Source organism: Pezoporus flaviventris, unplaced genomic scaffold, assembly GCF_033815535.1.
Source record: "Pezoporus flaviventris isolate CSIRO_AGI_PZ_B2104156 unplaced genomic scaffold, CSIRO_AGI_Pfla_v1 ptg000070l, whole genome shotgun sequence".
Classification (NCBI taxonomy): domain Eukaryota; kingdom Metazoa; phylum Chordata; class Aves; order Psittaciformes; family Psittacidae; genus Pezoporus; species Pezoporus flaviventris.
Window position 1 is genome coordinate 1,264,346 of NW_026892618.1, and position 144,179 is coordinate 1,408,524.

At 42.0% G+C, this 144,179-nt stretch overlaps 1 protein-coding gene and 1 long non-coding RNA gene across 10 annotated transcripts; both read right to left on the bottom strand.

Moving 5' to 3' along the window:
- Positions 1–2,135: 2,135 nt before the first annotated feature.
- Positions 2,136–96,458, bottom strand: PRR5 (proline rich 5). 9 transcript variants are annotated; one of them, XM_061472046.1, is made up of 10 exons: positions 96,442–96,458; positions 73,251–73,387; positions 57,920–58,179; positions 47,311–47,391; positions 40,834–40,882; positions 40,068–40,125; positions 33,596–33,687; positions 31,277–31,417; positions 6,153–6,291; positions 2,136–3,504 (listed from the first exon to the last, which is right to left on the bottom strand). In XM_061472046.1, the coding sequence occupies exons 3-10, from the start codon at positions 58,048–58,050 to the stop codon at positions 2,954–2,956; spliced, it is 1,242 nt and encodes a 413-aa protein (XP_061328030.1). In that variant the 5' UTR covers positions 58,051–58,179; positions 73,251–73,387; positions 96,442–96,458; the 3' UTR covers positions 2,136–2,953. The 9 variants fall into 9 exon arrangements, with proteins under 9 accessions (XP_061328030.1, XP_061328027.1, XP_061328029.1 ...); XM_061472043.1 differs by lacking the exon at positions 96,442–96,458 and adding an exon at positions 96,041–96,183; XM_061472045.1 differs by lacking the exon at positions 96,442–96,458 and adding an exon at positions 95,977–96,039.
- On the bottom strand, positions 7,180–9,864 carry LOC133278870 (uncharacterized). The gene is made up of 2 exons (XR_009746713.1): positions 9,419–9,864; positions 7,180–8,822 (listed from the first exon to the last, which is right to left on the bottom strand). It is a non-coding gene; the product is annotated as an uncharacterized LOC133278870 (long non-coding RNA).
- Positions 96,459–144,179: the final 47,721 nt, after the last annotated feature.

Consider the following 144,179-nt stretch of genomic DNA (forward strand, 5'->3'; position numbering starts at 1 on the left):
GCGCTATTCTTTGACCCACATATTTGTAATGACTTCATGATTTGCCTCTTAGACCACCACATCTGGGACCTGCCTGCATTGGGATTACTAATAGATGAATCACAAATCAGGTTAGTCTCATGTCTGTGCAGAATTTAAGTCACTGAACACTGGGCTTTGATTGCCTGCACACTCCTGGCTCAGCATCACTCGCATGATTGGTCCTCCCAGGGCCAGGTCTGATTACACCACTCCACACCTTGCACATTCACACACATGAGCTCTTGCAGCTACAAACCAGACATACCTCAAAGCACAGAGGTAAAGCACAGCTGCACTTGCATCTGCCTACGGAGAACACATTGCCCCAAGTCATGCTACTTCTTGGGGAACAAGATGATGAGAAACATCATCTCTGAGGACAATGGAGATGGTGGCTTTCACAGGCATCAGATAGACCATCACACCCAGTTTTTCAATTTACAGTTGTATCTGCCTACATATTTTAATATAAACTTGAGGGACAGACAAAATGCCACCCTATCACCATTGCAGTAAGGAACTTAACTCTTGACTTCAGAATTTTAGGCTCTTCATAAGCAACCCCACCAAGATAATAACATTTTCTTTAATTAAAAAAGACCCCTGAAACTTCAGCTGCAACCGCTAAGTTGGAATTCATTTGCTCCTTCCTTAGCATTACCCCAGTATGGGAACTTTAGCATAGCAGACAAAACACTTGTGATACCACATTTGCCAGCAAAGACAAGCTTAGTTCAGCAAGCTCTAAACCACAGCAAGAGCAGAGCTCAGCCTGCTCCATTACACCATCATCAGGTTAACTTACTTTAAGCCAATTTAAAGCCTCTTCATCCCCCAAAATACAAGCCTTTTACTTCAGCTCAGCAGCCCTCACAGGACATCTCAACATCAAGTAATGAATCCTAACAGGTCCGAACCCAACTTCCTTAAATACTCATTTAACCCTATCATAGCTGGTAGTCACAGTTCTGTGGGTGGGGTGAGGCAGGACTAGGTTTGATTTGGTTTTGATTTGCTTTTCTGCCCTTCTCCAGTGCAGTCCTGGACCTTGGTCGGTATCTTTTGAAGGGTTTACATGCTGCTGCTGCTGCTGTTGCTCCTGAAAGGTTACAGAAGATTTTTCTGCTGCTTGAGCTTTGACCCAAAAGAGCCCACTTAAGGGATGCCATGCAGGCATCCAAGCTGCTCTTGCTGAGGGCGTGTTCTGCTGCACCTGTGTTTCTGCCAGTTGCTGTTAAGTCCCTCCCCACTGACTTTGCCCCACATCCAATGGTCTCATCCAAGAGTGTTCCCCGACTGTTAGGTTTGAGACTGTTGGAACATAGAAGCAATTATCTCTGTCTGAAGGAAACTATGAAATATGACGTAACTTATGTGCCTACCTGTAGGGGAGGCTGCCCAGCTGAACATGCCAAACACAAAGAAACGAAGCAGACAATAACCCCCTGCCTCATTTACGGGGCTTCTTCCACAGCTGGCTTCTGTAGTTCTCAAATCTCTGTGTTATGGGGAGCCTGCACATCTCTCTGGAAGCTGAAATCTGCAGCAGTGAAGTAGGGTGGTTGCAAAAGATTGAGCTAACACTTTCCGAAAGATCAAGTAGCGAGGCCAAAAGAAATCAAGTATCAGAAGTGGGGCCCCGAGCCTAGAAATGTAATCAAAGCCTGCGGAAGAGTTTGGCGAATGCTGGGGTCAGCCATGCAAGTGTGGAGCAAAACTGGAGAGTCCTTGAGCATCTGAACTAAGCAGCAGGTGCTGCCAGACTGAACTGATGATGAGTCTCTGCTGAGCATCTCAGGAGTTACCACCAGACTCTTTCCTCCAGAGGAGATGCCTAGGATGGAGTGATCTGAAGGAGCTCTTTATTCACTGGAAAATCACCTAATAAAAAAATCTATAATGCATCAGGATTTCTACTTTACCCATGTATATCAATCTTCTGTAAAACCATTGACACCGCTCTTACAACAGCATGTTACTGTGAGGGAGGATCAAAGAGCTGGGAGCGCTCAGGAAGAGAAGAGCTCCAAGGTTCACAATCCCCAAATATCAATACATAATTGGCAATATATGCATTATTGTATTTCTTTAAGAATATAAATATATAATGAGAATTTCCACCAAGAGGCCATATTTTTATTTATTTAGGAAACAAGTTGAATTCTGCTGGAATTGCTCCATACAATGGATGTTCCAGGAGTTAACAGTGCACAGATTTCTTCGAAGTGCCACATTCAGAGCAAATTAACATGGTCTTAAAAGCCAGTTTCAAGACAACTCTCCCACAGACACAAGGTATTGGCTGTGAAACAGAACATGAGACATGAGGCATCGCGTGACATCAGGTAGCACATTTCTGTTTATTTGCCTTTCTTCAAGAAATCTTAACTCACCATTAGGCAAAGGAGTGCATACAAGATGTACTAGATTAAAATAGGCTTCTTTATCACTGGATTCTGTGGCATGAAGGCCCACAGCCTCTGGGCTTTTTTGTTTTTTTAAAAGGATATTTTTTTTACTTTGGCTGAGGTGTTACAGTTCAGAGAACAACCTGCCGTCTACAGGAAATCTCCTGAGAAAATTAAAAGTGAACACAGCTATTTGCTAGGCTGTTTTACTGAACAAACACTGCCAGCTGTACTAATAGCTTTTCACCAGACACTTGTCAGCTTCTGAACCCCTACGTTTATAAAGACAACAGGAAATCCAACTGCAAAGTGATGGAGACAGGGAGAAATGGCACTGAAGTTTCTTCCCTCTTGCAGCAGATTCCTGCCAGCTGTCAACTTGTGTCTGTGTACTTCAGTACAGATGTGATGACCTACAACAGAGGTTCTGCCCTAGACATACATAGCTTGCCCGTAGTCCAACTCAGTGCGCTAGTAACTTTCATATATTATATTAAACTCCGAGGTTTGTCTCCTAATGTCCTTCACATGATGCTCTGTCTGTTCACGTCCACATTGTACGCTGATGAATTGGAGCAGCCTCGGCCAAAATCAATAAAAATGCCTTCAGAATCAGAGTCAATTGACTCCAAAATCTGATCCACTATGTTCTCAGGGCTGGAAGAGGGAACTGGAATCAAGGAAGGGTCCCTGTCCAGCTCAAAAGACCTATGTGGGTCGTCCATTGAGTGGAAGTGTCCTTTCTGTTGCTCAGCTGTGCTGAGTTTGCTAGAGCATTGCACTGACCCGGTGCTGGGCCTCTCCTGGTCTCCTGACAGCGAGCTTTTCGTGGCTGTCATGGAGCTCTTGGAACCGTTGTCCATGATGGTGGTGAGGTTGGAGTACCCCTGGAGCTCCAGGCAGGAGGTCATTTCCGAAACAGAGTGCCTTCGGATGCCTGTTCCATTGGCAGCCATGCCCTCGGTTTCATACTCGGCCACTGGAGTCAGCAGCGGATTATTGTAGCTTTTCGATCGCACCACGGGGTTCTTGGCAAGGATGTCACCTGATTTTGAACGCCTGAAGAACCGCTTTTCTGTGAAGAGAGAAAGATCCAGAGTAATATTTTCAAAGCTGCCTGTTATCATGGTAGTAATAATTACCAGTGTTAAAAAGAAAAGTCATATCCCTGAGCTTTTGCTGTATGACAGACCCCTTTATAAGAGAATACATTTTCCTAGTTTAGTAGATCAATGGGCTTCAGATTTACTAGATTTCTTTAGCATATTGAAGACCTCAAACCTGTCTTTACAAATAATAGCTGAGATTTCCTTATATTCATACATCTTCAGCAGCTGGAGTAAACCAGTAAATATTGTGGGGGACCTGACATACAATTGCAAATACTTTCTTCAGGCAAGACCAGAAAGTGCAATTCTGTTCTTATTCAGGCTGTGAAGCTCATCACTAATTTATAGTAGTTGAAATTTTAACTTTTCTACCATCTCAGGAAAATCAGGTGTCTTCAAATCTAGGGCACAAGGATTAATACAGGCATTTTTACTAAAGAACTTAGATTCAAAGCATCATTCAGAGACCACAGAATGAGAGAGCACCAAGAGTGTTTGGAGATGTTAACTGGAGGGCAGTGCCCACAGCAACTTTTCTGGGGAGCAAACCTGCACTCAATGTGGCAGTGACTGTATGACTACTTCTGTTAGCCAAGTGGGTTCTTTCCAAAGAATGAGCAGCAGGTGGCAGCAAGTCAGCACGGAGATCCTCCACCGGTGGTTTAGGGCTGGGGTGCTCTCTAGCAGCTAGACCAAAATGATCATCATGCAAACTTACTGCAGACCTCAATGCTCAGACTCACTTGTACCACAGAAAAAAGCAGTGTGAAGAATAGGTCTCACTTTTGAAGCTTTCTTCCTACTATTCACACTTTGCCATTTCCATGAAAGGGGTACAGCTGGAGAAGGGAACCTAATTACACTCTGAAAGTCAACCACGGCCACTACATACAAATTGCCTGCTTTAAGTCAGGCTGAAACCCACACTATTTCCTTTACAAATGCCAGTCTCATCTAAAATGATGTATAAATTGGACACAAATTCCAGTTGTATGCTGTACTACTAAACCCACCAGTTTCTGTATTTAAGATTGCATTTTGCAGTTGTGTCTGCCTCAGTAGTGAAATCAACTGAGCCAAGTTCACTTTTTGGACTTTTTCTTTGTTAGGAATTTGACCTGGCAAACAGAAAAGGTTCCCTGGGGCTGTCCTGCCACAGGAACACTGGCTTTTTGCTCACACCAAGGCCTGAGTGGAAGGAAAGCCTGGGTGCGCTGGCCAGACAGGGAAGAAAAGAGGTCAGCGACCTCATCAGTCCAAAGGATGGTATGTCACAGCTTTAAATCATTCTACCAAAAGAGCGGGACAGAACAAGATGTGCTAGTTTAAATGCAGCACTTAGGCACTCCACAGTCATGTAATACTACATGTATTTTCTAACAATAAATTTCACTGGGGTTTTATTCTTTTTTTGAGTGCATTTTTTCTGCCCTAACATACAAAAGCTTGTATTCTGAAAACACCAATTTGGGGCTCCTTTTAAATGCGTGTGGCCTTTTAATGGCAAGCAATGAATACAAAGTAGTAATCCCAAGCCATTTTCCATAAATAATTGGCCTCTATTTACTCATGTAAAACTGATTTATTTCTTTAACACCAAATGCAATACAACCATTTTTCCACTCGGCTTCAAGGGAAAATCATCTACCTTATTGACCATTTCTGACAAGCAAACAGATTAAATTGACTGCACAGGAAACACACAATTGAACTTATTTTCCCCTCTGTTTTCTCTATTCAAGCAGGACATCACAGTATTTACACTGAATTACTCAGGGACTACCACATTTCCTTTTTGATTTACGCTGGTAGTGTCCCCTTGCAATTTCAACAGATTGAATTACTACATGGGATACTCAAAAAACCTTCATCTTCACCAAATCTTGCCTTCACTGAATGCTTCAGAGCTCAAAGAATCACAGAAAATAAGCTGGAAGGGACTCAAGAGGGTCCACCACTCAGCTTCTGCCACCAGGCAGGACCACGTTTCCCCACCTTGTTCCTTACAGATGCCTATGTATGTGACATGCATACAGTGCAGTGAAGATCTAACAGCCTCCAGAGGTGTTTTATGTGGCATTAGAGATTTTCCTTCCATGTAATCTGAATTTCCTCTGCTATGTGTGGTCTACTTTGTTGTTTTGTCTCCAGTGGGTTGAAGAACAGCTTATTACTCTGGAGAAAGCTTTTACATGTTGGAAGGCTTATCCGTTAGTCTTCTCTAAGACTATTTCCTGTTTTAAACAGTCTTGTATGATCTTTGAGCACTAATGCACAGGTACTACTCAGTGCTCTAGAAATGGCTTCTTGCTTCTTCTTCTCACTGTTCATAAAGCATCCTGTGTTAAAGCTCTCTCACTAAAAGAAAATGCTAAACACACTCCAGAATCAGATTCATTTATGTGCACTGTTATGATGATCCTTTGTCATTTTCTGCCTCTGTAAAGTTCCACTGTGGCTTTGCACATTGCAAAGAGCATGACCTTAGAAAAGGAGCCTGACCGTATTGAGTTATTACTGGCAGTCTCCACCTGCATGGGCCCTGGCCCTGTGTGAGCCAATGTTTTGGTGAAGCCCCCTGTGCTGTGTCAGATCAAGCCTCTGTCATTCTTACCCAAGATACAGGAAGAGTGCGTGAAGGGTCCATCACTGGAATACAGACCATATGTGCCCAAGTAAGGAGAAACGACTTTCTGGATTAGGGATTCCAGTTTCAAATAATCTTCAGTCACACCTTTTGACTCGTGAACCCCCTGGAAGAGAGAAAATACCCAGATGAGCACTGTCCCCTCCAACCATCAGCATTCATTGCTCAGCAAGGCAAACGTAATGGCAGCAAGCATTTTCACTGAGTTGTATAGCAAAGGTGCACTGTGATGTGATAATGGTTTGTTACTACAGCTGATTCCTCCTACTGTAAAGGCAAGAGATGTGAGTCAAAACAGAGAGACTCACCACACAGGCAGTACACAAATGCTCGGAAAGAGGCAGTAGCTATTTCTAGGACATTTAAATCCAGAAAGGTACATCCTGCTTAGTGCAAAGGCACTCAGGGAGGAAGGAGGATGTGGTCTGTGAAGGTGAATTAAAAACATCCCTGTTGCGGTTTTTTTTTTTTGTTCAGGACGACTTCCTGAAGAAACCACCGCCGAGGGCTGCACCAGCGGCTGGTACCACAGGGTGTCACTGCCATCTAAGCAATACCAACACTGGTGCTCTGAGACACCCGGAAATGCTTCTTCCAGGATATTTTCAGCAAGAAATATTTATAGTGAAGAGGCTTCTCCCTCTTTCCGCACCTCCTCCCCGGCACTTGCCATTATCCAGGCAAAAGCGACATTATAATTATCATGGTAAGATTCACCCACAGGCAACATCTTTTGTCCTTAGCTGTTAACTCCGCCCTTCCACACAAATGGGCTTACAAGGCTGCAGAGGTGACAGGAAAACCCTGTGGAACTGTAGTCTCCCTTCCACTTTTACAGCTGCAGTGCATGCTCCTGCATTGTCTCAGTACAGCCCTGTATTACTCATGTGTAGGATTGTTCTTGCAACCCCAAGTAAATTCACATTTTAGAGTGTTGCTATGTAGGCATATATTTGACATATCTTCTTCAGAATTAAGATCCTAAATGTCATACTCAGCAAGAAGTTTGCTTGAATTTAGCAGAATTTCAGATTTCATAATACGTCCCTGAATTATTGTAAAAAGAAGCAAGCTGGGATGAAAGCCTCCACGGAGCAACGTGCAGATCAGATGAGTAAAATTGCAACACTTCCTTCAGCATGTGAAAGGATCCTGATGTTCAGGGTGTATTCACTGCTCAGTATGATTCACCAACCAGTGTCTGCAGGTGACTATCAGCCTGCAACGTGTTCGTGAAAAGCCTACTTCACCTCTTGGCTGCTGTGATGCCTGAATGCTGCCTGGCGCTACTTGCTGAAAGTTTATGAATGGAAAATAAATAACGGCCAGCAGTGAATGGATGGAATTTGGATTTCAGTTCAGTGGGTTTTAAATAACAAATAACAATCCTTGGAGATGTGCTATGTCCTGCAAAACTTTGGGAGAATCACAAATATAAATACAAACACAAGGGCATATGCAGTGAATCTGAAAGCTTGCAAACACCAAAATAACAGCAGAATGATCTCACAGCTATTCAACCGATTTAAATCAGACAGAAATAACACAGGAATAATTCAGAACCCTTAGTAAGGATGCATATATTATTTCCAAGTCATTGTTGTCCTATATCAGAGAAAATGTTTTAAGTAACAGAAGGAAGGGTCTCAATTTTTATCATGTTGAAATCTGCTCCTGGGTTTTCCCTCATGTCTTGCTGGGATTTAGCCAAGATCTTTTCAGCCCTCAGAAAGGTGACATGCCTGCTACCTTACTACATATTCATGATTGCATCAAGCTCATAACCTACTGGCAAATGCCAGTATGTTAGGCCATCTGCTCCAGGCTCCCATACCAATTACATCTAGAACTAGTCTCCTAAATGTGATACATACTACTAGTGGCAAAAGCCAGTGATATTTAGCATTGTTCATGCTTACACTTCGTGGTAAGGTTTTATTTACTTTTCTGACATTAAAGTATTTTTGATACTTGTGAAATAGGATAACTAAATGTCAGCTGTGGAGAATGAAACCCTGTAAATCACTAGTACCACACTGCCCATAAAATGACTTTTACCACTAGCAGAACTACGACAGTGTATGAGTGATGAAAGTGTCCTTGCCCAGTCGTAAGGCTGATTTCCTATCAGCCTTACATGCCTGAAAAGTTCTTTTAGTTTCCCTCTTGCCTGTGACTTATCTGTTCTGGTACACAATCTTGCTTCTGTGATGAATGCTTCAAAAGCCCAAGCTGTTTTCTGCATTGACTGATGCTCAGGCAGGAATCCATGGAGGCTTTCAGCAGCTCTGTTGGGTTGGGAAAGGTTCCTGGGGTGAGCTTAGAGGATGAAAACTTGACCCCCAAGGTTCAGCTGCTGCAACACTCCCATCACAGGGCACAGATTTGCCTTGTTCCCACCACTGCTGCCCTGCAGTTGCTGTGCCTGGAGAGCCCATCAGCTCAGTGCTCCTGAGGAACATCTTATTCTCTCAAAATCCCAACTCCCTAACCACTTGCATCAGCTTTTTCTTCAGCCTTGCCCTAAACCTTCAATCCTGGTCTCCCAAGAGTAGAGCTAATCTCCACCCCACTTTTCACTTCAGCCTCTTTCAGTTCCCACCTTCAAGGTGAAGAGGCTACAAAACATCACCTTTACTATGTTGTCCTGGGTTCAGCAGTAGCAGTCATGTTTTTCCTTTGTGTTAACTGGTGCAGTGCTGTGTTTTGACTTCTAGCTTGAGAACAGTGTTGGTGAAGCCGATGTTGTCGGTTGTTGCTAAGTGATGTTTACCCTGACCAAGGACTCTGTGAGGCTCATGCTCTGCCAGGGAGGAGGGGAAGCTGTGAGGAAGCAGAGACGGGGCGCCTGACCCGGGCTAGCCGGGGAGGTATTCCATACCACAGCACGTCATGCCCGGGGTGGGGGGTAACTGGGAGTTACCCGGAAGGACAGGGGCTTCCAGGTGGAACTCGTTTTCTTGGCCGGTGGTATCGTATTCTCTTCCCTTGTTATTTTCCCTTATCATTGTTTTAGCTGATAGTAGCGGTGGTGATTTGTTGCTGGACTGTTCTTGTCTCAACCCGTGGGAGTTGCACTCTCTCGATCCTCCTCCCCGTTCCTCTGGGAGCGGGGAAGGGGAGAGCCCCGGTGAAGGGGGGGGGGAGACGGACACGGACCTTGATTGTTGTCAGCTCGGCACCACTCACTGGGAGTGAGTGAACAAGTTACCTGACTGGGTTTAAACCACGACATATGTACAGCTCCAAGTATTAACACAGTCTGCCATTAGTCTTATTCCTCAGCTCTGTGATCATCCATGGGATGCTTTTCAAAACATACTGAAAAGTCATAAAACATCTGGTGTCCGCTGGAGCCATGGTGACTTCTCTTCTGCCATTGCACCTTGGCACAGATGTGCTATATCCACCTGTGATATCCTTCCTGTGTTGGCCATTGTTCCAGGCCTTCCTGCAGGAGCCCAATGGGACGGTTCCCTTAAACCATTTTCTCAGTGCGGAGCTCCTGTGAGAGCAGGAATGTAACAAGCTGCAGACCACGTCCTGAACTTGTAAAAGAGTGTTTTTCCTGCATTCCTTTCTGCTGTGTTATTCAATGACAAACATCCTCCAGGCCTCTATTTAACCAAACACAAGTACATCCCAATAATCAGCAAGGACTTTCTCAGCTTTCCAGACCTAAACCATTCCACACCATAACACCATCACTTATTTATTAATTACTCCAGTGGAAATGGCCCAGAGGAGTGTCTCAGAGCAAGCTCAGAGCAAGCTGGGGCCACCTCTGCCTGGCTGCAGCCCCTGCCCAGGGGCAGAGTAGCACCATCACTGCATGCCACTCACAAAGCCACATGTCCCCTAATCTAGAGCCAGCTGGTCCTCGCTGCAGCTGTGTTAACATGACATGCCTGGGAAGTGTCCTGACCCAGGGGTCTGGGATGTAGGCTGTCAAAGGTTGGGTCACAGGGTGTAAGGCAGCCCCTTGCTCCTCTTCATAAGCTCTTAAGGTCATGGACCAGAAAGAAGGTAGCTGCAGGTTCACACATCAGCTCACAACAGGTTAGCTGAGATATATCAAAGGTAGTAACAACGTCAGGGGTGCTTCACAACCCTATCGAGAATGAGGGGCTTTACAATTCAGCAATTCTTCCAGTTTCACTTCTTTAGTGAAACCCAGGCATGGCTGGGCTGCCCTTGGCACAGCTGAAGGGTGGCCAGAGCAGGGGCTTGCTGTGACACTGGCACTTCTGAACCAACTGGTAGTTGGGCATGAGGAACAGCAAGTGTCTGAAATGGTGACTGACCTGACAATTCTTGTTACCACAGCAGCATGCAAACCTCACTTCAGAGGGTACTGTAATTTAGCACCATATGAGGCTGAAGCAGGCAAGGAGCATCAAGGGAAAGGATGAACACCTCTTAAAGCAGACCAGCTGTAAGAGGGTGGGGGAAGCTTTTGCTTTGCTTTAGCTGCCAGCTCCAAGGGTGCATTTAAACTTTTCTCTCCACCAGAGGTTTCCACCCCATGCATTGTGCCATATGTAAAATCCCTTGCTCATGTGACACCATATTCAGTGGAAGGTACTTCTGGTGGAAGTTTAGTATGAAGCAAAGCATGGTTATAAATGCCTCATATATCTCTGTGTAAATATATATAGATATACATGTATAGATATCTATGAATCTATCTATATGGTTATCTACATATATTTAAAGATACATGGAGTCCTTTTTAGACCCTTTCTCAAATTTGTAAGTGATTGTGCTTAAACAGGCAAATTAGCTTCATTGTATAGCCAACTTGTGATTGCTATCCATGTCACAATAGTTTCCGAAAAACTGATGGCAAGACTTAAAAGCCACCAACAAAATAATAAAAAGTATTTTCTTGTTATTGTGGCCGCTCATGGTTCTTCACATACTTACTACTTGATGCCTGACTAGTCTGGCATGTCACTATACAGCAATAAAGCAAAAGTCAAATCTAGCAGGCTGGCTGCTTAGCTTGCACGAAGCTATATCATAATCTGGAGGAAAGAAGAAAACTTGTAATATTACCAGTAAAACAGACTCTAACCTTGCCTTTAATGCAATATTTACTCTTCAGACATGCAAAAATCTTACTTTAAAAGATAACTGTGACCTTTCATGAACCCAATTTCATTTTAGCAGTAGAGTTTCATGCTTCTCTGCAAGTATGAGATGTACCTATTAAATTCCTTTCAAAGGCCTTGCCTGACCTATTTATTTCTCAATTGAGGGACAAAATAGCTCAATATCAAATAGCTGCAAGTATCTTAGTACTTCTGGAGGAATGTAGCTGCTGGATCAAATGCTCATCTTGGTCATGCTGTTTTGAAATGCAACAACAGTCACCTCATTATCTTTGGAAGGATTATAATATAATATTATGACAAGAGTCTGCCCTACTCTCAAGGCATGGATAATGGTGATTTCAGTCCTGAATATGTGAATACCATTGCAAATGGAAAAGGTCTATGCTCAGCATGAAGAGCAGAGAAAGATTATTTCTCCGTGTAACACGGTATCCAAGTCCGTTACTTCATTAACCTGTAATTAAATCATTTAGAAACAGAATTGTATGTAGTAATCTCAAAGCATTAAAAGGACCCTATACACTACTATTTTTGATATGTAAATCTGTACACACTCTCAGAAGGGTCTTATACCCTAAAGACTACTGAGGTAACTACTCTGTGAAGTTACTGTTCCGTCTGCTGCACTTTGGCACCAACCACATGCAACCCCCCCATTACCACGCTCAAGTATGTTGCTGGAACAAACATTCCTTGTGTTTGGGAACAAAACCCCATGAGTCAAAACTGTAAGTCATTCCAGCAAGAATGGACACACTGAACCACCCAGGTTTCCATCCCTGTTAATTAAGTCAGTTAACCACAACCTCCTTCCTACTGAGTTTTTAAAGGGCACAAGGTTTCTTATAAAAGCACAGAAGAAAGAACACATTTGTCTTTTGGCACTGAAAATAAACAAATGTGTTCAGAAGAATAGCTGGGGTTTTTGTAAACCCACATAAGGCTACAGCCTCCTTTTTCAATATATAGAACTTCTCTAAGCCTCAAAAATGGTCCTAAAGCAAAGGCTACGCTAAACAGGCATTTAAGGACTTGATGAGTCCTCCTCAAGCACAACATTAAACATTCCCTGAGGCTAAGGGGAGTTATTGATCTCCCTAGCCTTTTGAATGCTGCACAACAAAGATGAATCGCTTTGGCCATTTTTTAATGAAGGTATGTTTTAACAAAAAATACTACTAAGCCATTATCAACCTCGTATCTAAGCACAGGGTACATGACTTGCAAATCTGACAGAAACTGAAACTATTTTGGTAACACTTGCCACAACTTTTCTTAAGAAGAAATACAAAAAGTTAAAAAAAAAAGTATCAAACATCCTTCATTTTACCATGGCAATGAAACAACCACAGTCATAACCCTTGATTTCTATATCATATCATTTTTTAACACCCTCTTCTCTTTACAGGGAGTGAACAGTGACAGTAGTAGGTAGAACTGCCATCGATCCAACTCGGGGTAAGATGCAAGCCTGCCTGCTGCCTCTGCCCCTCTGCACCGAGATCGGCATTGCTACACGGCCCTCAAGGCTCAAGCTGTGTCTTTTTATTCATTACCATAACTAGAGACCCTTAATTTGTGGTAAAAAAAAAAAAAAGAAAAGAAGACACCTAAAATGTAACCGGATAGTATCAGCACTTCCAGACAAATGCTCTGAAATGACCATAAACTGGGCTGCACTGAGCCCAGCCCATCTTGAAGGAATTCAGACTGTGAGTTGCAAAGGAGTGCAGAAATTAATCATCTGCCTTCTACCACTTTTCACCTGGTGTTGGCTACTTCACTTCCTCAGGCTCTGGTAAAAAACCCAGACAAGAAGCGACCCCCAAAGACAGTCACACCACAAAAAACTGTTTAGGCTGCTGTTGGTCTGGTATGTCACTAGACAGCGCAGCTAAATTAGGATCCAGAATTGTAGGCTTCCCATGCTCCTGTGTGCAGATGTAGGACATCTTACAGAAAAGACCTGGCTTGTGAAACCCTGGCATGTGGCAGAAAGGGAGCTTGTGTATCATTTGCTGCTTATGCTTCTTTCTTCTCACCCCAAAAACTGGATGCAAAGCTGAACATCTCCTTTTCACCTGCATTAGGGAGCAAAGAGGTGGCAAACCCCCGCTGTTAACAGCCTGCCCAGGGAGATCAATAACAAAATACAGCCCTAGAAACAGTCTGTTCTTGGGCCACTGAACAGGTTGCTTCATTTTCTATCCCACTGCTCTGCAAATTACAGCCTGCTCACAAGTGCTTGCTAGCACAGTACTAAGTAGAACAAAGATGAAATTTTCTTCCCAAGTGGGAAGAGCAGGCAGCAGAACAATGGTACCTTCACCACTGCACCCAACTGTCTTGAAATCTTGGGAATTGTTGGGTTACATTGACTTAAAAATTATTTACCAAAAAATCCTGAAATGCATCACCCTCTTGATGGCAGGCAAGGCACCAGACCAGAGAACTGAGCACGTAAATCACAACAGTTGGATACAAAATTGCTACAGCTAAAACTGTCACGTCCTCTGGCCATCAGGCACACTTCAAGGGTGATGTCTCATGCAGGCCAAGAGGCTAGAAATAAACCTAGCTGCTGGCTGTTCTTTTTGCTACCTACCTGCTTTCCATTGATGCTTGGCTCATGTTATTCTACTTTGGTTTTATAGCTGGATTTCCACATGGCCATCACTCTCTCATGCCTGACTCCTTTTGTTTTAACCCTCTGCTTTGTCCCTTTGACATCTGCTGTTTCATAATACCTCACATTCATCCTGATCTCCTCTTTCAGGCCCTGGGCAAGCTCTCCATCATGGTGAGTTCCTCTGCTGTATGAGCCTCCCTGTATTCATCTTTACCACAGGCTGCTTCAATTCTGCTGAGACAACTGCAAGTTGCCCCAGGTAACTCCCCAGTCATTCATCTGAAAATACTCATAACCCTCTATTAAACACCAAACTGCTTTTAACTGACCAGCAGTAACTTAGGGTTTTGGTGAGTACTTAGAAAAGGTTGTAGGTCCTCTACAGTTTACAGTTATGACTAATGTTATTACTATGTTACCCCTAGTAATATCTAGAAATGGTGCTATCACCCAGTTTCTTTTCACTTGCTTCTTTAGCACAGAGTATTATAGGACCATTTACCTAATAAATTACACATTAAAAGATATCTCCCATTTTTAAGTGTACCTAACAACTGGATGTAACTGGGAACTACTGAATGCCCACCTGCAAATGTAGGTGTGCTGAAGTATACACTGGTCATTGATCAAATGATGTAGCACTCAACTTTAGCATTGATGCTTCAGCTGATCAGCATGTCTACATGAGTAAGTATTGGTGCACAAGACTGCCTTCTACGTCAACTGACAAACTGCTGGATGGCTTTTAAATGAAAAATAAAATATAATAGAATGTGAATAAGATAAAACATAAACAAAATATCTCTTCTCTGAGGTCAGGGTGGGCAAAGGAAGCAGGACCCAAGCCCAGCACCCTGCCAGGAGTGGACATGGCACTGAGGGAGGCGCAGCATGTCTTGGTGCTTTACATGGGAGTAGCTCTACCACAGGGGACACCAAGCAGGAACAGCCATGAGCTAGATCCTGTGTTACCAACTTCTAGATTCAGGGAAGAAAGGAGTAAAATCCAGACTTCTGGATTATTTAGTTGAGTCATTTCAGCGATGATTACTCTTGGTGACTTGATGGCCAAGAACAGTGAAGTTCTCTGCCCATGTGACAGGAAGTGGTTGTATACAACTCATGGCCAAATAACACACCCTGAACCTCAGTCTGCTGGGGCATCCCTGATGGCTGGCCTCCACCCTAGTCTACCTAGAAAGGTGTGATCTACCACCTGCTGAAGCAGTCCTGACCTAGTGCTATGTGAAAGAAAACACGCTGCCAGAAGAGTTTACAGGGTCAGACCCAAATGTAAAGTGAGGTCCTGGCCTCATGTACTGCCCTGCCTTAGCCACACAGGAAAACAGCTAAGAAACATAACTACTTCCTGCTTAAAAGCAGCAGATTCCTTGGAGGAAAGGAAAACTCATTAAGAACCACATTTCTTTCTTTAACTGACAACAGGTCAGATCAATACATCTGAAAGAAACACACATGCAGTGGTGTTAAACTAACAAACACTAGATAATAATAGCTGCTCAGCTACTCCCAGGTAAAACTGAAATTAGAAGTCACAAGACATACCGCAAGGCAGACACAAAATAATATCTATAGTGAAAACACACATCATTCAGCTAACACTGCTGGTGGAGAATTGGCAAGTGCACACCCTGGTGACCACATAAACAGCAAGATCTGCTTCTTATTTTAGTCAAAGGGATAGCAGCAGCCTTGCTTGTAAGAGATCTGGAAGACAGTGTCCTTACAGGCCATCACTATCCCATTTTGGTGCATGGAGCACCTTTCACTGCATCACATCTAGCCTTCCAAAACCTGACCGACACAGAGCAATCTGGTCACAGGGCAGGCATGAAATCACTGTGGGGAGGAATTGAGGACAAAGTCCTTTCCATATGCACCACTAGTGGCACAGCATGTGCTCCTGGTTTTGATACATGTGCATATTCTGGACTGAGGTCTGCATCCCTCCATCTTGCTTTGCACATACTCAATATCTAATAGCTAACCATCTAATCTTTACTGATATTGCAATGCTCAAACACAAACCTAAGGCAGTGAAGTTATGTTACCATTTGCTTGGTTGAGAAAAGGCTTCAGGGGTGGTCCCCAGGTGTGTAAAAAATTTGTTTTCTCTACACCACTGTGGCACTTTCACTGGCCAAACCCACACAGCCTCATGCTTTGGAGGAGACCACAGTGCTGTTTAGAGCTGCTGCTCTTACTGTACCATGGAGCATCATTGTGGGAGTCACACAGTATCACAGTATGCTAGAGACTGGAAGGGACCTCGAAAGATCATCTAGTCCAATCCCCCTGCCGGAGCAGGAACACCTGGATAATGTCATTTACTCTAGCTGACATGCACAACACTCTACTGGAAAACTCGAAGCTCTTGCTTTCATAACCCCTGCAGGAATCCCCTGAGTTCCAACACAAAATCAGGAAGCCCAAGTAGGTAGAGATATTGGGCCCTTTCACCCCCAATTGCCCAACTATTCCCTGGGAGTCAGCCCTGCAAAGCGAATCCCTAGTATTATACAAATTAATTACATTTGTAGAGCAGCAGAGTAAACCCATGGAGGTATCAGATGTGATAACAGACTCTTCTCAGTCTTTGCAGTCTTGACACCGATGGTAACCCACTGCACAGAATCAGCTGTGCAGTGTCAGACCAAATGTTAACTAAATTCAACATTTTCTTGCTAACAGTGGCAGCAGGAAAAGTGCACAGACAAAAAAAGGAAATAAGGCAGGCTCAGCGCAGGCTTTCCTGTAGAATACATTTGTGCTTCTGGGAAAGAGTGATGTAAAAAACTTGCTGCATGGGACTTTGCAGTAGCCCTTACGCATAAACAGTATGCGCTAGAAATTATTTAACCAACAAGATGAAGATGGTCAATAACTGATAGAATAACTAGCTTCCAGAAATAAGGAACCAACATAACTACCGAGCCCTCTGAACAGGGGAGAAGATGGATTTCTTTCATACTTTCACTAAGTGCTTTTCTTATGTAGTTGCAGCCTTCCAGGTGAGTGCAATGCTGAACCCTTCTGCTGTCTGACAGAGAAGAACCAGACTGTTAGTAACAATTATTCAGCTTAACTCTGAATGCTAATTGCAGTTAACTATGCTGACTGGCATCAGCTGGCAGTCCAGCCCAAACCAGCAAGGGTGGAAACTGGGCGAAAACAGGTCCATGGAGAGAGTGATGAATTTTTCCACTTATATTGATGAAATCCTGATGCTCACAGTACCACAGAATGGCTGAGGCTGGAAGGGACCTCTGGAGTCACCTGGTCCAACCCTGCTGCTCAAGCAGAGCCACCCAGAGCAGTTGCCCAGAACCATGTCCAGGTGGCTTCTGAATGTCAACAAGCATGGAGATGCCTCCAGCTCTCTGGGCAACTTATGCCAGTGCTGAGTCACCCTCACAATAAGACTGTTTCCTTATGTTCAGAAACATCCTCCTGTGTTTATTTTGTACCATTTGCTTCTGTTCCCGTCACTGAGCACCACTGAGAAGAGCTTGGCTTCATCTTTACATTCCCATTTCAGGCATTTGTTGGATTAGTAAGATCTCCCTGACCCTTCTCCAGGCTGAACAGTCCCAGCTCTCTCATAACAGATGTTCCTGTCCCTTTATCATCTTCACGCTCCTTTGTTGGTCTCTCTCCAGAATATCCATGTCTCGTACTGAGGAGCCCAGAACTGGACATACATGTGACCTCAAGAGTACTGAGGGGAAAGATCACCTCCCTTGTCTAACGCAGACCAGCGTATCATTAGTGTTTTTTACAGCAAGACCACATTGTTAGCCCACGCTCTTCTACTAGCTTCAATGGGGCTCAGCATTTCTGGAGGGCTCTCCAACTGAGAGCTTCAAGTTCCATAAAAACATTGAGGAAACTCTGGCAGCTCACTAAGAGAGATTACAAGATCAGTCGATCCATTTTGAAGAGACATCTGGGTCAAAAGAAACACCCTCCAACAAAGTAACTGGGAGCAGAAAGGGGTCAAAGGACTGGAAGTTTAATCTTCCTGCTCCTGCTTCTAGCCCACTTGTCCATGTTTGCCAGGACAGACTATTTCAGGTACTTCCTCCTGGGTTTCCCTGGTGATTCATACCACTTTCATTCCAAGCAGACAACCTGGTCATTATTTTAACCTTTAGGAAACAGAATCAAAACTGCTTCAAGCAGGATGAGATTTTGTTTTGTTCAAGCCTGTGTTGACTAAGCTGAACCTGATCTGCTTAAACTACTTGTGCCCTCTATCCTGTGGAGGGTTTCTCTGCAGCAGTCCAAAGCAGAATGAGAAAATGTGCCTGAGTTGGGGGGAAATGGAGGACACATCTTTGCAGACTGGAACAAGCTGGAAGAAAGCAGTTTCCCCTCTCACAGGGCAATCTCAGTCCAATGGAGGAGGCTAAGAATTCATAATTGACTTATTTTCAATAAACCTGTAAGACTGCACTATGTGTGCCCACAAACAGGTATATCTCACAGTGGGAGGAAATGTGAGAAGCAGGACTTGTACGTCAAATTCTCAATTGCTTTTAGGCAGAATAATCCCTGTTAGGTTAACAATTTTATACTGGTTTAGAACCACAGGAAGCTGTGCCCTATGCATTACATGTCCACTCCTAGGCACCAGTATCCTTTTTGCAAAGTAAGGACAGATGCAGCTGCACAGTTCATGGCTGTATTGTTATGAGCCCTCGGTAGTGTTGCCTCACAATGTTTTTTTCCTCTCTTTATTTTATCCTAAGTTGCTGGCACACTGGTAAAGCCTAGAATATCTGAAGGGTTAAATCGTGTCTTGTCTCATCTCTGCTTCTTGTTTTTCTCATAGCAACAACGTTCACGGGAGGGAGAGGCAGAGAAGCTTGCCATTGCCATATTGACAGAAGTCAGCACTTCAGATCCTTGTGACTGCCTCAGAAATAAAGATCTTGTCATATTCACTTTAATCTCCAGCAAGTGCCAAGTTATGTCAATGTCAGCATGAGAAGCTGCTCTGTCTCTCTCTTTTCACTGGTGGCACTGAGACACAGACAAAAGATAAGGAAGACAAAACACCCAGATGCGGTTTGTGTTCCGCTGGTGAGAGAGTTTTTCAAATGGCTTGGCTGCAGAAAGATAGCAATAGGATTTTAGTTTCCAGAAAGGATCAAAGACTACAAACAGGCTAGTCTTCCTGTGACGCACAGAAATCCAATATATTATCTCCCTTTAAACTGTTACTAGATGTTTTATATGAGACTGCAAAAGACAAAGCAGAAGATGAAGACTGAAGATAAGTAAGATATGAAATGACTAAAAGTAAGGAAGTCCCTTTGAGGACTTAAGTACTGTGCTTAAGATCCTGCAGAAGCTGAACAGCCAGTTTGCTAATAAAGATCCTACAAAATAATGGTATGCACTTTTGTCTTTCATAGTTTTAGGGCTAGAGGTTGTCTGCTTCCCAGCTAAGTGACTCCCCTGGGCACAGATGAAAGCTGCAATCATCTCAGTCAAATAAGCTAAAATGACTTTGAAATAACCCACCAAATGAATCTATGCAGAGGTAAGTGTCTCTGAAGAGCAGTTTATGGAATAAATTTGACCTGGAGTTAGTTTATCTGCATTTACAAATGCTTTACCACTGCTACATTGCAATCACAGGCAAGCACACACGTGCACAAAAGTGCTTGTGCAGCCCCATGCAGAGATCACCCTGCGAGTTACCAAATAATTAGATGTGATGTTTAATGTCCAAGAGAATAAAGCGTCTCATTTGTTTTTAGGCTCCCTCTTGAAGTTCTTGCTGATCTATACACATTAAGCTCATCTAACCTTGCTGGGGAACTGATGACTTTTAACTCTGACCATTCAAGTCTTTGACCTACTCTTGGCTCTAAGTGTTTTCTCATTTAACATTTATTATCATTTATTACAAGAAAATCCATCTTGCATCTATTTTCAGGTGGGTACTCATACAGAAAAAGGGATGGCAGAGCTCTCCCTCAGTGTATCCAGGCTCTTTTGAGGAGACACTCAAGAAAGGCTTTTGAAGAGCTGCAAACGTTAACTTGACTGCTGTTGCCTAATTGCGAGGATTTCTGATACTGCCTTTCACAGCCACACTCCCCTTTTAAATCAGTAATGAAAATTCATCCCTCAGCATCCTCTTTGCTGCCTCATCCTTTACAGGTGACTGAATCTACTCCATGAGTTTTCTTCTTTTCTGAAATACCCTTGAATAGACTGAGCAGATGTGTCAGCTCTGCCTTCTGGATTTTTAAAGTATTTGCTATTTCTGACAGCAACACCATTTTCATCACCAGCAACTCATCCCCCTGAGCCAGAAAGCAGCAGATCACCTCCAGATCACCTATTTCTCCTGGCTTAAGAAGGTGCATGGCTCAGACACCAAACAATGGCTCAGGCAACCAAACTCTCAGGACATCTGCTTGCCCTCAGCCTGCTGCTTGTGTAGGCACAAGTAATGCACCACGGTAACTGGAAAATGAGCTGTGCTTCATGGTAATTTTCTTGCACAAGTAGGTAGAGCTTCCATCAGTCCCACATCACCTAAGTTTTGGAGCACAGGTGCCTGGCATCCTGGGCCTTAGGGAGCCCTTCTGGCTTGAAGCAAAAGGTTTGCCGAAAGCAACACATTTGTACAGAATGATTTAATTTCAATAAAAATGTCTTTGCCAATTCAGAATACTTGGAAAATAACTGGATCTGGAGCAGAAACCTTCTCTCAGCAACCCAAGTAGTGGATAAAAAGAAACAAAAAAATACAAGCATACAAAATCTGAGTTTGCAGGCAGAGAGCACTGAGCAGAGCACTCCCCAGTTGCAAACAGTACACAGATTAGGGATGTGATTGCAGGAGTGGCTCTGAAGGACAGACCTTCCCTCCTTTGTCCCTACCACCCACTAGGGACATGCACTCTGGCAACTCCATGCTCTGGCAAAATTCAGCAGCATTCAGCAAGTCATGGAACAACTGTGCTAGGTCTTTACGTAATGGAAGCCTGTGTGGTTGAAACCAGCAGATGCCCTGACCTACCTCCTGTTGATATGACTCTAATGCTGAAATGAAAGTCCCTTTTTTTTTCCTCTCAGTGCTGGCTGGTGCTTTAATCTAATTCACAGAATATCACACAGCCAGCTTCTTAGAGCAAGCCTTCTCCTTGGTTCTGTTTTAAATGTTAACACCACAGCCACATATGTAACCATGTTCTAGAGCTTTCCAGGCAAAGCTACTACGCAATTCCTCATCTACTATACACAGGCTTTACTACAAGCTGCATTAGCTTCATACTGCCTAAACATCTGTCCTCATGACATTCAGACATTTTGAGAAACAGTGGAAATACCCTGATGCTTCTTCCAAGGTTTTATTCTCTTCATCTAAACAAGGAAACCACAAGAAAGGCTCATGAGTGATACAGGAGGAATGAAGGATTTATTTTTTTTCTTGAAGACCAACAGGCAACCTACAAGAGGGCAAGAAGGACCACACTGTCTCTAGAGGACACCTAGACCACTAAGGCAAACAACATATTATATGTCATAAAATCACTTTTAGCATAGAATCATAGAATAGTTAGGGTTGGAAAGGACCTTAAGATCATCTAGTGCCAACCCACTGCTGTGGGCAGGAACACCTCACATTAAACCATGCCTCCCAAGGCTCTGTTCAACCTGGTCTTGAACACTGCCAGGGATGGAGCATTCACAAACTCCCTGGGCAACCTATTCCAGTGCCTCACCACTGGAACTTCTTCCTTATATCCAATCTAAACTTCCATGTTTAAGTTTTAACCCGTTACCCCGTGTCCTATCACTACAGTCCCTAGTGAAGATTCCCTCTCCAGCATCCTTGTAGGCCCCCTCTAGATACTGGAAGGCTGCTATGAGGTCTCCACGCAGCCTTCTCTTCTCCAGGCTGAACAGCCCCAACTTTCTCAGCCTGTCTTCATACAGGATGTGCTCCAGTCCCCTGATCATCCTCGTGGCTCTCCTCTGGACTTGTTCCAACAGTTCCATGTCCTTTTTACGTTGAGGACACCAGAACTGCATACAATACTCCAAGTGAGGTCTCACTCAGAGCAGAGTAGAGGGGCAGGATCACCTCCTTCGACCTGCTGGCCACACTCCTTTTGATGCAGCCCAGGATACGGTTGGCTTTCTGGGCTGCATGTTTGTCTTCTTGTTTCCTCCTGTTCCCTATTTGTCTGTCCAGATACATCTACCATCTCTGGCATCAAGCTACACAAACTTTAGTGCAGAGACTATTTTCATTGTGTTTATATAGTGCACAGTGCATGAAGGCTCTTGTCTACCCACACTAGAAAGAAGGGAGGCTTGGAGATACGTGGTGGTCAGCAACAGGAGCAGCTGGCAGCTCTCAGCTCCTTAAGGAGAAGAAATGTAATTGGTTTTATGTGAGAGCCACTCCAGCAGCTGTATTTTGCAAAATACCTTTCTGACAGATTCCAGCCAGGCTAAACAATGGCTTTTCCTCTTGCCAGCATCATCTGCTTGATTGCAGCATGCTTGCTTTTAGCTTTGCATTTGAATCAAGAGCACAGCAATCCCCTGGCTAATGACTTAAAACCAGAGGATCCATTGTGAAGAGCACATGAGTGAGGAGCGGTCCCCTCTACTCACTGCACCCATGGCTTGCCCACCACAGCTCTCACCCTCCTGATGGATGGCTGCTTCTCAGCAAAACTATACCACCAAGGCCAGCTGGTTCTCTCACAGCAAAACCATGTTGTACTGGGGATGCTCGGCATGACTGCCCACACGGCTGACTTGCAGTCATGACCTGTCACATAGCTGTCACCTTGTGCTGCAGAAGTTTTTCTGCAACCACCCGGTAGCTCACCAGAAACAGGAGAAGGCTGCCAACAGATAACAGTTTAAATCAAATAAAGTAATCTGACTCCTGCTCTGTCACATGATTAACTGTTTACCTTTTAATTGCTTGTAATAATTGGGTAGTGACAAGTTAATGAATTTCACAGTATGTGTCACATATCACTGTGCCACATGGTTGTTTCTTCCGCAGCTGCAGCAGAGCTAAGGCTAAGTCTGTGAAATTACTGATAGAAGACAGTTAACCCTGTCCACTCACCATGGAAGAAAGGATGCCTCTGAGAGACTCATTCAATCACCGCCCTGTCTTTTCCAGACTGCAACACACAGCCTTTTTATTTTTGGAAGAAATAAACCACAAAGCCCCTTGTACAAGCCCCATGCCACGAGCATGGTACATGCTGTCCCTGTGGGCTCCTGGTTCTGCCACTATCAACCACAGACCAGGAGAGGAATGGCTTGGGGTAGGCTTGGGTGGCACTACAGAGCAGAAGCTTCCGTACTTTTCACAATTCTTTCCCTTTTCAGTGCACCTTCTGGGGAGAAGGCAGAGGCTAAGGCATTTTATGTAACTTGTTTTAATCACCCTGTCAGCTTAAATAGGAACACATCTTTCCATAATAATAAAATTTTATAGTACAGACAGAGAAACAGGCAAGCACCAAAACCCCAGGAGAAATCACTCCTGACTGAAAGCAAACAGCTGCCAGAGTTGCTTACAAACAATTCATACAGGAAATAATTCATTTCGCTCCTCTCTAATTACAGGGGACTCTTCCACGAAGTTGCCATTCACACCAATGTGGGCAAACCACTCAGTGCCTGCTGCTGGGGGACACCTCCTTTCTAGGGAAAGGACCTCTGGCTGTGCCCTCGTCTGTCCCCAGACCAGATGGACAGATGGCTGCCTGCCAGAGTATGTAACCAGCTCCAGCTCCCACTGCCTGGATGGCAAACTGAGCTTCACAGCATCTGCATTTCCAACAGCTGCTGCCCACATCTCCATAACTTGCTCAGGTCATCAGTGCTTCCAGGAGGACTCTGCAGTTTGGACATTGCTGAGCGATGCTTGTCAGTTGAGACTGTCTAACAGGCCAGTGGCACAGTTAGTCCTCCATGTGACTAACATGCTGCCAGTTACTAGCTTCTCTGCTGTCTTCCCTTCTGTCCCATGAGAAAAGAAGATGGTGTTGGGAGGAGAAAAGAATCAGAAGGTAATGTATGGGAAGGTAAAAGGTGACACAGAAGCCTGCAAGATGATGGAAGAAGCTGTGCTGCCAGCAAGCACTGGTGTTAAAAATGCAGTAAGCACTTCGGAGCCCCATGTCTGCCACAAGAAGGGCTCAAGGAGCTGAATAAGCACATGGGCTGCCTCTGAAATCTCCTGGTGGGAAGTTTCTCTGCTAGCTGTGTGCTCAGCCAGAAAGCTTTAGGCAGTAAGAAGATGTAGGCATGGTGGTACCTGCACAGGGGACTATCGAAACCACTCCAAACCGAGCTGCAGATCCAACTGGAAAGTGACGTTGACTCGTCTCCAAAAAACCATGGGGAAGCATATGTATGCAACACTGCAAAGAACCCTGCAGCCTTTCTGTTGGACATTACTTGTGTTTTTCTTCTTGTGAGCAGGGACAGGTGAAACCCAGCAGGAAGAACAGGAGGTGCTGCACCAGTGACCCCAACTGCAGAATCGGCTCACCTGGCTACCTGCATGGACACAATTCAGTCACAAAGAGCAAAAAGTCCTCCCCTTTTGTGCTGGGTACCATCACTGCCATAGCTGGTGGCACCTGGGATGGCTCCCAGGTCTGTGGTCACATACGACAGCCAAGAAGTGACTTGGGATCCCATCCTGTAAAGCTCTGGGCAACTAAACAGCCACAATTCCTCTGTGGCTTTGTCTACCTGGGGACACTCAGGAAAACGAAATTATATTCACTAAATTAAGAAGAGAAAGCTGTTTAGATAAGTTGTGCTTAGGCCTCTGATGTAGAACTGAAGTGTGATTAATTTGTCTCCCTTCCTACCCCTTTAATTCTCAGAATGAGTGTCCATACAGAGTTTTAATGAGGTTTAATTAATTGTCTTTAAAAGGTAGCTTAGATTAACTTTCTTATGTTCCCCCTGTGGACAGCCCATGAATTACAGTATTAAAGCACCATGCCTCAAAGGATTCTTGCACCATGGGAACCTTTCCTACTCAGAGTTTTTCGATAGTCAAAATTTCTAAGCTATCTTTTATGCCAGTTTTAGTCTACTGGCTCAAATGGGTCCACAAAAGACATTTGTACAAATTAATGCAATTAAGTTAAAACCTTCCCCTCTTATTTGATAAAATCACAAGTTCTGCAGGGACATTCTAATTCAAGTTAAGAATTGTTTTACAGATTTAACTCTGGGTTGTTAAAGATTAAGGATTTGCCTACCAATGAACTTATAGTGGTTTTAATAGGCCAGTTTCATTAATGGAGGCAAATTCCAGGAGACAGACATATATTTTAGTATAGATAACCTGGTTGAGCTGAGGTTCAACATGCATCTAACTGACTTGAGCTGAAACAACTTACACTTAGGTTGCACAAGTAAATTATTATGGGCTAAGGCAGTCTCAGGTGCCACAGGCGGCAGCTACACCAGAACCCTATGCATGCCCACTCTAGCCCCAAGGCAAGTGTTGAGTAATTTGAAGGAGGACAAGACCAAAGTGCAAGACAGCAAACTGGCAGTAACTGCGGGGAACCTGATGGATCATGTCAGGGCACTCTAAACAACTGCTGCAGTGTTTGATCAACTCCATCTGAAGCCATACCTTTGGTAACCTTCATACTTAAAGTGAGGTACTCTTAAAATGCAGTGTTAATGTACACCCAAATGGAGTTTGCACAATGCAAACTGCCTTCTAAAATTATTGTGTTTAATTGACATGGACAAAGTTATGGTCATGTTCCACTGAACACCGTCTTTCTGTTAAAGAGGAGGGACAAGGCACACATTTGAATTACTACACCACAGTGTTCATGAGACTGGTTCATATGTAACAAAGCAAAACAACTACAGTATTTTTATTTTGCTTTCCTGCTTTCCCACTGCTTAAGATTAGAGAAGTGGCAACACATAGCATTGGCAAATATGATGAGAGCTAGTTTTGGAGAGCACCTGATTTCAAAATGAAATCTGTTCTTTTCACATGGCAATGCACTTCCATTGGCCTTAGTTACAAAAAGGATCCACATGAGTGGAGATATTTCAACCTCTGTGGTGCAGAAATGGAGTCTATGTTGGAACTAATACTGATAAAGCCCCTGTCAGTCAGGCTTACAAAATGGTTAAGAGCAACCACACTCACCCCCCCAACACTGCCCCTAGAGAAAACACTCTTGTGGTGAGCCATGAAATAAGTGCCAAGTGGAAGCAAAGCTAAAAGCATTACAGAGGGAAAAAACCTCTGATGTGGTTTCCTTCCTCAACTATAAGCCTACAGCTTGTGAATGGAAAACAGATAGCCACTGACTGTCACTGACTCATGTTCTTACCACTTACACCAAGGTCCCCAGCTATGGCAGGGGAATTATTCTTGATTGACAATGAAGCAAGTCAGTTACTACTTTGGTGAGTACAAACAGTGCATTTAGTGCTCCTGCCTGGCACCATTGGCCAACCAAAGTGCCAGCCAATGGTTGGTACTTGCTCCCCTTCACTGCATTCTGGCTAGTGCTGCTGTCACTGTTCTGAACTTCCTGGTCAGTTCTCAGCTTCTTGTCTCATACTCATTAACACAGCACATCCTAACCTGCTCGAGGCAATACCCCACAATGTACATGAAATAGTTCTAGCATTTTTGCTGCCTCCATGTACAAATGATTCGCAGCACCAGAAAACTAGCACAACAATGAAAACCACATGAAGAAATTAAAAATCAAATATGAGTACTCAATAGCAAAAAGGTCAAGACTGTCCTTCAAAAATCTTTTTCTTACAACAAATGAATGTTATGCCTTGTTAAAAATGGTGGCAATACAAATTCATTCCAGGATAACAAACCTGTGTCAATTTAATTATTGCAAACTCCACTTGCTGGTAGAGACAGATACTTGCTGGTACTAAGGCAGACGAAGAGAGAGGATATTGCTTAGAAGTGAGTGCTTTTTCTACAAAATACTCTTAAGGTGCAAATCTTGAGGACCAGGTTCTCAGTTTTACGTATGTCAACACAAAGCAATGAAAGACTCTTCCTTTTGCGTCAGCCAGTGTCCCAGCTTTAAGATTTCCTACCTGACTCCTTATGTGCTTATGGGGCTGATGCAAATGACACAAACAAGCCACCCTCTCACCAGAAGGAAGAAAACGCATTCATGCACAACCCAAAGGAAGTGCATGTGGTTTATGGTGATTTATTGTAATTTTTTTTTTTTAAATGTATTTTAAAATACATTTATTGGTTTCTACTTTGTCTTATAAACCAGGAATTCAGAAAAAGGTAAAGAGAAATTAAAAGCATGTTAAAACATCAGGCCTGCACTGCTTTGTTCAACCTGTGCTTCAGGTCTAAGAGACTTAGTAAGACAACCTCTCAAAAGCAACCACCAAATTCGAAAGCCTATGGCTATAAAAATTTGACCCCAGCTGACACATATTGTAGTGTTACAGCAAATCTGTTTTCCACAGGCGGGACCCTGTAGTTTTCTCATAGCAAAGGGTGTTTTGTTTTTAACCACTACCCTGCCTTCAGTTTGCTATGTGGCTGCTGTGATGGAAAACTAGAAGTCTAGATTTTGCTTTCAGCTCTTTCAATGGGTTTTTCCACCCCGTTAAAGTACAAGTAACTGAACTTATATTTAGGAATTTTTTCAGAGATAACAAATTGGTCCCACTGTGCAGTTTTATGTATTTATTTTGTCTTCTTTTACAGAGAAAGACAACAGACAAGGGAGTTCAAACAAAGCTCAGAGAAGCCAAAAAGGAAACCACAGGTTTTATTTTTCTCTTCAGAGCTTATGTTTAGTGAGGCCTCATCCCTCAGCACGAAAGATACTATGCTGTGCTCTTCTAGGGTTTTTAAATACTATGGGTTACCCAGAGAGATTCTGTGAATGCAAATAAACCTGATGGTAACTGAAAGACACAGATAAACACTCTTAAATGCTTCTCCTCCAATATTCTCAGACCTCAGGAGAGATACCTGGAGAAAAGATGTTCCGATTTCAGTGGCAAATGTCGTCTTTGACAACATCCTTTGGGAAGTAAGTCAGATTTTTTACCCTCTAGTGGTAGTTTTGCACTCTTTGGTTCGCAAAAGCACAAAGGAGAAAATTCTTTTCCAATCTCTACTTCTGTTTATCCTTCTCCCTCCAGCTTCTTAATTTCACCCAAAGAGAAAGGTCATCAAGGCAAGACCAACTACTTGGCATAGTCATGTGAGCTCTACCTAGAGCCTTGGGCAACGTGGTATAGGGTGAGGCAACCCTGCCCATGGCAGGGGAGTTGGAACTAGATGATCTTAAGGTACTTTCCAAATGAAACCATTCTATGATTCTATAATTCTTTACTCAGCCATGACTCTGCTCTTGAAGACCCTGCAACTTAAAACAGGAATATCCTGAAGGCACTTCATCTTATGTTGCCTGTAAAGCTGCCACAAAGGATTAACATTTCAGTTTGTGCATTGTAATTGGGTCAGGCTATGCTGGCCCGTTTACAGTGGACAACAAAAAAGGATACAAAGAAGGAAAAAAAAAAATAAGTCACCCAAACAATGAAGTTCAGGCCCTTCTATTCAGGAGGTCTTCGGCAGAGTGCAGCCCGCTGAGCAAGCAAGGAACGTGTGCAACTTGCAATAGGTCAGTAACTTCACAGGAGTCAATGAAATTACTCACATGCTGAAACCAGTAAAGCTAACACAAGCTCAGGTAAAATGTGTGCTTACTGAGTTGTTTTGCCAAATCAGCAACTACCTCCTGAATTCAAAGTCCAAGGATTGCTGCAGCTTCCATTTCCTCTTTAAAAAAGCTTCCTTTCCACTCCATAAGGAAATTGTCTTTACCTGACAAACTGACAGATCTTTTCCTGTACACTACAAGAAACTAAAACATGAGCAATACCAGATGCACCCTGCATTAGTTGCCAAATCTCTGCCACTTTAATCCAGTCTAACAGGACAGACTGGTGATTGTCAGCACGGGCCTTTGTCAACCTGTGACCTTCAGCTGACATTACAACTGCTGTCTTGAAGAACATGGCCTACTCCTTAATTAGGTAATACAGCTGCACGAGGCTCTCCAGAACAAAAATAGTTCAACTTAGCACTAAGTTCAATACTTGGTCCAGGGTCAGCATCACTAGACTCATTTTCCAGCCATAGGAGTCCAATCCAGTGTCACTGAGATTCTAATGGAAGAGATACACAAGGTAGATAGAAACAGGGATTAGACAATGCCCACACTGAGACACCATCTCCCAGTCTGGAAAGTCCCCACACATAATTCCACCATATGCTCTTTGGACAGCTGAATTGTCATCTCTTTTCCAGCACTACTCACATGTTCAGTTAAACTAAGACAAGAAAATTCCATTATTATGCCATAAATGTATAAAACCTGTTTTTGTTTAATGTGACATTTGAGCCTGGGAAAAAGCCTTTGCTCTGAAATCCAATTATTGACTAACACTGCTAAGCATGTAAACAGCTAATTCTCAGATCTTCTTTTGACCTTTTCCTGTAATTTCCATTAGATTTTAAACCACAAGTTTGGCAGAGCTATTGCCAAGAAAGGGCTTTCACCATCCCCACCACATGTAGGTAACGTATGCAGAAATAAACGCCCGGGGCAAACTCCCTTTCACTTCATTATTGATTTCCATCAGTATATCTGCAATGAGAATGGATTTGGTCTTTTACCCTAAGCAGGCATCCATCTTGTTAACACTTCTGGTTGTTGAAGAAAGCAGATGTGCAAAGCAACAGTTTCTTGTAGCACTGATCCTGCCAAATGACTCCATATCACCTCTTATGAACTTTCTAAATCAGGATGTTATTCAGTTCCCAGCTCACCACTGAATTCATTCGAAGCCGGATCCTGCCCATAGCCAACAGACTCTCCCATAAAGAAACCACAAAAAAAGCCTGTAGATCTGTTAGTAATGACACTGCTGAAGCCTGGTTTAGAATGCATCTAAGAAGGGATGAGGCCTGATAGACAACCCTCCTGGGATTAAGTTTTTTGCGATGGTGCTCTCTCTCATGTGGTGTCTCTGGTGTCTATTAACACAGCTGGGTTCACAGTTCAATTATGTGAATTCTTTGATGATTCATTATGCAGTTAAAACCATACTCCAGTTTTACCCTGAGGCTCCTCTCCTCTCTCCAGATACTAATTTCCATGAAGCTCCTAGGAATCTTAATATCTCTGATACTACTGTCATTGTGCCACAGTCAGCCAGCAGTTTCAAGAAGCATTTGGCAAGATGGAGGGTAGGGAGAAGTGAGACATGAGGCAAGATGGCAGACCTATCATATAAGTATCTTTTTCTGAGAAAACTAGGTTCAACGCACCATTATACACACTCCAACAAGTATACTGTGATAGCAGGGGTGAAATACCATTTCTTCACGCAGCAAAGAGAATCTTACTCCTTGCTCTATTTTCATCACTGAACTTTAGATTATCCTGTTATTTAAAACAATTTCAAACACAGAACTAATTCATATGGAAATGTAGAGCAAAGAAACATTTTAAATGTGAGAAACTATATCCTTTCATTTGCTGTAAATCAAATTGTTTATTAAAAAAATCACCAGCCAAGAAAATCTCAACTTCCTCACTTCCGAAGAATCTGCTTCTGACTTTCTCCCTTCATTCTGCCTTTCTCCCTTCATTCTGCCTCAACCTTTCTTCTCCTCAACACAAACTCATGTTTTCTTTAATTAAGCAAAAAAATCTTAAACTTGCTTTTTGCCTGGAATTCCCCATTTTGTTTCTCCTCAATACTACTACTGAAAAAAAAAACTCTAACACTTAAGACAAATAACAGTATCTGGTCTTAATGGTTTTATATCAACATCTTTGACAGAATTTGGTTCTAGTGACCAAATATGACCATGATTCAAACATAAACTGCCTACTCCAGATGTGAAGGTTCATATCCAGAACTGCTAATGCAATAACACACATTTAATGTAAGTCACGTTATTACCACATACACTGATCTGCTTGCAAAATTTTGTATTTCAAGGCCCAAGTTTCAAAACAAGTCTTTACTCCCAGGCTCTCTGGATCTTTAGGCGTGAGATCTGAACCTCTGCAGTCTCTACTTTTAGGTATCAGGACCACAGTTAATTGCACAGAAGCTCTGTAATTCTGCGTAAGAAGTGTTCAATGAATGCGCAAAATCAGAGACTGCTTAAGAGGGCTTCAGCAATACAGTACAAAAAGATAAAGAAAACAGACTGAGAAAAGTAGCCAATTTACCTGGAGTATTAACAGCATCTGAATAATAGAAGGTGGAACTCTGGCCCGAGAACGTGATAATGCATCTTCCAACTTAATATTGAGGGTAATTATATTCCTAAAGTGCAGAAGAGCCAGCTGCCGAACTGAGGGCTCCTTCCCCTTAGAAACAGAAACAAAGCAAGACAGATTATGAGCAGCGTGAAAATGAGTTTCAATATCCACTGTCAAAATTCCTTCCTCCACTTCTGAGGGATTACAAGAATGGTAAACCTAAATGAAAAGCAAAGGAAACATACAAAGGACACAGAGCAGCCCACAAGTCTGAACAGTGAATTTGATTTGGCAGTAATGAATGTTGCACACAATGACTGAGCCTGACTGTGTGCGAAAATGGCGGGGTGCAGTGTTGGGGATTATATCTGAGCACAGGATATATATGAATATTTTGTACTTTAATGAAAAGTATCATATATGTTTGGTTTGGGGGTTGTTTTTTTTTGGGTTGGTTGTTTTTTTTTTAAAGCAGGGTTGAAAAAGAGAATTTCTATTGCTTCTAAAGATTTTTAGTACTGTCTGGTTACTGTCTTCAAATTACAATGGGAATCCCAACTCAGCCCACCTATGGATCCCCCTTTTCTCTACAGTCTGGAAGACTTCACTATAAGGCATGAGCAGAGCTAAAGTTTCATAATGCATTTTCAAAGACATCTTTTTGCAGGTCAAGAATACATTCTCATTGAAGAAAATCTCACCTGAAGAATACAATGCTAGGTCTGCCTGCAGAGATTAACACTGCATGCCTTATGAAGGGCTGTAAAACTGTTCCTGTGTCTCGCATCAAGGTTTTTACTTGGGTGTATATGGCTGTACATACATACTCTTGCCTGCAGTTATGAGTGCTGCCAGCCAAATATTAGCACTTCCGGAAAGTCTGGTACACAGCTAGTACTGACTTATCTTAGTTTGGAATAAAGAAGCCTGACCCAATTCCACTCCACCTCACCCATTCCTTTTCACTTTGTTAGCAATTTATACTGAAGGCCGCAAATTTGCTACAATTTCTAATGAATTGAATTCACAAGAGCACCAGCTGGGCTCCTGGAAGTAACCTCAGAGCATCAGGTACCCAGATCTATTTGAAATTGCATGGGATTTAAGGTTCTTACCCCCTCTAGGCTCCTTTGAAAATTCTAGCAATTATTTCCATCTCAATGGTGAGGAGACTTCTGTTGCTAAATTATTTTCAAAGGCTTCAGGAACACAACAGTGAAAAGGAGTATTTGATGCATTTTTCAGAAACATCTGACTTCTAATTTAGTCAAGTGCTTTGGAAAACCAGGTTGAGAGCCTACCCATATCTCTAGGTGTTCAAATGCCTTATATTTGAATTATGCGGAACACAAAAACTCCCATTGTGTTCTAATACCATCTTATTTCTATCATTTTTGAAGCTTCTGTTAGTAAGACACAAGTGAATGGGTGAAGTAGCCCTGCCTGTTTTTAGAGGTCTTCCCCTTCAGAATCAAATTCTGTGTAAAGCTGAAGATTTTCCACTGAATTCATGCCTGTATGATCTGCAAATAGTAATACCATTAACATTGGCACAATTGTTTTAGGCATAAAGTCCACCTGGAAAAATGGGAGAAGGTTTCTGAAGTTTCCTCAAATATGTTTAGGCACCAATCTCCTACTAAAATCCTTAGGCATATAGGAGCAACTCCAGAAGGTCACTTGTACCTATCTGGTACAAGGATTTCCTTGGGATTTAAGTGACAAACAACACTCTATGGCCATCACTAAATTAGAAGATTGATCCTTCATCTGAATCAGATCAAGTACCTATTGTGCATCTAAAATTACCAGGGTCAAATTCTGTGCTCATGTAAATTGGTCTTACTCCACTGACTATTGCTGTGCACTTGCAATAGCATAGAGTTCAATCTCGGAAATACAATTCCTTTTCAAAAATGGAGATTCTTCCAGTACAAATTCATATGCAGATATTTAAGTCAACACAGCTCCACTTACTTCACAGTGTGCATAGTAGACCTTATCATTCATAACCTTTTTTGACTTTTAGTGTCAGTTGGCAGAAGGAATCACCATCCTCTCTGCAGTCCACTTTGGTTTTCAAAGTTCCCCTTCATTTTTTTCACACAAGCACTTCAAACCTGTTTGCATAAATAACTTATTTGCATGACATGGCTATACAGAACAGCTGCACTGGGAGGTTGGCCCAAGGAGAGAGACTTAAGGATTGCATCAATCTGTTGATGAACCAGTAAGGCTGCTTTTTCCAGTTTTTCAAGATTCTATAGTGACAGAGTGAGTTTTCACCTGCACAGGATAGAAAATAGCCTGAAGCATGGGCAGGACATCACTGAAAAAAAAGTCCCAGGTTTCAGCTAAGGTATCCAGTAGTTTCTGCCCTGCAAAAAAACAAAACAAAACAGTGAACTATTTATGTTGCAATAAGTAACTGTGACAACTAAGACATGTAGGAAACAACCTGAGTATGCTACTATACACAAAGATGAATCATGTAACAGCTCCTACTAGCAGTATGGAAATAGTATTCCTTTTGTGTATCAGATCATTCAGTATTTGTGTCTTTTCAGGTGACACATCTGATGTTCTTAGTAAACTCAAAGACTTTCAGGTTAGAGCTTACTCAAATTTTCTGAGTATGAAGAACAAACAGTAATAGCCCAGGTTGCCTCCTCCTCCTCTTCTTGCAGTTAATACCTTGTGAAAGGAGAGCAGTAGGAGGAGGACACAGCATGTTAAACATGGAAGCATTCCTGCAGAGAAATCCCTCCCCCACCACTCTCCCCTCTGTCCTCCAAGCAGCAAGGCAGCAGAGCAAACCACTCTTTGTGGAGATGCTCTACAAAGCAACCTCTTAAATCAACCCCTTAAGTTCCCTGTATCTCTGGCTACACAGAAAGTCTCACCCAAGATCTATGGAAAAAGACGGTGTGTTGAGGCTCTAGTTTTTACTGTAACTTTCAAAGGATGCAGTCAAAATCTGGATTCTGGCTTCAAATCTCTGTTCCCCAGAATAGCCTGTGTGACCTTGGGCAAGCTCTTTAGCATCACTGTGTCCCTAATCCAACTGTGAATGGAGAGCAATGCCACTGCACCTCCACCAGCAAGTATTATGGAGATATATGCATCAATGATTATGAGGCATTCATAGAAGACAATATGGCTTATCAGGAAGCAAATTCAATAGCAACCAATCAATATTACTATTGGTGTCAGAATCAGATACTATTCTTAATTTCTGTATTACAGCATTACTTAGGGACTCAGCCAAGGAACATTTTGCCCAGAATTACACACATATCACAAAGAAACTTTGCATGAAAGCATCTCCTACTCAAAGTTAGCCAAGTGCCAATCTTTATTATGGGATACTTGATCTCCCTGCATTTTTAAGTACATGACAAATAGCACCAGCTCTGGCCCATCTGCAACTCCTGAATTATTCCTGGGTTAATGACTTTAAGTGCTTTCAGTGACAAATGTGGATCACCATGCTATACTGCAGCTGCAGGCGTGTGAACCACGCCAAGGTCTTTGTTTCTGTACCACCAGGCAGGAGCTCTCTCTGTCCTACACACTTGCGCACAAGACTGAAAAGGGTGTTCTTGGTTTCAATTCTTTCCTAAATTTGCCTTGCATTAATTCCAGTGAAACACAGCAGGGAATCTGGTCCAAAACTGCCTAGCAACTGTAGCAGTAATAATAAATAATAATAATAATAATAATAAGTACCTGTGCTAGTTTTGGCTGGGATAGAGTTAATTTTCTTCGTAGTTGCTTGTATGGGGCTGTGTTTTGGGTTTGTGCTGGAAATAGTGTTGATAACACAGGGATGTTTTAGTTATAGCCCAGCAGTGCTTGCACAGAGCCAAAGCTTTTTTTTCTGCTTCTCACCCCACCAGCAAGGAGGCTGGGGGTGCACAAGAAGCTGGGAGGGGACACAGCCAGAACAGCTGACCCCCACTGACCCAAGGGATATCCCAGACCATATCACATTATGCTCAGTATACAAACCCGGGGAAAGAGAGAGAAAAGGGGGGGACATTCGGACTGATGGCATTTGCCTTCCCAAGTAACCGTTACACATGATGGAGCCTTGTTGTCCTGGGGATGGCTGAACACCTGCCTGTGACAGGAAGTGATGAATGAATTCCTTGTTTTGCTTTGCTTGTGTGCACAGCTTTTCCTTTACCTAATAAACTGTCTTTTCTCACTTTTACCTTTCCAAGTCTCTCCCCCAGACCACCAGGGGAGAGTGATTGAGTGGCTGTGGTGTGCTTAGTTGCCAGCTGGGGTTAAACCACGACAATGCTGTTGCATTATAACCTCCATACTAGTGTCTGAAATATGAAGGTGTTCCAAAAAGATAAATCTGATCATGAAGGAGAAGCCAAATCCCTCTATGCCTTGAGGGCAGTTTTAAAAAGAGTTAAATATGCTAGTTACCCACAAGCTAAGGTTAAGTGGAAACTAAGCCCTTACAAATCTGGCTGTAGATGTGGGTGTTGAACATCAGTCATTTTCAAATCTCGCTGCTAGAATTGCATGAAATCAAATTACCCTGTTGAGATAAACATGCATTTACTATCGTACATTCCTTTCATCTTGTGGCCAGCTTACTTTGTGAACTGACGGATTTCTGTACAATGGCTCAGAAAGGCTGCAGGGTGAAGTGCCTTTGCCAGGCAGGCCTTTTACAGGGGGCTCTGGAAGAATTCCTGTGGTTTGTTGATGAACATCTTTCACATGGAGGAATGTGACTTTCACTTCCATTCAAGGATATGTTTGTTTTGCCATCAGGCAAAGATCCCTACATTTACCAGAAGCATTTGCCAGATTTTAGGAACCTGAGTTACTCTAAATGCTCATTTCAGTGATGCACGATATAGTCAATTTTGTATGACATAAAAATACATGCAGTACTTTTCACAGTGCTTCTAAAAGCTGAGACTCCTGTAAGAAATACAAGAATAAAAAAAACCCACTGCAGGACAAAAACCCTCTAAAGTGTGCTCTGAAGTGATCATTTTTCACTTTTGAAAACTTCAACACCAACCGGATAGGGAAACTCAAACCCTGGGATGTGGGACAACCTGAGATTTGAGGGCAGGACTGCTGCTGCTGCCCCAGGAAGGGAGCCCTGCTCAGGATGGAAGCTCCCAAAATTTCTGTGCTCCCAACTTTGTCTTGGGTGTTTTTGGAGCCATCACTGACTACAGGATGGACTCTGCAGTGCTGCTGCCTCTGCTGCAAAGAACCCCAAATTCAGCCCTGGAAACTCACATCCATCTACAGCTCCCCAGGCAAGTTACCAAACAGCTGTCTGTCAGAAAGACCTCTGCCTCTTGCCAGTTTTAGTGAGCTCACATTTCTGAGGGTGGACATGGAAAAAACATCGTCACCTTACCAGGATTTCTGACCATATTTTAAGGGGCAACCACAAAATGATATATTAAATTAAACCCAAAATAAACATAACAGCTTGATGATTTTTTTTTATTTGCTAAACATGCTCCTACATTTGAAAACTATTTAGTGGTCTCATATTTCAGTTTTTCATCTCAGCTTTGATCTCAAACTTTAGAGATAGTATATTTTTGATTTTCAAACTAGCAAAACCAAAAGAAAAATGGGTTGGATTTTGGTAGGTCTCCCCATTTAATTTGCTGATTTGATACTTTAAACGCAGCTTCCTTTGTGATTTATACAGAGCAGCTATGAAGGCCTTGACATCCTTATAGCTCCCCTTATGCTCTGCAAGCTGGTATTTTATATAATGGAAGAATTCTGTATTCAGCTAAAGAGTGCGTACTCTTTGGGGGTATTCTTTTAATGTGAAACTTGTTGTCTTTTTGCAGTTTAGGGCTACTGTCTTCTCATCAGAAAAGCTGTGTCCCATAGCACCATCTTAATCTGACCAACTGTACTGTCAGTGATGAAAGGTCACATCTAGAATTTATAGATAGCTGAAACTAATGGAAATAGTTGTCTCTAGGATAAATATACTGCTTAAACAGCATATTTAGACTAAGTGGTATTATGACTGCAGCTTTGGAAAAGATGCACTTCTTTAAAATCGCCTCAAGACTCCCCAAAGATATTCAGGCTGTTTACATAGCAATAATTCTTCAAGATATGCCAAAACCATTTCATCCTTTGATGATGTATAGAATCAAAAAATCATTTAGCGTGGAAAAGACCTTTAAGATCAATGAGTCCAATCGCTAATCCAGCACCGTCAAGTCCACCATTAAACCAGGTCCCTAAGCGCCACATCTACACATCTTTTACATACCTCCAGGGATGGTGATTCAACCACTTCCCTAGGCAGCTTGTTCCATGGCTTGACAACCTTTCTGGTGAAGAAATTTTTCCTAATATCCAATCTAAACCCCCCTTGGTGCAACTTGTATGCCCACATCTAGGACAAAACAGCATATTTAAGAGCACATCTAAATGCCACACAATAGCATAAGACATGAAATGAGGGTGATTGTAAAATGACACTTCGGGTGGAGGTTATCACAGAATGGTTTTGTTTGGAAGGGACTTTCAAGATCATCCAGTTCCAATTCCCCTGCCATGGCAGGGACAACTTTGACTAGGCCAGGTTGCTCAAAGCCCCATCCAGCCTGGCCTTAGATGCTTCCAGGAATGGGGCAGCCACAGTTTCTCGAGGCAACCTGTGACAGTGCCTCACCACCCTCACAGTAAAGAATTTTTTCCTAGTATCTAATCTAAATCTCCCCTCTGCCAGTTTAAAGCCATTCCGCCTTGTCCTATCCCTACATGTCCTTGTAAAAAGTCCCTCTCAGATTTCTTGTAGGCCCCCTTTAGGTACTGGAAGACCTTATATTGTTATAAGGTCTCTCGGAAGCCTTCTCTTTTTCAGGCTGAACAAGACCAACTCTCTCAGCCTGCCTTCGTAAGAGAGGTGCTTCAGCCCTCTCCTTGATGTTTACTTCCATAAGGTGACACTTAAAGAAGGTGCAGACAGACAAATGGCTCCTTGACCTGTCTGACTCCATTAGGTATACATGAATCCAGAGTAACTCTTAAAAAAACCTACAACATTATTTTGGACATAGCCAGGCACTTCAAATAACTGGGATCTTAGTGCTTAGTTTTTGTTTATTAAGAAATTTTAGTCTATTTTTCTACTTTTCCTTAATTGAGCAGGCTATAACCGAACGAGAAGGAAGTGTCCATGCTGCAGTTAGTCTTTCCCTTACTTTCTTTCTGCTCCTCTAGGCAGTCACCTCTCCTTTGATGAAAATCAATGGGAACACCAAGGCAGGACAAAAAACTGCAGGAACAAAATGATACAAACTAATCCATAGTCCCAGGAAGATAGCTGAATGCATCACACTGCCTCCAAAATAGAATCATAGAATCATAGAACAGTTAGGGTTGGAAAGGACTTAAGATCATCAAGTTCCAACCCCCCTGCCATGGGCAGGGACACCTCACACTAAACCATATCACCCAAGGCCTCGTCCAACCTGGTCTTGAACACTGCCAGGGATGGAGCATTCACAACATCCCTGGGCAACCTATTCCAGTGCCTCACCACCCTAACAGGAAAGAATTTCCTCCTTATAGCCAATCTAAACTTCCATGTTTAAGTTTTAACTCACTACCCTTTGTCCTATCACTGCAGTCCCTAATGAACAGTTCATCCCCAGAATCCCTATAGGCCCCCTTCAGATACTGGAAGGCTGCTATGAGGTCTCCATGCAGCCTTCTCTTCTCCAGGCTGAGCAGCCCCAACTTTCTCAGCCTATCTTCACACAGAAGGTGCTCCAGTACCCTGATCATCCTCGTGGCCCTTCTCTGGACTATGTTCCAACAGTTCCATGCCCTTTTCATGTTGAGGATACCAGAACTGCACACAATACCCCAAGTGAGGTCTCACAAGAGCAAAGGGGCAGGATCACCTCCTATGACCTGCTGGTCACACTCCTTTTGATGCAGCCCAGGATACGGTTGGCTTTCTGGGCTGCAAGCGCACACTGCCGGCTCATGTTCATTTTCTCATCGACCAGCACCCCCAAGTCCTCCTCTGCAGGGCTGCTCTGAATCTCTTCTCTGCCCAGCCAGTAGCTATGCCTGGGATTGCTCCAACCCAGGTGTAGGACCTTGCACTTGTCATGGTTAAACTTCATGAGGTTGGCATCAGCCCACCTCACAAGCGTGTCAAGGTCCCTCTGGATGGCATTCCCTCCCTCCAGGGTATCAACCAAACCACACAGCTTGCTGTCATCGGCAAACTTGCTGAGGGTGCACTCAATCCCACTGTCCATGTCAGCGACAAAGATGTTAAACAAGGCCGGTCCCAACACCAATCCCTGAGGGACACCACTCGTTACTGGTCTCCAGCTGGACCAGTAACCAGCCACTGACCACAACAATTTGTGTGCGGCCATCCAGCCAGTTCTTTATCCACCAAGTGGTCCATCCATCAAATTGATGTCTCTCCAATTTAGAGACAAGGATGTCGTGTGGGACAGTGTCGAACGCTTTGCACAAGTCCAGGTAGATGACATCAACTGCCCTAGCCCTGTCCATCAGTTCTGTAGCCCCATCATAGAAGGCCACCAAATTGGTCAGGCAGGATTGCCCCTTAGTGAAGCCATGCTGACTGTCAGCAAGCACCTTGTTGATTTTCATGTGCCTTAGCATGCCTTTGCTGCATGCTGAAAAATGCATTTGCTGAAACTCCTGCGACAGATATAGGTAGCCATGCCAAAATCCAAGTTACCTTCATAAAACCGGATCTTGTCCCTTAGGATCACCATGCCTTTTGTGAGCAGCTGATTCTGTAAAATAAAATACAGACTACCTTTACTCAATTCTGTACTTCCTTACAGCCATCACATTACACATTTTGTTCTTTCTTAACTTTTGACAGTGAAGGGGGTCTTTTGTTTTAATGATCACTCATCAAAGGACTCCTCCTGTGTCCACCTTGCTTAAATCACTTGGGACACTTGTCAAACACTAAAATAATCACCGGCTGATTTCAGGATACAGTACATATTCTGTGCAGTACAAAGTGCTTCTCAAACTTCAAATGGCTTACCTACAAAGCATGTACTGTCTTAGAGAAGCAGAAAAATACTGCTTCAACAGATGGCATGTACTTATTGCTAAATGTCTTTCCTATTAACTATACTACAAGGAACTTAACTGATTTATTCAAGAACTTACAATTTTAAGCTAAAAGAGAATGTCTGAAAGTCTACTGAAAGACAGCAATGTCATCCAGCAATACAGGACTGCATAAATCCATTCCATGGTTTGGGCTTCCACTATCTAACTAGATATACATATATATAAAATTCAAATCTCGTTAGTCCATAAATAACACAACACAGAGAAGTCAGTGAACACACAACACAGAGAAGTCAGTGAACATCTCTGAATGGTTTCAAGGATCTCCAAATCAGCATTTAGAGCGGGTGAAATGGTTTTGCTTAGTAGCATATTAGGAAATCTGATTTAAATTAAAGAAGACACATGCCTACCTGTAGATATTCAGTAAAGAAGGATCCCAGTTCTGTTTTCAATAATTGCCTGTATTAAAAGAATAAGAAAAGGCTCTGCATAATTGGCAAATTGTATTAGTTATGCACTGCATGGAAAAGGTGAGGTCACTAATAGCAAAATATTTTCATATGAACACAGAGCCTGTCAACAATGCCTAACTACAAATAGAGCAAACAGGTTCAACAATACCAAGACTCCCAACCAGCTTCTATGTGATCAAAAACATCTGCTGTGCTTTTAGATGGCTCAGTTCCACAAATACATATGAAAGAAATTAAGATTTGACAAAAAGAGGATGCTTTCCCTCTCACATCTAATCCTTTTACAAATGCTGGAATTGTTTTCCTGCTGTGCTAGGGCTTCAGTGGTGCCTGGCATTGCAGACATGGGAGAACTCCTGGTGCTCTCTGCCCATCTGTGGGTCTAGGCCAAAAACTGAGCATGTGACTTGGCTGGCATGTTCACAGCCAAAACATCCCTGTCCTGCTTGAGGCTGAAAAAAAGAGCTGTGCCAAAATATTTAGAGAGAAACCCAAAGCAGGATGACAATTCTGTGGGTTTTGTTGTGGGTGTGAAACTTGGCCAGTTTCCACTGAAAGGGTCATGATTTTCCACTCAGGAGACTCAGAACAGCTTAAGTTTCATACATTTTCAGTCAAAAAGCAGGTAGGAATTTAACAGCTTACCTCTGCCTATTATGACTCCTTTACACTAAAACCTACAAAGCAAACTCACTGAGCAAACCAAACTCATAAGCAAAAAAATTCCCACAAACAACCCTCAAATTTGAAAACAGAATTCAATCCGATTCCCGAGCCCAATGTTTGTATCCAGATAAAACTCACTACACATTGCCAAAAAGCTGTATTAATGTCTCACACATTGGGTCCTAGATATACTTCTCTGCACTCAGGTTGCTATTTAGATGCATAAATGAGAGGTTGGACCTTATAGAAGTGTAGTCCCAGCTGGGTTTTCTAAACACATGAAAATCTGGCCTGGAGCTCCTTTGAAAACCTGACTCTATGATCACCTCAGGTCTCATGAAGAGTGGTATGAAATTCAACTTAAAATCTAAATACCTACTTCACTTTGGGTAGTTCTGTAAGTTATAGTTTCAGTAGCATGTTATAATCTATCTCTTTGGGTTATGTCTTTAACAAATAACTAATCAAGTTTTTTAAGTAGTAAATAAATACATATGGTTTAGTTAGTCCAGCATATCCATACGCTCCATGAAAAAGTCTGCAGGAGCTGGATCTGATGTTTTTAGCACCACATGCTTCAGCACAGCCTCTTGAGATCTTCTGAAAGTTCAGGGAAAAGAGAAGAAGGTCAATCTTTCGGAGGCTGAAATACAGTATCTTATTTATTTATCTATACTGCCTCATAGCACCTTATGTAAACACTCCAGGCATAAATGAAATAGAAAATAAACAAAAGGAAGGAGTTTTTCAGATGTTCTTAAGCATCAAAATCCTTTTCAGCTAGAGACAAACTATATACGGACCAAAATTTTCAAAGCCAGCTCAGGCTTTAGCCATAGACCTTTCCACGGATGGTCATTGTATGGCTAGGCTCCTTGGCCTGCTCTTACAACATATGGGAGAGAACAAGCCCTGCAGTGCCCAGAGACTCCATCCTCAATGTTACTCACTGATAACCTCTTAGCAGGGGTTAAAACTCACTTCCCCCAAAGACTGTTAAAGTCTTAAAGCCTTAAGAGTACGTCAGCGAGTACAAGAATGTTACAGACAAATTGTAGTAATGCTCACCCAAAGTAAAAATTTACTGTCCAGGTGGTGTGATTTTTTTTCTGGATCAGAAGCAATGGCAATGAAGGTTTTTCTCACTTTTAACATAAATAATAACTATTTTTAGGGTTAAAGTAACAAGAAAGGTTTTTTTTTTCAGTTTTGAGTTTTCCTATGATAGAGACAATTTATTCCCATATATCTCTTTGTGCCACTGATTCAAAAAAAATCTTGATACTTTATACTGACAGGTTTTGCTTAATCTTCTACCCTCTCCTCAAGCTAGCAACTCACTGAAATCTAGTCCCAGATTCCTCATTGTCTTGAACAGGCAATTTGCAAATACCTTAGCTTTTCATATTTTAGGTTCTACTGATAATTCCTGGTATTTAGGGCAGGAAATACAGAATTATGTTCTACTTGTCCAATAACTAGTCCTCTGATAAAATCCCACCACATTTTCATTTTTTCAACTGTAAGTGAACTAAACAACCCCCTTGTAGCTAATTATATGCACTGGACTGCATCACACCAACCAGTACTTAGCTACATTAGCATCTCTATTTACAGGGTAGAGGAAGAACTGACAGCACAATTAATGTGTCTTGCTTTGTGAATCCCTAATAACACAAATACTTCATGCTACTTAATTAATTTCTAGTGAAATAGTGAGGCCCTCAGGCCACATCAGAGCACTGGTGTTTGATGTCCTCTGCACCCAGATTCATCTCAGATTCATTTAAAAGAGATCCACAACAAAACTGGGTCCAAGACATTGCTTGTAATTTTGTTTTTTCAGCCTTGCAAAATTTTTCTCAACAAAAATCAGCTAGGTTGTCACCTGTCAGATCTTGGATCATTCAGATTACTGAATAATCATAGATACATGGGCATCATGATAGAATCCAGGTAAAAATCTGATTAAACCTAAATGAGATCCCTGATCAGATAGAAGACCTCACTTCAAGCACATCTGATTTTGAAGCCAGTCAAGGGCTCTTATGAAGCTTTTCTGTCATTGGTATCAGGTGTTTGCCTGAAGTTTAATAACTACATAAATTAAGATGAGAATATACATTCACACAAAATATGATAAAATAGCTCCTGAGTTTTCTGCAACCTCCTGCTGCTGCTTCTTTGGTTTATTTTGAAATTAACTCTTGCAACATTACTCAGAATAGAAAGTCTAACACTGTATAATATCTGTTAAATTAAATGAAGCAAATGCAAACATGCAATTTTACTAGATTTGAACTCTTGCTGTGAAAGAGGAAATGCCACTAAAATGTGCTTTGTTTGCATCAAATCAGTATCCTGAAACTCAGAAAAGAGGCAGCTATAAATATGTATTAGCTTAATACAGGACATCCGGCTTCCACTGTGTTTCCCTTTCCTTCTTTTTCTTCCTTGATTTACAAGTGGTGTAAATAAACACTTTGAAATGACATAAGGTACATGAAATGAAAAAGGAAAAAACACTATACAATTCCTATACAATTATAATCACATGCACCAAGAGAAACACTAAACAGTAAGTATATGCATATAGATCTTTATTACATGACTTTTGAATCAATCCGTATTAAATCACTTAGTAAGGGCTCATAAGAAGTAATGTACAGGCCATACACTGGTGATACTCCCAGTTACTGGAGTATCTTCTCATCACTTCACTATACTTCATTAGCTTGAGCAGTTATTCAGGAGTTACAGTAATATGAGAGAGACACAAATCTCACACTGTTTTTCTGTAGTAGGGCTTCTGAGAGCTATGAAACTCCATATTTAAGGCCACTTTCTAATTCCAGAAGAGTGCAAATGGTGTCAGAAGACATTGGTGTACAAGTGGCAGCTTTTGAGAATCAAACCTAGAAAAGTAAATGGTATTGTACAATTTGTACCCACTGATATTTTCTTAAATAATTAGTGCATACATAACCAGGGTTCAAAGCCTCGAGATGTGTGTTCAGAAAAGGAAGTTATACATATTCGTTTGCATGTATGTGACATGCAATAGTTGAATATATGTGACATTCCTGAGTCAAAATGGTGATGTGCAAATATTGCAGGTTAAGCTGTTTATAAATATTTACACCTGGTCTGTGAGTCAACTTGGATATTCATGGTTTAATTATGAAAGTATCCCAGAATATGCTGTAATTAAAGTGGTAAAATAAAATAACTTCTTTTATTCCTGTTATTGTTGGAAAAAAACTGTTTACCTGAACGCTTCTGCACTCAAATTCTGCCCAGCGGAAATAATGGCTATTTGTTTCTTTGCATTTATGTACTGGTGGGAAAAATGCATCTAAGGCAATCATGAGGCAAAATACACTTGTTCCAATTCTGAGGTCATGTTTATGAATCAGGTATTTTTGTATTCAATAATAACACTAACCCAAAGAAAGTTATTTTGAATTAAATAACAATAGCAGTAAGCCAGATATTTTTGGCTTGTGTCAAATCAGTATTTCTTAGTTATGCTTTGAGCTGAATTTAAGTGAGGCAAAAGGGCTTTGTATGCAAATCGTTAGGAGGCCCTAAAATGTTATTGACTGTAATCAGCAATAAAATGAAGCAAACACCAGGAATGCAGTAGCTTCTGGCAAGAGGCCATGGCTGAGCATGTGAACAGGCATACTTAAAAAATACCACTACTATGCTCTCATTTACAGACAGATCTTCTGGCTGTTGCATCCTGTTTGCTCACTCGCAGTTTTCTCAGCTTAACTTTTCTATGAATGAAGCAAGCAGGACACACATGAAAACACAAAAACAAACTCAGAATTGTCTCTTGAGAGGGTGGACAGCTTTTGGCAGTAAATTAGAAGGCTGTTCAGGCCAAGTTGGACACGAGAGGGAACAACCTCAAAGCAGCAGTAGAAAAGAACCATCCCTGAAAGCCATGCTGCATCTCTCCACTCACTCATCCCAGGACAGCTACGCTGCTGGTGCCTCATTTATGACAGCAGCTTGCTAGCTCAGTCTAAATTTCACAGTATTTTGTGCATCAGTTCAGGTAAAAGTCACCAGGCATTCCCCCAAAGTGAGTGATCAGCTGAGGTAACAAGAAAGCAGTGTTATCCTTACCCTAACAAAAAGAAATGGGTCTATCATGTGGAAGCAAAGCCTATCATAAAATGGAAAAAAAGAACAATCTATTTGTAATGTCTGTCTTCTGTTTGTTGGTTCATACAAGACTGCATTTGTCTCTGTCACATCAGCAGATAATTTTTTCTCTTCTCCCTCACCAGCAGATGAGCATCCTGAGGCAAATGCATTGGGCCAGGAAATCTCAGCCCAGAACCATCTTTTTTTGTCATTCAGATAAAGCTAAAGAATCCTAACTACACTTCCAGTAACAATGATTAACTATTATTCCAATAACTAACTTGAAATGATTGATGGATCATGCTAACTGACAGCCATCCTAGAAAAGCTATTCTTTATGTGTCACTTTCTCCCCAGAGAAGCAAGAAATAGCTGGAGAATAAGTTTCTTTTAATTTCAAAAGACAGAGAGAGCAGGAAAAAGAGAAATCACAGACTAAATGTCATTTGCCTGGATATTTCCACAAACAAAGGAACCAGACAGGGCCAGCTATTCCAGACTGAGAACCAAACAGGGAGAGATAATCCCAGAATATCTGGATATTCTATGGATATTGTCAGATTCTGGAACATGGATTGAGTGGGAATAAGCAGTAAGGGAAAGGGAATCACTGAGGCTCTTATCTGAAGACAGCTAGGAAGGTAATAAGCTGTCTGTCTTTTGGAAGTGCATATTCTTTCCTACCTTTATTCTACGGTGTTGGGCATTGGGCCAAATTTGTAAAATGAAATCTGCTACACATTGCCCTTGTCAAGGAGAGAGGGTTTAGTAAGCAACTAGAAGTGCTAGAAAACGTAGTAAAAAGTGAAGTGCTGTAAATCCAGGTATCAGCTTATCTCTTGGTAAGCTTATCTTTACAATTATAATGTAAATAATTGGCATGGTAGGATTTTCAGCTTCTCTCTTGGGGGTTTTTTTTGGTTGGGTTTTTTTTTTTGGTGGGGTTTTTATTTTTATTGGTTGGTTGGTTTGGTTTTGGGTTTTTTTTTCAGTTTAGTTTTTCAGGAAGAAGAGTTCCCATTATACATCTCACTCCTATTTAGTCTGTTGCAAACGGTATCATCAAAGTATGAGAAAGAAGTAGGAACCTTAAACTGTGTTACTAAGGTCACTGTGTTGAGAAGACAGCTTTATAACACAACATATTCAGCTTGTGCAGAAGAAGCAGCTAGATGTTAGGGACCACCAGGCTTTACATCCTTTGCAGATGAAAGGGAAGGACTTCAGAGCTAGGCCTGACACCTATGGAAAGGGCATCGTTGTTGCAGCAGAATAGGGCTGCATTACTAGAGGGGGTCCCCATTTTCCTTTCCTTAATTTCAATCTGGTATGTCAAGATAGACTAAAACAATCCATCCTCCACACATCTGAGTATCTCTCTTGCAGAAGGAGGAACTCAGTTCCTACTGTGCAATGAGGTGTTGACACACACATCAGCAAAAACTATGCACTGAGGCCAAATTGACAATACTGGTTGAAACTACCACTGGGAAAAAAATCCGCTGTAATACTGCTGTAGGAGCTTTCTAGCGCAAGTGCCAGCAGACAGTTCTGTGCTAAAGACATCTTGTGTAAAGGCAAGTCTCTTACCTGACTCCTTCATTGAGGTTGTAAAGTTCATGGTCCGGGAGACCCTTACGCTGGAACACCGATATTACTCCATTGTGGATACTGAAAGAGGACATCAGGAATCATTAGCAATCAATCACATTTTAGAAGGGTATCACTTCCATAATAAGTCTAACATCTCTGCGTAGGCACTTCAAGACCTAAAGTCATAGATGACTGCAGGTACCCCATCTCAGATGCCTTAAAGGGAATTACTGCCTAGAAAATAGATGGCATCTTTAAAAATCAGTTCTTTTTTATTTGCTCCAACTTCAATATTTGCACATCTGAAACCACCAATTTCAAAAAACTTAAGCTTATTTATTTATTTTAGATACTTTAAGCATATTAAGTAAACTTCTTATATATATATTATGTTAAGTATTTTAAAGTTTATTTTTGTCCCTATGGCTCACTACAGATACAAGTAACAGCTTCACTATGAGATCGGTGATGATATTCCTGCAATTGTCGGCATATATTTGAACTATGGTTACTTGATTTCTTTGTCAACAAATCAGCATTTATCCAGGCTAGACACTGTACCTGAAGTTTAACCCACAATACAGAATCAAATTACCAGAAAGCAATCTCAAGAATGGTTAAAATTCTTAAAAAAAGAATAACAAAGAAACACTGGACAATTATGAATTTTAAGTCAATTTAACCAATCTCTCATTTACTTTCAAAAATGAAACAAAAGACAATGGATAATTGGTTACAAAGACTGATTCCTATCACTGCTAAGTCATTTTTCAAAGATGCACACTCTTGCTTCAGCTAAAGGAAAGGAAAACTAAGTCTGTGCTAAAAGAACAAGTCTAGAGTTCCTAACGCAGACAGCAAGAGAGGCAGTGATATGCTCAGCATAGGCCAACCATCTGTCCTACAAAAATGTTCCCTTTTCATTTTCAATGACATTTTAAACTGTTCTGCAAGCAGGAGTTCCTTAGAGGTGATGACTTTCTTTTGCAATCAGATGCAACCAAAGACAGGATTGAAACCACAAAATTCTCTAGCTCAACAGAAAGTCACATACCCAACACTGCCTGTTTCTGGGGCACGTAGTCACCAGCCCTGTAAATTCAAGGATGCTCAATGGCAAAAGTCTTCAAGGTACTCTAGGTATCTGGCAATCCACATGCTTAACAGGGGTGCTTACCAGTCCCATGAACTCAACAAGGCTGCACCTCAAAGTGAGCATGTGCTTCAAGATGAAAGTCTGAAATGCTCCTGAAATACACCTGACACAATTAGTGTGATGACACACCAGCCTAAATCACTAAGCTTAGGTCTGAGGACAGTGGTAAAGAAATGCCAGTGAAAGGTGAGACCAAACCTGTTTCCAGCATTAGTAGAAAGGAGCAGAAGCCTTACTCCCCTTCCTCAACACGGTGCCACCTTTCATAACCTCACAACTTTGACTCCAAAAGGAAAGAAGATTCATGTGGTCCCTCCATCAGCCCATCGCCACTCCTTCACTCTTGGAGCTGCCTGGGAACTTCTACCACATTTAACTATGGAATGGAAGCTCCAAAACCAGGTCTTTAAGGTTTCAGCTGGCATAGAGGAGCATCTTTCAGTGATTAAGAACGTACTGCAGGATAAGCTCAGCCTTTATTCAACATGCACACAGATGCTTCAGCTTCCCGAAGATAGCACACAGCCTTCATCCACTCTACTGTTCATACTACTGCTACTCAATTTCCAGTATGCCAGCCTTTACTAAATTGACCATTCCCACTGCTGGCAGTGACAGCAAGTTACTTCATTTCTGTCTGACTCAGTTACCCCATGTGTAAAATAAAGATGATGGCACTGATCACTAAAGGTTATTTTAAGATGTATTCAAGAAAATCATAACAATGAGTGTGATTACCAATAGCAGTATTAGATGCCATCATTGTCACTGTTTTTTCTTCTTCACTCACAATCCTATCTGCAAAGGGAAAATTGACATTTTTGGCATGTGGCTCTCCCTATTCAAGGCTGCAACTGAGGAGATGACATCTTAAGGCATATTACAAAAAAAAAAAAAAAACAGGGAAGAAGTCTTCCTGCTCTGTGCCATTTCTCATTCTGTGTCTCTCATTCTGCATGCCTCCTCCCAGCCTGTACTCCACAGTAGCAAGGAACAGCAACAACAAGCCTCAGGGACACTTGGGGAGATGCATTTAGGAGCCACTGAATTAAATCTTACCCCTAGAACATCTACTGAAAATAACTTCCAAGAATGAGAAGCTACAGCATGCATATCCCTCCTGGGGATGCAGTTTCACCAGTGACTCCACAGTGTCTTTTTTCTGAGCTTTGCATCTGACCCCCCTCTGCTCACACTGCACTGGAATATGGTGCAATGAAGCAGCAACCAACTTTGGAGCAATGGAAAGCAAAACAGGGACCAGATTTGCCCATCCTGGAGGTACCAGGATTTGGGGTTGCCCAGTCTTGTGAAGAAGAGCTAAAGGTGGCATCTGTTTATAAGGTCTCCAGAGGGAGGAAGCCTGATTCCTCCTGGTGAATGAGCTTGGTCAGCTCTGCCTGGTGTCAGCTCCAGGGCCAGATCCAGCCACAAGCAGCTGCTCCTATTGCAAGGGGATGTCACTGCAGGCACTATGCCAGGCAGCAGTGGAGTGTGCCTGGGGACCTCAGGTGCCCACATTAAACCTTCCCAGGTCCATGGTAAGACAGCTCCTTTCAATGCTTGCTGGGAGCAGAAGACTGGGCTGGAAGGTAAACCCAATGCTATGCACTGAGAGATGTGAAATGCAGGCACACAACAATGCTGAAGAGCAAAGAGATGCACTTTTAGACAAGCTCAGTCACATTCATCTGTGGAAAAAGGAAATTAAAAGTGGCAGGTGAAGGATATGACCTGCTGAGCAGAAATGCACAGGCAGATAAAAATAGGAACCACTATCTTCTTTTTTGCTCCTTTGACAACATTTCCAAGGTGTTAAGCATTCCTTCTGCCATGGCAGTCCCTCTTTCCCTCCACACCCCCATACTCAGACATAGATACATTTGTGATCTAACCCAGATTATTTTGGCTGGTTCAAACAGACACACTCAATTTACGACAATCTGAAAATTGGCAGCTAAATGTCCCTGGTATACGGTGAAGTGATTTGGATATTTTAGTATTATGAGTAATATGTGAAGTACAATTAATGTAGTGAATAAAACAAGCAGTCTTTACACACTCTTCTGGTTCGGAAATGAACTTTGCAATGTTCCCTGCCAGCCTTCCGCAGAAAAGAATGACTAAATATCTCTTCTAAAAGCCAATGTGCTCTCTCTCCTTCTCTCTGGCACTCCTTTCTAACAAGGGGGAGGTTTTCTCTTTCCAACTTAACAGGGCCATTATTATTCCTCGAAGAAGTAAGAGAGAGCAAGCTTTTTTAACAAGAATGAAGGGGATAGGTTGTGAGCATTTAAGATATTGCATGTGTAGTAGAACTGCACCTACATAAAACATCCCCACGGCGATCTTTCAATCTGCCTGGGATCTCCCTTGTAGTGAGGGACAACTTCCTTGTCTGGAAAACAAGTCTTGGCTCCGCTACATTGACTGCCTGCCTGTCTTTCCTTCCCATTGCAGACAGCAACGCTTGCACGCAGGGTGCAGGCATGCAGTCCCAGGCTGCAGGTGATGTGTGAATGCCACTGTAATCTGGCCCTCCACACTTGCTGAAGAGGCAACAAAGACGAATTGGAATAACTGGAATGCATCGGTGGCATAAACTGGTGTCAGGGTAATAAAAAACTAGATTAAATCTTCCTAGTTACCTTAAGCTAATGAAAAACACAAACCCAGCCCTTACTTAAATCAAAGTAATGCTATGGTTTCTATAATGAGCGATTGTTTAAAAGGGTTTAGTCAGAAAGGTAAAACCTTTTGGTGTAAGGAAAATCTGAGCTGCTGCTTACAAACAGAAGTTCTGCAAGATGCTTGAGGTGGGTAAATCGGCTTTATTTGTGCCTGTGACCAACCTTCACTGAGGCTTAAGTCAATAATGTATGTAATTAAACTTTCATTTTAATAGTTAACCTGAACTAAAAATGCCTTGTAAACTCCCCTCTGTAACTCTTTTACAACATGAAAGTTAATAATGGGTGCACTCATGCACTGATACTATGCTGAACAACTTCCCTGTAACTGCTGTGTGTGTAAATGTTTGTACATGAGCACAGCACTTCAGAGGAGATAAAAAAAAAAAAAAAAGCCCAAAAGAAACACTCCTCCCAAATCAGTTCCAGAAATGCCCCTGCTCAGTACTGAACAAGGTTCCCGTCTCCACTCAAGGACAGACCTTACACTGTATGGCCAGGGTTTGCTGGATTGTACCAACAGACACGTCTTCCACAGAAGCGCAGATGTAACCTCCTACTCCTGCAGTGCTGCACTTCCTCCTGCTTAAGAAAATGAGCAGTTTCTAATGTTTCTCCCCCCAGTATCTTCTGCTGGAACATGGCATACTGGGAAGAAATGAGCACCTGAGCAGTGCACCTTCACAGCCCCCTTCACACGGGAAGGAAATGCAAACCTCCCAGTCACGGGATTATGGTATTTCTTGAAAGCACAGAACAAGTTCATTAGCCAGCTCCTCAACTCATATGAATAAGGTAAGTTGCTATGAAGGTATTATTTAACCTGAGACCAAGCAAAAAATATGTTGTGCAGGCAGCTTTCCATCAAAACCTATGCCACAGGTCACTCTTGGTCTGTAGACTATAGCTGGAAGAAGACACTTTGACAGACCAGGAGCAGGGGCATGAAGAAGCCTTTGAGGAGGCTTCCACAGGCCACTGAGTAGGCAGGGAAGAGACAGCATGACTAAAGCAGGCTGGCTGTAGGAAGGGAAATTAGGATTGGAAAACTGCAGATACTAGGTTTTTTTGGGGGGGGTTGCCTTTAGAATTAAGACAAAATGTCAGGCAGCTCCAGCAATGTATTGAATTTATCCATCCCACAGTGTCCACAGATTGCCAGAAGAAAACTACCTACAACCAAGAAGGCACTCAGAGCAACAAAAATCAATTCAGCAGCTTAAGAAACTTCACCTCTTTGGACGCTCATTATAGATTTGCCTGATACTCCAGAGGAGGTGGTTGCTCCAGGACTTACTATTCAGCTGCCTGAAACATGGGGAATGGAACTCCAGCATACCCAGTGCAGACCTTCCCCGCTGTTTGCCTCAGCATTAAGGGATCTGGGAGATGTAAATCCCCCGAGCACAAAGTTGGATGCTCACTGAGGGCACTCCCAGCCAACCTAACAGCATGAACAGCAAGACAAGGAAGATGAGAGTTATTATTCTGATTTCTGCATAATAGAAAACCACCGCCTATTTAGCTCAATACCACCAAAACACACATTCCTCTTGAGCATCTAATTGTACACCTGGACACCACTGGCTTCTGTGGATGGGAAGCTGGCTCCCTCTAGCACTAAAGTACCACTCAGCCTGGCTCTTCACTGACCTTTTTAAGAAGCCAAGAAGGAAAAACTGCTGTGAATAAAACACCGTTTTCTGCCAGGTCAGAATCAGTTTGTCCACAGAGTTGAGGAACAACTAAAAAGTTGAGCTCACAAGTCTCTGTCTGAATCCTGACCTTATGGTTTGCTTTGACCATGGTCATGGTCCTCCCAGCTCAGCATTTCTTGGCAAAGCAGGAGGAGCAGCCCACATTTTCATTTGTGCACAACACACAGGTAATGTAGGTTGTTTAAAACACTCACTACATTTGCATGCAAACAACAACATGCGTAAAAATATCATGGTGGTTTTTATTTTCTGTTTGCAAATTCTCCCCTTTCCAGAACTCCAGGTGAAGTCCATGAGCAAAAACAACGTTGTGTGAATAGTCACACCCTGTAAGTACTGGGTAGTTAAAGGCAACATTCTCATTTTCAAAAGGGACTAAGTGATTTAGGCCTCGTTTCCTCTGAACAGTTATGGGAATAGCTAATTAACAATAATTAACCTGATATACTTGCATCAAAACGTCCTTGAAGGCACTCTTTTTCCAGAATAAAGCCTCATTTTTCTGAATTAGCTTAATCCGATAGGGAAGACACCATTTCCAGCACAGCTTCAGGCCAGCTGCAACTCCACAGGCTTTCCATGAGGCCCTGACCCTTTCAAAATCAGCTTGCAGCTGCTAGATCGGTTATGTTTCTGAAATTTCTACCCAAGGTAAAGCAATCTGCAGTGAGGGATAAGCTGCAATTATGCACTGGATCATACAAGTGAAAATAAGCTGGTCTGCAAAACTCCTGTCTTCAAAGAGTTTGAGAGGAATTAGTTCACTAACTTCACCAACTATAAACACTACTATTGCATATGAAGAAGTTGAGAAAGACAGGTAAAGGGACTTCCCTGAGGTGTTACTCAGAGTTAGTACATCTACAGAGTGCAGGACTAAGGACATTTTGGCTTCCAATTACACCTGCATTCAATCAAGTATGAATATGTCTGGAGGGCTATGGGGAGCAGCAATTCTCCACCACCACCACCACTTCCTATTACTGTCGAGGCTGACATGTTCCACGGTGCCGCGGTGGCTTGACCAGCTGGTAAATCCCCTTCACCCCCCAACAGCTCAGCTCTGTTTGCCCCCCATGCACACATATAGCCAAATTTTCTGAAAAGAGAGACAAATTAAGGGTGAGGAAAAAGAATATGATCCTGACACAGGCAGAAGTACTTCAAAATATTTAGAATCATAGAACCAACTAGGTTGGAAAAGACCTTTAAGACCATCTAAATAAACACTAAATATTGGAAGAAAGAAAATTTCCAAGTAGAAATCACAGATAAATATTCTGGTCTGGAATGTTTTTTTCCACTAGAAAAGCCTCCCTGTGATCTAAAGAAACATTCATTTTTAATTAGAAGATGAAATGTGGCTCCCACGACTGTAAAACTTACTTTACAGAAAGTTGTTGTGCTTATCAAAACACTGTAAAAATTAGCCCAAACCATAAATCCATATGCCTCCTTAGATTTCCCGCTGATCTCACTAATGTCACAGGCATCTTATTCTTCACCTTTTCTTTGCTATCTCCTACTCCATGTTTCTGTGAATTTTCCCCACTTTCTTATACCAGAGAGGATGGAAGTGCCTTTGACGAGAGGCTTTGCACAGCACAACTCAGACGGTATCAGCTCCTGATTAGGCATCCTGGGCTAGCTCAGTCAGAACGAAAACCTCACAAAGGATTTTATTTGCCCTGAGAAGGGCCCCCCTGGCTTGCAAGCTCAAGATTAAAAGCCCTGGGTTTCTCAATCCAATTGGTTTAGTCAGCATTCAGCCCTCATTTTTTTGCCTGAAGCAGAAAGGGGGGGGGGGAGAGAGAGAGAGAAAGAGAAGGAATTGAAGACAATGCTAGTGAAAAAATCTAAGCTATTTTAATCCAATGCAAATTCTGTGAGCTGTAATGAAACTGTATTGTTCCACTATGTTGCTGTTGGTTGCTAGTTAATGTGCTCTGCTGGTGTGTTGCTGTACAGATCTTTTGGGGTTCATGGGAAAGCAACCTCAGAAAAAGCTGTGATATCTAATTTGCATAGTAGCAGACAGAAGCTCACCACTGATTTCCTTTTGATCTAACAGTGTCAAGAAGCTTCACAGCAATCTAGTTTGGAGGTGAAGGAAAGGAATCGGGGAGAAAGAGACCTTCCTTGCTAGTACTGAGCGCTACGTGCCTCTTTCACACCAAACCCCGAGATTAAGCCCCTGCAGTCTGCCCTCCCCTGCTGTCAGAAAGCAGCAGGCATCCTCTGCTATAAACAGTCTGAGGGCTGAGACCGGTCTGAGCAGAGCGGAGGTGGTGGAGAGGACACTGGCAGCCAGACTGCAGCCACACACAAACCAACTGCAGGAGGGGAGCCACATATCCCATCCTCCTCAAACAAAGCCCACAGTGGCAGAGCTGCTACCTTACAGAAGACCCCACCAGAGCAAAACTCTGGCTCTGCAGCGTTCCAGCACAGTCCCCAGCAGGACAGAGGCAGCATCCTTGCTCATCCTCACTCAACCTCACATCTGAACATGGGATTGGCAGTCTCATGTGGGGCAGGGCCTGCCATGCGGTTGTGCTTTAACTCTCCCCACATCAGTTTTGGTGAATTTGGTTCAAAGCCTCTTTCAAAAGCAGATACACAAACGCCACATCCAGGCACAGCTGCTAACATTGGGCGAGAAACCAGCAGACATTCAAATATAGAACAGCTAGGCTTGGTGATAGGGAAAAGCTCTGATGGTGCATCTCGACTTCCTTGATCAGAAAGCTCTTGCGCTCGATACTGCACAGAATGAAACAGCACAGGCAATCCCTTAATTTGGAAGAACAAATGTTCCCATTAACCAAAGTACAGTATGCTAGTCCTCTCTTGGGAAGCTTTAATTTTGCAGGGTGAAAATAAAAAGCCTTCCACAGCCCAAGATTTCCAAAACCCACCAGGTATTCCTGGTGAATCAAAGTTTAGACATCCAGTTTCCAACACTGACATTGTGGTCTCACCAGGAGAGCTGAATATTGACTCCCCTCAAGATAAGACCCTGTTACACGTGCCAAGATGGGCATGCTCTGGTGATAGGCAGGAGCTACAGTGGATAACTTCTTAATACAACTAATCCAACGTCACTTAAGCCCTGGCTTTCCTGAGGATAAACTCCAGTTTTACATACTGTAGAATATCTGAGTTTCTTAAAACCAATAGAGGATACAGGCATGAAAGAATTACCCTCACTCTCTCTTCCACTCAGGACAAAGGCTTGCACTCTCAAATAAGTAATAAAGGGCCTTTGCCCATGCCCATGTTTACAAGCATGTTGCTTGTAATCTGCCATCCTTGCCATAGCTTTAAGCAACAGTTAGTGCCGCAGTACACAATGCCCACTTGACTTGCCACTGCAGGCAGCACCAACCTGCCCTGCCAGCACTCCCAAGATGTCTTGAAGGCCCATGCCACCAAACAGCAGGGATGGCTCAGCGATCCCTGCACAGGCAAAAGGCAACCCGTGGCAGGAAAGCACAGTTAGGCCTGAGTTCATACAGACCAATGACAGGATGACTTGCAGACACCTATGTCAGAAACAGGCAACAGGAGAGTTGTCTAATCATCTGGATGAAACCTGCAGATGTCTAGCTCAATAACTGTCAACTACGTCTAGCCAGAGCTATACCTGACCTGTCCAAGTAAAAAGTAAAACCCATACTCCAGCTCACTTAGGAAAACCCTCTGGTTTGACTGCCTGTAGTTCTCCCCTCTCCCATCAAGCCAGGTAACTGACCTACTCTCCATTCACATCTGTCTCCACAGCTCCCTCCCCACAAGCAAGACACAGAAATGCTAATCCATGCCAATAAAAGCTGTCAGCCCACCATCACAAAAAGGTTTTGTGGACTATATTTTGTCACCTTGGTTCACACTATGGAATATCATACACCCTGTTGTTTTACATCGGACTACGGATCAAGTGAAGTCACAACTGGCAAGAGCCAAGGTGGCCCCAGTCCAGCCTTTAATTAGCACCACCATCCAGATCTCAGGTGCAACTCCAGGTCATATAAAATGCAGATATTTGAGCAGAAACCAAGTCTCTTCTGTGACTAGTACACAGTTTCAGTGCTTGGTGTGCTGCCTGCATTCAACAACTAATTCATAATGAAAACATAAAACCATAAATTGAGTGGTGAGAGGGACAGAGAGGTGATTATTTTATAATTCTATTTTTTCCCCTCGAAGCTGAAATATCTTTAACAAATGTGTCTATAGGTCACTGTTGGTTTTCTTTCTACAGCTCTACTACCATACAACTATAAAACATTACAAATGACAGTTTCCGACCTGTGACCAAGGGGGGATGACATTCGATTTTCAAAAAGGACATAAGAATATAATTCCTAACGACTCAGACTCGTCTTTAAGAGTGTCACCAAATAGTCATTAAGATGCTTTCTGAGTATCTGTGGTAAGTGACAAAACAACAAAATGTTTGCATGTGTTTTTTTTTTTTTGTTAAACAGTAATAAAATTCAAATGTATAAACACAATAAAGGAAACAATCAGGGCTTATTTCTCTCTGTCCAAAGTGTGTGTGCTTGTGTTCGCACATACACACACACATATCTGCATTAACGTAAGAAGACTGAGTAGACTGTCATATCTGTTTCAACAAACAGCAATATATATAGTTATGCAGATAATGTAATTTAATAGCTATGTATATTTAAACCTTTTATAACTAAAATAAACCAAATCAACCTCGAATGAGAGTATTTAGATAGACACAAAGACTATTTGTAGCAGGGCCTTTTGAAATAAGTCCTTATCCATCACAAGGAAGAGCAGGCTGAGCCATCTGCAGGAAGGGCTCTCTGCTATCAGCCTTGAAGAGGAAGGTTAAGAGCAATGGGGAGAAAAGCCGCTCCCATCTTTTACTTGAACACAAACTCTGATATGTGGAACACACAAATGCAGAAGCCTGACATACTGTAACCTTTCTGAGCTGGGGGCAAGGCAGCCTAAATAATCACAGAGAGGCTTCAGGGGAGTTGGCACATGGCGTGAGACCTTACCTGTTCCAGGTAGCGTTGGAGCAGGCCCGTCGCTGCTGGGTCCCCCGCTCATCCAAGGCTGCCTGCTCTCTCTTGCCCAGATCACTGAGGCTGGGCGAACTCATGAACTTCAACCTGCGAAGAGTCCTCATGGTCAAATGTGTGTTTGCGCGTGGCAGCTACAGATACACCATCCTGTTTACACACACACACACGCAGCTGGAGCAGCAGCAGTGGCAGCAGTGCGAGCAGTTCCCTCCGTTTGCTGTTCAAAAAAGAAACTTAAAAAAAAAAGAAGAGAGAACCAGTCTCTACGGAGCACACCTCTGCCAGCAAGAAAACAAACCTTTAATCAGATCAACTCTGACGTCATCAACTGTGGTTAATAATTTCTCCAGTCCTTTCAAAAAATAAAAGTCAAACTTCTGGCTGCTGCTGCAGCACTTGGAAGGGGCCCCTTGCAACTGCAGCTGCCCCAAGTGCGAGGGCTTGCCCTCCCCCTGTCCCTGGGCACCATGACCTGGGAATCTCGCTCAGAGCCGCGGCGGCGTGCTCCACCTGTCGTGGGAACTGCTCAGCTCCTCCAGCAGCGTGAGGGGCTCCGCGAGCATTTCTCGCCCTTTCCCTCCCTCTCTCTGCACTCGGAAATGAAACTGGAGGGCAACGGACAGGAAAAAAAAAAAAAAAAAACAACACCCAAGCAACCAATACTGACGCACTGAGAGTATTGGAAAGTTTCATAACTGCTTGTGCCCTGCCACGTTACGACACTGCACACACGCGCTCTCGCTCCCTCGCTCATACATATACATAGGCACACTACCGCACTCCTGCTCTCCTGTACGCACTCAGCACAGCCTCACGGCTTGCCTGAGAGCCTGTTTCCGCTGGAAGTGTCACATAAGCCATGAGATGGGAAGCATTCGCAAGCGACACAAGTGCAGAATGAAAAGCTCTGGTTTGGGTTTTAGCATTTTGAGGAATTTTTGGTGATGCATGGAAGAGCCAGACGCTTTGTCTTTCTCTGCCTTTTTATTTTTAAATCAAGATAACAGCTGCACAACTCGGGGCATACTTGGTTTCTACAAAAGCCCCAGGTGTCTTATCTTCAAAGGAAAAATCTCTCTCTCTGACTGCAGCACTGGAGCTGAAGGATGTGCTGCTACAAGACTCTAGCCTGTGCTTAGCTCGCTGTCACTCACTTGTGGTTCCGTTTTAAATTCAGGATTGCCTGGCTCATCTGCTGGGATGTAATGCAACAAAACAGCGATTAGCTTTCTCAGAAACAAAATTGTTTGCAATAGACTGAGCCAGAGCATAAGAACTGCTCTTCTGTTGCTACTTCATTGGTCTGCAAATTAAAAGCCACAAGGGCTCCCTGCAGAGTAACCTTGCACTCACTGGAAAGGGGGCTGCAATACAGAACTTACACCTTCTTTTTTTTTTTTTCCCCACTTTCTACTTACTGTTTTCATCTGATCACCTATTGTCTAGACTCAGGCTATAATTGGATTTGTTTGTGTCCAAATAATATGGCAAAGCTTACATTACAGGAGAACTGAATTTCTCACAGCAAGATCTGCCCTGTGTGCCCTATGTGCATCATTTACTGATACATCTTAGCGAAAACTGATTCCTCTCACTACTCACCCAAACCCACCTAAATTTACTGCATATAAATATTTACTTCCAAAATTTATAATTGGTATTACCTTCACTGGAACCAGCTGCAGAACCACCTAGGAACTAGATGCATTTTAACCTTCAGCGGCAGTAGTTTTACCCAGCCCCTTGGATTAGCATCATATTGATTGTCCTTCCCACATCAAAACCCTCAAATACACAAATAAGCATCACAGTAGATGGCACATAGATACCACTTCACTTTGGAAGGGACCTGCAGATCCACATCTAACCTATGCACAAAGACATCACTATCCCTGGTCTCTTCCAGATGTTTAAATCCCTCAAACAAACAAACAACAATCCACTATGTATACAGCAGCAAAAGGAAAACAAACATAACAATATATGGCTGTATTCTAAGGAATGAGACAGCTTCTACAGCATACAAATCAGCACCCGAAAATAGATACAGCAGAACACTGCTTTGTTCAAATCGGATGAAGGGCACTCCATTTCTGAGGATAATACAGCCAAGGAGAACAAGGGAGCACAACTGGGTCTGAGCTTCTGCTGCGTGCTCAGATAAACGTGTGTCTAGCCTGTTAAGTGAAACAACTAGCTAGATAAACCTGTGGCAATATAATTCCATCTAGCTTCATTTTCCAGCTAGCTCAGTTGCTTCTCTGCTTCTTAGTTACTGCAAACTCACAAAATATTATTGAGACCTCACAAAATATTATTATACTGGATTAAAACCTTGGAATTTTTAACTCCTTGATCTCTCAGCAGCACCAGAGATGGTACAAACCATACCCTCATGATATCTCTATGTCAGCAGCTATGTAATAATATTTCATCTGCTTTTTTTCCTAAAATCCTCCACTAGCTACTTGACTGAACTAAATGAGCTGCTGTATCAACCTTGGATATGCCAGACAACAGCTGCAAAAAGCAGTACTTCACTTCCTCATAAAATGCCAAATCCCAAAAGATGAAAAAAAAAAAGGACCTCTTTCCATCTGTACATTAAAATATTACACCTTTAGAAATCAGACTATTTTTATGCCACTCCATCAATCTCAGCAACCAGTACTAGATTCAGAGTCGACACATGAACGAAACACGTGGGAGAGGCAGCATTCCAGCTTCCTAGCTTCCTGAAAAATTTTAGATTGAGGTAAGAGAGAACAGGCTTTCTCTACACTTCTTCCTTCTTCCTATGATTCCACCTAATCAAATGTTGATTTATGATAAAATAAATAATTTTCAACAAGGTTTACCTCTACCCATAATTACAGAGTAATACTTCACATTTACATTGTGCTGTGCATCCATGGGCATCGCTGACTTCACAGCATTCATTAATTCAGCTTGAATAGCTCTTGGATATGAAGGTAAAAGATATGATCCACACTTCAGCATTAACAGTGAAGAAGAGAAAGGCAATGTGACTTGCTCAGGCCACCCCATGAGCAGGCAGCAGAGATGACAAGAGATTCCAGGACCTCTGCCTCCTGTTCCAGCACGTTACTGAGGGGATGCGGCAGTGATTGGGTAGCCAGGGACACCTTGGGCCGGGGCAGCTGCAGGGCGATGCAGAAGACAGAGCTCCTCACCAGGGCTTGCGGTGCAGTCGCTTTCAGCAGCCACTTGTGAAGAGAGTTGTCGCAATACAGCACTGCTTCAGGATCGAGAGGCTAAGTGCAGAGATTGCTCACTATTGGTCATGGAGAGGGAATAAGAGCACTGACCGAACTAATTGGGAGGGAGGGGAGGACAGGGGATTGGTGGGGGCCCTCCTGTAGGCTCAATAACGAGCACTTCAAGGTTCTTAAATAGAACAGCTGCACTCAGCACATTTACAGATCTGAGACTGTAAAGTACTATTACGTTAATTCATTTAATCCCAGCATGCCATACACAGTGCTAATACCACTATTTCACTCACTCGAAACCTGCAGCTCAAAGGTTAAGTGATTTAATCAAAGCCACACAACCACCTCAGTGTGGAAGGCACATCCAGCCCTAGCTCCTGCTCCCTCCCTTTCCTTTCAACATCTCTCCTCATAAAAGCAGGCCTGTCTCTACTAGACACCATTCTTTCATCTGTGGGGCCCACATCCTGCGGGTGACTGCATGGTAAGTCCTGGAGCTGCCACGGTGCAGGAGACGGAGGGGAATTCTGTTCACCTAGACTTACTTGCTATCTTGAGGCCTAAACCAAAGTACAGGTACACGAATACAGGCTGACAGCCCAAGAGGATTTATGCTGTTATTGCATGAAAACATTAGCATATAGATCCAGGACCTTGTAGCAAACATGGCTTTTAAAATAATCACCAAAGGTAATTCCATAGTTACCTCCTGGTATGCTGGTAATGCCTGCCATGTTCTCACTGGGAGCTGTGGTTTAAAAATCATGTTGCTGCTCCTAGCAAATGTCAAAAAAATCCAGGCAGACCTCCCCAGGCATACACTTGGTTTCAAAAGAATGAGATTTGGGAGAAAAAATAAACCAACCCAAAACAACCAAACCCAAAACAACAACAAACCAACACCCTGTATTTTATCTACATAATGCTATGTTAATTTTGACAGTAAAATCATATTGTCTTCTTACAAGTTTCTTTCTGACTGTGATAAGTGGGGAAAGGAAGCAAAATGTATTGTTCAAGAATGAGACCATTAAGAAATTCACAATATGTAAAATTTGTAATAAAACTGCCATTGCTGTGACTGCTACAGGTCAATTTGTCTTTGGCTACTCCATGCTGCTACTGCAATGATAGGTTAACACTGCAGCATTATTGGTGCCAGTGGGAGGGTATAATCAGCTAGGGAATTTGCCATCTCAGCTTTACTCACCAGAGCTTTGTTGTGTAAAAAATAACTCAATAAATATAAATTTTAATTAAAGGAATAATAAAAAAAGGCCTGCTACTTCACTTTATCTCCCCTCCCCTTTTGGAAAAGAGAGCAGAAGTCCCTATGGAAATGGTGAATGGTGAGCATTCTGCAAGCAAAGAACAAAGAAGTAAAGTGTATCTATGGCAGAAAGGAGTTAAAAGCCTCCTTCAACAAATGCACTTCAGTTTTTCATAAACCACACCACAAAACTTAGGGCATGCCTTGACACATGCCAAAGCTCAGGAATTAGTCTTCTGAAAAACTAGGCTTCTTAAAGGCACAGCACGTCCTGCTGTGCCAGCAGAGGAGGGGCAAGGCAGAAAGGAAGAAGGAGATGCAACTATCAGGAAAAAAAACAGAAAGGGCAGAGGGGGAACTGAAGTTGCAAACCTTATGACTCACCAATTCCTTTGCTACAATATCTACATAGAGCTCCTTTATCATCAGAAAACAAAGAATAAAGAGAATAAAGAAAGCATGAAACTAAACAGGCACTATTTACACCCTTCCCCCTCCATCCCACTGACTGTTTGCAACCTCTGGAGATAAAGCCACTCTCAATGACAGTTTCTGGATGTTGTTTATTGAGACTGGTTACAGGACAGCCTTGGTTTTGCTAGTCCTTTGCTTTATTTCTGCCCTCACTGTGGCCAAGCACCGATTTATGGGAGGGGACGTGGGCTTACTAGGCCATCTCCCCAATCTCTGAACCACCTCCTGTGTATTTCCTGTACCTCTGCACCCTGTGTCTGCATGACCACAGTGCCTCCCTTTAGACAGAGCTGGCCTTTCTTCTCCTTCAACTGCATGTACAACTCTCACATGAGGTGTTTTTTTAATATATTGTCAAAAAGAAGAAATGCTCAAGATAGTATCTCCTTCCCAGGCAAGCAGAAGGTGAAACCTGAGTCCTTTGACTACCACTAGAAAGGAATGCTCTGTCCCCCTCACCATTCCTGCAGTACCACCTGCAAGTGCAGCCCATCCTACAAAGTTTCAGACCTGATCTGCAGGCAGCCATGGCTGCTGCAGTTCCACTGCCTGCCTTGGAGATAATGCTGGCTTGCACCAAACATGGACACCCATAATCACTGCAAGCTGTAGAGCATCATGGCCAATTTCCTGGACCTTCCTTTCCCAGTGCTGTTTGGTGAGAGGCAGAGCAGCATGAATATGCCTAGAAGCCTTTCTCAGCAGAAACAGAAACAAGCATCTGACCAAAAGGACCATGCAGTCTGCAGCAACCATCTGTGTCTAGTTTCTTATTACAGTTTTTTGATGGATGACACTTCTTATCTATTCACTGTCTGTTTGAGCTTCCCAGCCTCCGTACCTTGCTCCCTCCCTGCTCCTCCATCGCCCTTTGCTTTTCTGCTCCCTCTTCCTTTTTTGTTTTTCTTGGGCAGCTAATTCTTCCTCAGGTAAAGTTTTTAAATATAAAGGAAAGGGAAAGCAAAAAGGAGATCAGAATGCTGGTGCTAGCAGTGTTTGTAAACCATTCTTCAGCTGTCTGTAAGGGAATCAAGTCTTTGTCTTGCCTGCCTGGACTGTGAGCTTTTCTTCAGCTCTTCTTTACCCTTTCTACTTGGTGTTTATATTCCAACTAGCAAAACAGGGCCCCGAGCGTGGAATAACTCCCCAGTCACCAGCCTAATCTAATACAGGTCATAAATCTAGCAACACCTGTAAGGAAACCTTAGCTCAAAGCATGCATGAAATACTGTCCCCTTTGTGAGCAGCAGGTTTTGGTCTACAGAACATAACGATAGAAGCAGTTCTTAAAATACAGTATACAGCTAAATCTTTTGTCCTTGAAATTAGGAGAGAATTAGGATGGGAATAGGCCAGTTACACCCCCATCCAAAATATCAAGCTTTCCATCAACTGGCATTTCCCCTCGCTTGCAGTATCATTCCTCATTATGTCTTTACAGGTTCTGGGAATTAAAGACAGTGATCTGAATAAGCGTGATGGTTATGCTGGAGTAGGAGATAATCAGTGCTCTGGATTATAGGACCTGCAGCATTATCACCTTCCATTCACATTACTTCCAGGTAAGGAGGTGCATTTCTGAGCACCAGACATGCCTGTTGCAGCTTTCACTGTTGGCTACTCACCAAATTCACTACCCACTGCAACCAGCGTATACTCCAAGGCAAGCCCACAGCTTTGCTGTTAAATGGAAGTCAAACCCATAACTGTGATTTAGAAAGCAAGGTCTCAAGAGTTCTGATCAATAAGCAAATCAAGCATTTAAAATGCTTTGTGCTCTTATTGCAAGATCATGAGATAGTGGAAAATTAATCTTACAAAGTAACTGAGCTCATAACACATACAATTTTTTTCCTTCCTGAGCAATATGTGAATTCTTTCCTAAATTGCCTATCTTGCATAATTTTAATTGGATCCTAGTACATCATGACCTTGATACTGCATCTACAGTATCTCAGTGCTGTCTTCTACAGTTATATATGGTACAGTGCCTTCCAACTCTGTGAACCCTGGGAGATCAGAATTGTGTTCTGCACAGTGCTATTTTTCTTACATCCAAACATTTCTGATTCAAGGTCTTCCAAGAAGGCTTTGATTGCCTTGGAAGGTCACCAAGATAAAGAACCCAGTTTGGTAGCTAGCTTGAGTTTCTAATAAACTGCACTGGTGGCCAGCTGTTAGTTACGAGTGATATCCTGACTTCACTCTCAAAGCCAGGATATTACTTGCGTGATGTTCTCTCTAAGAACGTGAGCATGGCTGGAAATATGAACCATGTCTTGAGATTACTGCCACCTCCTCTGTATAAGTCAGGGAGGTCACTTCAGTAGTGAAAAATGCAATACAAGGAACAGCTCTGCAAATCTGGGGGATCCTTCACTCTGGTGGTTCTATGCTGCTGTTACTTCACATGGTGCTAGAGCTCTCTGGCACAAATCGTGTAGTATTGTAAAAGTCACAAAAGCCTGGCCTTCACTACAAATGGATTCTTTCAGAAAATTTATCATTCTCCCTTTGTATCACAAGGCTAATTTTCTGAATGGAAAAGCTGCCAGAAAGATTTTAAAGATAATCCAAAATAGCAACATCTAATGTTGTAGTTGGACTCTGTAGTGTTGGTGGAACTTTTGTTAGGAACATAAAAGTGGGGACCTTTTGCCATCTTTGCATACACACATGCTGAGACACTCCCTGAGGACTGACATACCAGGAAGTGGAAACAGCAAGGATAAAAAAAGACTTCATCACACAAATTATTTTACACTTGTACTTTTCAATCTTCACCAGGTCAGCGGGTCCAGTGCTATGACTTCACAGTATGTATCATGCCAGTATTTTCTCAGGATGCTCTGGGAAATAACTTATCTAGAAGGGCAGAGTGCTGGAATTATTTAGACTCCACAGCAAGGTTTGGAAAAACCTTCGTTCTCACTCCAGCTCATTAGCCAGTCTCAATCTTCAATAAGACATCAACATGACATCACCACTGGAGTTATCACCTGGGAGAAATGCCTCATTATCAAGGAGGTCAGGCAAATTCCATTACATTTCCTTCCAGAAAACATTTTCCTTCCTCCACAAGGTAGCAACAACAATGCAACTAGTGGAGGTAGTTCTCCTTCTCTAGGTTAGCATAAACAACAGCCTCCTCAAGCTACCAAGAGGTGCGGTGGAAGAACAGAGATAGCATTCAGCACGTTTGTGCATCTTCAGCAGCTTTGTGGTATCTTTCCTGTTTCCCTTTCCTGATGGATCCTGCTGCTTCAGCTTTCTTGTTCACCAGGCTTTCCTTTAGTCATTTCAAATGATCTGTTCTCCAAACTCAGGCTATATTGCAGAATACTTCAAATTCTCTACATGTAAGGAAAACTAAAATTCCTCCACGCCCATCCTCAGAAAACTGCTGGGACAATAAAGGTTTCAGTTTTCGGCTTCATGGCATCTTTCATGGTCTTTCAGGTTTGCTGCTCTTGGGCCCGCAGTTTGAAAGCCCATGCAGACTGAGCTCTCGCACTCCAAAGCCGAATAGTTGAAGGAATTATCTCAAGCAAGACTCCCAGATGCTCTGCTGGACCACTGGGATCTTGGTACCAAAAGTCATGGACCCTGTTTCTAGGATGTATGGCTCCTTCACAGAGAAAGCTGTAGGCCAGCTAGACCCAGGCTTGCAGCCAGCACTTGCTTGAATCACTCCCTGCAGAGAATACTCCATTTGGGAAACACCATTGGGAAAAAATTAATGTCAAACCTCTTGTGAGCAGGGAAGCTTGAACTGTGCTGAGCTCCATGCTCAAATCTGTCCCATGTCCTTTTAAGATTCTTTAGTCTGTATGAATAGGTTGGTACCAAACTTCACCAACTCGATGTTTTCACAGTGAGACAGGGTGACCGCTGAGGAGAGAATCACAGGAGGATGGACAAACCTCAGGCTCACAGAGAAATTCCAGCCTTTGCTCAGCCTGACCCTTAAAATCTTACAAACTTATTTGTGTCAGCCAGCTAGTTTTGGTAATTATTTATTTATTTCAGGCCCATCTGAGCCACATGCCAGGTTTCACCCTGATGATACCTGAGGGGCTGAAGACCTGAGGTAATGAGGATACCTAGGAGGCCAGCCAGGCTGGGTTGGGCTTGGGTGTCCCCCTCAGATGCACCCCTCAGGGTGTGTGGGGAGGAAGACTTGAAATCAGCCATGTAAAACACGCACACACAAATGCACCATAGCGAAGGCATGCTCCCAGGCACGTTGCTTTCAACCAGATTTTAACTTGCTGACAGAGCCCCTCACGACTTGTTCCGGCTCCTTCGGGCGGGATGCACGTTACCGCAGCCACCCTGAGGAGGAGCTGCCAAGGAAGAGGTGCCGCCAGCCGAACCGGGAACGGGCACCGGGCAGTGCCGGCCGCTGCTGCGCCCCCTGCCGGCCGCGGCGGGCTCAGGGAAGGGCACACAAAATGGCAGCCAAGGTGGTCGGCTGAGACCCGGCCGCCCCTGACTGAAACAAATTCACCCTTGCAAACACCTAGTAATAGCCCACCCTTCCATAGAATCACTGGGTGGTTTGGGTTGGAAGGGACCTTAAAGATCATTCAGTTCCAACCCCCTGCCATGGGCAGGGACACCTTCCGCTAGACCAGGTTTCTCAAAGCCCCATCCTGTCTGGCCTTGAACACTGCCAGCGATAGGGCAGCCACAGCTTCTCTGGGCAACCTGTGCCAGCGTCTCACCATGCTCACAGAAAAGAGTATTTTCCTAATATCTTATCTAAATCTCCCCTCTGTCAGTTTAAAGACATTCCCCCGTGTCCTGTCACTACATGTCCTTGTAAAAAATCCCTCTCCACATTTCTTCGTGTCCCCCTTTAGGTACTGGAAGGCTGGTATAAGGTCTCGCCCGAGCCTTCTCTTCTCCAGGCTGAAAAAGCAGAGCTCTCTCAGCCTGTTTCGGTGGGAGGTGCTCCAGCCCTCTGATCATCTTCATGGCCTCCTCTGGACTCACCCCAACAGGTCCTGTCCCTCTTGTGTTGGGGGCCCTAGAACTGAACACGGTACTGAAGGTGCAGTCCATCATGTGTGGGTTTTTTTATAAAAGATGTCCAACTTTTGATTTTTCAGATGGCATGAAAGAGGCCACAGCAGCAGGGCAATACAACAGGCAGGGTCCATCCCTGGTCCCCTGGTACCTGAGGCAGCTTGCAGGAGCAGTGGTGTGTCACCTCCTGTTTAAAGGGGGACAAAAGACTTAGGCCACTACCCTTCCCTGGCAGGAGATGCTTCCAGTGGGACACACTCGTGTCAGGCAAATAGAACTTCCTTGCCGTGCACTTTTGCTCAGTTCTCCACAGCCCAGCATCAAATGGGGGGCAAAACAGCATGATATTTCTAAGTGCTGTTTCTAATGTTTCCTGCTCTTTTGAGTCCCAGCCACCACAAGCTGTGGTGGTGAGGTGGATTGGAGTGGCATAGCATCCCAACAGCTTCAAACCAGCCAGGGTACCTGGGCATTCCCAGGCAGATGCAGGAGCTCCCCCACCACAGTGGACCCACAGTCTCGGGGTGTTCCTAAGAAGTGGGCATAGCCCTGGGAGTCTTCCAGTTTTGCCACTGTTCTGCTTTTTACCAGGCCACACATTCATAAAGCCTGTGTCCCTGCTGAGATATTTTGGTGCTTGCAAATTGTAGGCACTAGTGAAAAGATAAGAGACACACAACCTTTTTTCTTTTCTTCCTCTGTCTAAGACTCTCAAAGGTCAGATTTGGAATTAACTTCATCCTGTGTAATGTTTTGGCTTGGTTTGTATTTATTCGAAATGAGTTCACCCGTTTCTAGTGCAGAAATAAAAGGTCATGAAACCAGTGAATTCTCTTTCTCCTAAAAGGGGTGAATCCCTGTTAGGTTGTGAATCACCAATGAAGTGTAGCAAAAGAAAAGAATCCACAAAAATATATTCTGTGGGACTGCAATCACAGCTGGGTACAATTAAAAAATGCACAAGGGCACATTGGATGCCATTTGTTTGCATCAAGGTGGGGAGGGAAATAAACCAAAACTTTTACCTTTCTGCTAAAGAAAAAAAAAACAAAACCCATGAAAGAAAACCAAATCATTTTCTTTTCTGCAGTTTTTGGCTATGCAACAGTAGGAGCCAGCACAAACATCTGGCCAGACTGGAAGAAGGGAGGACAGGGAAAGGAGAGTTGAATCACTTTATACATAAAATAGATCTAAACCAATCCTGCCCCTCAGCTAATTCTCCGCATGTTAAAAAGGAGAGATGCGTGTGTATATATGTGTGTGTCATTATGTTAGTTTTATTAGCCATCTGTTTTAGATATTGGATTTTAACAGAAAGTTTTGGATCCAGATTTGAACACTTTGAGGAAGGAGTGTATCCAGAACTGAACTTTTGACTCAGACTGGCATAAAGATAAATGGCCTTTTGAATTCAGGTTTTTGGTTCATTAACTCCATTTGAGTTTCCTTGCTTTGTTTAGTACAAGAATTTAGTGTCTCATATGGAAAAAAGCATCTAAACTTAGTCTGCTGGAATAAAAATGAAAGTTTCAGTGTTTGTTTACTGTAGTGTATTGCTTCCTTCCTAATGCTTTCAACAGAAAATCTTCTTGGTTCAAATGTTTTGAAATAATTTTTTTAAAGGCAAAAGGCTTTCCAACTCTACTGCTGGTACTCGAGTGCTTAAAAAAACCCAAAACTATAGCAGCAGCACAGTGACTTGGGAGGTCCGAACGGGAAGTTGCAATTTAGACGCTCTTGTGCTGAAGTTCACTTTAGCCTAGCCTTCCATTTTTAAGCTCATTCAGCACTACCTACTAGGTACCTAGATACGAGGTATCTTAGAAAATCTTAGAAATATATCTTAGAAATAAGATAATGGACATCAGGAGCAGGATATATACATCTCACAAGCAGATGTACAGGAAAATCTGGACCTGATTCTGTAGTTGCTGGAGAAACCTGGGCACGTCCAGGGGGCACTTCATCACATCCTATAAGAGATATTTAAACCTGATCACGAAAGTCATGCTGGGAATGTGCCTGTTCTCTCCACTGACTATAAAGAGAACATAATGTGAGCAGTTCAGATATGGATACGGTATTCCAAGCTGCAAATATCTAAAATTAGATGAGATGAATGTCATCCCCAGTCTCTGATTGCCTTATTGATCATGATACAAATGTAAATAATCTGGCATCCAACTAATGAATGTTTCATTTCCTCAAGTACATGCTCTGACCCTATATGAAGAGACCTCCGGGAGCTATCTTTGGTTTACAAGCTCAGTTGGTATTTCAAGTAGGGAGATATTAAATAAGGAATATTTCTAGGAGAGTCTGCTGCTGACCAAAGGCATTGAGGGAAAAGGAAAGGGAAAAGGACACAGTTCACAGCCTTCATGGGACAGCCTCAATAGAAAGGCAAATCAGATTTGCTGGCTAACAGCATCTTCTGGCTAGGGAATCAGCTGAAGTTTTAGGGAAGAGATGAGCTGACAGTAACACCCACTGCAACAGTGGACAAGGAGAATTAAACAATAAATAAAAATAGTCAGGTTCTTCTGTTTGTATTGGAGGACTAAAAAGGGAGCAAAGAGTTACATCTTCGTCAGGAACTTCTGTAATGCTAATTATGAAAAGACTGCTTATCAGCTGTGACACAGTAAACATCGCTAACCTCCTTTATTATCTCAACACCCTCCTACTGACTTCTGTCTCCCTGTAAGTGCAGCAAATGTATTATTTTGCTGCTTCTGATTAGGCCCCTGCCATGCCAAGGTTTCTGTATGTGCTGGATTTGAAACCTGTGACATTTCTATGGGCTAACAGGGGAAACTTCCAGGAAGTAAAACCTGTGTACAATCATTTACATAGGCTGTGGCCTGCAGATGTAAATTAATGGGGAGCTACAATCTTCAAGATGTGTTTCCTATGGTCCCTGCTAGAGTAGGACTAAACTCCGAAGACCTTTAAACTATACCATACCACAGTGAAGAGCAAATAATAAATGTAACTGAAAATATGCACATTGTTGGAATATAAAATTTGAATACAATAAAACCATAAGCCTAACTTAAAGTCTGTTATATTACCAGCAAATTATGGCTTTTACAATGAAAAAACCCAGGTGGCTATAAAATGCTGGGTTAGGAGCCACTAGGCAGCATTTTTTCATTTCATTCGTTAGTATTTTCAGTCAGCAAACACCCAATCAGTGTGGTGGCAAGTTCCTCAAGGCCTACTGTTTAGCCTCCTTGTGTGGTGGAAAATCTGATCTGACTGTCCATCACAGTAAGGTTACAGATTACTCAGTAATCTATAACTAGTTTACAGTGAGATAGTTTTTAAGTGCTCTGCTAGGAACAGAAGGCATTCACGTGCGTCTCCGTTTACTCTGAGGGGCAATTATTTAGAATACCAAGAATAAAAAGTTTAACAAACAGAGTGTTCACAGTGAACTTTAAAGTATTCCAGTGAAGCATTAGAGCAGCTTTTAGTTCTACTGGCAGTGGCTGAATCCTCCTAGCAGCTGTATTTGGAGCTGCTGCTGACAGAACTCATGTTTGCTAACAGATTAGTTGGTAGACTAACTTAGTTAACAGCAGGTGTATTTGTTTTACAGAAGGTTCCAGAGCAGAAATTTTCTGTGTATGCGTGAAATAACATGGGCAGAGGTAGTAGGGATTTCCTAAATTATATGCAGATTCTCCCCTCAACTTTTCCAGAGGAATTTCTTATATAGAGAAAAGCAACGCCCGTACCCGTACTCTCTTCATGACCTGGAATTATCAAGTTCCCATTTTACAATACTCCCTTCTCTGCTACAGATACCACTAACTCACTTCTCAGGGAATCCAGAGAGGCAGTAGCTAACATCCTAGAAATTCTCAGGGAAAGACTGCAGTGCAAGTGAAAATGATTTCTCTTACTTTCAAGCATCTGTGCCCAGTTTACAAAACAAGCTAAATTCTGCTGGAGGTCCCAGCCTTGCACCGGGTTATGGTGGGAGGCCCCAGTGGGAGCTGTAGATTATAAGAAACCATTTCCCCCTGTAGCCTAAAATGAAACTAAGTAACCACTGCAAGCAAAATCCAGCTACCACTGCAATGAAGCTGCATGGAATAAGCATTGCCATCATTTACCACTTGCTACAAATTGGGAACAAAGCATATGTTACTGGCAAGTAAATCAAAACAGAAGTTTCCAAGAGCAAACCCTTTAGAAAAAATTACTTAAAAAACACAGGAAAAATAAAATGAAGCCATAGCAGAGGTTAAATTCTGCAGCTTACTGATAAAGTACATACATTTTGAGAGAAAATAAGTATCTTAGTATGTTCAGAAAGAAAATTCTTTTAGAGGAGGAAACCCGCAGTTGTCTTCTGAGAAAATTTCTAGGTTGCTTTGAAAAAGAGCTGCTACATGCCACGATAATGTTAAAAGGAAAACTGAACAAAGACAGATTAAGCGCATTTACTTTCCTTTCACATAAATGCACGCACACAACCCCATACACACTCTCCTTTAATGACTAGCATTTACTGAAAGTGATTTCAAGGAATCTGTATAAAACTCCTCCTTCCTAAAACCCCTGAATCTCAAATGTGGATCCAACTCTAGCAATGAATATTGTGGAGGAACTCTAGAAGGTTGTGCCAAGCACCTCAGCAGAAATAGCTGCAGCTGTGCAAGATACTACTACCGCTCAGCTGTCCAGTGCCACTTCTTGCCACACCCACATACACATCAATCATATATAGGTCATTTGAGAATTCCTCATATGCTTCAATACACTGTCAGCCAGGGTAGATTAATCTGTTTCTGCAGTGGTTGCCCGACTATGATCTTGGTGAACACTATCTGAACCCTCTCATTCACCTTAAGGTTGCCATGATGGCTAACACCCATCACCAATTCTGGCTCCCTGCTTCAGGGCTTTTTTTTTTTCCCCAAGGACATAAAGTTATTTAGAGACTCCTCTCAGAGAGCAGAAATTCAAGCAATTTTCTACATTGCATGCGTACAAACCTGATTCAGCTGTAAATAGATTCACAGCTGAAAGTTCCCGCATACCATTTTTTAAGCTGCACTAAAGCTAGAGGGATGTAGACTGACATGAGCTGATGTTAAAATCCCCAAAGTACTGCATTGTTACTCAGATATTTTTCTATGGTAGTAAATACAGTAGATTCTGTGGAAAATTTTGGAAGAGTGATGTTAATCCTACTGAGTCCAACAGAATGAACTCACGAGGTATTTGAAATTGGATACATTTTCCACTTGCAAACAGCATTGCAGAAACATGTGCTTACCTGCTACAGGAAGAAGAAAACAGGACAGAATAGCAAATAGGGAAGACTCTGCACCAGGTTTCCAAGAGTCACGTGAACATTCTTGACAGGCGATATAATTTGGTTGAAAAAAGCCAGCCCTTGCAAATAAAGCACCTCTGTAACAGAAGATGAACAAAAAGTAGTATTGCAAATATTGCTATTCTAGCAATTGTTTCTTAAGAGTGAGCTAATAAGCCCGTACATGACACACACAGAAGTAAAATAAGCACAATAAGGAATGCTGTTCTACCTCATCTCTGACAGAATTAAACATTTCTTCTTGAACTTTTCCCATTTCTGTTTTATGTTCTTCTGGGAGAAACAACACCAACACCAAGAGCTACACTTACCACTAAAGACTCTAAGAGAGTTTCCATGAGCAGACATAGTGAAAGCAATTCTATGTTCAGCACTAAAGAGGTGACAGAAGAAGGTTTTAAATATGCTGCATGATCTGCAGTGATGACCTTTGGAGAGCAGCTGTCCTGTAAGGCCCAGGAAATTCTGAAACGCATAATTTACAAATACGGAAATTCTTTCATCATCTTCAAATGATGGCCATAATATTATTGCCCGGTCAGCTCTTAAAGTGCATCTACGAGATGGCTGTTAACACAATAAACAACCCCAGAGTGGATATCTTGGTGCAGCACAGAATTTATATGACTTCTAACCCCAATACAAACATCTTCAGAATGTAAAGATTTTTTTTTTTTAATCACTTGTCAATAAATATAAAACAGTATTAGGAAAACATATACATATACACATACAGATAGACACACCGTGGTATTCACACACATTCGGATCCACATTCTAAGAATGGTTCTTCATACCTTGCACTTTGCAGAGTCATTAGTACCAGCTCTAACACACTGCTAAATTTAACTAGGAATATATAGATGTCCTTTTTGGCTCAGTTTATCCTGGGTACAAACTGCTCTTGCTTTTGTTTTGTGGTATTTCATACCCACTTTGCAAGGATGTAAATAACTACGTGTGTTTAAAAATACACATTTTAAGGTTAATCTTTCCTGTGTTTGACAGAACTAAATAATCCCCTTTTACTCCCACCTTTTGTCTGCTCTAGGGGTGTGAGCTTCATTCTGTTACCACTTATTTTAGTCAAAGTCAGAGGTGTTAGTTTAAATAACAGTGTGGTGTGAAGTCAGTGCATTTTGACTGCAATGCGTTAAGAAGCGCACACATAAGCAGCTCAGCAGACAGCCTGCAGAATGGGAGAAATTACCTGCAGCTTGTAGGCTACAGAGCCACGAACTGGTATTTTGAGTACAAGGCAGGGAAAGCAACCTTTTCAGTGACACATGTGCATCTTGCAGATGACACATGATGAAATGTGAACTGAGGGATGTATAGCAAAACCACAGGATATGAGCACAGGACACTGGACATACCAAGAAAAACTCCTGTGGACACAGCTAGATGTTGTACTCCTATGTGAAAAAACGCTGTAAGCAAAGCAAGCAGTATCAGAGTACAGCTTTCCTGATACAGCTGGATTTATATTAAAAGTGTCTGCCAAAACTGCCAGAGTGGTCAGGACACTGAGGTCTTCTAAAAGCTCAGCTGGAAGTAGATACTATTAGAGCACATATCTAAAATAATAGGACTTGTAATGAATTCTGGCCTTTTCCCCCCTCCCTGTTTAAAAGGCACATTGAAGAAGATTCTTAATCTTCTAATGTAAAGTATATGAGAAGTCCCACTGATTTTAGACAGATATTATGGGCAGAAAATGTAATAGTAGCTATTTGGTTCTCAAAAGATTATGGGTATGAAAATAGTGTTTTGCTTAGAGATCAAGCTTTGACATTTCTATGCGAGCAGATGAAAAATAAAAACAATCTCCATTTTGCCTCTAACCTGTGATAATTCGATTAGCTGGAACAATAAACCAACATCACAGTGCTATTCTTCAGGACTTAAGGGGGTTACTTTGTAATAAATCTCCACTGTCTTTTTTACTTAAATCGACATAACTCTGATGATCAAAGCTCAGTTATTTCACCAATGCATGCATGAAGTATAAATTATTTTTTTAAAAAACTTCTGAATGACATTTACCTTGCTTTCATCTAATATCCTGTATATCTTAAACTATTAATAGGTTCAGGGAAAAGGAAAAAAAGAGAATGCCTGAAAATAAGAAAAACCAACCTAACCCATGATGCTGTTGTCCAGAAGTTCCAGGAGACTGTAGTTAAGCATTTACCTCACACCAGCTGAGCAATCAGTATGTTATTTTAGCAGGTAAAGCAAAACAAGAAGTCATATAGACTTTTGTTGTAAAATATTGGTACCATGCTTTAAATCAGGCATTTCCCAGAGATAGAATTTCAGAACTGCTTTACCATTTTCTCAGGCACATATTACTTACCCATCCCTCCACCTCATCAATAGGGAAAGCAGCAATACAAGTCTGTGAGGAGAATCACTGTGAACAACCCAGACGTAACAGTCATGTTGCAGCTTTAGAGACATCCTCACCCTCATAGAAAGAAACATGACTCCACAAGATTTTGGACCCCAAAGCTGCCAGAAATTCAGATTCAGCTCAAACTGCCCTGAACTGCAGGGCAATGTGCCTTCCAAATTCTGCATGAAAGGCAGAGGAGGGAAGGGTGCAGCATGGCTGGTGATGCTGCTTTTAAAAACAGGTATTCTGGAATTTGTTCAACACCAAAATGTCACTTCTGTCCAAATGCAAAAGCCTGTTCAGAAATCTAGGGTAAATTGCAGGATCATGCATTGCAAGTGCATTATAAATAATACATTAATGCAACTACCCTCTTTTTCTAAGTGACTGTACTTTAAAAATATTTGTGAGTGTGGATGAAATTAATTTCTCATACAGCATGAACTTGCTCAGGGAAGGGAATGACAGTTCCTCCTCAGGACTGACAATGAAAGCTGCTGTAAATCAGTATTTCAGTGGAACTGACACAGTTGCCCCACTTAAACCTACAGCTCAGACAGCTATGGCCAGAGAAATCAGTCACACGACTCTAATTTTGGGTATTACTGCACGTCTTTCAATTCAGCTGTGAGTGGCCAGCAAATAAGCTGTATCATTTCAGTGACTGCAGTCTACTAAGGTACAAGCCAAGAATCAGCACAGTGGCTGGAAATGGCGATTGCAATCAAAGTGCTATCAGCCTGTCAGGCTGACGTGATCAAAATCTGACATGTAAAAACCCACAGCAGCACCATTATGGACCTTTTTCTACTGGAAGGTTTTAATTTGAGACTGCTATGACTGAGAAGCATACTGATGGCTGGAAATTGCAAAGGCTTCGTCATTACTTTCTGACTTTTGCTAGCTCAGCTCAATCAACCAGAAGTGTGGAAAAAAGTGCATGGGAAGAATGATGTGAGAAGACATCAATGAAAAATGCACCATCTGTATTCTTAGCTTTATTCATCGAGTTACACACATGTAGATTTTCCTTTGGGCAGGCTAGCCTTATTTCAGTAAGCGTCCTTTAGAACTTTTGGCCTTCCCCTCCCCAACCATTAAAAAAGCCATTCTACAACTGCTCCCAACAAGCAAAACCATGGGCTTCAGCCTATATTATACCTGGCTTCCCAAGCACCTTGATTCACTCTTCTTTCAGACCTGTAAAAGATTTGCAGGTTTAAAACATTTTTTCTTCTTTTTTGTTTTGCCAGAGATGAAAAGATGGCAGTATGTCTTCTGGGTTGTATGACCCTGATCTTCCTCATTTAAAAAGACATTTCACTTTAATCAAATCTAAGCTCATACTTTAAATTATAACCAAAAGATGAATTCTGATAAATTCTGTCTACAGAAATGGATAGGAAAACCCTTGTTGACTTTGAGGCAACACTGTACCTCAGGCAAATAAGAAGATTGTTTTTAATGCTGACTTCTCATAGCTGATTTTTTTTCCTGACAGTCTGTTTCTGTTTCATGTATTGCTGTTTCTTTTCTGCTGCAATAGTGACATTTAATCTGCTTTTATATCTCTGGGGACATAAACTTACAAAGATAGAAACCTAAAGGCGGTAATTTCTCCTGAAAATCCTTGGTGTCACTCTTAAAAGAAGTTGGATGCAAAACTTACAGAAAGCTCTACATTAAAAGGTATCAAATTGTACTCCATGGAGACAGAGAAAAAGCTAGAACCTTCCAAAACCAAAACATGTAACTTTAAGAGGCTAATTACAAGTTTAACATAGTCTAAAAGCACCCAAAGTTCTCCCCTCTTAGATCATGACTTTCTCCACACTCTAAACTCCAATAATTCATATTTTAAATCTCTCCCATTCTTTATTTCCCGTAGACCAAATCCTACGTGTAAGGATCATAAGACCAAATGGCACACAGATTACAATTTCAGCAGGCAAAGACTGGAAAATCCTATTCATAACTTGCATCATCTTCAGCTAAATTCATATTTGATATATTAGTGCCTTGGTTTTACAGGCCTCACATAAAAGTCAACAACAGTGATTTCAGTTTAAAAAAAAAAGCTTCAGGTCACTCAGGGAGAAAAGTTCTTGGGTAGGTAAATGCAGCATAACTAAATACTTAAAGTTCCCTTTGAACTTTCCACAGGCTCTTTCAGGACAAATCAGAAAAGTCTTTCATTTGCTTCCATTAAAGCATGCAAACTTATGAATTTTTGAAGCAGCAATTGAAGGCTTTTACTGGGAAAGGATGCAGTGAGTGTAAATGAGGACATTTCGGAAGAATTTCACTTTAGCACCTGCTGGGTCTCCTTTGCTGGCTTAGTCACTTCTGGCAATCTCATGGACAGGGACTGTCAACTCCTTTACTTCCGTAAGTAAACCCAGACAGGATCTTTTGTACAGCAGCCTGGCACTATATCTGCAGCAACATTTCCCAGAAATATAATAATAACAAAATAAGAGGCCTTTCCCTTCAGCTGCCTTTGCTTTTCACTAAAATGCCAACATTTCTTGCTGGCCTCCTTCCTTATTCCCAAGAACTGTGGGAGGTGGAAAAACAAAAAGGGAACATTTCAATTTGTTCTCCTATTTATAAGTAATTCCTGCACTGTGGGGAGGTCCTGCCCACAGCCATCCTCACCCCAGCCCCTCTCCAAGACCAGTGCTCAGCCTCTGCCTGCAGAGGTGCCAGACCACATTTAAGGCAGCTGCTTCTGAAGCCTATGTGAAAAACATCCACCATGAACCTTAGCTTCCTATTAAAAACAGCAGCAACCCTCTATGGAGAGATTAACAGACTGATGGATCCTGGGCAACTGAGACTCATAGCCATCTTAGAGAAACAAGTCACACCCTTCTCATCTGATCCATCACTCCTGGCAGAGACAGCAATAAGCAAGCTTTGGAAGAAACAACAGAAGAAGGGGAGAGGCATCTGACAGCAGAGCAGAGCCAAAAGTTATTCTAGTGCAACAAGAATTTAAAGTCTGCATGGCAAAAAGGAATGACAAGGTCACAACCCACAAGCCCCTTTGGCAACTTCATCTGTCTCTCTTCAGATCTGTAGAGTTTGAACATGCTCCAAGGCCCACCAACATTAAGGTGGACATCTCCACTTAAACCACCATACTTCTGGGTCAGCACCTTCCAGCATACACCAGAGCAAAAAACCCACTCAGATTTCTTTATTTTTAAAGTAGAGCTGGGGTTACTTATGGCCACAGCAGGGATAACTAAGCCTAACAATGCCAGCATTGGCACCAGATTAGAGGCATATGCAAAGACTTGTAGAGGAGCTTTGGAAGAGATGCTCACAAGGCTCTGGCTGCAGAAGAAACTTTTGGTTGGGTGGCATCGGTTGGGCAAAAGGAATGTGAAACATCGTAATTCTCCATTTACAGAATCACTGTGACTGCAGGGAAGAAAAAAAAGGGAAAAAATAAAAAGAGTCCAGTCCTTACATGGGTAGCACTCTGCAGTCATGCATCCTGAAAACAAAAGTAATTGCCACTTGCATTTCATAACGAGGGAAAAGGGGAAAAAATTTAAAAAAACAGTAAGAACAGTAAGTGGGCAGCTCATCCTAAACTCATTACTGATGGCTTCCAAGTCTGCAGAGAGAAATGAAAGAAATTATAACATTACTACCCCTTTTGCCCCTTCTCCTGCTCTACCAAAGGGAAGCTGGCAGAGGAGATAAGTTATGCTCTCTTTCTGTGCAAAATCCAGTGTTGTCAGCTCTGCTGCCAAGGAAGGTGACATTCCGGTCAAGCTGCCAGATGCAATACAGAGATACTTTCTGCTCTGCCAGCCTTGCAGATTTTGAAGAAAGGTAGAAAATAGCTGGAGGCAGTGACTTCTCATATTTCCTTTGACGTTTCTACTACACCCAGACTCAGCTTCTCACTACGCATGAGACAGCAGCTGCTTAGTCAAAAGCTTCCTGAGGAAACTCAGTAACATGAGAATACAGCTCCACCGCCTAACATCTGCTGCCATTCTTAGAGCAGGTACTACTGCCTGAACCCTCTGAGAATAAAAGGAGAAAAAACATAAAAGTTTTTTACTCCTCTCTAGTGAGGACAATATGCCTGGATAACAGAGGATAAAGTACTGTTCAGAGAAGACAGACCAGATCTCTGATCTCTCAGTTGCCAAAGTTCAGGGAGATGTAAATGTTGGCCTTAAACAGATGCCGGCATGTTCATGGCTCCATCAGTCCTCCATCACTAAAACCAGCCAGAGGCTAGGTAGACTGTGCAGCAATGTCAGGACTTTGTGTGCTGGAGGTAGTAAGTAGGGAACGGTTTTGTGGAAAATAAACTGACTTCAAAAAAGAAGAGGTAAATAGAAATAGCAGCAATTACAGGACCATCACAAAAAAGCACTTTGATTCAACTCAGCTTTTTTTCACTCCTCCCATCAATAATTTAAAGTCCTAAAGTGCAAATACTAGTCATGTAAAAACTGACATCCCATCATCACCTCTCTGAATAGTTGCGAGATACACCTTGAGCCTCTGAACAATATCCAATTTTTCAGGAATGCCTGAAGTGCAGACCTATACTTAGGGATTAACAACTGCCTGAATGGACCTTCAGGCTCAGGAAGGCACACTTGCCAGTGACTATCTCTCGAAAATCTCTAGGATCATTAGTAATCAGGACAGAAAAAACAAAAAACAGTGTTGTGCTGGATTTTATTATATTGAATACACAAGGTATTTTTCTATTGATGTCAACAGCCACGGATCAGAACCCAGGTGGCTATGAGACCACGTGAAGAGCCTGCGGCTCCTGAAGTGGTGGACTCTATGCACCTTGCCCTGAGGGAACTCCTCAGACCCCTCTTGAGCACCCAACTGAGTTTTCAAGAAAGATACCTAAAGACATTCAGAAAAGCACACTACACCCTTGATATTGCTGTTTAGTTTTGAGAATGTGCTACCCCTAAGTCCATGTTTGCCTGTTTTCCATATCCAAAGCTATTGATGCAAAATACATATTCTTCACAAATAAAAGAAGGGCATCTTCCACATGCCCCTAGAGTTGGGAACGTCAGAAACTGCTCAGCCCCAGGTAGCAGATGGAAGCCCTAAGCTAATAAAGCATTTAAGCACATCCTTAACTAATTATAAGCACAGAAGTACGCCTGCTATAGCTCCAACTGGTCATTACCCTTTGGGTCTACACAAGCTTTTAATGTTCCAAAACTGATGGTGCTGTATTCAGAGGCATGGGACTTGATCCAGAAAAGGCATGTGTACTGAATTTATGTTTGGCTTCCAAATTCTGGGAAAATCTTCTGTGGAGAGAAAGGAGAAATGAAGAGAGGAGAGAATAGCTAAGGTTTTTGAGCAGCTAGGTGCTCTGCCTCACGGTACAGTTTATTCTGACCAGGCTACTTACTAGCATTAATCTTTAGTGATTTGTGTTCACGATGCAAGTCATTTGGCTGTCTGCACTGGGTGGAGAGACAGCAACCTGTCAGTGGCAGAGCAGCTGCACAAGTCCAAGTGGACAGATTGCGAGAATGCAGCTCAATTCTTTCCTCTCTGTATTTCCCTCCTATCATTTTTCCTTCCTTCCCTGCCTCCCCTCAAGCCCCGGATTCTTTCAGCAGGGGAAGAGAGAGCTACTTGGACCTCCACGTGCTCTAAGAGCAAATTAAATTTGCCTTCTAATTACTTCCTGAGTCTCTGTACCAGCAATCTGTCCTCACTCTTGACAGATGGCAACTGCTGCTGCACAGCTGGTCTGGCACCAGCAAAGCCAGCGGATGCACCCACACGGCAGGTGTGATGCTGGTTTGGCTCACAAGATGCAAAGAAATCATGGAAGAAAACCCTGCCTATCAGCCGAGGAAAAAGGTATTTGGAAGCTGTTCCTGCAGGACGGCTGGTAGTTAATCAGAGAAAAATTCAGCCTGAACAACCCTGAATACTACAGCCTCCTTCAATTTTCCCGAAGGAGGCTGTAGCATCCTCACTGGAGCTGGCTCTAGCTGTCTTCTCATTCCAAGGAGTTCTTCACAGACCTCTTATTTGTTATTAACTTAGAACACATTTAATTATATGCGCATTTGAAGTGTCCACTTCCATGAACTTATTCAAAGTCTAATATAGTGGTTCTGCTAATAAGGTGCTTAAGTTGCTGAAGTACAATCATGATTAAATAACTGCAACAGCATTGGTATCACTAAAAGTCTACCTTTAGTCAATCTACAGCCAGAATACAATATCACTCAATCAACCATCATGGCACTGCTTTGTCCCAACTTGCCACTATTGTCAGCATACAAACATGAAAGCCTCAGTACCATCTTGAGGGCTAAACTGGTATCAGCTGAACTTGAAAGAAACATCCTTATTCCAAACAACAAGGAGGAGGAGAAAAAAGAAAAGAACCCTGATGCATCAATAAAAAAGGAAAACCTAAAAGCTCTTCCCCATTCTCCCCTGTTTGTTAAAAGCAATGAGCTATCCTGAACTACCCAACTAGTCCCCAGCTGGGTTCAAGTTCTACAGAACTTTAAACTTTTTAAAATATGACCCTTTTCAGCCTAGGTGGTGGTGTTTTCTCCATTTTAATTTGCCACGTTATCCTGAGAGACTTTCATTGTCATGTCTTCACTCCTACCAAAATTTCCATGACTGTTGAGGTTTCTGCAAATGAACGGTTGGATGAGTTTGTATCCAGCAAAGGAAGAGTTACCACCTGCTGAGAGACCAAACACAGCCTGCTACCTGCACTGCTCTCCCTGAGCTTTGGGAGCATGTATCAAGACAGGTGGACAAAACCCCTGCTCATAAATGAAAACGTCAAGTGTTGGCTTCTCACCAGGAAGCGAAGAGGAAAAGAGCTGCTAGAAAAAACAATACTGGGCAATTTCAAGTCAAAACTAACATGTTATCCAGGCTCACAGGAACACTCTAGTTCTGCCAAAACATGATGGCTGCACTTGTGTTAAATGGATTTATTTCAACTAGTCTAAGCTTCTTCTGAGATACTGTCACACTGTGCAAACAGATCCCTTTGTGGATGCAAGTGAGAGGGTTAAAGCAGTTGCCAGCCCAGGGATCCCTCCTGCCTGGGACAGAGGAGGAGCAGCCACCAGCACTAAGACAGCCATCCTCATTTAAGCATCCCCTATTCCCAGTTTAAACTGAGGTCTCTGTGCCTGAAGAGCTCCCATGGTCTGTTCTGTTAAGCAGACACAAGCAAGACTAACAGCTGGCAGAGGGGCACGAGCTGTATCAAACAGCTGGGACAAAGGGTGCTTCTCCATATTTCAACTGGAAACAGCTGTTTGCAAAGTGGATAGCAATGCAGCATTTTTGCTATGCTTTATCACAGTCATCCAGCAAAACCCCCAATGCAATTTTATTCTGGTGCAAGGAGAATACAAGCCTACACACTTTTCAAACGCTATTTCCACATTTTTATTAGCAGGTAACAACCCTATGCAAGCAGGAGTCATTTAAAACCTGAACAAAACTGCTTCCTCAACAAAAGATGATACAGTTGGAGAATTTTCAAGCTTCCATGAAAGCAGAGAAAGCACTGGAGATCCAGTATCACAAGCAGTTGAAGGGCAAGATGATTTAGATTTCAGATCCAGCAGCACAACCCAACCAGATCTTGCTACACATGAAACCAAACTTTGAGAAATCTTATGACGTTACAATAGCTAAAGTTAGGCAATAACCGGTTATCAAGGCATACTGTGGAGCTTGTTCAGTCTGTGCTGGTGGGCAGTACTGGCTGGTAAGTGTGTTGATGAGAAATTTCCATGGAGTCTTGTTTGTCACTGTTCTGCATTATACAGAGACAGAACCAGCTATATAGCTTTTACAATGAAGGGAGAGAGAGAGACTTTTGCCAGGGCCACAGTATTTACACTGGAGCATCACTTATTCCACTTATGCAACAAAAAAAAAAAAAAAAAGGAAAGAAAAATACGAAGAAGAAAAAGGTGATTCAGAAGAGACATCCTGAAGAGCAATGGCCAGCTTTGATAGATAAGAAGAGAGTAAGAAACAGGCATGTACAATAGGAAGAAACCACAAGCTGAGGCACATGAGTGGGTGGGTGACTCTGAACCTACCCTCAGCTGGCATCTTTAACCTTTACCAAATGTTATCACTCAATCTCTGCTGAATTAGAGGCAGGAGAGCACCACTCTGACACTCCTTCACAGCAGGTCGGAGAACAATGCTGGAAGGCTGCCAGGGGTTCAGACACAAAGAGAATAAAGAGGGGGAAACCCCCAAGAACCAAACCCCAAAGCTGAGAGGTGCTTGAGAGACTGCACAAGCCTAACCATCATTTCTCAGACTTTTTAGTCAGGGGAAAGTCTCCTCGAGCTTCAAGGGCAGTTGCACCTTAATGAAAATTAACTACAGTAGGACAATTTTTCCTCCAAGCGTTATCAAGCAGGCTCCTAAGCCTCTACAAAGTAGCATAAAAGTAGCTGTATTTAAAGAGTTCTAATTTGTATTTGTTGGGGTTTTTTTGCATTATTCCCAAACTCCAGAGCCTCAGACCAAAATCTGACTGAGGTAGGTGCTGTGGGAAGGCAGCACAGAAAAGGATAATTAAACAGAAACGAGCAGAAGCATATGTTCTCTCAGGACATGTTCTAGGCACAATCATTCATGGGTAACTAAAGAGCAGTGAAAGCGTTTCCACATAATCTCACAGCAGCATGCCAGACAAAAACAAACCCCAAGATTCCTCCTCGTTTCCCTTCATTTGCAAATGCTGAGGGAGTAAAAAGCTTTACAAGACACCACAAAAGGCTGTTGGACTCCATTTCTTTCACATCAAGTTGGTATGTGTCTGAATGCTGAAGACCTCACTGACATGACTATAAGGTAGCAGTCCCCAGAGAAAGATGGTCCGGGTTGTTGGTGCTCCCTTCCCCATGCAGAGTCAACACAGCTTTTTTCACTCCTCAGCATTCCATTTAAAGGTAATTAAAAATTACTTCCCTGTCTCAAAATTAATTTGGAAGCCTCAGAAAAGGTTGCAAGTCTACTATTAATATATATGGCTGCTGTAAAATCCTGGGGCATTTTCCCTCAATTTACCTTATGTATACACCAGGAACATCTTGGTTTTGTCAAAATGCTCTTCAGATGATGTTTGGTAGCTCTCATCCACTAAAGGCCAGGTTAGTTTCTAGTAAGTTAGTTTCCAACATGACAGTGATGCTCAAAAAAGAGAAAAAAAAAAACAAAACACACAAATAAAAATAGCTCTCAAAAGTGAAAAACAAAAATCAGAGACAAGAGAAAGCTCCCCTCTCCTCAAACCCCTCCATGCATATTTTCTTCAGTGATGGAGCAGTCTGCAGGCATGCTTTCAAAAGCTAACATAATTTGCTGCCTTTCTAATTAGTGGGAATTGACCAAAAGTCTACAGATTCTGCTGGGCTGGATCTGACTTTCTATTAGAAAAATAAACAGAAATTAAGAAGGGCTAAAGTCCACTTGGTTTCCTTCCACAGCAATTTTCAAGACTTGAAGACCTGGGTCGATCCCCCTTATACATATTTGTTCCTTGTTTTTACCAAATTTAACTTCCACCTTGGGAAAAAGGCTGAGGAGGCAGCCAGAGGCTCAAGAGAACACTGAATCGCCTGGGAAATGAAAGATTAACACAGATGCCTTTGTGTTCACCGAAAGCATACAATGAAATGCGACAGTGGAGAGCACTGCCAGGGAGCCACGAGAGCACAGCAAATAAGATGTTGCAGCAGTCAGCCTTCAAACACACTGGAAACAGGGATTTTGGATTATGTAAAGGCTCTGCTTGTTTTTATTGGAATATCAATGTCTTTTATGGAGCCAGAGGGCTCTCCAGGCTTGGTATCCCCTGTGAAAGGAAGGCTCTTCCCCCCCAGGAAGGCATTAACCAGACTGGCTTTTTAAAATAAACAGCTGGAATATCACCCTAAGGACCAAATACAAAGGGGCTTTGGTGGCTGGAAAAGATTTAACTGAAATGAAGACCAGATTTCTGCTCTCCAGCAGGGGTGGTGGGTTGATGTGGTGAGGTTTTTAACTGCTTTGGCTTCAGGGTGACTTCATGAGGCTCAGATTTTCCTGGGAAGGACAGGAGAAAACTGGAAGGTTGCTTCTCTCTTGTTCCTCATTCCCTGCTGCCACTGTCCCCTGTTGCACAGACTCACAACCTGGGACAAGGCACAAGGCACAGCTTCATGAAGCTGTGCTCTGCCAAATGTCCATCTTCGACTTAGCTACCAGGGTGCTGCACTGCATTTCACTTAGGTGTGCTGATATACAGTAGGGCTGGCAAATCTGCATCCTCCTCTGAAGTTATTCCATGCATAGAAGCTACAGTATTTCCCTTGTATATTTTCAAGCTTGCAGTATCTGCTCTTCCACTTGGCAGAAACTAGAAGACCCCAACGTGACCTAGTATCCTGATTCACAAGGTCTTACCTTTTAGGCTGTTACACAGCTCCAGTCAGTAAAATCAGCAACAGAAACATAACCGCAGAGAGTAATAGGTTTAGTGTAGCAATTTACAGTTCTTACATAGAAGAAACCAAAAAGTAATTGGAGAAGATGGGGAAGAAGGAAAGATGGGGAATAGGACAGCACCAAGACTTGGCTGTCAGTGCTGCAGGCATCAGCTACAGCACAAGACAGCACTGTTTGCATGGAAACACTCTAAGGAAGGGGGCATGTGGTGCTGCATATAGACAGGATTCATAACTAAAAACTCAACGCAAAATTAACTGCATTTGGCTGCTCTAAATACGCAGGCATTACTCAGCTTCTCTGCACTTGTTCATTTAAATGCTGCACTTGGATTTGTTACCCAAGTGCTCTCCCAGAATTCACCTAACTCTCTTACACAACACTGTTAGCCCCACTTATCAGCTACAAAGCAAGCTATGAGCACCCAGATTTGTTTGCAACAGCACTGGACTCACCATTCCCAGACACCTTCTCCTACCACACAAAGTGCCACAATCTCTTGGTAAACAAAAAACTATGATAAATTAAAAGCTTAACTGAGTGTTGGTCTACGGGGGACCTGCATCACCAGCATGCCAAAGGTTTTGTTCTTTGTTTCCAAAGTAGAAAGATAGGGGCTTTGCTGTAAAGTCAGCAAAAAGTGTATTCAACAACAAAGTGTTTTTAAAACATAAGCAAAGTGAATGGCTCTTAAATGACTTTGGACACCCTGACCAAGGACACCATCCTTCAGTTTTATTCCAGCACACCATGCTGTGCTCCTCTGAGGTCAGCACTGTCTTCAAATGCCATTAAATCCACTGTTATTTCCTGGTCTCTATCAGTTTAATAAATGTGCGCCACCAGTGTATCATTTGTAGAGGCAGGCAGGCGACTGTGCAACACAGCAGATGCAGGAGTTAAAAAAAAAAAAAAAAAAAAAAGCAGAGGGGAACTGAAGCAAATGGCTTTTATTACCTTGTACCTGGGATCTCTCAATGCATGCATGGAGCTGCTGGGGCCAGCCAAAGCAGTACCAGTAGTTGCCTAAGCTCCCCGTACACTTCCAGGAAGAGTTGTCCCGATCACTGCGGCCATCTTAAACACACCTCTAGACTTCACATAGGATCATACAGTGATAGAGCATTGGGTCATACCCAAAGACTAAGTGACAGGGGATCCTGCCCCAAGTTATGTAAATATTGCTCAGTAGGACTTGTGGATAAAAAGCTATTCTGAGCTCTTCAGCACCAGACATTGGAAAGCTCAGGTTGAAAGAGCAGGAATCCCAATAGATGTGTCAGCTGTTTTACTGGTCTTCATGACTATGTAGTATTCCCCCGTAAAAGCATGAAACAAGGAGTATTCAAGGGTATGTCCTAGCAGCATGAAGCCACGTCAGTCCTTCAGGGTACCTGCTGGTGACAGGATCACCACACAGAAGCTGGCCCCAGGCCTGTCTGGGTATGCTTTCTCCTGGGTCAAAAGGATGGCAAGCCCCAGACACTTTTTCATCCAGGTGTGTCAGTACCAGGAAGGCTTAATCTAGATACACAATGTATCTTTCCAGGAGTCCTATTCCATTTAATTCCCCAAACGAGGTTACACAGGGCACTGGGGAGGACACACTTCAAAACCTGCAAAGTAGTGCCTGCTGTTTTAAGAGCAGGTCAGCCTTCATGCTTGGTCTGTTAAACATGGTGTTACTGAAGCTCTATCTATATATATGTATGTGTACATATACATACCTGTATGGGGAAACTAAAAGAAAGCCAAGCAATACTTAGAAAAGAACCTAGTTCGGTTAACTGCCCTGACATCCCTGCCTTTGAACCTCTGCTGCCTACAGGATCACACTCCAGGCTGCAGTCTTCCCAGGGTACAGAGTGCTCCACATACAAGAAAGAGTTTGCACTCAGCAATGCAATGATTTGTCATTTTCAGTGTGCTTTTACCATTCTTATTGCCATCACAGATTTAAGGGCGAGCAAGGAATCTTTCTAGTTTGACCACTTCTGAATGAAGCAGAACATCCTTCTTCACAGGATTATACAGTAATAGAATATCTTAATTTTTAGTAGGGTTTTTCTTCTCCTGTTGTTTAAAACTGAGTAGAGAAGCTGTTGAAAGGTGGCAAGCAAACAAGACAGACAATGGGAGGGGCACATTGAGCCTAACTATTCATCAGCCTATTTGCTTGAATGAGAGAAAAAAGCAAGGCACAGAAGAAAGAGTAACACATTTTCGCCTAAGCACACAGATGATAGGGAGGCTTTATGAACTTGTATTTTTACAGCTTCCAACAAGCACAAGGCTTGTTTTTGCAACAGTGGTGCTCAATTTTAAAATGTTTTCCATAAGGTGGAGATTTACTTTCTAGGATATCTAAATGCTGCTAAAGTAGCAACTGACAGTCCGGAGAGGTCCGAGTACAGACCATTTAAGAGGAATCTCCCTCATTTAGTCATAAAAAGAAAAAGTTACCATGCAGGGCAAGGACTTAGGTTTGTGTTTGTCCTCTGGGGTGGTCTTAGATCCTCAAACCAAGGGTTTAAAGGAAAAAAAATTAATAAAATCACCAATAAACAAACAAGACTAAGGCAGTTAAATGAGGGAACTATTTGTTAAGTAAGAATGACAAAAGCTTCCAGAATTAGCACCTACAGGACTTTCCATACGCTACAGAATAATTATGAGGGCCAGGATTAAAATGTGAATGATCAAAAAAACCTTCACGGGAATTCCAGACCTCAGTGTATTCAGGGGGAAAGAACAGCTCTGCAATTCAGTTGCGTCTCTCATTAAAAATTGTTAAAAACTCCACGAAAGGGAAATGAAGTTAATTGAATTTAAATCGGCTAATAAATATTCTTTTGGATGCTTTTTCCCAGCAAAAGAGTAAAAAGGGATAATGCCGGTAGTTTATAGCCAATGTTTAAAACTCAGCCCTAAAAACAGAAAGAGGAATTCGCTATACATAAGTATGCCAAATATAAACCTTGTGTCTTGTTCCTGGCAGGGACCATTCTTCAAATTAAATCTTCTGGTAAATTCTGAGAAATCTGTGATGGCTGTAACAAGGTCTACACAGTGCTGTATATGACAAAAAATTATTCTCCAACCTGCATTAATGTTTTCTGTCCTGTCTGTATAACCACAGACAATTCTGCTAGTCATACAAACACATACTTAAGCCTGACTATCTCCAGGAAATTGTTTCATAATGATAAATGCACAAAAGTCACGCAGAATAAAACAGAGAACCGACTCATGATGGAATTACACATTGCAGAATTAATCTGGGAAGCATGCTGCAATGCCAAATTTGATCCACGCAAGCAAATCTCCCACATCTGGGCTAACATCTGACTTCTTATCTGAACTTTCCAAGATGCTTCTCAGTTATACAAAACTGCCTTGGATATTTTATGGAGAACAAGCTCTTTCTCAAATTTTCCAATACTTCCTATCTTCAGGGATGCCAGAATTACCACAAGAATGTCTCTTTCCTGGCGCTTTGAATTGGACTGATTCAGGCCTCACTGATAGGATACAGTACAGGATAATTTATACTACGAACAACACTTTATTTAGGAGTAGAGGTTTTGTTATGCCAAGCCAAACAAATCATCTGTTAAATCCAATAACATGCTGACAGAGGCCTTTGCCTCATCCTCCAGAGCAAAAATGGAAATAAATTTAAACAAAACAAAACAAATAAATCACAAAACCCCACCACAAGAACAACAAGACAAACAAGGAAAAACATGACCGCAAAGTCATGGTAACCACCAGTGGAGCAGTCAGGAGCAAATCGAGACTCTCTTTATGTAATCCATAGTACCTGCACTTTAAAAAGTAATTGATATTACAAACCATACCTATGAATCAGTGAAGATAACAGTGTGTGTTCCTTTTACAGGGACAGTTGGTTGTGAAGTTTACTCACTTGTTAGAATAAATGAACATTACCAAATTTAACCAGTTTGCTGGTTGAATTTCTCTGGATCAGGATATAAGTGCTTAATCAGAGCAAAAGAAGTAGCCCTCCATTCTTCCTGGAGAGAACTTTAACAGAATATTTTACAGAAAGAAAAATTAATACAGTGGTGAAAAGAAAACCAGCAGCACTGGCTTACAGAGGGGCTGGATGAGTACATTTAAGCTGGAAGAACACTTCTCTCAGCTTTCTGATTTCCTTTGCAACCAAGACAACAAAATTTCATAGTTTCTTTTCTTCTGACTTTCTGCTTCAAATGGACAATGCAGGAAGTAAAAACCTGGTAGCAAGTCACCAGATAAGGCAATTTTGGACTCAGGGTACACTTAATTAAAGGAGAGTCATCCTTAAGCCAGTGTTATAAATGTTTCTCAATGTTTTCTCTGCCTGCCTTCCAATAAACCATTCCTGCTGAAGACAGTCAAACCATCTCCCATTTTTAAAGCAGCCACTAGGAATCAGAATAAAAATATTCCTCCTTATCCAGCAACAACATACCATCATGTTGGAGCACTTAAAACTCCACCTGTTCTGCACTAAAAGCATGTCTAATTTATATAAACTCCGGTTTATTCTGGGAAACAATAAGAAATCCAGTAGAGGAAAAATTATATGCTAAACCATCCAACCACCTGGGAGAGGTATGTTATTGTACTATTATACATCATACTATTCAGTGGTCTCTTTAATCACTCCTCATAAACTGACCCACCTTGTATCTCAAGAGAGGAACACAGTATCATGAGTAGACAGTACCACCATAAAACTAAGGAAGTTCAAAATTGCAACCTCTTTATATTCTTGGAACCACATTCTAAAAAAAAATACCTTAATCCGAAAGAAATTGATTAAATCCAAACATAAGCAAACACGAGCTCTTGGACTGAGGAACTGCTGGAGCTGATCCAAAGCAGCAGACTCCAACTGCGGTGCATTCTGAATCATGGCCATGGGCCCTTCTAATCTCTTTGTCCATCACCTACCACTTCAGCAGAGCTGAGCGCACTTTTGAAGTCGCTCTTCACATTTTGGCAAGTATGCAATGTTGTGTCTACTACAGGAGTCAGCAAAGGAAAAGGTAACTACTGTCAAAGGGCATTCAGTTTTGCCAATAATGGCTGGGACTTAAAGCAGGAAAACACTCCAAGCCTGTTGCTTTCTAGCTTTTCCTCAAGAGGAGGATTCAACATGGGCCCAAAGACTCAAATGAACAGAATCAATGTAAACTGAGCAGTATTTGTAGCCTGACCTACTGTGCTCACTACAGGAAAGCATCTTCCACCACTTCCCTCCTCCCATCCTTCCTCGCTGCATGATCAGAAAGGCATGCAAGATGCTATAGCATTTGTTTTACAGCATAACTGCATGCATGACAGTTGCCAGCAAGACAAGCACACATGTATTTTCTGGATCACATGCTAATGATGGAATAAGATCTACGAATTCAACCAGTCCATCACCCTCCCTGCAGGCATCTTATCCAAGCTAGCAAAGGATGACTTTGTCCCTTCCAGCAGGCCACACAGGATTGTTGAGAAGTTGATTCCCAGCAGAAGAGCTGGCCTGCTAACTAAAGAGCCTTGTCTCCAAAACCTCCAACCTAATCACCTTCAGCCAGAGGAGATGTGACCCTGAGCTGCCAACCTTACAGAACATTGCCCAGAGCTCTCTATGAGCTGTACAAACCGCCAACCAACAATGCTACCAACATTTTTCCATGGAAGATTCTTTAGCTTCATTACATCAGGAAGCTTTTTTTGATGTTCAAGTTACCATCTCTTTTGCAGCCCACTAAGTCTATAGTTGCACACCCTTGCAAATGCTAAGTGATTATCTCTTGAGTATCTCCCACCTGAAATTGATGGTATCTTTGCTTCTTGGATATCTATACTAAGCATTTTTAATCATTCCTCAGAAATCACCCCCTTTGCTCTCCTAAATGGCTCTCCTTTCTCAAACTTTCAAAGGCAAAGCCAGGGAGTCAGATGCATCCATGCTGCACATGCAAAGCCTGTTATTCTTGCATGCATAACCAGGATATCACAGATAACTGAGCTGCCTTGTTTCACTGCTTCACTGCAGCAGCAATGCCTGACCACAGGCCCTTGATTTGTTCCAGTCTTTGACTCTGCACGTGCTCTTTCACATCCAGTACACATGTTAACCTATCATTCATTTTATTTTCCCGTTTCCATCCCTCAGGCTCCACAGATTGTTCTGCACTGTCAAGTCTGTGTGCAGAAGGACAGTTCATTGCCAGTAACTGCAGATACCCAAGTTCTATACATAGAATATATCATAATCATAGAATATATGAAGTTGGACTTGATGATCCATATGGGTCCCTTCCAACTCCCTGCCTCTCTCAGGACAACCTAAACCATACAACCAAGACTGTTGTCCAGACGCTCCTTGAATATCAGTTCTGCTGTCTGCACCCTACCAGCGTTGTGCTGTCAGCTTCAGTGACCCTTACTGCTGTTTGAACTATGGCTGAATATTTTTTCTTAATTTGGTACCATTCAAGTATCAAAGGCCCAGAAATTCAGCTCAAATGTGAGTGCTAACAGCCTTGCACCTCACTTAACGCTGTGAATTATGAGGTTTAAAGATGGCAGCGAGAACTAAACTGAAACCAGACCCAAGTACAGGTATCATTAAGCAGATGAAAAGGTAAAACCCACCAAGCTCTTCTGATGCATTTTACATTCCTTCCTCAGTTGTGATCACCCTGGCTTCTACATCACCCCATCAACTGAGCATTAAATACGTTTTATTCTTGGAAAGGACATGCATCACCAAGTTCCCCAAAGGAGTTGCTGCTTTGTCTGCTTGAAAAAGCAGCATAAAGGTTACCTCTGTGGTGATACTCAATATCTTTCAGACCACAACTGTGCCCCGAAGGACTCATCAGCCTCCTGAGCAGATTGAATTTCAGCCTAAGAGACACAAAGGAGTATATTGTGGCTAGCTGATGGGCAAGAAGGATTTGGGGTTTACAGTTCCTGCAAGTCTTCCAGCAGTCACAAAGTAATGTGACAGAAAGTAAACAACTTCCAAGTGAAAACAGCCTGGAATGAAACCAATGTTCCTTTTCTTTGCTGCACCTGTCTTTGTTTCAGATCCATAATCATTACAAGAAATAATCTTCAAGGCAGTTGTCCAAGCAAGGGAATGCCCAGCATCATTATGTGGAGTTTCCCGAGCTAGCTGTCAGGTTTTGTTTAGCATTCTGCACTGGTCCTACAGTTTGGCTCGCCTGGAAATTTTAAATGCAAATGTATTTGCAGGGTGGCACAAGAGAACAGTATCAGAATTTTACCTCACACCACAGCTTCTCGCTCAGCTCCATTCGACTCCTTTCTCCTCCCTCTCATATACACAGATTTTTCAACCACCAAAAAAAAAAAAAAAAAAACCCTAAAAGGCTTAAACAAGAAAATCTTTACCTCTTATTTCTTCCTAAGACTTTCCCTAGCCCTTCTGCTTAAACAGACCAAAACCAGAGTTTAAATAATGCTTTAAAATTGCTTACGACCCCAACTTGAGTGGAGCAGGCAAGTAATTTCTTTAATAGCAGGGAGTAACAGCACTTAATTCAAATGATCCCCATACAGTATTTTCCACCTTCTAAGGGCTAGTTGTGCACTAGTTAATTAACCACTGTCTTCTCCACACCCCAAACTTGCCAGTCTTGCCCTAATAAACCAGGGGGAAAGCAACCGCCACCAAGAGGACATACTTCTGGACAAGCATTTGTCATTTTCTTCTCTCCTTTGTGCTCAGTGTCAATGAGTCCTGAGCCACAGATGTAGGCAGATAAATAATTACCAGCTCTTATAATTCAACAGCTCCTTGAGAGGCCACAACCAGGGCTTTCAAAGAGGCAAAATCTTCATTGACCTTAATATGAAAGCATTCATCTAGCAGTGATGTTGAAACACTACAAACACTGTTAAAGGATGAGAACCAGACCTAATTCTTTTCTTTATAGTGCACGGATGCTCTTGCCCATGTGCAAGACCAACCCCTTGTGTAAATCTAGGCACAACCTGAACACAGCTCAGCAGCTTGCATCAAGCTACAAAAGATCAGGATACATTTGAGGAATTACAGTACCACTGTGCTCTAATTTTCCCTTTAAAGACTAGCTTTTTGGTTTGCATTGTGGTTTACTGTCAAAAACACATGCAAGAGTGATACTTTAAAGGAAAACAAAGAAATAGGCCATGAGGTCAGCAGGTACAAATGGTCAAAGCCTCTAGCTCTGGACCAATCTACCTTGTTGCAGTTAATATCCATTACAATATTTAACTCTATTGTTCAAACAGGAAAAACTATTTTTAGCCATTACCTATTACGTTTGTCTAAAGATTAAGTGCCCCTTACAGTTCTATTACCAATCTTGCATTTTATCATGCGTATTTATAGAGCTGTTCATTAATCCCGCTGGCTCCTACATTGAAAAAAATCCCAATTAAAGTAATTTTACTGGCTTGCTTTATTGTGGCTACATTTTACAGCTATAATTCTATCTGCTGTAAAAAATTAAAAGAGCCTCTATAATGGAAATAGGGGGAGGTATGACTGTAACTCAAGGATCAAAGTTTCTGAAGTGCTCAGGGACTCATTTTCTTAAGTGTTGAAGACTTAGAACTTGTCTTTCACAGACACATTTCCCTCAAGGTCCCCCAAAGAACTGTGGTTATAAAAGTCTGAGAACTGAAAAGAAAGACCTCAAAATCGAGCAATTTACTCTGGAGCCTAAACACAAGGTAAGATTGTCCAAAATGTGGCTCTGCCTTGTGTGATGAGCATTTCTGGGAATTCCTCTTACACTGTCTGCTTTGCAGTGTCTTTTTCACTGTGAATCCACTGGGAATTTGTCTCAATTCCATATTCCTTCCAGAGTCTTCCCCTAATTAGATTATTAATGAGAAAAAGAAAGATGAAGCATTAAGTCATTTAGTCAATGCTGCATATCGTAAATATGAAATGCTTGTCAATACATGTTTCATAGCAAGTCATGTATGAATAGTCTACCATAGACTAACTAGAGATATGCAGTATTCATGTGACTCCCAGAACTAAGTTTTAGAGACGCCATGCTTTGGCTATGACAGAAGTTATGAACAAAGAACAGTTTTGCCAGGCAGTACCACAGCTCCACAGCCAGCTATGCCCTCCATACCAAGCATGTCCATTTTTCTACAGCTGGCCTATACTGAACTATTTCTTTTATTCAAATTGTAAGAAAGCTGCCTAATCATCACCTAATTGTCACCTTTTTCCTGAAAGCTAATAGGTATGGAAGACAGAAGGAAAAGTGTTTATTTTACACGAAGCATCAAAATTTAGTGTCAGACTTCTCTTTCCATCATTCATCAACATGCTGGTAAAGACAAAACCTGATTGTTTCCTGTAATTTAAAATGAAATGCTTAAAAGTATGCTGGCTGGAAACGACGACCATCACAAAAGCTAAATCATTTCCTCGATCTTTTCTCCGAGACTCTTGCTGCTTCTACAGTATTAAAACACTGGCACGCATCCCACTTCACGTATTCTTGAAGAAAAGAAAGACACCGGACCTTTACCAGTGATCACTTACGAGCTGCCAAAATTCACAGCGACTGCACACACGCATATTGATACGGACAAGCCCATCTTCTGCCAAAGACACGAGAGATTATGCACTTCGGGGTGGAAACATGCAAAATCATTCTGCAAAAAAATTATCTTACTCATGCACATAGATCTTACTTGCGTGAATAAGGCTTAGAGCAGTCAACCCACAGGAATCACATTTAGAGTCAACTCCAGTTACCTGAGATAGCTATTTCAGACTGTAAAAAAAGGAGATGAGTGTCTGCACGAACGCTGATCTCACATTCTCCCAGGGTGCAGAAAATGCTACCTCGAGGTTTAGAATTAACAGAGAACCCCTAAACAGCTACAAAAGCTGCTATTTCATCGCACTTCGCAGGAAAAGACAAAGCCGGAGCCCCCTCGGACCCTGTCCCTGCGGACTCGCCCCTCTCGCTAACCCCCTCCGCCCCCCAGCCCTTGGGGGACAAAAGGAGTCCCTGGGGCCGCCCCCCAGCCCCTGGCACCGCACGCCCCTGCAGCTGCTGCGCGGGGACACAGGGGCAGAGCCGCCTTCCCTTCCCCCAGGTTTCCGGGCGAGCCCTGGGCTGAGGCGCCCAGTCCCCGCCGTCCCCCACTCACCGTGTGCAACCCCGGCCGGCGCCGCCCGGGGCGGGGGGAGCCGGAGGCTGGGGAGGGCGGTGGGATGGGGCGTCCGGCGGCTCCGCAGCGGAGAGCAGCCGGTGCCGGCACTGCCGCCCGGGGCAGCAGCGCGGTGCACAATGCGCGGCCGCGGGAGCCGCGCCGGCGGGGCGGGACCGGGCGGGGCGAGCGGGGCTGGGGCGGGGGGTGTCCGCCCGCCTCGCTGCCGGGAGGGAGGGAGCCATGGGGAGAGCAGGACCTCAGACACCCCGAACCCACCCAGCAGCACCCCGGTGTGCTGATGGGCAGCCCCTTCCCGCTGCGGCTCTGTGGGCAGGGACCCTGCAGGCAGGGAGCGGGGCTTGGCCCGCGCTGGCTGGTACGGGAGCAGCGGGCGGTGCGTGGTAGCTCCAAACCGAGCTTAGTAGGTCAGCCCCCGAGAAGCTCAGCGGGGCTGCAGCTGGCTGGCGAGCCCCCTCCCCGCGCCAGCGAGGTGCTGGGGTGGGGCTGAGGGAGGGGAAGGAATCGGGGGGCAGAGAAGGGAAAGGGGCAGGTGGAGGCAGGAGTGCAGGTGAGCCCTTCCACCTGTGTCAAGCGAAGGTGTCATTTCTGGAGGAAAGCCGGTGCTGCTCCAGGCACTACGGTGCTGGGGAAGCTGGAAGCCCAATTGGACGCACCAGGCCTTGTGTCATCAGCACTCGCATGTGCTGAGGTCCCAGGCCAGGGTGGTGTGGAGCGTGTAGTCCCAGGCAGGGACAGCAGCATAACGCTGGCAGGCTTAAGTTTGCTTTGTGGCTGTGTATCCGTCAAAACTTGTGGTTTTGTCTCGTCTGTAGCTGGTAGTTTTGATCTGAGTTATGGGATTTAAAGTGTACCCTGCAGGGATTTAAACCAAAGGAAGTTTTATACAAAGAAGTTTCACCATGACTTTCAGCCACATCAAATTGCATCTCATCTGGGGTATCTGGCAGGCACGCTGCTTTGGTTTTCTATCTACAGGAACGATGGTGCCAAGAAGCAGACTCGAATGATGGCTGTGTTGGGGTGCTAATGCCACAACATCATGTCACAGCACCCTAGGCTTCAAAATACATGGTCTTCTGATCTCAGAAGGGATTCACACTTCATTTCTTCCTATTTCAGAGGAAGCTGGACATCAGACTTTCTATATTGACTTGATCCGGTTTGCATTCAGACTATAATGATTTTGAATGGTATCACTAGGTGGAGGAATCTAATAGAGGAAAAGTAAGGATCATGCAAACAAGTCCTTTGCACTGTTCAGGGCACATTGTTACACTTCAAAAGCTGTTAATAAAGTATACTGTTGCCTGTTTCCTGATTGCAAAGACAACAACAGTGCATGAGTTGTCACTGGGCATTTATAGCCAGTGACAGAATTTAATGGTGAAACAGCCAAGTCCATGACAAAATAGTCCCAGAGTCATGTAATCTATAAAACTATACTCCTGCACAGAAGCAAGCCATGATTTCTTATCACCTTAACTAACCCAGAAATCTGGGGAAGACACATTTGCCTTTCTAAACTTGCAGTGAGAGACTGAAAGGAATGTCCCCAGTTGACCCTGAACGCAAAGAAGAGTTAATCTGAGGACTGGGAAGCAGTTTCTTCTCCAGAACTGGCATTTTTTTCAAACAGCAGGTCTCTAGGACAAACTGAAGCCCATGGAAGAGACATTTTCATCTGTTTTCCTTCAAGTTACCTCCATTTTAGAAAATCTGAACCACATGATTGAAGCACAGCTAATTAACATGCAAAGGAACCTGAGTTGGGTCTTTGATCCATAAGTGTTACAGAATCACTATTAAGCAATGCTTTTTTAGTAGGAACTGGTATCTGAATTTGTCATCAGAAACAATGTATCATTCGTTTATTTAACAAAGCAAAACCACGCGGGTTGCTCTCCCTCTGGAAGTTTTCTGAAAGCTTTTCTTTAAAAAATGCATTCTCCCCAGCAAGTAAAAATGAGAAAATTGATACTTACAATGATTTTAACAATTACTGCCAGGTTTAAGCCTCATCTGAATGAGCAACCTCTCTGCACCCTGCAGGGGCCAGCTGACTTCCATCAAAACTAGCATGGCCACAAAATTCCTTTTGTTGGAAACATATTAAGGGATCAGAGACTTGTTTTGTGCTGTTAATTTGGGATTACTCCGGGTAGGTGAAATACTACTCCTATATGGCATCTTGATGTGAGAAATAGTTATTTCACAAGAGGAAAAAATTACCGAAGGATTCATATCACTCTGAGTGGCAGATGGAGTAACATCAGTCAGAATATGCTCAGATCCTTTGCTAACAGCCAACTGCATCCAGTTGTTTCAGAAAGAGAACCACATCACTAACAGCATCTTCCTACCAAGGTCTAATCTGCCTATGTACAAGTTTTACTCGTGTGAGTACAGATGATGTGCAGAGTTTAGGACAGTATAGCTACCCTGGTCACCGTTCTAACATGGATACAGCAAAAGTTCAGCAAAAGCATAATTTTATTGCTACCCATCAGTTCAATATCAATATAAGTACCTCAAGAAGCAGACTAGAAGTGTTAGAACTAGTCAGCCCAGGTACCCTGGGCAGCAGAACTATATAGTTATATACAGCATATATAGGCAGCATAACTGTATAAGTACACAGGAACAAATTCTTAATTTTTTCCCCTTTCTTAAAGGGCATAGCCAGAGAGAAAGCAAGTCCTCTTCAGCACCTGGATAAAACTAGAAATGCATGCTCAGGAAGGCAGCAAAACCAAATCAACAGGCAGCTCAGCCCTATTCTCTGTGTTTCAGTTCCTCCCTTCTCAGAGTCACTTTTATATCCCTGTCCAAAATTGTGCTTCCAGCAAAGCAGGAGGTGTGGGGAGCCAGCCAGCTGGGTGGTGATGCAGGAGGATCCCCTCACCACTCTTCACCTCCTTATAAAGACAGCTTTGCTAGCAGGCTGCACACAAGAGCAGGCAGGACACGCTCACACTGCCAAAGCCCAAACTGCTTGCTTGCACATGCAGATGCGCTCTTGATGTGCTGTCAAGGGAGGCAGGAGTTTGTACAGCCACAGTAGGAGGTTTCTCTACCTGAGGGAACTTGTGCAAAGCAGCAAGATAATTAAACCTTATAGGAGGGGCCAGGTCCTCGGGCCTGTCCTACTGACAAGACTAACTTCCATCTCACCTTGTTTTCCTGTACTAGATGACCAAAGGGAGCAGCAGCATCACACACAAGTAGCCTGAGATGTGGAGTGAGACAGCAGCAGCTTTTAAGTTAGACCACCAGGTTCGCGAGCTCCTTTTTCCTCCCCTGGTGATGTCACCAAGAAGACTTAACTGGATAGTAAAAGTCAACTGGAATATCTGCCAGGAGCATGGCCACTGCTGCCATTCATGTTAATCACTGGAGCAGCCTGAGTGGCAGCAGTAAAGTCTGAGGCAATTGGCAAGAGCATCTATAAAAGCCACACTGAGCCAGGCTGCCAAGCTCCGAGACAAGTCTGCAAGCGACACGGTCACCCACATATTGTTGGAGGCTCTGGTGCTCATATTCTCAGGCTGCCAAAAGAGACAGGAGATTGGTAAAGTGAATTTTAATCAGGCATTTCCTGGTGCCTAGTACGCTGAGGTGGCACGTTTTTTGGATGTCTCAGCTATGGTAGCAGAAAGAATGTGTAGGCCTTTGGGAAATGTAGGGTGTTTGCTGTTAGCATTTTTTTTGTGTGTGCCCTCAGCAGTTCACAGTTGTCAAAACAAGGGCAAACCTCTTGCCTCATGAAGTAAAAGCTGTACAACAAATTTGTGGATGGAAGGAAATTCTCACTAGAACAAGCACAGGAAACCATAGAGCTGCAGAAAGGATGAGTTAATGGAAAAAAAGGTTGATGTCCTGATACTGTGTAAAGGCTGTGGAAAACTACCAGCTCACACTGTTGAAGTGTAGGACTGCCAGAGAGTGTCCTCAGTTAAGCCGTAGCATGCCCACTCCAGGCAACTTCATTCCACAGATATTACTGAAGGCAGAAATTTCCCTCCATCTGCAGGAACAATGCCTCGCCAACCATTTTTCTAAACAATGAAGTAAGAGCATGAAGAAAGCTCAGTTTTCACCAGCTGGTTAAAATTAATGCAAGGCCGGATTTACTTTATTGCTCACAGTTACGAGCTTTGTGTGCACACTTGTTTTACATGTCCCTGCTGTTGTATCTCCTCAAATTACACAAGGGTTTCTTGTCAGAGAAGCTGAGGATGGGAAGCTCAGGGGAAGTGAAAATGAACCATAATCACAACATTTTAGATAAGGCTTGTAGGACAATGATACGGTTGCAGAGAGTGGAAAAGGAAACCTACCTAAGCAATCAAGGCACAAGGAGGTGATTAAATAACTGTCTCAGCTATGCAGCAGCAAGGGATAAAGACATCTTCTGATTTTTAATGGAGCCATAGGAGTTTGGCCTCCTTCATAGCCTAAGCACCACAGAAGTGGGATGCTGGTCTTGGCCTTCTTCTCACACCCCTTCTCTAGCTCCAGAGTAATTACTACCTATTTAACTTAGCAGGTAGCCTTTTCTTTATTGTTGCTTGGCTAGTGAAATTGTTCAGTGTAGATGTCTTTTTCATCTGAAAAGGAAAGATATTCTCTGGTTAAGGATACCCTCAGGCAACTCCATCTTTTTTTTTTTTTAATGAGTTTGTTAGTTTTTGCTATCAGCCTTAGATAAAGCAAGTATTTAGGAATGGAGTGAAATCTGATTTACAGCATAAGGGATAATAATTCGGGTTTTTGTAGTGTCTTTTATGCAAGAATACCAAATGCTTCACTAACATTAATTAGCTCTCTCAAAGCATTCTGTTGAGGCACTGATAGCTATTTGGCAAAATAGCTGCAATAGGTAAAACACTAAAATACATTTAAGCATACTTACATCAAAACGGACGTAAAACCAGGTGTGAGTTCCTCAAGGGCATGTAGCAAATCAGCAGTGTATCACTGATATGTGTCTTAGAAATCCTACCTCCCATCTCGTAGTGCTTCTCAGTGGTCCAAGAGCTTTCCAACCTCAAGGTATTTCAAAGTGTTCTGCTAAGTTAAATGTAAGTACATGGGTAGATGGCTGGCACCAAGGACTCGGCATAAACAAATGGGTTTGAACATTAGAACCATATTTTGTTTTGGAGTTGTTTGGGCCAACATCAGAGCATATATGAAATAAACCAAGTTTCATCTTGAGAGTCAGCAGAGAAGGGAAAATAACCACAGTTCAGCTAACACTTCAAAAGAGAGCATCTTTGATGAAGCAGTTCAGTCCAATGTCAGCCCTGAGCACCGTTACCGGCAGTGGTACTGCAGTGCTCTGCAGAGGTACTGGCTGGGATCTCTGCTTTTGTATATTTAGCATTGCTTAAACACACACTTGGGTGAAGTCTGGCAGGAGCTCGCAGTCCCACATCCCCCATCCCAGATAGGAGATGGCTGTGAACCACAGAGGGAAAAGACAGACACTACCCTTCCTCCTTTTTTTTATCTTGCCTCGCTAACAAGGATTGGGTAATTTACGAATAAAGCTTTTGTTGGGAAAGAATCTCAAATCCAGGCTGAAACTTCTGATCAAAACTAGTGAGGCTTCCCTGGGAATGCATGATACACTGAAAACACTTGTCCAGGATGTCAGGGACTCAAGTTCCTGCTTTGCTTCAACTGTTGAATTTGCAGACAGGTCTTCCACAGCTTCTGTAGGAGTAAGACTACAGTTGTGACTTTGGATGCTTGAGACCTGTCTCTGTCTTGTCTTTGGAACTATTCAATTCAGTGTGAATCACTTGCTATGAAGTGGGCAAGGAAACAGGCTTCTGCCCAGTGAACTTCCTGTTGGATATCAGGGACCTGCACAATGATGACTTCCATCCCTAGCACATGAGATCTGCCAGCAAAGGGAATCTGTCCAAAAAGCTATTGAACTCTTTCTGCACATCTCTGCTGCAGGTACTGCAGGAAATGCTGCAGGTGGTTTGCTGCTGTCATGCTTCTGAATCAGTAGCTCTGGTCCAGGGAGCTAGGTTACAGGATTTCTCTGCACATCCTTTCTAGGATTTTAGGTGATCAGTAAGTTGGGACCACTTTTTATTTCACCACTGAAACAAATTCAACTGCTCCTTCCATTACCATGATGCCATGTAGCACCTTTGCCTTGCTACTGAGGGATTACCACACACCATGACAGCACTGGCTGTGTTTTCCTGACTGCAAAAGTGATTCTTACACCTCATATCATTAAAAGTTTGTTAAGTGCTAATGGTCTTTGTCAAAGAAGAGATGGTACGTAATTACCACAAATTTCCCAGGGCAATGAGACACTCAGAAGCAAGTGTGAAATGATACAGAGACTTTAAGAAAAACTATTTGGCTAAATAATGTGTATGTATCATTTACAGTGATTCTGGGGTTTTACAAAAATATTTTCATGTTAATGTTTTTCACTTTGTGTTTTCTGATGTGTTTAAACAATTTGTTTATTGCGCTTCTGAGGTTCTTCCTTAAGAGGGTCCGTTTTCTTTTTTAAGTAGTGGTTTTAATACCCTGAAGATCAAACTCACAGTAGTCCTATGTAACAGATTTTAAATATTAATAGCAGCATACTAGTAATGCCATAGGGAATAATAATATCTTCTTTAAAATATATATACCAAAATGACTTTAATAAATAACATTACAAATCTGATGCTAGACTAAAAGTAATAAAATTTTAATTCATACATATTTGCTCCCTTATGCCCACTGTTCTAGCAGTTCTTTCAGAAACATTACCATAAAAAGATCTGAAATTTCAGTAAGCCTCCAACAGCATATCATATTTGTCTTTTCACAGCCTCTGCTGTTTCCAAATAAAGAAATGTTTGATCTCTCTTAATGTATCCAGATACATTGCACAATGACTGTCTACCCAGGACTGTTTAGATCCGCTCTTTCTCTTTATACTTCGGCTAACACTTGTTTGCAGCAGCAACCGTAGCTTACCTTATCTGCGGGTTAGGAGTTTGGGTTTAAGCTGCTGGCCTCTACTGGCTGAGTAAGGCAGTGAGGTATCATTACAGGTGTCTTTATATGACACTCCTCGGGGAGAAGAGCAATAAAGGCAAACTGAGAAAAATCCAGCCGTTCATGAGCCTTATCTCTTCTGGAGAATGGCTGAAGACTTTTGGAATTGTATAGAGCAATGTCAGAAGGTAGTTTGCTACTCAGTCAAGATCCAAAGTCTGATGACCTTTATATTTTCAAAGGTCAAGTGGCATATCCACGTAGATAGGTACATACGTAGGTATGTATTGTTCCTGCATTTAAAAGAGAGCTTTTCTATCACAAGCAACTCAGCTCACTTGTCAAAACATCACACTGCCAAAGAACTGCTCTGCAGAAAGAGAAATGTCCTTGATCATGGAGCAGTGTGCACTCATTAAGGAGTTTTTATTGTTGAAACCTTGAAGAAAGACAGTTCCAGTTCAAGAGAAAAACATCTATTAATTCAGAAAGATGAACAACCTATGCAAGTAACTGGAAGAAAGGCTTGTGTGCCACCAGAATGGTTAACACTCCCTGTGTAATTCAGTTCATTTGGAGAAGGCCTTTGCCCCAATTCAGCCCTTAGCAGGCAGTCAAAACATACACGGGTGCAAGTACAATAATCCTTTCTGCTTTCATCTAAACTGGGATTTTCAATCTTCTTTTAACTGTGCAACTGTAAAGCCTTCCAAGTGACTCTACAGCCTCCCACGTGCCAAATGTAAGCCCACTTGCCAGCAGGATGGCTTTTTTGCTTGTACCTTTGGGTGGACCCCTTAAGATTGGAGACTCTCATAAGCACACACAGACAAAAAAGAGCAAAAGGCACCAATTTAGAAGGCTGCCCCTTAGGAGCAGCTGGAATCTCACTGCATGGAACACACAGAAAAACAAGGTAGAAAAGCATACTAAAAGCAACAGTCATAGATGAATGAGGTGGGAGGAAGCAGCAGTAGGGCATTTGCTGGCTCCCAACTGCTCTGACAGTGTAAATCCTCCATGTACTGCTCAGGAATACATTGTCCCTGCCACTGAAGGAGCATTACTAGCCATTCACTCAAAAGCAAGGTGTGTTCTAAAGAATGATTGGAACTTTTTTCCCCTTGCACTAGAGATGTTATCTATGCTATGTGCTGCAGTTTCTGCTCTAATAAATACCTTCGTTTAATGAATAATATGGAGGGGAAGATTCCATGATGTAAAAGACTGGTTAGACCAGCTACAAACCTACTGAAGAGTTTCAGAGTGATATCGTATAACAGATTTTCAAGTTCAGCTGCACACTGATGATGTTGGGAGGTATCTATTTTCCTTTTAATGTGCTTCTTTTTCACATGGACAGTGTGGACTTAATATACACCTGCATATTTGTGAATTTTGGGCAGAAAAGAACTTGCTCCTCCCTAGGAAATTTTCCACTGCCTTTGCCAAAACTTAAGCCTAAACCCAGATTGGGCAGGTTCAGTCCATAGAGAGCTGTGGAGAAGGGGAGAACAGTGCTGCTGAACCAACCTTTGGAGAGGTTTAATATTCACTCCTGCCATGCAGGGTTGACTTGCTGGTGAGTATCTGAAAGAGGCAATATGGCTAACGCATCCACCTGGCCCACCTGCGACAGCACAACAGCAGTACACCTGATCTGCCAAAGTCAGAGGAAAGAATTGCTCCTTTTTCCTCTTCAGAGCATCTTCCAGCAGCCTCAGTGCAGAGCAAAACCATCAAGGTGCATCTTACAGTCGCACAGGGTGAGACAGTCCCTGCCCCAAGGTGTGCCAGCTGAACAGAGGTGGGCAGAAAAAAAGCCACACAAGGCAGTGCTATTTTTCCATCACACACTTCGTCTGACTGCTAGTCCAAGCCCCTGCCAGTGACCTCTACCCCCAGGACAGAGGAAAACATAACCTACTGCAAAGCATTGCAAAACTTGAAGATACATATTTGAGAGGCAGTTTCTCAGTGGTGGAGATGCACAACACCCTGATGAAGAAGGGAATTGAAACATCCACTACTCTGCAAAGGTGATGTCCCTGCAGCCAGGCAGAGGCAGCCTGACCATGCACCTCAGAGCAGATCTGCAGAGACCAGGCACAGTGAATGGAAAATCACGTTATCTTCATGGTGATCTGATGATTCAGTCTTAGGATTTTCTGTTAAGTCTGGTAACATGAGAACAAAGTGTCATTTACTACTACTATGTGATTCAACTCAAATCAGGTCAGATTGCTAACTCATTCTATGAAAACCACCGTATTGGGTGATAGAATCCCAGAATAGTCCAAGGGCTGGTACAAATCTCAAGACCTGTTCTTTCACAGGGAGCTCAAAGACAACCTAGAAGGCATTAAGATTTAGGAAAAAGCTGTCTTTATTAGACCAAAAACCTGTTAGATCAGAAAATGCCAAGTGACTATGTAAAAAAGTAAGACAGAGGAGTAGCTTAAAAGGCTTATAAACAAATCTCTCCCTGCCCCTTGTATCCTAGAAAATCAGTCCATTGCTCTCAAGATACCATTTGGAGTTTATGGGTGGGTTGCAACTATCTGCTGGGTCTCCTCAGCTCTCTAAGAAGTTTTCTCTACATAGACATGGAGCTCAAAGTGTGCTTGCTGCATTTCTCAGTGCTCTCTACTGCTGTTCTACAAATTGCTGCCTTGCTAAAACCTTGCTGCTGCTCCCTCTGATCCACCTCATAATCCAAATGTCTCCTTCCCTTGGGCAGATTAAATTGCTCCCTAAGGGAAAGAGCATCCTTTCTCCTTCCAGAGGTCTCTTCTTACAGGGAGATAATCTATGAAGCAAGATCAAGAAAAACAGATACTGTCCATAATGAATAGCTATCACTGTTAGTCAGCAGATGGCAATCAATATTTTGTACTCTTTGAACTGTCCTAGGTGATCTGGTGACACGACTTGCCTTTCTGGCCTTTGCTTGTGGTAGCACCACAAGTGCCTCAGCTCAAGGGACCTGCTCTAAGGACCAGCACTGAGAAACGTGCCTTGCAGCCTCTTTAGTACACACAGGCAGGCTAGAGGGGCGCATGCAGTGAGGAATCAGTCCTCAAGTCTGTGGGGCAACGGATATGATGCAGATGAATTAAAAAAGAGAAGACGTCATCAGATCCTCCCACAAGCTAGACTTCGTAAATCTGAAGAGGAACTTTCAGCATGCAAAACTTGGAAAGAGGACATTTCTAAAGAAAACCACTTGCTTTAACAGTATTTTGGGGGTGGTGGGTGTGAGATTCACAGTGTTGAGACACTGAATTTGTCAAAAGATTGGGAAGATTCTTTAGCCAAGAAGCCCCAACGAATATCTGTTTGGAACAGACTCCTTGTCAGATCTGATTGAAGCTATCAAGGGAGTCAACTTTAAAATGGTATCACTGTATCTGTTGCCAGTAAGTGTTCTCAGAGTGATATAAAACTAAAATACATGTATTTAAATGTAAAGAAATACAAGACATTCTATTAAATGTTATTTTCTGTCACGTTGGATGTTAAGAGAAGGCTGCAGAAGCAAACACCGGCACATTCCTCTTTTTTTTTCAGGAGGTTGCATAAATGTGTGGTCAAACACTGTTTGTGTCTCTGTGTGTATGTGTGTATTATGCATGCCAAAGTAATTGTCAACAAAAGCCTGATGACTGAAGGAGTAAAGACAGGCTCTTCCTTGTTCTGCCAACAGTTCAAGATTTTAGTACTTCTGAGCCCATTTGTTCCAAAAAGCACTTTTTTCTTTTTCTTTTCTTTTTTTTTTTTTAACCTATATTGCTCTTGTGCATGAGGAAATAATTCCCACCCAGGCACCCACCTCTTTGTCAACTCTTAACTACGCTATGAAAATCTCTGGAGCACCACCATGATAACTGCAAAGCATGTGGAAGCAGTTCCACATACACATGCTAGAATGTTATTAATGCAGGCAATAAACTCCCAGGCCCGATTAAGTGCTGTGACCTTCCTCCTGCCACTGTGCCCATTTCATCCATTTTGCCTCCTGTGGGTATGCAGTTTTCCAATGGGAAGATCTGTGGTGGTACTTTTAAGGAGGCATTTAATTGTCGGCAGGCCCGGAGCTAAAACTTCCATAACTAAATGAAAATCATCCATGATAGAAACTGGGCATACCCAAAAGTCAGGGAAGCTGGGACCAGGGGCTTCTCTGAGTTCCACCAGTCTTGTTCCTCCAGCATTTTCACCCAACAACACTAAATGAGTTGAAAAACCTGTGGGAAAAACCTCAGCAGCGCACAACCTCACTGCAGAAAAATATTCCTTGCTCAGCAAAAAAAAAAAAAGAAAAGAAAAAGGAAAGTGAGTAAAACAATGTGAACGATTTATATCATTCCACTTAAACAGCTTTTCAAAGGGTGGTGTGTGGGCATGCCACAATTATTCATTTTTAAGCTGTATCTCACTACTGTTATGAAGTGGATTCTGTGAACTGGCTTGCTGAGGCACCGTGAGGCTGAACCCACTGGCTCCCAACATCCTCCCCAGCCCTGCCTTGCTGAAAGTCTCTGAGTTTAAGCTCAGAACATCTCATTATATCGTGTGTGCCATTTTCACAGCAAAAGCAATCGCTATCCTAGCAATGACATTACAGCTGAAACAATGACCTGTGGGCGCTTTGTGTGCAGAAGTGCCAGCCTCAGCTCTCACAGCATCCAAATTCAGCTTTTTATGTCAGGAGGTCATAAGACATGAGGATATAAGGTAAAGCTTTACTCTCAGAACTTTCTCAACGTACGATGTACCTACAATGGGTACAACACTGTGGAAGAACAAAAGACCATGGCCTTGAAAAGATCTTTTTCTAAATCTTGTCATATATTTGCTAACTCACACAGGTACAATTAAGCACACACATGTGCAAGTGCCTGGGCCCAGAGGGCTCAGTCCTCAGTAAAACCAACAGTGGAGAATATACACCCCCTTCTGAGCCCCTTTTCACTTTTGGAACAGTGTTTAATAACCCCAGTGTAAACAGAAGGTTTCTCTTTTCCTGAGTTGCTTGGGCCGTAGGTCACAACGTGTTATGTGAAGGGTGGTGAATACTTAATTTTCCTATATAAAGTCTTGGACACTCATGGGTGCCTCTTCTTGATCATCTGGACTTTCTGGAAGCACCCTCTAATGAGCCCCTCTGCTAACCAGTGCGGTTTAAGCGTACATGAAAGGACTTACCAGAATCTTAAATTTTTGCTTGAGCTTTAACTGATGTTTTGCCTAATTAGAGCATTCTTTCATTTTTGATTCTTTTTTTTCTAAATGTCAAAGCTGGTTGCTTCAAAGGATCATTTCAATCACCCCTGCAGGAAGAGAGAAAATTGCTCAGAAAGATAAAAGAGAGCACAAGAGAGGGAGGTGCAGACAGATAGACGGAGTGCAGAACAAAATATGTAACGAAAGCCTGATCCTACTCCCACTACAGTGAATCTGCAGAGAAAGTGAGAGATCAAATATAATTTTTGCATCTAAGACACATCCATGACAATATACCAGAATAGTAAATGTGACTTTTGTGACATTCATGAGAGGTATTTTGGATGAAGCTCCTCTCCTTCAACAAGGCAGATCATAGCAATTCTGTGCTCCAGGTATCATATTGCTGATACACATTCCAGCTCAGAAGAGCTCCACAACAGCTAATTTTAATTCTGCAATCTCAATTCCTTTCTTCTTTCCCCCAGCAATTTAACTTCAATGGGATAGGCCTTATATCACAATACCACAGCACGTTTTTCCCCTAAATACACACCATGTAATGTATTAAATCTTTGTGATAGAAACGTATTATTTGACATATATCTGTAATATTTTCATGCTCTGCAGTCACCTCAGTGTGTTTCTGTTCTAGGTCATACTGACAGAAATGTGTAAATGGAGAGGAATTCAGAAGAGTGAACTGCAGCTGCATCATCCCTAAGTATTCTATGATTCTATGATTCTATATCAATCTTGCTTTAGCCTAGGCTGAAGTGTCTTATCTATACATTTTATCTATACAGTGCCTTATCTATGTATTTTAACAAACAAAACTGAGGACCTGATGCTGCAAACAGTCTGTAAATACAGAACCACTGACTTCAATGGGGCTCTGCATGGAAATAAGAATATCTATGCAGCACTGCACCATGCCATGCAGCTATAGCCAAAGGGAAAATTCACACCAGCTTCTTCAGGCGTTTAGCTTAAGTTCCTCATTTTCAGAATAATGCTTATGCTGCCTGTGTATCTAGTGAATAACAGAAGCTAGATTTACTGGTGGGGAAAAGGGATGATTCAAAGCGCTGAGGTTTAATACCAAAAGCAGGTGATTTGGTTAGCCTTTCCCAAAACCATCTAACTAAAGTTCTGTGAAGGACCAGGATGTTTCATGACACTGAATAGATACAGATAGGTCCTAGGATTTGGAGGAAGAACTTATCCACTATCAAAAATGTTCTTAGAAAAACATATCTGCATTGTATCACACAGAGACACAAGTAAATCTAAGAACCATGGATATTTCTAGTCTAAATCTGGTATTATCCAATTACCCAGATTCCCGTGTGAAAGAAAAAGAGAAATCCAATGGCAAGAAATGAAAATGCTCAAAGATTGGTGTGTCTTGACTCTTCCCTTTCCAAATTACATGGCAGCAGATTATCTGCCAGTGTCCATATTTTAGAAAAGTCAAAAAAGAAAGTATAAAGATAAGATGGGTGGCTTAAGGGCTGGAAAGCCTGCCTTCATTCCATCACACAAGATAAACACTTGAGGAGACCTGATAGTGATCTCCTAACAAGCTCCATACAGAAAAGACTTGTGATACCAGAGGGATAGTTAAGCTAGTAGCAAATAGTACTGCAAGATGCATCGACTGAAAGCTAAAAGAGTTCAGAGCCAAACAAAAGACATTTGTCTTTTTTTAACATATCACACCAGTAAAATGCTGACCAATTAGGGAACTACTGCACTGGCATCACCTCCCAGGTCCCAACTCTGCAGTGGCCAGAGCACACTCCAACCCCAAACACATGATTGGGATGTGATTTTTTTGGCTTACAATTAACTTTCTGGATGTGTTATAGGTGTAAACATACACATGCAGTCCCATAGACACATACACAGAAATGTCATGTGAATCTCACAAGACTACCACTTTTCTAGACTCTAGCCAAGGAATACAAGAAATGGTCTAAATAAAATAGTAAGTCCAGTAAACATCCTTGCCCTGACTTCTTTGTTGTCTTGTTGTTCTTTAGTTTGGACCTAGGTCCCCTGGATAGCCAGGGCCTCCTAGTCAAAGCTTTTCTTGTGACCCTTTGACAGTTCTTCTATTTCACCTAAGGATACCTGGCCCTCCAAAGAAGTCACGGGCTTCTTCACTGAGTTGAGAAGTCTCCACTCAGGGGATTTTTATTTATTTCGTTCAAACTATTGCCTACTAACAAAAACTTCAGATCATTAATTTATGTAATTAATTTGAGGGAGAAAAAGGAGTGCCAACATTTAAGACCTTTTCTTCTTTCTAGGGGTGGGTGTGCACGATCTGAACATAAACCTATTTATTAGATACTATACCCCTTGCTCTGGTCAGCTAGATAATTTGGGTTAACATTATCTTAGTACCTACTGCATGCACCTTGTCCCTGTAAAACATACAAGCAAGAACATCAAACCAGTTTAAACTATTCATTGTACCTTAGCATAACAACCATTATCTTAGTTCAAAGATTAACATTACTAGTAGAGATACTAGTAAATTCATAAATCCAGCAGGGCATTATCCAGGCCCCAAATGGATTGTGAACACTCTGCATAAGCCTGCACTGAGGGTAGCGATGCACTGAGGGTAGCAGCTCTCCTGGAGCTTGCTCCATGTCCTGAAGCATTAACTGAGCTCTCACCTTGCTTCAGCACTTGCAATCCCTTAACCTTCACCTTTTGAACTGTGAAGGGCTTTTTCTCTCACTTCATCATATCCCCCACCTCCCTTCAGGAATATGTGAATCCCTACACAGTAAAAATCCCTGTCAAACATATCAAAATTGCGAAGTGTTTACTTGCATTTACAATCTCTAGCTAAGGAGAGGTTAAAGAGGGAGCAGCTATGGAGTTCCATTTTACTCCATGTTATCCACTATTAAGATGAACATGCTAGAACCACACTTGCTTTATATAGGCTAGGCTCTGTTTCATTTGACATGCTTTAAGAAAGACGTGCACATTTAGTTGACATTTGAGCTAAACCAAATGGGATGTTGCAGAAAAAGCTCTGTAGAAGGCTACCCAAGCAATGCAATTAGGTTTAATTAGGCTTACAGCAGAAGAAAGCTACATAGGCATCACGCTAACACACATGCAAAAAAAGAACAATAATGGGGAGTGCAGGGGGAAGAACATAGAAAGCATGTCAGAAAAATAAATGGGAAGAACTGGTAGGGAGGGGGATGTCGGGGCTGGCCTGGAGCCTTGCCTAGTTGAACAGGACAGGGAGGGCCAGGCTCATTCAGAAATATTCCTAGGGCAAACATGAGCCTAACGCTACCAAGAAGCAACATCTTTAGCTCATCAGGGAATTCTGGGCGCAAGATGAAGACACATTCCTGGCTGGGATTCGTAACATGTAATCTCTACATCTTCTTGGCCTCAGAAAGAATCGCATTGCATGGACAGGACAGGTTTGCTAGATTTTTTCCTTCTGCTAGTCTGAGGGCAGCACGCTTTTCACAAACTGACAAAAAATAAATAGGAGAAGCAGCTGTAGGTTATATAAGTACTAGCTGTGAACTTGAAAAATACTGAGGACTTTTGATCCATCCTCTTGTAAAAAAGTAGGCTATTCTGCTTGGGCACAAGACCTGAAACCATCTGCAGCCAGAGTGGAAATTCTAATGATATTTCAGTGAAATAATTGTTCTTTGCTCCACAGTTACCTGCATTTGTTTCTGCTAAGGAAGGAGACAAGTAATCAGTGAGGGCAATGGGCTTCATAGATCATTTTCTAAAGAAAAAATTTGACATGGCTGAAAACACAAATGTACCAGAGGAGAAGACAATGAAGATATTTGTCCTAAAAAAACCCCATAGTTAACAAGGCTGAAGCGCTTCACTGCGTTTCTTTACTTGGCACGCACATATGGCAAGTGACATTCCTAAATCTTTGCTACACTTACTGGTCTTTCACATGTGCCAGCTTTTTGCTTTTTCCTGTATTCATAGGAATTCTCTCTGAGGCAGCCCCATTTCCAATTTACCTCTTTTAGAAAGATTTGCCGATGAAAGGAACAAGGTATATTTTTAGGAGACCTAGGGCTCTTCCAAGCTCTGCTAAGTGAATGTATTCTTCACCTGAGCTGTTTGTCATTAGAGTAGGCAAAAAACAAACTGAGAAAAGCAAAGAAGAAATGTGATTGTGAATGGGAACGCTGACTTTGATCTGCTTGAAAGGTTGCACTGTACATCCCTTTGGAATATTTAGATGATGTGAGGGTATGCCTACTTATCTGAAGAAAGGCAAGTATTTGAGATAAATGAAATCTAGGTATGAGTCTAGATTATAATAGCAACAATAACGCTTGCTGATACAAAGCTTTCAAGAATCACAAAAGAAAGGACTTCCTACAAAATGAAGAAAGTCTTCTGTTCCCTGCTTGGGACAAAAATCTATATAAAATCTGGATTTCATACAATGTGCTCTCCAAAAAAAAAGCAGGTATACTGTACACAACCTTGATTTGGCAGGGGTTACAGTGAATAGGGATACCTGTATGCATATGCTTGCTGATACACATATTAAGAAGCCTTTTTGTCATACTGCAGTCTGTGACCAAAACCAGCCTTCAGCAGACTGGTACTCTGAGCTAGAGCACACCTAGCAAATACGCCAATGAAGACCAATACCCTGTTTTGCGTTGCAGAAACAATGATTGTAACAAATCTATATTATTGAGGATAAATTTCTTCATCATTCATCTATAAACTGAAATGCAGAATTATGTGTTCAGTCCATTTCCAAGAAGGTGAATTAAAAGTTAATTGCTACAGCTGTTTTATGACTGTCTTGCATGTAATATATGCAGATATTTGTCTTTTATTTAAAGCCTTTCTAGAAATGTCTTTCTATTTTCAGACTGATTTTTCTAACAGTTCATATCAAGACAATCTGAAAATAAGCACAGAGGCACCTAACAATGAACAACCATGTGTACCTGATAAATTCTGGCCGATTACTCTGTGACTTACACTACTTCACTTTGCATTGGTCATTGTTGATTTGCTCTGGAAGATTTCCGGCTGCCCAAAATTAGAGCTCTGAAGAAGACAAAGAGACTTCATCGTCTTTTCTTCCAAAAGAAACCCAAACAACCAAAACAAAAAAAAATCCCACCTGTGAGAAAAAAAGCAACTCTGGGGACAAGAATCCATAAGTAATTCAATTTTACTGTCTTGGCTGAAATTCGGATGAATTTTGAGTGGGTTGTCTGCCGCATGCCACACAATGGTGATACTGCATCATGAGGACTTAGTGAGGTATGAATAGCATACAGTGTATATCAGTGTAGCTGTGATTGCACCAGGTACATGAGATTATCACTGGCACATCTTTCCTGTGTCTGCATCAATGAAAAGAAGTTGGCTGTGAATATCAGAACTTCTAGAACCACCATGGCAATATGAAAAGGCTGTAGAATATATATGAGATGTTCTAAGGGTAAACCTGATGCATTGCATTTTGACTAGTGACAGATAGTCAAGAGACCCCAAATTCTCATGTTTACCTTAAATATTTTGCAGTTTCTGCATGCTCAGTGAAGACAATCAGGCTGTTGATTAAAGTGTTGAGAGTCAGCCGGCGGGATGTAGCACCCTGTTGGAGTTGGGAATGTTACTTTGTTCTGTGTAAAGGAATGGTAGGCTAAAAATTGTTTACCCTACCTCTGTTTGGAAGCACAGAACAAAGATGTTAGAACTGAAACTTTGGCTATAGGTTCAGTAAGCCTAAGACAAAAGCCAAAAGAAACACAACACTTGGATCATGAATGGAATGCAATGGATGAGCAAGATGCCTGACTCAACTTGGAGAAAGTGAGGAACGGAGAAGTTCAGTTATAGCCCTATTAAATGAAAATAGACTTCTGTCTAGAGGAAAGGAGAAGAAAATCTGGGCTTTATTGGTGCCAATTTAGAGTCCTGCAATGCAGCACAAGTGTCAAAGCAGTGGTTCTGCCTCATCCTTTTGCTCATTTGCTACTTTAGCACTCCCTTTACTCACATATTTACAGCAAGTAATCAAACATTCCCAGCATTTGGCTGGATGGAGCTTTCTGCCTTTCTGAGGAGGTTTCTGGCAATCATTGGCACTTCCTTCCGAAAATGTTGGAACAAGTATTTGGCTAAACATCAAATTAGATGTCTGTCATCATTAAGACAGTGCGGTGGCTGATGTTTTTACTGCTTTTCTTGACTCCCATGGTCTCACATAATATGTACAGCTGACCTCTACCAGACATGTGGTTGCAAAACACAGACAGATTCATGTCATCTTCTAAAGTGTAAACAGTTATTTGGAAGGTAAAAATGAACAGCAGTAGCAGGAAAAAACAGCCACGTTTGCATGAGTTGGTACGGAAATGTCACTTGAAGCAATAAGATTTGTTCTGACAGAACATATGGAGAAAGAAGATAGTATCTTTGCATCGTACCAACATTAATAACAACTCTGGTACCCTATAATTACACAGTGAAATACTGAACCAGAATGAGTTCTTCTGAATCACCCGTATAAGAGCTAGTCAGCAATACTCAGCAGAGTTGGCTAGAGCAGAAATAGGTGTGGGAAGGGAGCAAGATGAAGCTAGAACAGTGAAAACACCTGACAAGTCCATCACTCTGAATAAACATCAGGAGTATCGCATTGACTGATTTTCCAGAGCCTTTCCCTATACAAAGGCAGGAATCAGTTGCAGAAAGAGAGCACAAGCTGGATAGAACACAGTACCATCAGCTGGAGAGTTTGTAGGAGATAAGTAGGGGCTATATACCCAATTTGCATTTGCTTTATTGCCTCTGGGATGTCTGGCATCTAGCCACCCTTAACACCTCTGGTCATTCTTTTCTGGATAAATTGTTTGAAAACTTGCAACTGTTTAAATACATCCCCAAAGGAAAGTCAATTGTAGATTACATTTTTTAAGATGCTCTCTTAGTACACTTATACAGGCTTTTTGCCAGCACTTTATTAGAGGCAACAGCTGCAGATCAGGTTTTAAAGTATCACTAATACAACACTGGCTCAAGTCTCATCCAGAGATCTAGAGAAGTTAAACTAAACATTCTAGTTCTGATGATTTCATGTTTTATTCAGGAGCCAGTCCTATCCCTCATGCCCCCAGAGAGACCAAGCAGGCTGATGCACAACAGTTTATTTCTCAAGTACAGCTGTAAGTGTCCCAGAGCTCTTTTCTCTGGAGAGACAGCTACTATGATCAAGTCGTTTTCTTTCCCAACTCTACTTGTGGGAACTGCTCTATAGCCTGGGACTATCAAGCGTCACTTGGTATTGAGGCCTGATCCAAGGTCTGGTGGCATGAGCTGTTTCTTCAGTGCTGCTCACTCCTATTTTGCTAGCCCATCTCACCCAGGAGTATCTCCAACGGCAGAACCACAGAGACAAGGCAGGTCTGAGGTCAAGCCAAGAAAGCCAGTCTGTGGGTTGAGGTCCAGCTGAGTGGAAGGAGAAGCCTGAGACCTTTTATTATGGGATCTTGCCATGCATATGGAGTTGCATACAAAGATTTGGATTGAAAGCTAATTGAAACTAAAGGGAGCAGCAGGGCTAGTAAGTGAAAGTATTCAACTTCTTGCCAAAAGGATTACCCATTTTTTTGTCTCATTGGAATTCTAATTCAAAGTTTTGTTCAATTCCAATTGTTATTTTTATACCAAAATTCAAACAGCAATTTATCAGTCACTGAAATGTTGAGTGTTTTGTTTTTGTAGGCAAAAGCCATGAGAAGTACCAAATGAATTCCTACTGGTAATGAAAGTAACTCAGATGTAAAGCAGCCAAAGATACTTGGCTGTGACAAAAACGGATGTGTATCATTAGGCGACTATGGATTAGATATATTTTTCCCACCTGAAGGTAGGCAGTCAAAGAGTCCCCTTTCCTTTTTACCAGAGCAGCACAGTACTGATTCAACAGATTTTATTTGTGTGGTGTGGCATTTGTCAAGTTTCTCAGCTAATGCCCTGGGTCCAAAGATTTTGAGGGAATGTCTTTCATTCAAGATCTAGGTCTGCTTATCTTCAGCCATCAGGTGTGACTCTGGTGCGTTCAATCTGTATACTCAAGTCTAACCTCCCTAATTTTGTTTAGTGGTCCTGACTTTGTGGTTCTGTCCTAGACACTACATTTTTCCTATCTAGTACCTTGAGGAGCTATGATCTCCTTTACCTCAGCTGCTGAGATCTAGGCTTCTCAGCTGGTTCTCCTTCTGGGGACAGTTAGTGAAACAGTGGATGATGAAGCCTGTCCTTTCAGGAAAAGTCAAAGGATAACTGAAAATAAGTAAAGGGAAGGAGGGTATATACCTGGAAAAGATATTGTGGTTCAATGGTGACGAATGCTGAGATTCTCTCCAAGATTTTTTACTGTCTGTATTTGACCAAAATAGTTACAGCCACCCTTAAATGTGAAAATAGGGCACTGAAGTAAGAAAATCAAGTCTTTGGTCCAGACTGAAGTGTTTCAGCAAATTGGGAAAAAGCAAACGAATGAGAAAGCCAGTGAAGAGGAATAATTTTACTCCTAGGAACATTAAACATACTTGAAAAAGGACGTCAGAAAGATCAGGTCACAGAGCTCAAACCATTTACAAAACAAACTCAGCAAACACATTGCTGAAGGTACCATTCCACTGAAATGCCTAATAAGATTGCAATGGGATTAAAAGTGTTTTGCAGGGAAAGATGAATAATTTATTCATGGGTTAAGAAGCACTTTCTGTCTAGGAGTGGAAATATGACAACAAAGACTTGGGAAGTGACAGCCGTTGTAGACTAAAAGACCTACAGGAACGATAAAATTCTGTCTGGATTTTCCTTATGTATAAAACAAGGGCCTGGATCATGTCTATGCTTTTAAATGCTTATTGAGCTTTTCCTCCCTCAATACCAAACTGAAAGGAACAGAAGGTTGAGCATGGCTCTTGCCATGGCTTCTTTTGTCATTTTGTGTGATGGTTTAGAGGGTTCAGGAACAATTGAGATCACAGAGAATCATCAGGTGAGATTCTCCTTCCCATCTTGGGAAGACCATTGCCTCACTCTGATATAGGACAAGTCTTTGTCATCAGTCTGTGCCTTTGCCTTGAATCTACTTTTCTGGGAGCAGTATTGAATAAAACCAGGATTGTCTTAGCTGTATTTGCCTTGGGATAACTCACCTGCACAAGCTATTACAATGTAAACGTAAGATAAATGTTTGCTAGTGCTGTGCTAGTGCTGAAGACAGAAATATGAGCTATTGTCATTACAATTTTATGGAGGTACCTTCTGCAACATCCTAAACCCATGTTTGATCTCATAATGTGTAAGGTTGAAGCTCATGCCAGCCTATCTCATTGTGAAAACCTTGCCTCTGTCAACTAAGGTATTAGAGCTGTCTCTAGGATGTAACACTGAAGCAATATAGCCAGTAGGGAAAACCCTACAGCTTTATGGCATGAGGTCTTGGACATTTTGAAAACCCTTCCAGTGTCAGAAATAAACCCACAGCTGCTAGATGTGATAGCTAATGCTACTGAACAAATACAAGGGACTGCAGAGTACTAGGGATCTACAAGGCTCTGCTTGCTGCAGAGGAAAAGAAATAGGCATGACAGTCACAGCTTGTCATAGTTAAGCAAATGAAAGACTAACTGAGAGCAATCAAAAGGAACTGTTTGCTATCAAACACCAACAAAAAGAGCAAAAATAAAACAATCCCTTAATATTTTCTCCAGAGATGGAGGTATAATCTGTCCCATTCTGTGCACTATCACCAGACTTCAAACCAAAATTAACTTAAATTGATCAATTTTCTACAAAAATCTGGTGTCACTGAGATGAGTTTCTTCATCTGTGCTAAGTGCTTATGTTGTTCTCATAAGGTCTTTTTGTTATCTCTGAAATATGCCAGTATCCTGCCCAGCTTTGATTTTTCACCTTTAAGGGATTTCAGGGTACAATCTGCCATACTGTGAGACAACTGCCATGCTATAGGGGAAACCAAGGCAGCACCTCACATTGGTTGCTACCCCAGGCTGAATGCCATCATGGACAGTTGTGATTGTGGTTCTCCAGACTCTTCTAAGGTCTCTTCTTAGTTATTACTCTCCTGCCAATGTCAGCCCTTGTCTTTGTCTGGGGATCATCTTCACTTGGCCCAGCATGCACTGCTGACACTGTCCTTGGGACCTCCAGTACTGCCAAGCTCTGGTGTTTGAAATACCTCCCAGCCATGGCCCCAGCAAACCTGGCTTCATGGCCATACCAAGCCTGAGACCTCAGCGTTGAGCCCTGATTATTACACAGGGAGGTGAATGCATCCTCTTAGTACATGACAACAGCCCAACACATCAGCTGTGTTACTTTCAGGTTGCTCCTGAACCATGTCCAACCACAGCTCAAACAGAGGACAGGTGACTTTGCCCTACAGTGTAGTCAGGGAAAGAGCACTGTGAATCAGTCAGGGTACAAACCTCAGCAGAGCTGCCTAGCTGCACAGAGAACCAGTGCAAATGTTTGAAGGAAGAAAAGAGGATGTGACAGCACTATACTAAAACCAGGGAAGGAAATGTTTTGTGTGCTCACCCCACACAACCAAATATATGACTGCTTATCTCAAGATTAGGGTAGACTAAGTGCTAAGCATTGCACTCTTAGCCTGATGCAGGTATTGATAGTTTCCTTTATTACGGTACATCCCTCTGCTTTATATAGACTGGCCCACACAAAGTCCCAGGAGCTCCAGTCCCTCTTTCTCAGTCCCACTGGGGTGGTATGAGAAGGTCTTCTTTAGGATGAGGCCTTGGACCATGTAGCTTGGTCATGAATAGTGGTGTGTCCTAGCTCATGGACACTAAGGTACCTAATGCTGAAGAGGAATGTTTCTTCACTCCCCAATGTGAAGCATCATATTACTCCAGGCCATTTCATTTTGTCATATATGCTTGTGCTTTTACATTTTGTCTTTTATGTGCTTTTACACCTTTTCCCTCCTACTGCCCCAGTTTTATTTCTCAAGATGTGCAGAGCTGAAGGCAGTCTGACTTTTGAATTTCAGCTGCTTTTGGCAGTGACATAAATATACAGCTGTTTTCCTACTAGTCAGGAAGTGCTGAGGAGCTGTGCTCAAAGGAGAAGTAGATTAGCAGGACTCCACTCTTTCCAAGCCCATCTACTGCTGGAGTGAGAAGCAGGCACTGGAACAGCTTGGTGTTGGATGGCTGCCACTCTGGGTCACCATGCAAGGGCTGTTCTCACCAAGGTGTGGCTATCTTTTTCCAGCAAGGTAAAATAGGACTCACTGTTCAAGTCCTTTTCCAAATTTCCCTCTTTCTGAAGTGATGCAATGAAGTGGCCTAGCATTACTGACTGTAGCTGGGGAAGCCCTTTCATTCCCATGAACATGGTGGTAGTTCAGACCAGGTGACACATTATGAAGAGACTCAATCTCAATACAAATTGGCCCAGTGTCATACATTTCAGGGTAGTTTCATTTACTGAATATCAGAAGTAAATGGATAGTTATGCTATTTAGACTGGAAATGTACTAAAAAGATGAGAAAATAATGTCAGAGCTCTGATGAGGAAAGTTGGAGTCTCTATCACTATTACTATAAAGACAAAATATTATTTTTGATGGTAAAGATCATCACTTTTAGTAACAAAGCAATCAACAATAAAAACCCTATTCTTGTGTTTGCAAACTTCTGAACAACAGTTCTTCAAATGCAAAAAGTGCTTACAGTGCATGCAGTCCCATTCTTTTCTATGCACTCCCACGTGTGTCTTATGATCTGGACAAACAATTCTACACCACTGTTCAGCCAATCTGATTTCAAAAAGAATCAAACAGTATCTGCAGACTTATTTGTTCCATAAATTGAAGTCCATTTTCTTTTCATTCTAATGCTGTTAACTCTTCCTCAAGGGAAGACCTGTCCTTGCATAGCATTGAAGTCAAATTCATGTTGTTCACAACAAATTCCAGGACACAATGTCTAGCTTGCAGGTACCTGAACAAGCATGCTGTCAAAATACAATAAGTAACTGCACACGAAGAATAATACAACTTACTATACATGTGATACATACAGAAAAATATGACCAGCTATAAACTGGTAATTACTGCATAATAATATATACAGTATATCATATATTGTTAAAATGGCCTTGAGGCAGCAATGGGTGTTGAGAGCCATTCCTGGGCAATGTCTCTGTCCCCATCTGCAGCTGGAGGGGAGACATGGCAGGGTCATGACTGTATTCTGTCTCCCATGGGTAGGTGCCCAAAGAAGTGGTGAATGCTCCATCCGTGGCAGTGTTCAAGGCCAGGGTGACACGGTTTAGTGTGAGGTGTCCCTGCCGTGGCAGGGGGGTTGGAACTTGATGATCTTAAGGTCCTTTCCAACCCCAACTATTCTATGATTCTATGATTCTGCGTTGCAGCCCAACTGCAAGAAGTAGGCCAGGGAGTGATACAGGATTGCCCTGGTGCCTTTGGCCTCATGCTCAGGGAGGTCCATATGCGTGTGTTGTGTGGTGGCAGTGGTGGCCGCAAGGAGAACAGCACAGCTGTCCCAGACAGCTTTCCCATCATCCCTCTTCCTCCGGCTTTGTCTGGCTCATAGTGTGAGCCTTCTCTCACCACATGTCCTGGTCACAACTCTGAGAAAGCAGGCAGAGAAAACACAGTGAAGCCCCTGGGGGTGTCGTACCTGGTGTGATCCCCCAACACTAGTGGGATCCTTCTGAACTCTGCCCCATGACGGCATCCTCTGGCCTATGGGTGTCCTTTTCTGGTGGTGAGGGCTGATGGCTTCCCACCTGGGGAACCTTCTCGTGGGCCATGTCACTCCCAGAAGGGCTGCTCCCGCACCAGGAAAGTGCTCTTGCCCTCCCTGTGGGGGTCATGGGCTGTTGCCTAGGGTGCACCCCCTACTATCTTGAAATGATGACCAAGTCATTAATGGGTACAGGCCAGAGGACTGACCCTGAGGGGAGCCTGGTGTGGGGGGCTGAGTGCAGTATAGGCCATGTCATACCCTCACCCCTCTCAATGTGATTTTGGAAAATACAAAATCAATTTTGTTTTCTTAGTATAAGTCAGACACCTGAAGAAACCAGACTCTTGCAGTATATGCTTCTGCTTAATTTAAAAGTATTTACCTGTCTAATAAAAGTGACATTTATTTCATGCGAACTATTGGCTTCACACTCCTACTCCAATCCATGATAACATCTTTTCAGGGAGTTTATCTAATCATAACTCTTTTAACTAAATCAACAATGCAGTTGGATAATTACAGTGTAGCTGAGCTAGTTATATCAAAAGCATCTAAAAACAGTACTGCTGAAATCAGAAAACTGAGATAGTTTCAAGATACCTCCTATTTAGCAGTCAAAAACCAAATGAGAAAACGTCAGTTATTCTGGGTTCAGTAAACAGCCATCAAACACCATCCTGAAGAAATGGTTGTTGACTCTACCAGGAAATGAATAGAAGAGGGACAAGATTCAGCAGCTCAGAAGCATACAAACATTTACCATAGTCCTGAAACAAGAGCAGGGGACTTTTTGTGGAGACATTATATCTCTTTCTATCACCAGTCTTGAGAGACTTGAGTGAAAACATTTCCCACCATGCAACTCGTTCACCTCTCCTAAACAATCCAGCTTTTATAGTATTAGTTCTTTGAAATCACAGACTCCTTTATTGTGGATTTCCTTTCTCCCATCACTGGTGAGACTTCTGAGCACCAAAGCAAAGATAATGAAATGGAAAATACCTGCTCATGCCCCTTGAGGCAGAAGAATCAAATTTTTGGTGTGTTTATGGAAACTCATTTCTGAAATGACACCAGCTAATGATTTTACTTGTGCTTATGCTTCTGGGCATCTGATTGTTCAGGTTTCAAAAAAAACGCTGCTCTAAGGCAAGCAAACTCTGATGCTTCAGTTCATTGTTCCCAACTCCAGCCAGCTGAAATGGCTGTTGTGGTGTACAGAAAAATGTTGTATGCTACATATTGAGGATCTAGGGATCAGATGGAAAATCTAGGGACAGATTAGTGCTGCTGGTATATATCTTTCAGAACAGTTTTCTGGAGTAGTCAGGATGGCTGGGAAAAGCCTGCAAAGGGGGAAACTAGTTACCAGTATTTAGATGAGAACAATACAAATAGGAAAACAAAATGAATGAAAAAGGAAAAAAAAGGGAAGATATTTGGGCAGCATGTCTGTCCCCCTTCCACAGAGGATGATCTGTGAGCTGTGTCTATTGCCCGCCTGTGCATTACTTCTATGCACACTTCTGCAGGTCCCTGGCACAGGTCCTGGGGATGTTAGACATATGAAGAGTTTTGACATGTGGCTTATAGGATGAAGAAGGCTGATTGTTCCATTGAACATACCATGTCTGTCCTTCCATCCTTCTTCCTACTTCCCCTCTCTACTAGATATATAAGGACATCCTCCCAAAAGTAAAGTACAATCGCACAAACAATGTGATTGCTCTTTGGGAAGTTATGTTTTCTCAGACTAGACAGATGGATCTTATTACATACTGTCTTCCACATTTCAAGTACTTGCAGCCAAAATTAATCAAATTAGGAGAAACAAAAATGCTGTCCCAAAAATGTTCATTATAGTCTTCAACCTCCTGATGTCTACAAAATCTCTCTTTTGCTGAGTCCAACCAGTCTACTGTTTTCTTGTGCTTGCTTGATGTAGGACTGCATGTTGTAAAGAAAGGGATATATTTTTAAACTAAGAAGAAAACTTCCTGCTCAGAAAAGAAAGAAATTCCAAATCTTATCAAGGGGTGTTTTTCCACTGACAGCACTGGGCATTTGAGCAGCTCTTCAGTTCCTCTGCTATGTTAATTCTGAAAGAACAAAGGTACAGCTGCATTTCCCTACAGGCCTACTGTGGATTGATTAACTTCTGCTGCTTGGATCCAAGATCACAGAATAAAGAGAAGGCACTGAAGCAATGTAAAAACCTCACACCTGTAAACCTGCAAATGTAGTTATGTCTAGTATTACAAATGAGCTGACAGAACGTTTTCTCCTTTTTATGTTATATATTCATAAACAAGAGCTTGAAATGGCTCCTTTATAAAATCAGTGGCAAACTGATTACTAATGCTTTCTAAGTATTAAACACACATAATGTCTTTGAATTTGCAGACTTATACAAAGTGTAGATCACATCCATGAAGCAGTTCCTCCAGCCCTGGGACTTACATGTACCTGAAAACTTGAAGTGCTTAAAACAACTTGTGAAAGTGAAACAAGCAGAAACACTTGTTTAGTTGAAATTCACAACTACTGAGGATTTAATGCTCAATTCACCTCAGCAAGCTCAGGATTCTCCATATCGAAACCCTCCCTTTCCTTCATATATTGCATGGAAAAACAAAATGCAAACTCATTTCCTGGGGATAACTGGGTTTGAACACGACAGACTGGAAGGTTACAAGCAGTATAACCCAGCAAATAGGAGCTTCCATGAGGAATTATTTTCTTGATGCCACAGAATTCAAGTACAGCAGACTTTGCCTTCTGACAATTTTTCTTCCCACTACATGCTGAGAAGAAAGCCTTCTATTACTCTGCTTACATAAAGGTATTCATTGTAACAGAACTGAAAGTCAAATCTAAACTACTACAGTGAAAATTTAAGCAAATTACAGAGCCCCGCAGTTCATGAGATCTGGAAAGCCACCAAGATTTCATAAACAAATACAATTTATTACTCTTGCTATTAGCAAACAATGCATCATAGTTAATACTGCAAAATACTCAGTAATTCTAACTTCCTGTTTTGACTTCCCTAAAACAGTCTTCAAAGGCTCAATTTCACATTTAATGTTTCTTAAGTTTAACAAATATTTTATCATTTATATCTGAACTGGTATTTCAGCAAATTATAACTTTAAACAATACTATTTTCCAAACTTTATGTGGATATGTTAAATATTAGAAATATTAGAAATAGATGGTTTCTGCAGTTGCTGTTAGCTGTAAAGCTTTGCACTAAATTAGAAAAAAGCAGAGGGACTTCCTCATTGCACACCCCTCAACCAAAGCACATCACTGACTACTGCTCAGCGAAAAAACCTTTAACTACATGAAGCGTATCAAAGGAATTTTTCCAAAAATATTTAAAAATGGCAGAGATAGCAAAACTGTTTGTTCCTTCAGCCCATTCTAGTGATGCACAGGAGATACACACCAGATGAAATGATGAAGCAGCATGCAAACAATCAGGATGCTGAAAGTACAGATGTAGTCACATCAAGCTGCAAACTTCCCAGCACAATGCAAAAGAAGAAAACTAAATGTATCCAAGTCAAACAAAGCTAAAATAATGAGGCTGCATATTCCCAGTATTCCTACAGCAGTTCAGATTGCAAGCAGACTACCTGGAAAAGAGGCTGACATTTCACTCAGTGCTTACAACACAGAAGTTAGCGATGACAGCTGAAGTAAGTGAACTCTTCAATTTGGTGGCGCTGAAACTGGCACAAATGAGTCATAGAACGGATGCAGAAGGGAAACCAAAACATGTGCCCTTCACAGACAATGCATTGTCACATCCTTGCAAGAGTTGCTAAAAGATTATCAGGATGTTTTGCATAAAGAAGATAGTTTCCAAATACATTTCAGCTGGGATAAAATGACTCAGATGGTTAAACAGCTGCTGCTGAAAATAACAATTACATGCAAAGAAGTAAGTAATGGGAGTAATAAGGCCAGTGGAATAATTAGAAATATTCCCAAAGTGCTATGGCCAATGTTAACAGTGTATTAGATATTGAGGGGTCAGGAAGCTTCACCTTTGCAAAGATCAAGCAACTCTGAGTTGCTCCTTCCCAAAAGTCAAAGGAGTATTGCATAACTTGGCTCAAACCAGAATATTGCCAGGAGTTCATGCCAAAGAGTGTTATATCATCAAATCTGGACACCACTCGGTACATACAGATGGTTGAAAGTGTTGTTTAGAGATCAAATTGTTAGCAGAAGACTATCAAGAGTTGCCAGGAAGATCTGTTAATAGGTCTCACAGATATCAGCATCATGATTTATCGCATTCTTGTCTAAAGACATAGAAAAAAGGAGCAGAAACTACAAAAGGTCACGATCATAGTACCACTTCTCCCACAGAAGAGCCAGGGGAACTAACCAGAAACTGAAGTGATAAAACTGCAATGAAATGTATAACAAAGCCATTCTGGCTCACTTTTGCATGTTATATTTTAGCCCCTCTTCCTCCCCCTCCAGTTTAAAAACTGCAGAACAGCTCTCTATACGTAATAATACTAAATCAGTTAGGGACCTTTGGAGTTTGTGAATTATCTGCCAACATCTCCACAGTCTCTTAGATATGTGTGATGACTGAAGCAACCCCTAGATGAAGGTGCTCTGATATAATTTGTTTAAATAAACACAACGCCTAGTAATAGCAACAAATTAGTGGCAAGACCATTTCATCAGAAGCTAAAGAAGACTTCAGTGAGAGGGGACATTTCTCGCAGGGGAGAGCAGATTATACATGTAGATCACTACTGTCAAAAGAGCCAGTGAAAATAACGAAGGGGTATCTGTAAAAAAATTGTACACCCAAAATTTGACTAGTATGTCAAAGATGTGATTTGAGGAAAGGAGCAGATATTGTAAATTACCACAGGGATTTTATAAAAACCATCTCCCACCAGGTGCCTTTGATGTATACTCCTGAGCTGTCAATGCACTGCTTAAGAACATTGCCACTTCCTTACCGGCGCTACATGCAGCACAGAAATAACACAGTTGTACAGGTGTAAGATAAGTTTTGTCTGACGCCCTTAAATAAGCCTGTTATATGCCATTTTCATAGCAGGAGTCAGAATGAATCATTTATAATGCAGATTTTCGTAAGTTTATGCCCAGGGTGTCATGCCAGTAGGTCAAAATGCCTATTTGTCTCTCAAGAATACTTGGACTGTTTGAAACAAATTGAGCAAACAAGGCAAAAGTCATATAAAGGAGCTGTGGAAGACAGAGCACTGATAACTCTAGACATCCTAGAGTGTTCCTACAGTTGAAGAGTTTATCCTGAGAAGCAAGTCATGATTCAAGATCCTGGAGAAAAAGCCAAGTGGGGGAAATGCAGGCCAACTAAATAATGTCTCCAGCAGACCTCTGCACAAAGCAGAAATGTTCTTTTCCATTGAAAACTGATTAAGTGATTTCATTACTCTACTTTTGTTCTCAGATGCCTGGGAAACAGGAATTGGAGTGACCATGACTATTACAATGTTCACTCATTGTGGACAAAGCAACTACACATCCTACATGATGTAATTGTCAATCAATAAAGTTTTTCAAGACAGACAGAGGGATAGCTTTCGGGTAGTATTTTCTAGGGTGTAGGAGATAAGTCAAGTCCTCTCACCCCTAAGGCATTGTCAGTCATCAGGCTAGAACAAAACTAAACTAGTAGTTTTAATGACCTTATTTTAGAAAGCTTTAGGCTTCCTGTAGGAAGATGACCAATATTGCAGATTATTTGGTGAAAAGGAACAAATATACCTTGTTGCCTGTAAGAGCATTATGACTAAAGTGGCATTGATGGCTTGCTTATCAGGGAAGAGTAGCAAAGAGGTCTGTGCTGCACACAGCATGCTAATGGATAAGCAAATATCTCCAAAATCTTACTTTTCAGTTATGTATACAAGCAGAAATAGAAATATTATTATCCATGAAATATATATTCAGTTTAACCTTATCGCTTATTGCAATCCATGAAATATACATTCAGTTTAATCTAACCGTTAGAAAGCAATGAAGAGAAAAAGAGGAATGAAGATACAAGGACCAAATACTGAAGAATTACAGAGCTGTGAATGCCTGCCATGACTGGGGCATAAGCAACTACCCGTAAGTGTCACAGCTACCCACAGCTGTCACTACAGATCAAACACATAGATGCGGTTCCTATTTCAGCCTTCCATCATACAAGGAAGCAGTGCCCAGAGACGAAACCAGAGCAAAATTCTTTCTGACTCGTAACACTGTGTAGAGCCCTGGGCCAGGGTATTACACATCCATAATCTTCCCAGCTCTGTTACTATTGTGTTGGATCCTGGAGAGTTGCCTGTTTCTAACCTAAGGAGTTACACTGGTTTCAAGCATAAAATGCTCTGTTATCCACTGATGAAGAATCTGAGAGTCCCACGTTGTGATTCTGAGTTATGATGGTACAAAAAAACTTATTGTAAAATGCTCTGGTTTTGAATATCTGCAAAAATAGAAGAAGATTTAAAGTCTATAATATTCTAAGAAGTTTGTCGTTTGTAAGTTTTGATTTTCTTGAAACAAAACTACACAGAATTTTTTTTTTTCCCCCAACTTTTTTTCCCCCTATACTGCAAGCTCTGTGCATTTTTGTTTGTCTTCCAACTTGTGGCTGCAGCTGAAGCACTTTCCACAAGACAAAAGAGGAAGTCAGAAGCTGTAATGCTTCATGTTTTAACAGGGACACTAGCTCGGCTCTATTGCTCGTGAGAAAATCCATTACTTTTTCATCCTTCTGTAGTGTGGAAATACCTTTTCACCTTTGGTGATTTTTTTTGTGGCTCAGAGGCTAGTTTTCTCTTTGAAATACCTGTCTCTGCTGTAGATGTAGGTATTTCTTGGTGAGTGTTCCAAAAAGTGAACACGTCCGTCTCTCTCAGATGGGGTAGTAATGATTTGCAGCACAGACAGCTTTTCTTTTGCAGAAACTTCAGCTGAATGTTTCCACTTTCTCCTTAGAGCTGCTGCTTCATGCCACTTCTCAGTCTTCATGGCTTCTCTCCAGTGTGAACACTTTTCTCTCTGCTCCAGTGCTAAGGACATGACCGCGCAGCGCGTGCAGTACCTTGTAGACAATGGAGACACCTTCACACTGACCAGCCTCTGACTCTGGGAGAAGTCTGATCACAGCAATGCAGCATTCAGAAGAGGCCACCTCATCAGCATCTCCCCAGGGTCTCCAGCAGCTTTTGCCACGTGTATCCACAGTGATTTTACAGAGGGCAAGGAAAGAATAGGAAGAAGGTGGCACCAGCAGTCTGAGAAAACGGTAGCCTTCACTGGAATCCATGAACCCACCCTTTCTGCTAAATTTTTTTCCAGTTTTAATAAATGCAAAGCCATTTTTTGCTTCAGGTATATCACTGTTTACAATTTAAATAATGTGCTTCATATGAACAAAATTCAGGAGTACACATAAGAAGAAATTATACTAGAGGAACTGTATGTATGTTAGTGGTCAGAGATTTGTGAGAGTTGTACAAGTGATGTGACATAGTCAGCACAAGCAGACTAGCCAAATGATTTGTTAATGTAGCTCTTATAAGAGCTGCTAGAAAACAAACTAAAAATTAAAACCAAAAAGATTCTAGATACTTTCTCCTGCTTTAAAAAAAAATTAATAAAATTGTCATTTCCAAAGAAAATGTGAGTTTATGTGTAAAATTCAATCACAATACTCTTCTGAAATGTAGAAAGAATAAATCCTAAAGAAAACAGGCAATTGACAAAAAATAAAACAAAACTGATGCAGTTTTTTCTAAGTTTAGCAAAATCATTTCAAATGTGGCAAATTAACACTGCTCAGTGTTGTCTTTCCTCATAGGATTTCAACAGGCTTTCACAAACAGTAAACAGTAAGATGCCTCAGCATCTTAATGAAATTCATAAGGAACTGATAAAAATCTTTACACATACAGTAGAGCTAAATACAGCCATTTCTTGGGTGAGGTATGGCATGCTTTCCTCACATCTAATGAAAAGGCAGAATACCATGTCCTATTGAAATTTAAAAGGAAAGACATATAGGAAGATTACATTCTTCCTTGCTATTATTATGTGTTAGGTAGCTAATGTTAGCATTCTTGCTATTAGTAATGACTACAAAATCTCAGTTCTAGTTTCACTCTGGAAGACTAAACGCTGGCACCAGAATGAATATGTCATTCAGGAGAGACTCTGGTGGAAGCTGCGTCACTGCAAATACATCCTGCAAGAACAGATACTGTCCCAGGACCTCACCTGTCCGTCTCAACCTGCTTGTGCATATCCTAGACCATAGCTCAAGACATGAGATCACATATGCTTGCAGATCTTCCACCAGGAAACCCAGGTCTCATTAGTCTGCCACATCCTTACTCCAACCCTCCTGTGATTGCTTTCATCACATGGTTTGAGTTCTCCCCACTGCAAAAGTCAGGCTTACCTTCATTTGATCATTATTAATGGGTCAAAGAGGAGTAGATATGATCTACTAATCAGGCTAGGAAAAATCTGGGCCAGTTGTCCTAAGGGTCTGCAGCTAAACTTTCCAACTGTGAGCACACAAATGTTGAAGTTCCTTAGACAGATACAATCTATTGGTCTCCTTTTCATCTTCAGGAGAAAACGTGCAATTTAGACCTCCAAGCTCAGTGGAAATGACAATAAATAGGCATGCTTCTTTTCTCACAGCATGGGGACATTCTTTCTTTAGTGGGACAAAAAGCAGGGAAGGAGGCATGGTAATGCTTTGCTCCTGTTGTGTTTGAAGATAACGTATATGAGGGAAGTACACATACATAAACACATGAACATTGCTAACCTTAGAAAAATAAAGTTTGGATTTGGAAAGCTTCCTGACTTCCCGCAGAAGTGCAGAAGTATCACAAAAGCTTCATCTACCTACACTCTTCTGGAACAGTGTGGAGGGGATGTAGATAAAACACTCATCTTATTGACTACTGTTGGGAACTTTGTAGCCCTGAAAAAAATGTGAATGTATTTCTTGTCCTCTTTCTAATGCTACAATATACAAGATGATGCCTATTTACAGGTTAGAGGAAGCGTAGCTGCAAGTAGATGGTGAAGCAGCCATGCTGTGAAGCCCAGATACATTTCACATACTCACAATGTTTAGTTGTATGTTATTTTTATATTGAGTTAGAATGAAATCTGTCTTAAAAGTCATTGATATGCAGTTGCCATTGCAAATGTAGTAGTATGCTGACAGCATGCTTCAAAATACCCCTGAAAAGGAGCAGAATGTAGGAGGAAGAAGTAAGTTAGAAGGATACAAATGGCACAGAAAGGTGGCAGGCAGTCCAAGACAGTACTGAGAGCCTTCGTATGTGCTGCAGCATGATTTCTTTAATTGTAATGAAGAAGAAACTTGCAGCATGTGATCTGCTGTGTCCTGACATCTCAGGATGTGATTGTGGCCAACACAAAAACTTCCAATAACTTTAGCCAGATGAAGATTTTATCCCAAACCAATTTACAAGACAGATGAACTTTAAATTAAATGGGACTGAGGACAACATAAAATGACATGTCTCTACCATTAAGCAGATAGAACTGATGTCCAGCCACCTCGGAAGAACCAAGGAATAACCACCTCCCTTTTACATCAATGTACGTCTTAATTTAAAATGAAGGCAAGAAGAAAACTCTCTGCAAAAAATTAATCCCACAGAGCAACAAGAGGCATAAACAGAACTTTTCCAATTAAGATCTTCTGACTATTTTCTTCATTTTCTTCTGTCTGGTTTCAGAACCCCATAAATATAGTCTGTCAAATACAGTCTTTTGTCTGCACGGATAAAAACTTAGTTTGTTTTTTTTCCTGTGTGTATGTTCCTATTTAATTTAGCTTGGCATAAATTTAGGATGAGAAGACACAAATTATTTTCAGTATTAATACCTAGAATATGGAAAGTAATCACAACAGTCTTGCTGATAAAAAAAAAAGAAATCTGAAAAAGAAATACATGGACAGAATAACATTGGATAGAATTGCTAAAAATGAAAACTGAGAAGGTGTTTGCTTTCATAAAAATAGAAACTATTTTGATCAGAAAAAGGAAATATTCTCAGCTTTATTCTTGCCTTTGAACTCATTTTAATATCAGGAATGAAATACTGCACACTCCAAATGGCACCCAAGCACTGCACTGCTTGTTATATTTTCTCTATTTTCCTCACAGAAAACAACCCAGAAGCAGCTGAGAAAACAGCATAAGACAATACAGGCAGAAATACCATTTTATTCAGTTAAAATATGAGCTATGAGAGAAAGAAAATTTGTATTTGCTAAGAACCAATAAAAATGGCAGGTACTGTGCAATTATTTGAATGCCTACTGAAGTCTTCATCTTTCTGTTGCTGTTCCTTTTTTTTTTAATGTTCCTTGATTGATTTAGGCTTTTGTGTCTCATGAGTTGATGCTTAATGAGAGACACATGATATTCTATATATGTAATGAAACTCATATTAGATTATTTGTATTATAATAAATAATGTTTAGGACAGCTCTTGGAAGAGATTTTTAAAGGCAACACTTCTGAAATCCATGCAGCATATAACTTGATCAGGTCAAAATTACACACATATCTTCTCCCTGCTGTTAGATGGGGCAAATTGGGAGATACTATCACATTAGAAAACAAAATGCTTACACTGGTCTTGTAGCACTCTTTTCCTTGCTAACAGGAGACAGGGGCAACTGCTATGGGGCTTTCTGCTCCTCTACTACTTGCTCCTGCATGACTGAAAGCCCTCACCCACAGCACACATTGGGAATCAAAAGCAGCCTAGATGCCTGCACAGTAAAGATGCAGTGAAGAGGAAGACACTGGAAGTGTGCTACCTGCAAGAAGTTTATTCAGGCCATAAGAAAGCATATCAGGATGCTAAGTTATTTAATGTGGATGCAAAGTGTAGCATGTAGCAGGTTTTGGGAAATAGAAGCTAACCTGTATACCTAGATCTGGGGTGTTGCAAGATCAAAGAAATCTGTTTTTCAAGGCCCTATGGAGTATTTCTTCTTATGATTGATTTTAAAAGAGGATATGTTTTCTGTGGAAGTCATAGTGTAAACCAGCCTTTTCTCATTAAATAATCCCCTTGTGCTTTACTCTTAAAAAAAAATGCATGGAGGTATTGCCACTGCCCTCTCACTGGTGATTACATTTTCCTACTGAAAAAATGAAGTTCCTCATTCTTACTTTTCCAGAGGTAAGCTGAGGTATTTATTGCTAACATGAAACTTAGGGTAAACATTAAATATAAATGTCAGTAATGATCCACAGCAGTATAAAATAGGAGTCACAAACAATTTTATAGTGGACTTCTGCATTTCCTCTTATTCTTCATTTTTACTCATATCTCAGATGCAGACCAGATAAATTTGCACCTCTCTTCAAGTCTTTTGCTTTGCTGCTGTTAATGAAACATCACTGTCTACAATTTGTTAAAATCCTTTTGTTTAAAAAAACCTGTAGCTGGAATGTGATAGAAGCTTATAAATTTATTTTTCATATTTTCTACCATGTAATATTCACATAAGTAAGACAAGATATCTCATGCGACATTATAGACACTGAGAGGTTAGCAGTTTTTATTTAAAGAAAATAATAAATTGTTTCACTATAAGCCATCATTCATGTAATGACCTAGTTAACCATTTTTTTCCTTGTTTAACTACAGCAAGCTGTTTGCTTTATGATAGCCTTGGGAATATTTACTACTACAAGTTTCCTATTCTTTTCATGTTTCTGAAAAGAACCTTATGAAGTCTGGTGCAAGGAGTCACCTGATGAATTCACTGATCCCACTTCTGCTTGTAGGTCAAATAAACATTGTCAAGGGTAAAAAAGCTGTTTGTCTTCACCAAGCTATTGTGAAGTCTGCATGTTATCCAGTCTGGGGACATTAAACAGCACTTGCAATCTATAATACTAAAAGATATTGGGAGGATTTAAAAATAGCATGAAAATGGTGAGGAAGGATTTAATAGTTTATGGCATGTTTCATGGACATTTAGAAAGAGAAAGAAGGAAGGATGTGGAAACTTCAATCCATAAAGGATTCTTTTGCCAAAGAAAATACATTATTATGTATTATGCAGTATTATGTAAGGAACGGGATTGTGTGGGCTCTTTTAATGAGGGGGCAAATATACTAATATTCTGATAGAAGTGTTACTACTTATTCCAAATATAAATCCCTCTTGGCATAAATCCAAGAAAACAATATGTCTTCCAAGCTATGAAGATACTCCCCAGCAAGAAGGTATCAGTTCATAAATAGCAATAGCACCTCATATTCAACCGTTCACACCCAAATAGGAAAGCAAAATAACTAGTAGGAATTACTACATATTGCCAAGTCAAACGATTGAAAGTGTAAAAGGCCTCCTCATAAATAGAATGGAGTCAAAAATGTTTCTATTTAAGGTCATAGTTCTGAGCTTTCCAAGATTTATATTAGCAAGTTCTTCTCTATAACCATGGAAATATTTAGAATATTTTGATTTTAAAGGAAAGCTTGTGTTGCTGTATTAACGGAAACACTACAAAAATATCATACTTGTAAGATGTAATGTATAGCAAGGCAGGGATAGGCCTTGCTATATATGTAGATTCTCACGTTAAAAACCTTATTGTATCACATATACCCTGCAAGATACGTCTCTTTTATGTCATTGGGAAGAATTGCTCCCACATTCATTGCCATAAATGAAAAATACATGCTTTGATATTCACGACTCACAAAAAGCCCTCCAACACTAGTATCTGAAAATGGGGAAGGAATCAAAAGTATTTCAGTCCTCTCAAAAACACGTTTATCTTGGCTGCTGTTTGAAGGTGTCAAAGAGTCAGACATAATCCACCACTGTGTAGGTAGTCCTGCTGTGGTGGTCAGACACAGTCCATCACTGTGAAGACCAAGGAGGAAGGAGGTGAGCCATTTAAGACACGTGATGAATGGACTTATTCAGACAGATACAGCCAACACATATAACTGTTCAACATGTGTATTTGGTCTGAGGTTCAGCTGGTCTACAGCTGTCATACTGCAGCTGAAGGCCCTCTAGAGTGATAGCACCCTTCACAACCCTGCTCCTGCTTCTGAACTCAGCCACCAAAAAATGTTGCTGAGGTGCCTTGAGTGCTTTTTCCAGATGTGACTTCTATAATTAATTCTTCCTGTGCACCCACCTGAAACTAGGACTACCACTCACATAAGCAAATGAAACTGGTGCACCTGTGAGCAGTTGGTTATTTTGTACATGATGGTGCATGAGAAATTGCTTTGGAAAATGAATCCTTTGCAAAAATTTTGTCTTCAAAATGGTTGTAAAGGCTGAACTAAAGGCTGGTGTTGAATTTTCATGTGTTTAAATTGGTCGTGTTCTGGTTCACTGCAGCGATTGTCATGATGAGTTTGCTTTCTAAAACCCATTCTAGTTCTTGATCTTTATGCTTAGTAGGGAATTTGTAGTGATTGCGGAAACCTGAGAACCTCAATTAGGAACAGAATAACACCTAACTAAGCATTTTCTCTTCTTTTTGCATAGAAGCTGTGTATGTAATATGACTGAAATGAGGCAGCCACTACGGTGTGCAAAACATTACACAGGCATAATTCATATTTCATGAGGTCCTTCACATAGAATGGAATGGTTAAAGGGAAAAGTATGTTATATTAAATATTTAAGAATCTGCCACATCCCAGAAACGCATTAGCAATGCAGTAAGCAGCTAGTAGATGCTTATAGTTGGGTTTGGGCTCTTAAATTACTCTTTAGCTATTCAGATTAGTATGAAAATAATGCAGACAGCAGGAATTGAGGGTAGAATCTAATGATGGAGAAGAATAAGGTCATATCTTCTTAAGAAGGAAGTTTGTTGTTGGGCAAATAATTGCTGTTCCTACATAAAAAGTTAAACAAGTGTATTTTTTTACTTAAATAATGAGATCCTTGGCGGAGAATCAAGTCAAAGGATCCCACAGAGATCAAATACTCTACTAAAAGTAATTGACACTTTTGCTTCTATTCCACTTGGGCTTTGCGCAGAATGGAGATGTGACAGGTTCTATGGTGTTTTGAAAATATCCTTGTTTTAACTGAAATACTTTCAGTATCAAAGACCAAAAAGAACAGTTCAGGTTTTAATAATAATTTCATCATCTTTTCCTCTATTGATCAAACTTTGTACTGAATCAATTTTTTCAGATCATGTCTTTTTCTAACTCAGGATGTAATTTAACTTCTTCATTAAATACTTCTAGTACTATCCTACAATGTTTGTTGTCCTTTAATAGTGTGTGTGTTATGAACATCAAACACATATGAAGAAAAGTATTGGCAACCAGAAAGTAAACATTTTTTAAATGAGCTAGGTATGGAGAAAAATAAACAAATCTCAGATGGGTGATTTTTCACATTTTCCTGTTAAAAAGTAACCAACCTGGAGCTAAAGAAATACACCTTTGCATTGCCGCAGCTCGTATGTATGAAACACAAGGAATGAAGTGGCTACGGTGTTTGTATGAAACAAGCTGCAGGAATTGTACACAGCTCTTCCTAGCAGCCTTGGGATAGTCACCGTGGCAGCTGTGCTCTTCTTTCCCTTATGCTGTTTGTTTGAAACCAGAATTAACTGAAAGCTAGAGCAAATGTCTGAGAAAGCATTAAACAAATTTCACACTCTTGTGAACTTAAGAAATGAATGTGGGATTTTCTAAATGCCAGCTTACTTCAAAATCTGAGAACCTTTCTTATTTCCCCAAAGGGCTTGTTTAGGTTTTTGCATTCCGCAGTTCTCTTCACTTGCTTCCTTCTCCCTTCCCTCCCTTTCTGCTTAGGTTACTACCACTCATCCATCTATCCTCCTCCCTTGTTTCCCCAAATCTCACCAACAGTAAACCATATAATTTGTAATAGCCTTGGTTTAACTGAATTTTGACTGCAGATAAAGCAATCCAGTATTGTGGGAGCATAACTGAGGTGATTTTGAGAACACTTCTTACATACACATAGAATCACATCATAGAATGGTTTGTGTTGGAAAGGACCTTAAGGTCATCTAGTTCCAACCTCCCTGCACATCACTTGATTTGATTAGCCCCAAATTCTAGATTCATATTTGTAGAAATAATACCTGCACCATGGTTATGTCAGTATCATAGGGTTAGTGCCACTTATGGCAATATTGTAGCTGGATTTCTAGAGTCACATATCACAGATAACAATGATACAGAAAAAAATTATTAACTGCTTCAGTGCACAAACTGTCATTTCTGTTGGAGCTGTGGAACCTGAGAGTTAATGTAAAGGAGATTAGAAAAGATGGGAATGAGCTAATATGCATTTATTACTGAGATACTGTAAGGAACTGAAAAGAAGGATTTTAATATATTTTTGTCCATATCAGAGATTTTACATTTTCTAAATAATTGAAATTATATTAACATTTTAGAAACTGATAGATGTAGGAAAACATATTCAGCAGTAGAAGTGTAATGTTGTATGATATCTAGGCTGGGGTGAAAAAAATTTGCACTTACCCTTGCTATTCTGCCCTGTAAATTGCCTGATGTACAATTGTGCAACCATTCACAGCATGAAAAAGTCTTTATAGGCTGAGGCTCCTCTTGCTGACAGGCAGAGCTGCAAATGAAGGAGTTTGTGTCCAAATGCAAATATGATTATATGCTCATTATTTCAATATTGCATGTGTATTCCTGGTGGCAAATGCTTCTTGTGTTTTTCTCAACTCTCAGTAACAGGAAGATGAGATCTCCCAGGGAAAGAACTGGCAGGTTTGTTTAACTCTTTAAAAATCCAGGGAATTTTTTTCCACAGAGATAACTTTTCTTTCTGATGTCAATAGACACAACTCTTCTGTTAACACCCCAGCAGACCTAACCCAACAGGGAAACACACAAGACAAATAATGCAATCAAGGAACAATTAAACCTATGTGACATAGTTTATGTGGAAAATTGAATTTTTTCCAGGTCTGTATTAGAAAGAAAGGTAGAATTTAAAAGATCTATCCTACAGTTGGAAAGGTGAGGCAAATGCCCCAAATCATTAAGTCCTTGTAACAAAGGAGGTATTACTTGTTAGTGAGAAACAGACATCACCCTAAAAATGAGAGCAGATTTGACTGTTTTTCTCAGTAGTTCAGAAATGGAAATTATTGATCTCTGTTTTCATGGATGAAAGTAGGTTTGTTTAAGAATTTTGGAAAATACGTTTTAACTCTGCAAGCGTAATATTAAGTGGTGGAGTCTCTAGGAAAATATACTCAAGTAGAAAATCCAGACAAGCCCTATTTAACCATCGTGCTACAGAAGGTGAGAACAGCATTCTTTTAGGATGGGTAACAACATAGAAAAGTCCAGGATTCAGGAGCAGTGCTCATCACTAGATCATAAACTCTTAAAAGGAGAAGAAAAAAATAGCTGGGAGAAAAGAAAACCCGAAAATTAAATTCTCTCCATCTCCGCCAGGCTGCAATTCGTTTTGCCTGTTTGCTAGAGGAGAGCTTTACCTGCAGCGTCAGCTAGTGGCTATGGAAGAAACTGATTCAAGCTTGAGAAAGCAAGGTTTGCTTTTTCTGCAGCGAGTACTTGAACGCTGATACCATGGACTTGCACGAGCACACGGCTTCTCATAAACCCGATCCCCTGGCTGCAGAGAAATGTCACAATTTTCCTTTGCTGTTTTTCACGCAGCCCCTCAGTCATTTCTGTGTAAGGTTTGCTTTCCTGTCGACATTCACTTTCTGATCTTAGGTGAGTCATGCAATCTCTCCGAACAAGGTTCTTGTTTTCATTCCCATCTTCTTAATTTCTTTTGTCCTGTGGCAGTTTTCATAGCTTTGTTCAGATTTTCAGCTAAGGGACCCAGCCCTTACCACAGCCAGCATTAATTTTGTTGTTTGCATTTATGTCAGCTCTAAAGGAGACCAACTAAAGATGAAGACTCCCTTTTGCAAAAGATCTCCCCAGAGCCTTCTCTTCTCCAGGCTGAACAAGCCCATCTTCATCAGCTTTTCCTCACAGAAGAGGGGCTCCAGGCCGCTGAGCATTTTTGCGGCCCTTCTCTGAACCTCTCCAACGGGTCTATGCCTTTCCTGTACTGAGGACTCGAGCAGAGCAAGCAAAATATCAGAAAGTCCTCAGTCCTTAAAAAATGTAAGTAATTTTCATACAAGTAATTTATGAAAAAAACCTCACTTTTTCATAAACTTTTCATCTGATTGAGAAGTTGGCTGAAGTTTCTGGGGCAATTTTCTACACTTGCATGAGAAAACTTGTGAAATTTGGAGGATGCTCTGTAAGCAATACTGGGGATGACTACTAACTCCTGGGCATTCCTGGCTTTGACTCCTAATCCCTTATTTCTCTACTGCCGACGTAAGCCCCCGGCTTTGATCATCACTGAGGTCATCAAAAAGGGTGAGGAGACCCCCTGTGCGTCCTTGGGGTGAGCTTTCCCTTTCTCTGTTACAGAGCCAAGCGCTGGCTTGACCACAGTCATGCTCATGTATGTACATCTATTCTTAGGTCACACGGAACAGTGTTCTTCGATTCTTCTGGATTAGATCCTGTTCCTTCTTTCCATTTCATTCCCTCTTATTCCAAAAATAAGCGTGCGGGTGTGCCTGCACATGTGCGTGTGATGTGCTGCTGGGCCGGCAAGGCGGTGCCCCGGTAAGCCACCAGGGGGCAGCAGCAGACCTGGGAAGCGGACCGGGGAGAGGGCTGGAGGGGAACAATGCGTGTGAAGTGCCTCGCCTCCCGCCTGCTGTACGGGCAAGGACGGCCCGGAACGGGATGGGTTTCACCCCGGGAACTGACGCTGTCACCCGTGCTGTGTCCCCTGGCCTGCTGACGGCGCGGAAAGCAGAGCTCTGGATAGCAGCATAGAACGGTTTGAGTTGGCAGAGACCTGAAGGATCATCTAGTTCTAATCCCCCTGTCATAGCCAGGGACGCCTTCCACTAGACCAGATTGCTCAAAGCTCTGTCCAGCCTGGCTGGGGGATAAAGTGTTCAGTAATCACTGCCACCGAGAAACAAAATTATTAATTTCAGTTACTTAATCGGTAAGGTTTACAGAGAAGCCTCACTCAGGGTGGCCTGATCCACCGTAGACAGCCTTTGGGCAAATTGCCTACACATCCAGTACTCTGTTCGACTACAGCAAGGGCTACGGATTTGTCTTTGGACATAGAATGCCCCTAGTTTTCAATTTTGGGCGTCAGTACTCCGATTTACTGACTTGCATGTATACCACCATCCTGTCCCCCTCTCCCCTTGCCCATAAACACTAGGATTAAATGAGGCATTTGGGAACAGGACCATAGCATTGGAATATACGATGGAGAACCAGGAGAGGTAAGTGCCTCGCCTTCTCTCTTCCCTGCTGCTGTTTTCACACTACATCCATTTCACATCTGTCATCATGAGATGTGGGCTCACCACAGGGCCATGCAGTAAATGAAGTCCCTGAAATGATCTAAGTAATTTTTTCAAATAAATTGATATGCTTTTCCATGATAAGCCACTTCAGAAATGTGACTTACATTTAGAATTGGGTTTTCCTTCAGCTCTGGGGTTTTACTCATGTTATTAAAGAGTTGAAGTCATTTGGGGTGCTCACATCCAGAGCTTTGGGCCTATCTTTATCATAAAGCATCCTAGCAGAACAACTGTACCATTTACTGGAACGTGTGCTCTGCTCCATGGATGCTGGCAGCAGAGAGCACTGGAGTATAGAGAGGAGGGTCTTGGGTGGGCAGACCTACTACACCGACTTGGCAGAGGGCCATGGGAAAACAAGGGGAGGCAAGACTGAAGTGTTCCTTGCCACTAGTGATGTGCTGTCACAGCAGCCACTCAGTCTTGGAACAGACTCTTCCTGCCTTTTGCTTATGACATCCTGTCATGGAAAAGAGCTTAAATATTCAATCATGATTTCTTATTAAAACCCAGCAAAATGTCCTGGTTGATTATATTTAAGGACCGTACAGCCAGACCAGACCGAACTAAAAGAAGTCCTCAAGACTTTCTACCACCTGTAAATTCACAAGCATCATGTGCTGCAGAACAAAGGCATGTGATTGTTTTTATCTGGCTCTAAGCCTTGTTTCCTTTTCATCAGCCAATTGCAAAGAAATTTCACTGGGAAGAATAATGCTGATCTAGCTGCAAACCAGAGTACCTGCTGATAGTGCTGTGTATGCGCACAGGCGAAGGCACATTCCAGCCTCTGCTCTTCTTCTCTTGCCTCTAGGGCTAACACAGTAAAGCAGACCTCAAAGTACAGAGGGAATTAGCTATGCAGATTTATTTGATTAACTGTGCCTAACACTGCATGCATGAGGATGTTCTGAAAGAGAGTAACATAATTATATGCAAACATATTGCTATTTGACATTTCCTTCCTCTGTGAGGAAATTGTCCCAACGTCTTATTGTTAAGAATCTATTATTTAGCAGAACCTGCTTTGCTGCCTGAAGCCCAAACAGAACTGCATAACTTTAGGGGCTATGTTAATATTGACAACAATGCAGTTTTTGCTATGCAGAAAAAATCCTCCTCAGAAAGAACACTGAAGCTACAAAATGAAGCTTTTCGAGGCAACCTTGACATGATGCTTTTGTTCACATGTGTCTAATACAGCTTTAGTTAAGCGATAATAAGGCATTTAACCTACTTAAATCCTAATTCCTAAATGGCTCAGAGTTGCCTCTTTTTCCTGCCTTTTCACTGTGGGAAATTGCTTGTTCAAGAAGAACTATTTTGTAAAAGTAGTAAATTACATTGACTCATCTTAATGCCCAAGCCCCTGGAGACTGATTTGCTTTAAGTCACTGCAGTCTCACAATGAGTTAATTAATGAAATTAATGAATTTAAGCTATTCAACTTTTCTGTAAATGTCATGAAATACTAAGGAATGCAAAGCACCTGTAGGAAATGAGAACTTAAACCAATTATAGCTAGAAGTTGAAAAACACTCTGGGAGCACCAGTGGTCTAAATTCAGACAAGATCATGAGAGAATTTTGTGCTAAAAATAGTAATTTTGCTATTCTAGCAAAAAATCACAAAGCTGTATTTTTAATTTTCCAAAAAATATTTAATTTTAAAAGCTCAGTAAGGAGTACAGCTGAGAAACAAGGCAAGCAGAAGTATAGCAGGAGAAAATCTGGAACCTGACTTCAAGGTTATTGGTGCATAAGACAAACATGAATAAGATATTTGACTTCACTAACTTTATTAAATGCAAGAGATAAGTATTCACATTGAATCAAACTCTCTTATTTCTGATTCACAAGGGGTGTGCTGTGAGATACAGCAAACTAACCTTGGTTTTAATCTTCATTTCTTTAGTCCTGTTCTCAGACAAAGCTAGCTTTGTGAAAGTTTAAATGCATGAGTGTACTGGGCCTGGCTGGGATGCGGTTAGTTTGCTTCCTAGCAGCCTGTAAGATGCAGTATTTTAGACTGGTGATGGAAACAGCGATGATAACACACCAGTGTTTTAGCTGTTGATGAACAGTGCTCACACAGCATCAAGACCATCTCTGTTTCTCACTCTGTTCCCCAGATTGAGGGGGCTGAGGGTGGGGAGCAGTCTGACAAGGAACACAGTTGGGGTAGCTGACCCAGACTGGCCAAAGTGCTATTGCCTATTGTATAACTTGATGTTCAGCAGTAACGCTTGGGTAGTCTTCCAAAGTAGCCATTGCTTGGAGACTTGCTGGGCATCAGTTAATCAGTTTGTTGGTGGGAGGTAGCGATTGCCTTTACTTTGCCACTGTGTAAATTTCTGCAGAATTAGCTGAAGACCTACATAATTTTATAATCCTATATAGCTCGGTCACTAGCAGGGGATGTAAGTCCTTTAGACTTATCTAGTTTCACTGAAGGTAAGGAAGAGCTTTAAAATATACATAAAGCACATCCTGTTTAATCCTTTTGGTTTCAGGCTCAAATGGAAGACCTGCCATTTAAATTAATTATTTCTTGAAAATATTTTAAAATGTTGGTAATTAAATTGACTACTTAGGCAAAATAACAATAACCCCGTGGGTTACTTGGCCGAACTATTGTTTTCCTCTAATAAAAATGTCTGGCTGTGACACTGTTCTTTCTTTTTTTTTTTGTGTCTTACATTTCTGTCCTTTCAGTGATTGTTTTGCATTTCTGAAACAGTATCTCCAGCCTTTAGTGATCAATTTAGGTTTGTTTAATGGAGTAAGAGCAGCCATGGCCAAGTGTCCTTAATAAGAAACTAAATAAACAAATAAATAAATAAAATCTAACTTTCCTTAATCTTACACAAACAGATGCTTTCCAAATGCAAATTTCAGATAAATAGTTCACAATGTATTGCTACTGATACTTTCACTGGTATAGAACTACCTATTAAAGAAGGAAATAGTTATAACAGTAGAGATTTTTCATCAACTAATATAAACCCAGCAGCAAAAGTGCAGACCATGGTGACAATGAGTCATACAGTGCCTGGGCTGTGCAGTAGAGTTTTAGCTATCTAGTAATTACTCCAATTGCTTTGATCTTATTCTCTTATCTATGAGAATTAATATTCCACTTATCAGAAAAACAAAAATGGCAGCAAAGAGGGCATTCTATAAAACTCATCCCAGCAGCATAAAGTTCACAGCATTAAGTCTGTGCAGTCTTCTTCCTTTCAAACTCTCATGGCAATGTTGAAAAGACAGCAGTGAAGTGAAGGATTACTGAAAAACAGAAATCAACACACAGTGGTTACATTTCAAAGAATTAGCTGTGTTATTTAGGCACTATTAGCAGTATTCTCCAATGAAAGGTGATCTTATGAGTCACATCAGATCAGCAGATGGTTGAGTTTGAGATCCTCAGGACAGTGAGAAGGGCGTGCAGCAAGCTCACTGCCCCGGACTTCAAGAGAGCAGACTTTGGCCTCTTCAGGAGCCTGCTTAGCAAGGTTCCATGGGATATAGCCCTAGAGGGCAGGGGGGCCCAAGACTCTTGGTTGATATTCAAGGATCACCTGCTACAAGCTCAGGAGTGTTGCATCCCAACTAGAAGGAAGTGCAGCAGGAGGGCCAGGAGACCTCCTTGGATGGATAAGGAGCTGCTGAGGAAAATTCAAAGGAAAAAAGAGGCTTATAAAAAGTGGAAGCAAGGACAGGTGGCCTGGGAAGAATACAGGGATGTTGTCCAGGAAGCTAGGGACCAGGTTAGGAAAGCCAAGGCCCAGTTAGAATTAAACTTGGCTAGGGATGTTAAGGATAACAGGAAGGGATTCTACAGGTACATAGTAAATAAAAAACAGACTAGGGACAACATGGGCCCTCTCCGGAAGCTATCAGGAGAATTGGCTACCCTGGATTTGGAGATGGCTGAGGTTCTAAATGACTTCTTTGCCTCGGTCTTCACTGGCAAAGGCTCTGACCACAAGACCCAGGTCTTGGAAGGCAGATGCAGGGACTGTGAGAATGAAGACCTTGGGCCCACTGTAGGAGAGGATCTGGTTCAAGACCATCTTAAGAACCTGAACGTG

What these genes read in the sequence shown, in the direction of transcription:
- PRR5 (XM_061472046.1), bottom strand. Translation starts at nt 58,050, where the DNA reads ATGAGGACTCTTCGCAGGTTGAAGTTCATGAGTTCGCCCAGCCTCAGT. An exon ending in AACCTCAATGAAGGAGTCAG is followed by an intron (nt 40,883 to 47,310) that starts GTAAGAGACTTG and finishes CTTTTAATACAG; the next exon opens with GCAATTATTGAAAACAGAAC. An exon ending in TCTTTACTGAATATCTACAG is followed by an intron (nt 40,126 to 40,833) that starts GTAGGCATGTGT and finishes TTTATTTTACAG; the next exon opens with AATCAGCTGCTCACAAAAGG.